Below are 123,927 nucleotides of genomic sequence, written 5' to 3'. Positions count from 1 at the left end.
CTGTACAAAGCTCATCTTCAATACCAGAACAAGTTGCGATTCAAATATCTGTGGCTGCTATTGAAAAGTGCCGTCGATCGCGGAAGAAGTCGTTGAACTGGGTCTCTCAAAATGCAGAAATGATTAAAGATGAAGTTGAGGCCGATGCAATCGCATGCCTCTAGCGTCCCAAATATTGCTGTGCAAGATGGCGTGAGGTTCAGATTTACTCGACCTCTAATTCAGATTAACTCGACCTCGTGTCAAATTAACTCGACCGCCAATTCAGATTAACTCGACCTCGTTTCATATTAACTCGACCAATTCCAAATAAGTCGACCATGAAGTCAAAATAAGTCGACCAGGGAGTCAGAATAAGTCGAATATTCTCAGCCTTCCAGTACAGCTTTTCTTCGGGAACAGGGAGCACGAGAGATGGTTCATTCCTGCGTAAATCTACCGTTGAAGGAGAAGCTTGTGCGACTGAGAAGGTGGAGACAGCACCCCGAATGGAGTACTGAGGTAGCTGGAAAGATGTTAAAAGTATCCAAAGGCACTCTTTCTGGCTGGCGTAAGCGGTACTGGGACGATCTGGACCGAGACTTCGATGCGAAAGTCGGCGATCGAATGTGTGCAAAAGGAGGGGGGCGCGTCCATAAGCTCGCCCCATTTGAATTAAGAGTGTTGGAACATTACGACAAATGCTTATTAGAGGATGGACGCTGCACGCCAAGTGACCTGCTGGCATACTGCAGCAGAATTGAGGTATTTGCTCGTTGGAAGGAAAACACACAGAAGACATGGGTGCGGCGATTCATTGATCGATACCGAGAGCAGAAGCAGAGTAATGGGAGTTCCTCAGCGGAGAGACGTGAAGGCAATACTCATGAAACTGGAAAGGGTATCAGCACTGTTGATCAAGAAGTCGCAGTAAACAACGCGGCAAATGTCAGTGGTGACGTCGATTTATTGGGCACTCGTGTTGCAGATGATGAAAGTGACGAAAGTGATGAATGTGATAGCGATGTGGATATGGTGGCTGTTAGCGAAGACAGTGGTGACTTAGTTACTAATGATGCAGTTGATGATAGCATGGCTCGTGATGCACAGCTCGAAGACGATGCGATCGCAAAAGAAATGTGTGGTGACTGTCGTGAAGGCAAAGAACGTGCTCCCGAGATTGGTGAAGATGCAGGTGCCAGCCACTCTAGACAGGATGCTGCAGAACCTATAGTTCTAGATGGAAGCAAAAATGAAAACGACGCAAATGTGTCTGGTGGTGGAGTTGCTGCAGCTATCTCTGCAAAGGGTACTGGCAGTGCTCATCCTTCAAGTCATTTTTTCAGGAAGCGGTATGCTAAAAGTGTTCCCTTGGTGACGTGGACGGATTCACAGCGTGCGCTTACAATCCATGTTTTCTCCGACGACTTGGACAGCTTATTGCAGGGTGCAACAACAACTGAATCATCGTTAGATTATTTCATCTTTCGATATATGGCACAAAAGAATAACATCGCCCTTGTGGATCTAGCTTGTTTGGTGAGATCGAATTAGCGTACTATATGGGCAACCCCGTCAAGAAACGACGGGGAATTCGTGCCGCTATTAGTGCTTTTGACTGGAAATCGTATCGCTGTGTGCTACTCCCAATATCTGGTGGGAACCACTGGAGTTTTGTGATCATTGAGAATGCTACGCAACAAGGCCAAGCAAAAGCATATCACATCAACTCATTAAAGGGCGCCCACAGTACCGAGTATATATTCGTGATTCTGCAGTGGTTTTTCGCTCACGCTCTCACCATCAATGACACCTCATCTCCAGTGTTCGAATGGAGTACATATGCGTATAAGACGAAGCCTCAGCAGTCGAATTGCTTGGACTGCGGAATATACATGCTTTTCTACATGGATGTGATTGCAAGCATGATTTCGAGGTTTGAGCCAACTTCTATTACTGATGAGATCGAGAAATGGACGCGTGGTGGGTTGAATACAACGAAGGCAGAAAACTTTCGAGCGCTTCTACACAAAAAGATCCTCGACGATATGCATTAGGTCTCTTCTCCTGTGTAGCTTGTTTGCTTTAGTCTTAGTTAATATGAATTTCGTCGAGTTAATGTGAATTTTGTTCGAGTTAATGTGAACCTCGTCCGACTTATAGTGAATCTCGTCCGACTTATAGTGAATCTTGTCCGAGTTAATGTGAATCCAGTTCGGGTTAATGTGAATCTGCTTCGGATTGGGAGATATTCACGTCAGGTCCTCCGCTCCATGGAAATCCTCTTAGGACCGGGACCGAGACCCTGTGGAAGGGACGATAACCCCTCATTAACTGGAGTTAAGTATTGGACTATCCGCCGGTACTTTATCTGTAATTTATTTCCAGATTATTTAAGATTATCTAGATTTTATGCAGCTGGAGCTGCATAAAATCTAGATAATCCAACTCCAGAAACTCTAATCTGAACACACTGGATGGTCAACGTTGTCACCTTCACTAATTTCAACCTAGCTAGTCGGTAGTCAACGAATACGATGAAGCTAGCTATTTATGCGTGTAGCCTAGTACCTCCATCTACATATAAAGAAGTCTTGGTCTCGCCACCTTTAGGGTTGGAAGTAGTTGTAGTGTTCAGGAGAAGTTAGAGATGCTCCTGCAGGATGCTAGACGCCGATATGTTAAAGTAGACCCTATCGATGTGGAGCTGTGGACGAAAGCAGAGCCGCCACGATAATGGCTCCAAGAGCGATGAACTTGATGTAGACACGGGTCTAAGCGCTAAGAGAGTACACCATGGTTGTCGGTGGTCGGAGTCTAGAGGCGAGGTGGTTCCACTGGATGGAGCAGTGGTTTGATGGTATCTCTGCGACCACGATATTTTAATATTTTAAAGAACGAACAAACGGTACCATAGGATCAGCTTTGGCGTGTCCCTCTTGATCGTAAAGTTTTTATAAGCACTTATGCCACGTTACCACAGAGCTCTTCAATTCCATACTAGCTTGTGTACTCCACTGCGTGTGTGCTGTCAAACCCACTATTATAGGACAAGGATTTTCTGCATGTAGTGCTTGTTGCAGCAAGTCACGGTATCTTATCGGTCTTGTACTCGTCGATTCGCGCACATCTCTATATTTTTCGACAAAGAGGGCATGTGGTTTCCTCGGTTCCTTGTTCGTAGAGATAAACCGTCATACAGTTGGTCACGAAATAGGTAGGTAGGAGTAGTTTCAGCCTGAACGTTGGCTCTTAGTTTTTTTCTGGCCCTACAGATGACTGATGCATGAGATCCAAGCTCATAACAGCAGAATTATTATGATAGCATGCTCGCTTCTACCCATACTACAAAGCCGACGACCGTCGAGACCTATGCCAACCGCTTGATAAATCGCAAATCTACTGATAGCTGCGTGACGCAGGATGTTGAAGCTCTCGAGAAGTTTTTTGTCAAAGCAATATCAATGGGGTCATGCGTGTATGCATTACAGACAGAACTCCCAGAAATGATTATCACCGTGGACTGAAAAGGATTTTTAACAGTGCATGTAGTGGCATTGTTGTCGTAGCGAAGTGCCCACAAGCCAAGAACTCTGCGCGAGGGCAACTTGACTGAGAGCGAGAAGTACCAGATAGCGGAGAAACGTAAGCGAGAGCCTAAAATCGCAGGTTGAGCTCGCAAAGTGGGCGAAAACAAAGTTTAACCTAGCCAAGGCGCCAGTACACACGCGCTTACAAGGACAAACCAGCTCCAACTACATCTGCGACCCGCAAAACGAACCGTGCTGTCACTTACCCTGAGCTTGTTTTCGACGCTCTGAAGGAACGTGGGCTAGCTACAAAGGACTTGTCCTTCTCTGCTGGGTGGCTAGGAGCCTTCAAGAAACAACACGACTTCAAGCATATCCGACTACATGGCGAGGCAGCTAGTGCCGCCAGTGAGGTAGCAGGAGCGTTCTTGGCTCGAGTTCAGCCGAAGCTGGGCCAGTACTCACCGGATGATGTGTTTAACTTTGATGAATCTGGCCTTTTTTACAGAAGTGCACCTCGTACAGTTGGAGTGCCAGATCGAGCTGCACGTGGCGTCAAGCAAGACAAAGCACGGATTACGGTGGGTTTGGCGACGAACATGAGAGCAGCTCGAACCGTTATTCATTGGTCATGCATAGAAGCCTCGTGCGTTCAAGAAAAAATCGGCTCAAGAGCTGGGCTTCTTACACTATTATGCCAACAAAAATGCGTGGATGACTACTATTATATTTCGCCACTGGTTTCAGAAACTTTTTAATGGCTCGCCAAGACCGTAAGATTTTGCTACTAATCGACAACGCTCCGTCGCATAACGCGACGGCTGTGTTGCAGCCATTAGATGGGGGAATCATTGCCTGTTTTAAAGCTCACTATCGGCGCTTTCATCTCATGCACGCACTGGAAGTAGCTGACCAGCAACAGAAGAACTGGTTTAGACATTCTGACAGCAATGAAGTGGGTTGCGACGGCGTGGAGCGAGGTTTCTACCGATACTGTGGCAAACTGCTGGCGAAAATGTGGTTTCTCCTGCAACTTTTCTACTAGCTCGAGCGTGTATCCGTTAAGTGTAAAGCGCTCCATGGCTGATTCCGTTGCTGACATCCAGGCTGCTGTCAACGCTCTCAACCTGACCAATGCTGTCTCAATTGATGATATTCTCAACCCAACGGGAGAAAACGAAGTGCATTTTGCCTACTCTGATGATGCAGTGTTAGATTTAGTGATGCCAAGCCCAGAGAATGCTGATGAGGAAGCAGAAGAAGTGACCAACGCACCTGATTCTCTACTGGAAGGCGCTCCAAGCGATGCAGAGTTTGCTGCAGCTGCCAGTGTCGTCATGCGTAGGCTGTCGAGTGAAAACGAGACGACGTGTGCTGTAAGTATGACGAAAAGCTTCTTAAGCAAATGGATCTTCGAGCATAACCTGAAGAAGCTCGCAAACAAGAAGCAAGAGCTGATCACTTCGCACTTCAAACCGGTCTAAGCTCTTAATAATCGTCTGCGGGGATGATCAATTATTAGCTTAAAGAGAGAATATCAACTAGTATACAAATGCACTGTTTGTGAAAACGGTGGATCCCAGATTTGAAGATTATTATCACTTATTGCGCCATATCAAGTGATAGAGAATCATTTCTGGGAGTTCTGTCTGTATAGCGAACCACGGAGAGGCTGGTTCGTTCGATAACTATGGTTTAGTGCGTACTGCAAATGCTACCGTACGTACGTACGAACAATTCCCCGCCGGATATGGCGCCTACGCTGACGGGCAGTCGACGAACGCCGCGGACTGGTCGGTGGTCCTCACCTTGCAGAAGCGGCAGACATTGTCAATGCAGCCAACCCCGCCGTTCGCGCACGACGTGTCCGTGAAGATGTTGATGCCCGCAGCAGCGTCTCCATCCGACACAACCTGAGTGCACACTGCGTCGGAGGTCGGGGCGGCGGTGGTCGTTGCTGGCGTCGCAGTGGGGGCATCCGTTGGCGCGTCCGTGGGGGCATCGGTGGGAGCATCGGTCGGGGAAGCAGTCGGGGCTTCGGTGACAACCACAGCCGCCGTAGTGATAACGTTGGTTGAATATCCGGTGGACGCCGTGCAGTTCACGAACGCCGTCGACTGGATCGTGGTCAACACCTTGCAGAACCGGCACACGTTGTCGATGCAGCCGACACCTCCGTTCACGCACGAGGTGTCCGTGATGATGTTAATGCCGACCGATGCATCACCCGACGAGACAACCTTGGTGCACACGGGCTGATCGGTGGGGGCGTCGGTGGAGGCATCGGTCGGCGCATCGGTCGGCGCATCGGTCAGCGCATCGGTGACGGTGGGGGTATCCGTCGGAGCATCGGTAGGCGCATCCGTTGGGGCGTCGGTGGCAACCGTGCCGAGAATGACGCCGCAGTCCGTGAACGCCGCCGACTGGCTCGTGTACACGAGGCGGCAGTAGCGACACACGTCGCTGATGCAGCCGATGCCGCCAGTGGCGCAGGTCGTATCCGTGACGATGGTGATGCCGGCCAAGATGTCGCCCTCGGCTGCCACTTGCTGGCACGTGCTGCCCGAGGCTGGTGCTGCGGTCGGAGTGTCGGTCGGCGCGTCAGTAGGAGCATCGGTCGGTGCATCGGTAGGAGCATCAGTAGGCGCGTCCGTGGGAGCCTCCGTTACCGTGGCAGTGGCGGCGCCAGGAATGCTGCTACAATCCGTGAATGCTGCCGACTGCACCGTGGCTCGCACTCTGCAGAATCGGCACACGTTGTCGATACAACCGACACCGCCCGCGCTGCACGAGGCATCGCCAACAATGTCAATGCCGACCGCTGCGTCGCCGTCGGAAACCACAAGCGTGCATGCGGCATCGGTAGTCGCGGGTGCATTGGTACTTGACGCTGAGGCATCCGTAACAACCGCGATCGGTGCGGGGGTCGTGACTGTGCCGACCGTGACAAGAGTGGTCGCGTTGAAGTCCGCGCAGCCCAAGAATGCTGTCGACTGCGGCGTCTCCTGCACCTTGCAGAAACGGCAGTGGTCGCTGAAGCAACCGAGACCTCCGTACAAGCAGTCCGTGTCCACCACCGCAGCGATGCCGGCCGCTGCGTCTCCTTCGGAGATCTCGCAGGGCCCGGTGGTGACCACTAACGGTGCCATGGACGGGAAGTTGGCTCCGAACGACGAGCAACTCTCGAATTGCGTCGACTTGGGCGTGTCGATAAGCTTGCAGTAGCGGCAGTGGTCGTTGTAGCAGCCGAGACCGCCGTTGGCGCAACCGGAGTCATCGACGACACGGACACCGAAGCTCTTGTCGCCGTCGGAGACTTCGCACACGGTGGTAGCCGAGCCGTCCTGGGCCGTCGAGAGGGGCAGTGCGGCCAAGCTCAGCGCACAGAGGGCGACCGCCTGGACGTAGGCGCGGGTGGAAGCGCTGCGGGAGTACACCATGGTTGTAAGGGTGGGAGGTTGAGAGTAGCCGAAGCTGGGAGGGTTGGTTGCTGTGTGTCTGGCCGACGAAGCGAGTTGAGAAATGACTGGGATGTTTTCGAAGCAGGATCACGGAACCTTGGTCTGGTTTACATGGCAGCATCATCAACTTCCCATAAGTTTGGCGCATGAAGCGATGGCATCCGTAGTCCTAGGTGGAACATTGGGAGATACCGTTGGTCCAAAAATAGCAGGGAGAGCACGGACAACACACGATCTCATGCGTCTAGCTGCTGGGTATATGCGGTGCCAAGTTTGGCGATACATCTACTGTTGTAATTTCAGTGATGCAGTCGATGCTATTGTTGGTACTGTATCTGGCGAGAACATTCTCAAAGCATCAATGTCCCAACTTTCAATTTCGGTGCAACTGATAGCCAGAGCATACAAAGCAGTAATTTACTCGTGAGCCTCGAGTAAATTACAGCTTTGCGGGACCGCCAATTGTTCAGGAGTCTCTCACTGCTGAAGATGTCTTCAACTTGAGTATGCGACGTCACTTGACTACCCAGTGTTGCAAGCAGGAAGAACCCAATAGTTTCCATGGTGATATTCCTCTGCATTTCAGTGCAGAACATAACTTCCTCTGCGAACGTTAAACGTTCTGCGAGCAATCGTCACCAAGAACTATAACCTCGCGGGTTAAGTGAGTTTTCAAGCGCTACGGGCAAATAGCCTTCGTCTTTCACTCAACTGTGTTCATCGCAACATTGGCGGGCATATACACCGGAATCCAGCAGGTCGCAGATCCCAAGTCACTAACCAAGTACGTGCCCTGTGTGGACGTATCAAAGCTCAACAGCAACGCCGACTTGCGTATGCATCCACCATCGCCGCAGGGCCAGCCAGGCGTGCGCTAACAACCGCAGACCCCCCACCCTTGTACTTGCGCGACTACTTACGCGACGTCATAGCATTCCCAGTAAGGGCAGCATGCAACGCAGACCAAAGCACGAAGGCTAACAGATACACTCTTTCTGAATAACTATTTATACGCATTAGAATAAATGTAGCTCAAGAACTACATGAATTGACATGCAGCGATATTTTGCACACGAATGTACGAGTGTGCAACAGTAAAAAGGTCGGCGCGAAGGAAACTCCACCGAGGAAGTTGGCAACTTCCGAAAACCTGCAACCCGATACATGAAGTTGGAGTAGTCGGCGAAGCTTCTCTGGGATGTTGCTATCAAAAAGGGAATCGGGATAATGGCAAAGATAGCATGCTGCCGCCTACCACAAGCGAAGCACTGTAGTGGCGACTACAAGGTTCGGACCGTGACTCCGCCTCGGACAGAAACATCCCAGTCATTTCTCAACTCGCTTCGTCGGCCAGACACACAGCAACCAACCCTCCCAGCTTCGGCTACTCTCAACCTCCCACCCTTACAACCATGGTGTACTCCCGCAGCGCTTCCACCCGCGCCTACGTCCAGGCGGTCGCCCTCTGTGCGCTGAGCTTGGCCGCACTGCCCCTCTCGACGGCCCAGGACGGCTCGGCTACCACCGTGTGCGAAGTCTCCGACGGCGACAAGAGCTTCGGTGTCCGTGTCGTCGATGACTCCGGTTGCGCCAACGGCGGTCTCGGCTGCTACAACGACCACTGCCGCTACTGCAAGCTTATCGACACGCCCAAGTCGACGCAATTCGAGAGTTGCTCGTCGTTCGGAGCCAACTTCCCGTCCATGGCACCGTTAGTGGTCACCACCGGGCCCTGCGAGATCTCCGAAGGAGACGCAGCGGCCGGCATCGCTGCGGTGGTGGACACGGACTGCTTGTACGGAGGTCTCGGTTGCTTCAGCGACCACTGCCGTTTCTGCAAGGTGCAGGAGACGCCGCAGTCGACAGCATTCTTGGGCTGCGCGGACTTCAACGCGACCACTCTTGTCACGGTCGGCACAGTCGCGACCCCCGCACCGATCGCGGTTGTTACGGATGCCTCAGCGTCAAGTACCAATGCACCCGCGACTACCGATGCCGCATGCACGCTTGTGGTTTCCGACGGCGACGCAGCGGCCGGCATTGACATTGTTGGCGATGCCTCGTGCAGCGCGGGCGGTGTCGGTTGTATCGACAACGTGTGCCGATTCTGCAGAGTGCGAGCCACGGTGCAGTCGGCAGCATTCACGGATTGTAGCAGCATTCCTGGCGCCGCCACTGCCACGGTAACGGAGGCTCCCACGGACGCGCCTACTGATGCTCCTACCGATGCACCGACCGATGCTCCTACTGACGCGCCGACCGACACTCCGACCGCAGCACCAGCCTCGGGCAGCACGTGCCAGCAAGTGGCAGCCGAGGGCGACATCTTGGCCGGCATCACCATCGTCACGGATACGACCTGCGCCACTGGCGGCATCGGCTGCATCAGCGACGTGTGTCGCTACTGCCGCCTCGTGTACACGAGCCAGTCGGCGGCGTTCACGGACTGCGGCGTCATTCTCGGCACGGTTGCCACCGACGCCCCAACGGATGCGCCTACCGATGCTCCGACGGATACCCCCACCGTCACCGATGCGCTGACCGATGCGCCGACCGATGCGCCGACCGATGCCTCCACCGACGCCCCCACCGATCAGCCCGTGTGCACCAAGGTTGTCTCGTCGGGTGATGCATCGGTCGGCATTAACATCATCACGGACACCTCGTGCGTGAACGGAGGTGTCGGCTGCATCGACAACGTGTGCCGGTTCTGCAAGGTGTTGACCACGATCCAGTCGACGGCGTTCGTGAACTGCACGGCGTCCACCGGATATTCAACCAACGTTATCACTACGGCGGCTGTGGTTGTCACCGAAGCCCCGACTGCTTCCCCGACCGATGCTCCCACCGATGCCCCCACGGACGCGCCAACGGATGCCCCCACTGCGACGCCAGCAACGACCACCGCCGCCCCGACCTCCGACGCAGTGTGCACTCAGGTTGTGTCGGATGGAGACGCTGCTGCGGGCATCAACATCTTCACGGACACGTCGTGCGCGAACGGCGGGGTTGGCTGCATTGACAATGTCTGCCGCTTCTGCAAGGTGAGGACCACCGACCAGTCCGCGGCGTTCGTCGACTGCCCGTCAGCGTAGGCGCCATATCCGGCGGGGAATTGTTCGTACGTACGTACGGTAGCATTTGCAGTACGCACTAAACCATAGTTATCGAACGAACCAGCCTCTCCGTGGTTCGCTATAATGCATACACGCATGACCCCATTGATATTGCTTTGACAAAAAACTTCTCGAGAGCTTCAACATCCTGCGTCACGCAGCTATCAGTAGATTTGCGATTTATCAAGCGGTTGGCATAGGTCTCGACGGTCGTCGGCTTTGTAGTATGGGTAGAAGCGAGCATGCTATCATAATAATTCTGCTGTTATGAGCTTGGATCTCATGCATCAGTCATCTGTAGGGCCAGAAAAAAACTAAGAGCCAACGTTCAGGCTGAAACTACTCCTACCTACCTATTTCGTGACCAACTGTATGACGGTTTATCTCTACGAACAAGGAACCGAGGAAACCACATGCCCTCTTTGTCGAAAAATATAGAGATGTGCGCGAATCGACGAGTACAAGACCGATAAGATACCGTGACTTGCTGCAACAAGCACTACATGCAGAAAATCCTTGTCCTATAATAGTGGGTTTGACAGCACACACGCAGTGGAGTACACAAGCTAGTATGGAATTGAAGAGCTCTGTGGTAACGTGGCATAAGTGCTTATAAAAACTTTACGATCAAGAGGGACACGCCAAAGCTGATCCTATGGTACCGTTTGTTCGTTCTTTAAAATATTAAAATATCGTGGTCGCAGAGATACCATCAAACCACTGCTCCATCCAGTGGAACCACCTCGCCTCTAGACTCCGACCACCGACAACCATGGTGTACTCTCTTAGCGCTTAGACCCGTGTCTACATCAAGTTCATCGCTCTTGGAGCCATTATCGTGGCGGCTCTGCTTTCGTCCACAGCTCAGCACGAAACTTCCTCCAGCACTTGTTCAAGAGGCGACCAGAGTTTTGGCATTCGAGCCGCCGACGATTCCAGATGCTCCGAGGGCGGGCTGAGCTGCTACAGTGACCACTGCTGCTACTGCAAGATCCTCGACACACCCAAGTCGACGCAGTTCGAAAACTGTACTGCACTCGGCGCAGACATCCCCACCATGGCGCCGCAGGTGGTCTCCACGGGCCCCTGCGAAGTCTCCGAAGATGACGCAGCAGTTGGTATCGCAGCCGTAGTCGACGCGGACTGCCTATATGGTGGTCTTGGTTGCTTCAGCGATCACTGCAGATTTTGCAAACTGGAGGAGACGGAGAAAGCGGCTGCATTCCTGAACTGCACGTCTGTAGATTCTGTCGAATAAGTGAGCTGCGACGCCGATGTCAGCGGGCGGTGACGACCATCTCATGCGCGAGGGCCTTGGGCTGCCCGGTATAAATCTGAGCTCGATGGCTCTTCGCGACGGCTGCAGCCTCCCGTCGCTTTGGAAATGCTCAGCGCTTTGCGTCTTCGAGCAAGCCTGCTCCTGCCTTGATTGCACTCGCAGGGATTCGAAGGCGGCCACGTCAGCGGTTTTTTCTCAGCCAACCGGGCAGGTCTTTGCGATTAATTGCGGCGCGAGAGAGCTGGGCCCGACTGTCGATTGCCAGGATTGCTCGCGTCCAGCTTGACATGCAACGCGCCAGTTTTCTGCTTGGGTCGCGTACGTGGTTTTTCTGCAGAAAAACGCGCCCATCCACCTACTTATTCCGGACCATACTAAAACCGTCCCAAGCCCCTTCCACGTCCCGTTAAAATATGTGCATGTGACATCAACGCGTCGACGCTGAAAGTGGGTCGGGTCGGGTTCAAGCCCACCAGCCCATTCGAATACAAGCATCCAGTCATCCACGCGGGTTTCCGAGTCACCAACTCGTCGCGACCCGCCACATGGCGCCGCGTATCTTACCCGCGCCGCAAAGCTTCACCTCGTTTGACCTCATTATCCATTTTCCTCGCGTCCTCGCAAGTGGCCCCCTACCTCCCAAACTTTATCTACAATGGCCCGCACGTACCTCATCGGTGGCAACTGGAAGTGCAACGGCACGGTGCAGTCCGTGAAGGACCTGTGCGCGCTGCTGAACAAGGTGGAGATCTCCTCGGACAACGTGGAGGTGGTGGTGGCGCCCCCCGCGCTGCACATCGACCTGGCCAAGTCGCTGCTGCAGAAGAAGATCGCTGTGAGCGCGCAGAACGTGAGCCTCACGGGCCTGGGCGCCTACACGGGCGAGATCGCGGCCGAGCAGCTGCTGGACTTCGGCCTCGAGTGGACCATCACGGGCCACTCGGAGCGCCGCGCCTACTACAGCGAGAGCGACGACGTGGTGGCCCAGAAGACCAAGCGCGCGCTGGACCTGGGGCTCAAGGTCATCTTCTGCATCGGCGAGTCGCTCGAGCAGCGCCAGGCCAACAAGACGCTGGACGTGCTCATCCGCCAGACGCAGGCGCTGGCCAGCATCGTGAGCGAGGCCGACTGGAAGCGCATCGTGATCGCGTACGAGCCCGTGTGGGCCATCGGCACGGGCGTCGTGGCCACGCCCGCGCAGGCGCAGGAGGCCCACAAGGACCTGCGCGCCTGGATCGCCGACAAGGTGTCCCCCGACGTGGCCGAGAGCGTGCGCATCATCTACGGCGGCTCCGTCAAGGGCGACAACTGCGAGGAGCTCATCGCGCTCAACGACGTGGACGGCTTCCTCGTGGGCGGCGCCGCGCTCAAGCCCGAGTTCGAGAAGATCATCAAGAGCGCCTTCTAAGCGGCCGCAGCTCTCTAGGAGCTTGGGCGGACAGCAGCCTGTTGAGTTAATAGCACACAATAAAAAAACTTCAGAAACACAACGGCGCCCTGGTTGCGGGGCACTGGAACCTGAGATTTTGGTGACGCTGTCGAGCATCATGGAGATTTGCACGCCGTGAACGTTTACCCTCGGACCGATTTCCGTCGAGTCATTGCGCCCCATCGTGGTGGCCCCGGAACGCAGCTCATCCTTCATCGCCGCTGTCCTGCACTCTACAGCATCCAAAGACCCTCTTCCAGCAACTTCATCCGTTGCCATTGCACTACTTCGATGAGCCCATGTTCTGAAGCAACCACCGCAGCGCTTCCAAATGGCCACTGCTGGCAGCCGCACTACGTGCAATTGCATCGTGATATTACGCCCAACAAACTTGCTGCCTGGATTGGACTAGGTATCTTATTCCATATCTCTATGCATTCTCTAATGCTGGGGAGTGAAGCAAAGCAACATGCTACAGGAGATCACAATCGCCCTTCGACAACATCGTGCATTTTGTCCGGATACTTGAAGCTGAGTGGGCTATTCAACTTGGATAATCCAAGAATGGGATGCTGCAGGCAGTGCGTGGTGCGGTTTTGGAGAGAAAAACCCCATCGCATTGATGCTGACCGAACGAGAGAGCCCAGTGGGTCGAGGCTTGTCCTTCTTCCGAGAAGAAGGCTCTGACGTGGCACGCCAAATTCCACCCATGCACGCTGATTTATTGGAAATTTTCGACGATATCTGTAATGCCGATGGATCACTGCAGGCCTCGGAAGATACAGATTTTTATTGTAGGGCTCTTGGTAATAACCGTGACAGAAGCAATAATAGTATATTGATCCATATATCTATTATTGTGTAGGCTGGCCCTGTACATTATCCTGTTCGATGATGTCCTTGGCCGATGCAGCTGGAACTTGTCATTCCGTTAGCTGTATCTCCTTGCTCATCGCCGCAGCCACAGTGTGTCGGGTCCATTCGCCTTGAGGAGCATCACCATCTCAAAATTCATCGGCAGCAAGCTACTGCGGTGCGGGATCACTCCAATCTTGGCATGAGAAAAAAGGCGCTCGCACCTGTTCTTGGTGGGCGAAATTTTATATATTTAAGACGTTTCGTGATGTCCTCGTGATTGACCGAAACAGAGTGGGTGCTGCGCTCTGATTGGACTGTGACTCAACTCACTATACTACTGTATTGCATACTAAAGCAAAGACGTTTAGAAAAGTGTGCTGGCATTTTCAAGTATTGTCAAGACTTGCAATAATAGGCGAATGAAGATAACTTCAATAATAAGTAATTGTTGAAGACCCCTACACTATATATGGAATATGGTATTGTATTTTCCGAGGCCTGGACCAAAAACAACGCTACCAAACTGCTAGTGGCCATGGTTAATCGTGAGCGCATTGGCGATTGCGTGGAGATGCTGGAGTACTCCAAGGAGCACAGAATCGCTCCCAGACCGCTCGCTTACACCGCCGTGTTCAGGACGCGGAGGGGGACGGTCTACTGCTGCAATTATGACCTGAATGCTGCATAGCGGCATGTTCTTGAGCGCGCGGCAATGCGCTCTGGCTTTGAATATCGCAATGAAGCTGAAAAACCACGAAATAGTGAGCAGCATCATTGACCACATGCAGAAGAACGCCAGGTACATCAGCACCGAGGACTACGAAAGGATCACGAGCAGCTTTGGACGTGCTGACGAGTGGACGGCGACAATTCAAACGCTATCCAAAGTAGTGAGCGATCGCTGGTGGGAGTTCAACAGCAGATAGTCATAATGCTTGCAGCAAATGAGTTTCCGCAGTAATATGAGCTAGGGTACTTACAGGGAGCGCGGTAAGAGCGCACTGTATCACATCTATTGTTTGGTTTAACGAAAGATTCCACGGAAAGCAGTGTACCACGCACTAGCTACAAGAACTTTGTGTCGACCCACCACTCGGACGCGTAGTTCTCACCGAGAGTCTGCGTGATGGGATAAGGAGCACTAAGTTGTCCGCTGAAAGGCGCTCGCTGAGCCGTAGCTGCACCGGGTCCGCTGTTGTTGAACTCCTTGAAGAAGATGTTGGCCGTGCTGGACGTGCTGTCCCAAGTGGCCCAGCCCTTTGGGTTCACGACGTCGCTGATCTCGCTGTTCTGGAAAACGACGCGGGAGTACGGACGCCACGGGCGACCCAGGTAGGTCGATCCGGTGCCGCTGGAGCCAAACACGCGAGCGCGGTTGAAGATGTACTCGGACAGGTTGGAGCTGTTGCCATTGCCGTTGGCGGTGATGTAGCCCTTTCCAACGCTCTCAAGATCGCAGGACTCGAACCACGCCTTGGCCTCAAGACCGAAGATGAAGTCCACAGCGCCAGCGATGTACGACCGGGCGTAAAGCTCGTGGCCCCTGTGGGCACACAGCGTATCCTGGTAACCTAAAAAAACTCGTTAGCAAGTGACAACAATGACAACCTCAAGTTCAAAACAAAAACAAACAAACAAACCTGTCATGTTGCAGCCATAGAAACCGTAGTTGGTGTCGTTGAGGTATACCGCAACCGCCTGACCGCCTTGCTGGATGTTGCCGGCCGTGTTGGCGATGTTGAAGTTGTATACCTTGATGTTACGGCCGCGGAGACCGAGCGTCGTGGCGAGGTAATTGCGCTCGTCCGTGATCTCGGGAGGGATGTCTTTGTTCGCCTTGGCCTGGGTGATGGTCACCTGGTTGTCAGCGTACGACAGCGTGTTGCACGTGTAGCCCTGCAGCACGAGCGGACCGTTGAGCGGCGGGACGAACACTTGCTCATGGTACACACCCGGGAGCACGAAGATGGTGTGCTCAGCCGTGTCGTTGACCACTTTCGCCACCGCTTGCGACACGGTCGGGAAGCTGCCGCTGTATTTGCCGGTCGTGTCGACCACGAGAGCTCCCGCAGGGGGCACGGTGCGGGCGTTGGGGCCGCTGCATGCAACGTCGGTGGCGCCGAAAGCGCTCGCAGCCAGACCAGCGAGCGCCACAAGAGGCAACGCAAAGGAGCGCATGGTCCGTTGACTTGAGGTGGGTGGGGTGAAGAGCACAACCCAAAGTGTGCTTGTGTAAAGCAAGCAGCTTGCATGCGCAGGACATTGTAAGACGCGCGCGATCATGGTGTTGTGAGAACGACATGTCGTGGTCCAGACAGCTGTGACGATAAGAAGAGATACAGGTGCTGCTGTGTCATCACAGTCTTAAAGCCCAAGTGGTACAGTACATACAACGAAGCAGCGCGCTAGAGCCAGAAACCTTCTGTGAAATCAGAAGGCAATTTGGTGCTTACAGTAACGAGCAGGTGATCCAGTTTGACAAATGTTTTACAGATTACGTGATCAATGTTTGGACGACAAATTCGGTATGGTACATCATGCCAGTAAGCACTGTACATACCGTAAGGAATAGGATAGGTAATATACATGGGCAGGCCTCGCAAAATCAGGTAGTGTGTGAAAAGAAAGTTTAAAATGCCTAATTCTATTTTTTCTAAATACCTAATTCCGGACATGCCTGAAACCACCCCACCTCGCAGTCTATTCGCATCGCTGCCTGTGCATTCCACCTTTCGGCGCTCTCCACCTCTTAGCACGAATGGAGAAGACAATAGGATCAAGGCGAGGGTCTAAGAAGGGTGCTCGTGGAGACCAACAGACCGCACCACAGCCTAAAGTCACTGGTGCAAACCGCTGTGTCAACACTGTCCTTGTGCAAACTAAAGTCACCCCTCTGCAGCATCGACAAAAATGGATCCCCAAATATGAGGCTGAGCTTGGCCTTCAGCCTTTGAGTTCAAGTGTTATTGATGGTGAAATTACTGATGTGGACTGCGAGGGCAATTACAGGTTACTGTTCGCATTCGTCGCTGGAGTGGCGGCGATATCGCCCAGCACTCACTCAGTTGAGAGTGAGTTCAGCGTCATGAAGCAAGTCAAGAACCCGCAGAGAACTACTCTAACCAACTATGCAATGGAAGGCCAACTCCAGTCGCTGCAGTACTTCTTTTTGTTCGATCTAGCTGAACGCGTCGCTAGGAGTGCACGTAGCTAATTCACTTGAATAAAGTATACCACCTGAATGCCTAACTCGGATTGTGAGCCATCTGTTTCGAATTACAATTCACTTGAATAAAGTATATCACCTGGATGGCTAATTTGGATTTTGAGCCATTTGTATTGAACTACCTAATCAGACTTTTCCAAAATGCCTAATCGAGGTCAAATTAGGTGGGTAGGTATTTCTGCCGAATTTTGAGAGGCCTGTACATGGGTCTTCCTCTTATACTAGTACCGACTAACCTTTGTTATCACCTTCCATTTGTTATGGCTTACAGCAGTGATATAGCCAATCAGAGCTTGCGCGGGAAAGACCTCCGTGCACCCTTTGTTATTGCATACTACTCCGGCTCAAAATTGATGTCCCATTGTTGTAGAACACATGCGCGTTTTGTCAATATTTCGTCTTTTGCAGCGCGGTTTGGCAAATACGACGCGCGCGGCGCGTTCTCACGGTTTGAACCGTGTGCTTATTTACTCAGCACGGTTAGTTTTGACAGCAGAGTGACGAAATGAATGGCCACGGAGGTGATTTAAGAGCTGGGACAGGGCGGCAGATCGCAGATGTCGCCCTTCCTCCTCAAACCAAGCGTCCAGCTCCGCCCATTCTCCTACTTTCCCAGTCCAATGGAGGTTTCAAGCACGCCGCGAAAACGGGAGCTCACTTTGATGAGCTCATTGATGCCGTTACAGCAGCGTACTGGGAGCTACCGCCATCGACAATAATGCCGCGTTCTTAAGCCTGCAGGGGTCGATGGACTTGTGCATTCAGGATACAGGAGGCAACACGTTCAAGCCTCCTCACCGAAGCTTCAGCGGGAGGGAAGACTGCCTCTGAGCCTTCAGTGCTCCCCCAAAACAGCCGTAATTATGTCGCAGCATTACAGGGAGCAGACTACTCACCATAGTTAAATCAAATACAGTTTGAGGACATCATTTTCGAGACAAAAAAAAGGTGGGATGGGACATCAATTTTGAGACGGAGCTCGAACTGTATGTTTCGGAGCCCATTTTGCCATCCGATGGCTCGCACGCAGCGCCGACGCCCAAAAGGACGCCGTCGTAAGACGAAGACGCACACTGTTTCATCCTTCCCCGCGTCACAAAGGTCTTCGCCCATTTTGTTGTTTACAATGATATCGAGAAGATTGTCAACCGCTTCAGTCCTGAGCTGCCAGTGGCTAAATTGGACGAAGTGCTCAGTGCAGGATATCTAGATACCGGTAAGGCTGTAGGTGCTTTCAGCCTGGACGATATTTTGACGTAGTGTTCCGGGGTGTACCTGAGCTTAACATTGAATAGACTCTATTTGAATCCTCCATGCATTCAATCGTACGGTTCAGATAGACAGGACATCAAATATCTGGTCTACCTATGTATGTTGGTACACCAAAGTGTACTAGTATGTGATACCACGATATCTACCGACTAACCTTTGTTATCACATACACTTCAGTAAACCGACACGGTCGGGAAGCTGCCGCTGTATTTGCTGGTCGTGTCGACCACGTGTAAGCTGCTTGCTTTACACAAGCACACTTTGGGTTGTGCTCTTCACCCCACCCACCTCAAGTCAACGGACCATGCGCTCCTTTGCGTTGCCTCTTGTGGCGCTCGCTGGTCTGGCTGCGAGCGCTTTCGGCGCCACCGACGTTGCATGCAGCGGCCCCAACGCCCGCACCGTGCCCCCTGCGGGAGCTCTCGTCCAGGACATTGTAAGACGCGCGCGATCATGGTGTTGTGAGAACGACATGTCGTGGTCCAGACAGCTGTGACGATAAGAAGAGATACAGGTGCTGCTGTGTCATCACAGTCTTAAAGCCCAAGTGGTATAGTACATACAACGAAGCAGCGCGCTAGAGCCAGAAACCTTCTGTGAAATCAGAAGGCAATTTGGTGCTTACAGTAACGAGCAAGGTGATCCAGTTTGACAAATGTTTTACAGATTACGTTGATCAATGTTTGGACACATCACGCCAGTAAGCACTGAACATAAGGAATAGGATAGGTAATAGACATGGGTTCCAGTCGACCTTCCTAGTACCATATTAACGGATTTCACCGAATAGTACCCTGGTCATTATTTACTAAACCGTGCTAATGCGCGGAGAAGCTCTGGATTCTATCATGAAGTAAGTTCTGCTTCTTAGCTACACAGCCTCTCTACTTCTCCTAGTGCATCTTGAAGTGTTGTAGGAAATCCAGTTAGTCGTTCTGTTAGATAAGAGTTCTTTCATCGTCTTAACTGGGGTCATCTCGATATAAAATGACGTCTTTTGTGGGTTAGGACACGTTGGGTGGGCAAAGGACCAAGAATCATTCGATCAACCGTGAGTCCTTGACATTTGTCGTTTGTTGGTTGAGTACTTCGACTGCGAGTAGTGCTGTGACAATAGATTATCTATTTGTAGTGCGGCTGCCTGGCAAGTAACTTGAACCCCTCATGAAGTTAACGCTAAATGACTACAAGCAACATCCAGATTGTCTTGTCACGCGAATGTCGCCCCTAAAAGACTCAGGCAACACGCACTGGATAATATACTATCCGCCCATGTATAAAACCTGACAGGCTCGTCTCGATACATTATTCTTTTGTCATCTTATAAGTGATTCAGGGATCTGTGTTCATATAGGGACTAGTACGCGCACTTGTATCGCCCAGACTACTCTGGATAAAATCCAGAGAACTTTTGCCACAATATGCAATCACATTTGGGAGGGGGGCTTCTGAACTGTGTAGGTTTACTAAAAATGCGGTAAGTGTCTTGATGAGAGGTACTCGTAAAGAAATAATTCCAACTCGACAAAGAATACTTGTTCATATTCACTCTATAAGCACTGCAGATAAAATCCCCCGCTACAAATGTATCGGGTTAGAATGTGTTATATCTCAATATTGACTGTGCTACAATACTCCAAATATCGTGTATATTATCTCGTCGAGCGTTTAACGAGCTCCAGACATGATTATCCCATGTCCCGTGACCGGGCATACCGACTCCGTGTCAGGCCGTGTGCCGGACTCGCACGTCGGCCAAGCGATGGCTACATCCTGTGAGGGGTACCGATTGTAGGGTACCCCGACTCACGACCGGACCAAGTGATCGGCGCGTGGCCCCAGTGGGATCCTGGGAGGTCCGTGAACGTCTCCCTCCCGCCAAGGACAGGTGTCGAAGTGCGAAACGATGGAAATGAACGTGTACTCGGAAGGGTTGTCACTCCCGAGGACGGAGGACACTACAGCGGCCTCCGAGGAGCCTTAAGGAGAGGTGTCAACCTTAGGATCGAGGGCGGCCAGGCCGGCCCTCGACTTGTATTGATCAGTCGTGAATCTTCCCTGTCTAACTGACAACTGATAACAAGAAGCTTTTGTATATTTTACTTAAGTTTCTCTGTTGTCTACCTGTCTAGTTCGTCGACACCCTATCGCCCTCGACCCCGTGTGAGCTCCTATCTCATCAACAGTCCCAGCGTACCCGACCCTGACGGTGGAGGTACACGAAACTCACGCTGCCTTCACCATTGTCGAACAGTGCCCAGATCGAGGGACCAGCCCAGATTGCCGAAGTGACGGGCTGCTCTAGTTGGGACGCCCTCGCCTTCGCATTCGAGTCACTTGATAACCTCTTGTTTGTTGGCGAGTGGGATCGCCGACGGCTTGCTTAACATTCTGTAAAAACCATTGTGATAGGAATAGCGGCAGCGACGCGAGTGCCACTGGTCCGGTGCATCGGTGGCTGAAAAAAAAGCTCGCACCTCTGCTATTCGTTCAATACCAACAGTTCCATCGGGTTTATATTTTGTGTAGGGCTTTTATTTTCTGATCCAAATTTTAAAACGTGACCGGGTTTCTATTTTGTGAAGTGTTTGTAATTGTAAAATCCGTTAGTACCTAGGTAGAGCACCAATGCCTTCGTGATGGTGTCATCACGAAGGCATTGGTGGTGGTTGAAGGCGAAAGTGCGAGCTGTGGCGAGCTTTTCGTGCGGTGCAGCTCGAAAGGGAACTGGGCGATATGTAATAGTCAAAGTTATCGTAATACAGCTTCAATCAATAACGGTTTTCTATCCTGATATTATTGAAGTATCCGGATAAAGAGGGTAATGATGGCACGCGAACATGTCGCAGATTTCGCGCGCCAGGATAATATCCTGACGATACTCGCCGCCCAGCTTTGCCGTGCTACGAGTCGAGCGAGGGCCAGGAGTACCAGACAGCGCAAGACACTAGCTGACCGGATTGCAGGCTATTGCCATCGCCATCACGGGCGACAGACCCGTAGGCCGAGGAAGATCGCTGCTGCTTGGTTCGCCTTCAACTTCGTCTTCAACTTGCCCAGCGAATCGGATGCGACTGTAGCCATCTCGCGCACAGAAAAAAAACAAGTTGCTTTTGTCGCAGCGCGCAGGAAGATCCGACATGAGAATCCTGGGATTTCGTCCCAGCCATTAGTAGTCGCATAGACAGCAAGTACTGTGGTATAGCTGGATGATCAGTGCGATCGGCCTATTCTGGGACAGCAACCCAGCTCGATTAACCCGCTCCTTCCCGTTGCGCCCCATTGCAGACCAAGACGATGGACCGACTGGAGCGTCTGCAGCGCATGCTGCTGCCGAGTATCAAGACCGACCAGCCTACTTGCACGTTCGACGTGGAGGAATTGCGTGGCCTCGTGTTCAGGGGGATCTCAGAGACTGACATCTCTCCTCGAGGCCCAGCAAGCAGTAGCGGTAAAGCTGGTACGGACACGGCGTCGGACGTCCTCCGGCCGCTGACGTGGCGCCTGCTGCTTGGTGTGGTCAAGGGAGATCCGCGCGAGTGGCCCGACCAGCTGCGGTGTCGTCGAGATGACTACCACATGTGGAAGCGCGACTTGGTAGGCGGCACCGCCTCTCAGCGCGGGAGTGGGGCCGCTCGAACAGAGGCCGAGCACCACAGCGACATTTCCCTCATGAAAGAGATTGAAAAGGTAGGATAAACCTTGTCGATGTGTCATTTACCTCGTTGATAACCTGGTGCTGACCATATGACGGCAGGACGTGTTTCGGACGCGCAGCGAGCTGCCGCTCTTCTCGGGTGGGGGTATCGTGCAACAGCAGATGCTCTACGTCCTCTTCGTGTTTTCCAGGATACACTCAGACATTGGATACATTCAAGGCATGAACGAGGTCCTTGCGCCGATAATCTACGTATGTAGCTGCAACCCCGTCACGGTTTCGGCGTCCGAAGTGGAAGCCGACGCGTATCTCCTGTTCGCAGCAGTCATGGCGTCGCTGCAGGTGCTCTACACTCGAACCCCGGAAAACCCGCTCAGCGGCGCCGATCTGCAGATGACGCGCCTCGCAAAGCTACTGCGGCAGCACGACGCCGCTCTGTGGCAGCACCTGGTGCGTTCAACAACCAGCTCACTCTTGAACCCGCGATGCTAACTTCCGTAGCTTTCGCCGAACAGAACTCCGTGGGCTCACCTCGGACCTGTACAGCTTCCGGTGGTACATGACGCTGTTGGCGCGCGCGTTCCCCATGCCCGACACGCTCCGCGTCTGGGACGCACTACTCGCCGACCCGAAGCGCTTCAGCTTCCTGCACTACGTCAACTGCGCCCTCGTCCGCTCCCAGCGCAGTTTTCTGCTGCTGCACGGCTTCACCACTGGCCTCAAGCGGCTGCAAAATCTGCAGTCCTCCGACGCCAACCTCGACATCCGCCAACTTCTGCTCTCCGCAGAGGAGATGCGCCAGCTCGATCGAAACCTCGACCAAGCCGCGAAAATCTGCTGAAAAGATATCGGCAACGGATTCCGAAATCAGCGGCTTCGAGACTTGATAGTCGGCGAAACCGCATCGGGCGCCCGAAATTAGGCCATGTAGCAATAATCGATACCTCGTCGAATCGAATCGTCAGAAATTAGAGCCGAAATTATCCTAAGGCGAATGGCTCATCTTTGAAAATTGATAGTTGGCGAAACCGCATCAGGCGCCCGAAATTAGGAATTAGCAAATGGCTCGGTTTCGAAACTCGAAATCTAAATTCCCGAAAATCAGAAATCCGAAAACAACCCATCCTGCAAGAACGCATACCCAGTCTTCCAAACAGGCGGACACAAGATCGCGCGAAAGATCTTTCTGGATCCGGGAGAAACTGTATTGCATACTCCCGCCAATATACAAGTTTGTGAGTAGTGCGGAAAGTTTTCTCTTATGTACCGGTTTGTAAACAAACTGGTACATAAAATCCAGATAATCTGAAATAATCATCTCGAAATAAATTACGGATAAAATACCGGTGGATAGTCCAATACTTAACCTCAGTGGAGCTATCAAGTAAAGTACCTCTCGTAACTCCAAGGAGTTTACTCGGGCAACAACAGTTCTCTATTGTACGATCAGTGCATGTCAAGATGTGCATGGGAAGAAAGTGATCAAACGGAGTGCTTAATGAAATCCACGAAAAATGTTTGTATTTAACTCATCAAGAGCAGCGATCTGCTTAGACGTGGCTCTCCTCCTCCGGCACGTGGAACCACTCCTCGTCCTCGTATTTGAACTTCTGCTGGCGGAAACGCGAGGACTTGAGGAAGTAGCCGACGAAGAGGCCCGAGACGGAGCCAATACCCACGGACGTCGCGATGGCGAGGAGCTGGTAGCCACCCTGCTCGTTAGCTGAACGATAGGCGCGCGCGGAGTAGACACTCGTCAAGCTGTCGCCGTAGTATGAGTCGGACGCGGTGAAAGTGATGATGGCGCCGGCGAGCCCACCGACCACACCGGGCATTCCGTGCAGGTTGAGGATGCCGCAGGTGTCGGACATACGAATGGCGCGCTCCAGACGAGGAGTCACGAAGCTGAAGCCCAGCACAGACGCGATGCCAACAACCAGGCCGACGGTGATCGCCGCAGCTGGACTGATGGCGAGGTTGCAGCTCGTGCCCATGGCAACACCGCCCGCGAGAGTGGCATTCTGGACGTGCACCATGTCGAACTTCTTGGTGTGGCTGAAGACCTTGGTCGCAGCGAAAGCCGACGCGCAAGATGCCGCGATACTCAGCACGGTGGTCATGACGGCGCGCTCCTTCTGGAAGCCGTCGCTGCTCACGAGCGCCGCGTTGAACGACGGCCAGTACATCCACAGGAAGAGCGTGCCGATCATGGCAAACACGTCCGAGTGGTATCGAGACGTATTGTGCACCTGCTGGTCGTTCGTCGGCACTCCCAGCTGAATCGTCACCGCGAGGCCGAAGAAGGCGCCGAACGTGTGAATGACCATCGAGCCACCGGCGTCGGTGACGCTGAACTGCTCGTACACCAGGTACTCGTTGATGGCGTAGAAGATGACTTCGAGGAAGGTCATCCAGACCAGCTGAGTGGGGGTGGTCTTGCCCAGAACAGCGCCAAAGCTGATGAGCACTGCACCGGCGGCAAAGTCGCCGTTGATCATGGTCGGGATGTCGAGGATCTTGGTGTGGTACTCGTCAGCGAAGATCTGGTGGGCCATGGTCACCATGATGACACCCCACTGCAGCGACAGGACGCCGATGAGGAAGTTGAGGGAAACGGCGCTCATGCTGTACTTGCGCAGGAAGGTCATCAAGAAGCCGAAACCGATGTAGATCATGACGTGGACGTCCATGTACATGGGGTAGTAGCTGAGCGAGCTGCTCGTGGACTCGGCGTCGCTGTTGTCGGGGCTGGGCATGTCGAATTTGAGCGCGAAGAAGATGAGGCATACCGCCTCGAAGAGCACGAGCGACAGAGCGAAGCATTTCTCCTGCGTCGGCGGGCTCTGGCCACCGGGCGTAGAGGCCATGTTGTAGTCACCGTCGTCCTGTGTGCTGGCCATCGACGTCCAAACCTTGCTGGCGTAGGCTGAAAGTCGAGAGAACATGACGCGTGACCCTTGTTAAAGCTGGCTGGTGGAGGCTCGACAGCGCAAATTGAAGAATGACACAGGGGCAACGAGGGCTCCACGTACCGTTGAGGGTACGTGGGCCATCCGAAGGGAGGCTTGCAGTAGGGAATCGCCTATTTAACGGAAGGTCAAGTTGAACTTGAGCGATTGATTGGAGGAACGCCAAGCATCTGGATCGGTTTTTGCATGGGATATACACCAGCTGGAACCAACCAACAAGAGCCAAAACGAGACGAGGCAAAAACGTTGCATTGTTTGTCCAGGTGTGGTCCATGAGACATGGCTCAGCACGCGCGTGCACGACGTTTGCCGGACAACGACTCGTTCCCAGCTTCCCACGCTCGGATTTATGATGACTCGTTTCCGGTGCGTTGGCCAGATAAGCACACGTTTAAAATACATTGTAACGTTTGCCGGGCAAGCGACTCCTTTCCCGGCTTCCCACGCTCGGATTTATGATGACTCGTTTCCGGTGCATTGGCCAGATAGGCACACGTTTAACAATACATTGTTTGCCGGGCAGGTACACAATCGTTTCTGGGCTCCCAGGTTTGGCTTACGACGCCTCGTTCTAGTGTTTTATTGGGCGCAGACTCCTGCACAGTTTCCCGCGCATGGGTATATTTTAATAGTGATGGCTTGTTCCGGTGCTTTCACACACGGTTGCAGTCAGAACTGTCCGGTGCGTAGCCACGACGTAATGTTGAATTTCTGAAAGTGTGCTCGAACGCCATCATCGCTGAAACCTCCTCGGGCCGAGCGCCCCGAGTCGAGCCTCGAGATTTACGAACGTATCTTCCGTTTGAAGTTCATGTAGGTTGAAGATTTCGAATGACTGGGGCCTTTACGCCAAGGAACAGCTGCAAAAATGGTGTATGTATGGAGAAACCACCTGCAGACTGTATGGCTACATACCCAGATTTGAAAGCCCTAGCATACCGTATGCTGCATACGTAGATCTATTTAACTTCTCTGTGTACTGTACCGGTACGTGAAAAGCAGTTGACAAATGAACTGAACAGACCGCGCTGTACGAACCATCGAGTGAATTGTCCGATCCTGCGCCACTTGCTCGCGTGCTTGTTCTTTCCGCACTTTTCGAACACCATCCCTCTCTTGATCTGATTATTTCGGTTGTCCGCCGTGCAAGCTGCGGGGCAACATCGATCGCTGAAATCCTTGCCATGGACTTTCACGAGTGGATGAGGATTGCCGAGTTTAGCTTGTCGATTATCAGCATTCATGCAGCGGAATATTTATATTGTGCAATGACCAGGTGACGGCATGAGCAATTCGTCTTGCGCCTCGACACCCCGGATTCATCTCTGACGAAGATGTGGCGCGCATGAAGCGCTGGTGAAAGGCAGCGTTATTGCGTCATACTCATCCAGGAGTGACGCACGCTTGAGCTTGTTTCCCACAACTCTTGTCTCAAACGCAATATTGAACCCATTCAAAATGAATCTTTTCCTGTCCACAAGCACAAAATATCTTGTTCATACAGTACTGATCACCTTGTGAGGCATACACATGCCGACGGTGTATGATGGGCCACCATTTTAGCAATTGAGCCAGGAGGTCCGCTCTAAATTTTAATAATGTGGTTACTGTTAGAGCAAAATGATCATGAACTTCAAGGTAGAACTATTCAAATGGCTCGTTCACAAGGCAAACAATCGTAGTAACAAAAGCGGGAGTTCAAGAGATCATTGCTTAAAAATGTGTGTGGAATTGCAGTGCACGTACGCAAACAAAAAATAAATGCATCGGACGCAAGTATACTCACAAGATGTGGTTTTTGGTGCTTTCCAGCAGTTCCCCTTGAAGCATAGCCAGTCTGTTCATGACCTCGGGTAGTTGTCGTCCAGCCATGCAACGATTTTATGATCCGTACCAAATTGGCGACAACTCGCAATAAAATATGGTGTGATAATTTGTGCGAAGTGCGCGTGCAAAAAGAGTAGCACCTCGAACATGTTTTCAGTGTTTCCTGGAATATTTGTTGTCGAAGGCGTAAAAGCAGGGAAGCGTGCATGCAACCAATCCAAAACGTCAAGATGGCCGTGCTGGAGAGTGCCATAGATTGCCACGGGATTGCAGCCTTCAGATCGGTTTGCATACAGCCATTTTAGTATGTCCAAATGACCTTCACGGCCAGCTCCGTCCATCGCTTTCTTGGTGCACCCTTCATTCCGGTTGGTATGAAGCCATTTCACTATCTTCAAATGGCCATTCCTCGCAGCTCCGTCCATCGCAGCTTGAGTGCATCCTTCTTCTCGGTTAAAGTGGAGCCACTTTACCACCTCAAAGTGGCCCCTGGACGCAGCATCATCCATCGCCTTAGTCGTGCAGCCTTCTGATCGATTTTGATGCAGCCATTGCACCATTTCCAAGTGACCGCAACATGCAGCTCGATCCATTGCATCCTTCGTGACCTTCTGGGGGTGGTTAGCCAATAGCCACTTGAACATATCCACACGCCCAGTTCCACCAGCGAAGTCCATCACATTACGAGAGCGGGACCACCACGCGGCGGCTTGGCTACCTTGGTTGTCTTCGTTTTCGGTGAGATCAATCGTTCCCGATGAGCCAAGCTCGTGGAAAAGTTTCAAAATCTCGAAACGCCTGCACCTCGTGGTAATAATGACGACCATGTCACCCGGCTGGCCAAAATAAGGATACGGAATGTTTTCGACCAGCCACTTTACGGTCTTGTAGCGATCATCTCGAATTGCTATGTTCAACTCTCTGGAATATTCCTCGATAACACGAGGGCCATTGATCTCGTTAGCCCCTCCTTGTTCATAAAGGTATCCCATGATCTCGGGTTGGCCATGTTGACCAGCCAAACGGATAAGGAACGAGTACTTCTGGTGTGGTATCATATTTCTGCGAAGTTCCTGGCCCAGCGGATGATCCATCAGCCACCGCAGCATTTCCAAGTAGCCACTCTCGCACGCGGTTGTAATGGCACTCCACCACGAGTGCAAGCAAAGCGAGTTGTGTTCACACGAGGGTGAGTGCAGCAGCACAATCTGCTGCATGAGATCCAACCTGCCGAGGTGTGCCAAACTCTCGATAGCCTCATTTGCATTCCCGATATCCCGCTGTATGTACCCACAGTCCAGCATCCACTCGATCATCTTCAGCCCCGAGCACGACGCGTAGTCCAGCACACATCTGCCCGGGGGCATCAGGAACTCGGCCAGCTCCACATCTCCATATCTCAGCGCAGACTTAATTTCCTGCTCTCTGTCTCGCTCGTTCTCGTCGTCCGGCATGTTTTCGTGCAGCCAGCGGACGACATCCGTGTGCTTGCTGCTCAAGGCGCAGCTCATCACACGGCTCCCCCAGTGAACAGCATTGCCGTCTCCGCTCTGGCTCTCAGCCTTAACCCCGCCTCCGCTTGGCTCCACTTTTCTCTTCTTTTTAGCGTCACCACTAGCCCCTTCACGACTGGCGTCGTGGGCCAGTAGGAGCTGCAGAATGGGCAGGTTCCCCTTGCTCGCAGCAGTTTCTGCCACGTGACTGGGCACCTCGCAGCCCGAGAAATGGGTACCCAGCCACTGGACCATCGCTAGATCGTCGCGGTGGGCCGCCACTTGCATTGACTTGGCAAATTGGTGGCGGTAGTAGTGCGGATCCGAGCGCAAGAAGCTGTGGAGCGACCATCTCGGCGGCCTGAGACTGGCGGACGTGCAGCTGGCGTCCCAGATCCACTGCAGCAGCGCCAAGGAGCCCAGCGAGCAGGCCTGCGACAGCGACAGGTACGGGGACGGCCCCAGGAAGCTGCAGATGCTGCGTCCGAGCTGCTGCAGCGCGTCTCCGTCGCGCTGGTGCCGCAGCACGAAGTCGACGGTGGTCAACGGGCTCGACATCTTCAACTACGTAGAACTATTTCTTAGTTGTGTAGGACTATATTTTAGTCTGCTGAACTAAAATTGATTCATGGGTACATCGACGTTGAAGTGTGCAAATTTAGCCGTTTCTTACTTATGTGGGACTATAATTTAGTTTCTTGAGCTAAAAATGAATCATGGATACATCGAAGTTGAAGTGGAGTGCCGTTGTATATTTATGGACTGCTTGCATTTAGCTGCTTCACTGCTGTCGACTACTACTGTAGCTGTAGTATAATACCATTGTCAGTACGGTTGAGTAGTGACGTCAGCATGGGAGGCCAAGTCTCGCTGCTGCAGGCTGCGGCGAAGGGGAACGTCGGCAAGGTCAAGGCTGCGCTGGAAAAGGGCCAAGTAGTCGACACGAAAGACGAGAATGGGTGGACGCCGCTGCTGTTTGCTGCACGCGAAGGTCACGAGGGGGTCGTGCGTCTCCTTCTTCACTATGACGCGAACCCGGACTTGGCTGGGAAGACTGGCTGGACGCCGTTGATGTGGGCTGCCGACGCCGGGCACGAGACCGTCTTGCAGATTCTGCTCGACCGCAAAGCCAAGGTCAATCTCCAGAACGCGGCGGGCGCTACTGCTTTGAGCCTCGCAGCCCAAAAAGGTCGCTTGAAATGCGTGCGACTGCTGTTGAACAGAGGCGCACTGGTGGATCAGGCTGATGGGGACGGGTGGACTCCGCTCATGAACGCAGCGCGGATGGGGTATGTCGATGTGGCTCACCTACTGCTCGAGAGCAAGGCAGACGTCGGAGCAATGGGCACACAGGGGAAGACAGCACTGGAAGTGGCCGAGACGGAGGGGAACGACGACATCGTCCAAATGTTGCAGAGGTACATGGTTTCGCACAAGCCTAGCGTTGGCTCGATATCTCTACTCGATGCTGTGCTGCATGGCGATGTTGGCGCAGTGAAAAATGTGTTCGCCAACGGAGAGGCCACGAAGAATCGAGATGGAGACGGCAACACACCGCTTCATCTCGCCGCCAGCGACGGACATCTCGATATCGTACGCCTTTTAATTTCACATGGAGCGGCGGTCGATGTTGTGAACGCACGGAAACAGACACCGTTGTGCATTGCCGCAAAGGACGGTCGTCACGAGATTGTTCGTGCCTTACTTGATGCTGGGGCCCCAGTCGACCTCGCTGATGAAAGTCACCGGACGCCTTTGTATTATGCTGCTACAGGTGGCCACGTGGATATCGTCCGGTTCCTCCTAACTCACGGCTCTGACGTTGATGCCCAAGATGAAACCGGCCGTTCGCCGCTCGGCACTGCTGCAGCTAAAGGTGACCTAGCTGTTGTGCGCATCTTGCTAAATAGTGGAGCTACTGTGGATCTCGCAGACGAAGAGTGCTTAACGCCTTTACGACTAGCAGTTCAGTCAGGACACAGGGATGTCACGCGTCTTTTGATTGAGCGCAAGGCGGATGTTGATAGCCAAGACACCAGTGGAATGACTCCCTTGCATGCTACATCAACGACAGGCGCTGTCGCGTTAGCGCGCGTTCTCCTAGACAACGGCGCTGCCATTGATTTGGCCGATAAACAAGGAATGACGGCGCTTTTTCATGCTGCTGCTGAAGGTCAGGCAGATTTAGTTCGGGTTCTTCTAGAGCGCAGTGCAGACTCCAGCAAAACCGATTCGAAGGGCTTGACAGCTTCGCAACACGCAAAGCAAAATGGGCACACAGCGGTTATTGCGCTTATTCAAAATCATGAATACACTAGTCAAACTGCTTTATTGAGGGCGGCAAAGCTGGGCGATATGGAAGCAGTTCACACTGCACTGGATAAAGATATGGCAATCGATGTTCGAGACGAGATCGGAAACACGCCACTGCTACTGGCAGCCAATGAAGGACATAGTGAGGTCGTTCGACTGCTCCTCGACCACAAAGCGGACGTTAATGCAAGCTCAAACGACGGTAGAACGGCTCTGATCATTGCTGCTCAGCATGGCCGAACTGTGATAGCCCAACAGCTTCTAGATTGTGGCGCTGAAGTGGACGTGTTTGACGCAGTCGGAGTGTCTCCACTGCTACTCGCAGCCGAAGGAGAGAATACCAAGCTGCTGCATATTCTGCTGAAGCGAAAAGCTAGCATTGACGCCTGTAATGCGGGAGGAAAAACAGCATTAATCCAAACCGTGCTGCGACACCAATGCGAAGCCGCCCGAGTACTGCTCGGAAAAGGTGCAGACGTGAACGTTGCCGATGAAAAAGGAAACACCCCACTGTTGCTTGCTTGCTCGCTTGGATTTGACGATATGGTGAAGCTGTTTACCGAACGCGGCGCTAAAGTTGACCAAGCTGATAAGAATGATGTCACCCCGCTAATCGAGGCTGCTTGTCGAGGGAATGATTTAATCGTGCGCATGCTGCTTCACCTCAAGGCAAGCGTCAATGATAAAGACGCCGATGGGCGAACGGCTTTAATTGCTGCTGTCAAGGGCCGAAACGTAGCTGTCGCCGACACTTTGATAAACGCTTCGGCAGCGCTTAATGTGACTGACAAAAGTGGAATGACTGCATTGATGTGGGCATCAACGTTAGGCCAGGTGGCTGTCGCGCGAATTCTTCTTGAACACAATGCGCATAGTGAGGTGAAAAATGCCGAAGGTCGAACTGCACTTGATATCGCGAAAACTCAAGGATGCCACGATATTGTTAAGCTTTTAGAGAAAAGGGGCCCTTCGCTGCTGGAAGTCGCGGCTAAAGGAAGCTTGGAAGATGTAAAAGCAGTTATGTCAACAGTGAAGGACATTAATCTCCGGGACGAAGACGGATGCACTGCCCTAATGTTGGCAGCTAAGTTCAACACCAACGAAGATGTGATTCGGTACCTCCTCGAGCAACACGCCGACGTTGACGCACAAAACACTGGTGGAGAAACAGCCCTTACACACGCGATATCTTTTGATCGTATTGAAGCGGTTTCCTTGTTACTAGACCACGGTGCTTCGATTGAGCTAGCAGACAACAGAAACCGAACCCCGTTGACTTCGGCTGCCACGAGAGGGTGTGAAGAAATTGTACGTCTGCTTCTCGACCGAAATGCTAACGTTGCAGCGGTAGACTCGGGTGGATGGACACCAATTCTGTCGGCCGCATTCTTTGGCTACTGCGAGGCGATCGCGCTTCTTCTTGATCACGACGCCGATATCGAGTATGTAAATCCAATCAATGGAGAGACGCCTTTGCTGTACGCTGCAGGACACGGGAAGGAGCAAGTGGTGGGGCTTCTTCTTGATCGCAAAGCTAGCATAGATGCGCGCAACAAATGGGGTGAGACGCCACTCCGCCTAGCAGTGGATGGAAATCACTCTCAGGTGGTATCGTTACTTCTCGAACGTGGTGCCGCAATTGACCTCGCAGATAGTGATGGATGTACTCCGTTGATGCAGGCTGCGCTCCTTGGACTTGAGAGTATGACCCATCTTCTGCTGGAGTGGAAGGCGGATGTAAATACGAAAGACGATAGCGGGAAAACAGTTTTGATCGCTGCCACGGAAAAAGGATTCTGCGATATCGTGAGGATGCTGGTGCAATACGGCGCGATTGTCGACTTGCGTGCTTCTACTGGGAGGACTGCCCTGATGATTGCGGCTGCTGAAGCTCGGATCGACGCTGCCCGTGTGCTGCTTGATTTGAACGCCAGCATTACCCTCAAGTGCAATGCTGGGTTCACAGCTTTAGAGTACGCCTACCAACATGACAATATGGGCATCATTGAACTGTTTGAGAGTCGATCATCAAAACAATGAACGAAACACGAAGCAAATCGAGCCGAAAGGGGGATCAAGCTGAAGTTCTTCGACAAAACACGCATTAATCCAAGCAGATACACACACTTGTCCACGCACCTCACGCACGATCTTCAGCGACGCCCGATCGTGATGACTATCGAAGGCTTCGTCGTTTGTCCTCCGTGGCGCCGCAGCAATGAGACCACGTGCGAGTGGCCTTTGGTTGCAGCGACCGACATGGGGGTCCCTCCTTCCTCGTTCGTCGCGTTCACGTTCGCTCCATGCCTAATGAGCGTTCGAACCGTTTCGAGTTGTCCATACTCGCACGCGAGATAGAGCGCGGTGGCTCCGTCGGGCAGATGTCTGTCCACGTAGGCTCCTTTTTCCAGCAACATCTCCACCACGGAGGTGTTCCCACGAAACGCGGCACACATGAGCGGCGTCCACTCCTCGTCATCCACAGCCTCAACGTCTGCTCCATGGTCCACCAGGAGCCTCCCCATCTCGACGTTCCCGGCCTCGCACGTGATGTAGAGCACCGTCGCCTTGTTCGGCAGCGTCTTTTCGATGTCCGCTCCTTTCTGCAGCAGCATCCTCATGACGCTAGCTCGTCTGCCCTTCACGGACGCCATGAGCGGCGTCCAGCCGTTGCAGTCGGCGATATCCACTGCTGCTCCGTGCTCCAACAGCACACGAACACAGTCGACGTGTCCGTGCTGAGAGGCGATGAGGAGCGGTGTGGCTCCGTCCGCCTGCTGCTTGTCAATGGCCGCTCCGTGCCTCAGCAGGACCTCGAGCACGTCTGCGTGGTCCTTCCAGGATGCCGCCATGAGGGGCGTCCATCCACGCTCGTCCGGGAGCTCAATGTCCGCTCCATGGGTCACCAGCAGCCTTGCCACCTCGGTGCGCCCGTGCTCACTGGCGATGTAGAGCGCCGTGCACTTGTTCGGGCGCTGCGCGTCGAGCTTGGGCTGCCGGGGCAGCAGCAGCGACACCACGCGGCTGTGGCCGTTCTGTGCCGCCACCATGAGCGCCGTCCAGCCAGCCTTGTTAGTCTGGTTCACATCGGCGCCGTGCTCCAGCAGCAAACGCACGCACTCGACGCGGCCGTCCTCGCTGGCCAGCAGCAGCGCGGAGTAGCCGTCGAACATCTGCTGGTCCACGGGCGCGCCGCGGCTCAGCAGCAGAGCCACGACGGCCGGGTGGTTGTGGTACGCGGCGACCATGAGCGGCGTGCGGCCGTCCGGGCCCGCCGAGTCCGCGCGCAGGCCGCCGTCCAACAGAGACGTGGCCGTGTCAACGCGGCCGCTGGTGCTCGCCTTCATGAGCAGCTCGTGGCCGACGCTCTCCTCGCCCTCGGGTTCGGCTGGAGCGCGCTGGACGCCCGCGTGCTTCTTGGCGGAGCGGCGTCGGTTGCGCGGCTTGAGCATTGCTGGTGCTGGCGCTTGGCGATGGAGGAGTGTGCACTTGATGGCAGATTGAAGAATGAGGAGTGGCGCGCGTCCAGCGATTGGATGGCTACGTTGAAGTGCAAAGAGCCGGCGGCGGTGATGACAAATTACGTGATCAGGATCTAGGAACTGGCTTTGACCTGCTGTAAGCAACGTAAAAAATACGATGAAGGCGAAGTGTGGACTCCGCGGGGGGGGGGGGGTTCATGTTCTTCGCCTCCGCGTCGACCTTCGAGGCACTCTTGAAGGAAGCTATGCAATATGCATCACGAAAAAGTCGTGATGCATGGTAAGGCATTTCTTGCTTTCAACGAACAATTTTGCGATGTTCATGTCGATGAGCTAGCCAATTTCGGGGATTTTTGCATGCTACTTAACTTCGCTCGCAGCTCTCGTCGAGAATGCCATAGCACGACACGGCGGAGATTTTGTTCATACCTTCACTTATTATAGTAGCTCGGAATTCTTTCTACCGTGCCTTCGGCTCCGACACAATTCCAATAACGTTTTGCCTCCCTAGTGAATACATTCTACTACGCTTGAATCACTACACCAAAAACATTAAAAAAAAAAAAATCTTACCGCTAACATGGTTTACCTATTCATGGACCACCTTACTAACACTAAGTCGTACCAAAGCACGGAGAAGCCCTGGATTTTATCATGAAGTAAGTCCTGCTTCTAAGCTACCCATCCTCTGTTTCTGTCGGTGCTTCTTGTGTTGGCGTGAAGTGCTGTAGGAAATCTAGCGTGAGTCGTTCCATTAGATAGAGTTCTTTCGTCGTCTTAACTCGGGTCACCGCGATATAAAATGACGTCTTTTGTGAATTAGGACGCGTTGGATGGCGCAAAGGATCGATAATCATTCGGTCATTCGATCAGCCGTGAGCCCTTGACATTTATCGCTTGCTGGTTGAGGTTAAGTGCTTAGATTGAGAGCAGTGCTGTGGCAATAGAAAATGGGAATAGTGGAAGTCGAAACGACAATTGGCATCGATTGCCGAAAAGTGTAATGTCTGCTCTCAGCCACGCGATTCTGGCGTCGTGGGGACCTGGCAAAAATCACGGATAGCTGAGCCCAGAGACGCCTGTTTGCAGCTACGGGTTTACGGGAGATCAATATTTCGGTATGATCTACCGGGCATATATTATATGACCGAACAACGTAGCCTCACTTAGGGAGCATGAAACCGTAGAATTGTACCAGTTGTACCAGCTGTGAACTATTTGTAGCGCGTCTGTTTTAGGCTGGCGCATGTGTGCTGCCTGGCCTAAATACATGTGACTTAGAGCCCCCGTTATGAGAAAGATGACTACTAGTAACATCCAGGTTGTTCTTATCACGTCTCTAAAAGACTCAAGCAACACGCAACTGGATAATATACTATCCGCACCAGTATAAAACCTAATAACACGTTCGAATCGATGGCAAAAATAATGTGATCACATTATTTTTGCCACCGTATAATTGATTCGTGCAAATGTGTTTATATCGATTTTAGACCAATCGGTTTGATGACCAAAGCGCATTTATTGGTTAAAAAAAGTGCTATTCGTGTGGACGGCGATTATGATGGAGTCTCTCAAGGCGGGGACTGGCGACCGAGACTCGCGGGCACCTCGTGCTGCTGGACACGATGCGCCATCATCTGGAGGAACGACAAAGCGTCAAATTGTCAGCAGCGCACACTACGCGAGGATGTCAGCTTTCACTGCTAGGAGACCAAGCTCAGATCGATGCCGTGTATCAACTTGTTGATATCAGAACTCTAATTCCTCGGCTATGCGAAACGCTTCGTATAGCCGAGGGAAAGGTGAAGGTGCCCGAGCGAGACTTCAACGCTCCGAAAACAAGCTGCAGAAGCGACAGAGCGGTCTCACACGAACGTAAGATCAGAGGTATTCGGGGGTACCCCCGAAACCCAATGTTACCTGCGTACTTTAGCAAATTGGCACTGCTGGGCGCAATTGTCCACACACTCATCCTGCTGCCGCTGAAAGCAGTTCCGGGAGCACTACTGCAGGCAGAGGCAGCAAGCAAGCAAGCCTGGCGTTGTAGAGACAAGAGAAGGCGCGGTTCAGCAACACTTCCGCGAGTTGCCTCCCCCCCCACACACTCACAGCCGGAGGAGAATTAGCTTTGAGCGAAGAATCGCTAGCTCATGCAGTATGCTCAAAGGTACTTGGGGAGGAGGGGGACGTCCACTTTTTATGCGTTCTCAAAATTTGGTTCGTGCAGCTTTCGTGAACATCCAGCATGGGTCAGGGCTTGTTCACTATGTGAGAGTACCTGAGCCCCTCGTCGATGGAACATGAGGAATATTAACCTGGCATTTGAGCCACAGGCGAGTGCCGCAGACAATCCTGGTACAATTGCTATCGCTGGCTGGATCGCGGTCGTCGTCCATGGAGCTTTTGGCTGGCAGGTTTCTCGAATCTGAAGGAGTCCGTCCCAGCGGTGGTGCAAGAGTCTACTCGAGCGCATGCGAGGGAGCTATTACAAACTGTAATTTGGTAAACTACGAACGACTGGCGCAAACCAAGCAGTTGCCACCCGAAGGTGTGCAGGTGCATGGATTGATGCTGGACGGTGGGACCTGGAATCGTCTGGATGGGGCGTTGGTGGCAGAAGCCCAACGGTGGTTCGCCCCACTTTCTGCAAATTTTCATCACAATCGCTACCAAAATGCTCAAGAACGTCCGAGCTGCTCATACTCTGGTCCATACGGAGCCCACGAACCCTCAGTCTATCGTATCGCTTGGACACGCATCGGTGCCACTCGTTCCAGAGACCATCGTCCGTTGCGCAGGGAGTATGCTATCAATAAAGCCTGACTGCAACGGCCTGCATAATGAGATGGAGCAGCGGAATGACCAGTGTTTTTCATGGAAACCGTCACTACTGGATTAGAGGCTCGCTTACGTTTCATGCCCACCAAAATGAGTTAGCTGGATACCATTCACGACCAGGAGACCGACAAGATCTCGTTTTCAACCATGACCGTTTAACCGTTAGATGAGAGAGGCGTGCTGCCCAATTTGGTCGTCAATGCTCAAGCGCATGATGCCACCTCGCATGAGCGGTTCATCGCAGAGAGTTGGCTAGCTGGATTGGACTGAAGTCAGCGACCCATTCTTCTTCCTGCGTTCTTCGACACAGGCGACCAAGCGAAGAGCTTCGGCCGGAAGAATTTGTGAAGAGTTTCGAGCAACATGGTGTACTCTGGTGGAGTGCGTTCCTTCGTTCAAGCTGCGGCGGTGTGTGCGCTCGCCCTGAGCGCCTTGCCTTCGATCCAGGCCAAAGGTGCTACGACGCCGGCTCCGACACAGGCTCAAACGACGTGCGGCATCTCGGACGGCGACAAGCAAGTCGGGATCCAGGTCATCAACGACAACTCGTGTGCGAACGGTGGTCTCGGGTGCTACAACAATCACTGCCGCTACTGCAAGGTGCTGGACACCCCAAAGTCGTCGCACCTCGACACGTGCATCTCCCATGGCGTCGCGTTCACTACGACGTCGACGGTGGCTGTCACTCGCGGTCCCTGTGAGGTGTCGAGTGGTGACGTTGCGGCGGGAATCGCGGCGGTGACGGACTCCGGGTGCTTGTACGGCGGTCTGGGCTGCTTCAATGATCATTGCCGATTCTGTAAGGTTGTGGAGACGCCCCAGTCGGCCGGGTTCATGGCGTGTTCGAGCCTTGACAGTTCTTACAGCCCCGTTGCAACGCTAGCACCGACCGCAGCGCCCACCATTCCACCTACGGCTGTGCCTACTGTTCCGCTCACGGTAGTGCCTACCGTTCCGGCAGCAACGGCGTCGTCGGTTCCGCTGACGACACTACCACCTACGCTATCTCCAGCGGTTCCTCCCAGCGATGCCCCGGCAACTGAGGCTCCAACTCTTCCTCCTACTGATGCCCCGGTCACTGAGGCTCCTACGGTTCCACCCACAGGAGTCCCGGTGACTGAGACTCCAACCGCTCCGCCCACGGATACACCAGATACCGTAGCACCGAGCAGTGGAGTGCTCGGGACTGGCGCTCCAGTTTCCCAGTTGACATGCAGCGTTGTGCCTTCGGCTGGCGATCACGATGCTGGTGTTTCCATCGTCTCAGACCCGTCGTGTGCTTCGGGTGGCCTTGGCTGTTTGAGCGATGTCTGCCGATTCTGCAAGCTGAAGACGACCCCACAGTCCGACCCGTACATGGACTGCGCGTTGGTGAACGGGGCGCCGACTGCGACGGAGGGTCCACCAACGACGGCGATCCCTGGTACTGAAGCTCCGAGCGTGACGTCTGCGACTGCGGATACGGAAGCCCCGGCGGCGACTACAGCGACACCAGGTGAAACGGAGACTCCAGTCTCGACGGATGCCCCCACCGAAGCTCCGACTTCAAGTGATGCTCCCACGAACACCCCAGTCGATACTAATGCGCCTACGCAAGCCCCAGGCGATGCTGAAGTGCCCACGGAGGCTCCAGCCGTGACAGACGCCCCCACTGAAGCTCCGACTTCAAGTGATGCCCCTACGGAAGCCCCAGTTGATACCGAAACGCCCACGGAAACACCAGGCGAGACTGATGCCCCCACTGAAGTGCCAGTCACAGCGGATGCTCCGGCTGTCACAACGGTAGCACCAGCCTCAACAGGAGCCCCAGTTGACACTGGTGCCCCCACGGAAGCTCCAGTCGCGACGGATGCGCCTCCTGCACCCGCAACCACGTGCACCCTCGTGGCATCGGCTGAGGATGCAAGCCAAGGTATCAGCGTCGGCACGGACCCGTCCTGCAGCTCGGGCGGCGTTGGCTGTATCGACGAAATCTGCCGGTTCTGCAAGGTCACGACCTCTCTGCAGTCGGCACCTTACATCGACTGTGCCCAGCTCGAGAATGGATCGTCGAAGTCCGAGGCTCCTGGTGTGAGCGACACCGTTCCGCCATCTGATGCGCCGGCAGTGACACCTAATGCTACAACGGAAACCCCGACCGCTACGACCGAGACACCGGAAGCACCTACCGAGGCACCGTCCACTGTCGCTACTGATGCCCCGGATACTTCTACTGAGACGCCAGCTACTGGTACCGATGGCCCAAATGCAACAACTGAGGCACCGGCCACCGATGCTCCGAACGCGACGACCGAGACTCCTGCCACTGCGACCGACGCCCCTAACGTGGCTACTGAGGCTCCCACTGCCACGGAGACCCCGGTCATTCCGACTGATGCCCCTGTTTCGACTGCGGCAGCGCTACCTGACCAGCAAACGTGCGGTATTGAAGCTGCGGCTGGCGACATCGCGGTTGGTGTTCACATTACGACGGATCTCACGTGCAGCACTGGTGGTGTCGGCTGTATCAACGACTTGTGCCGCTTCTGCAAGGTGAAGACTACGCCTCAGTCCAAAGCCTTCGTCGACTGCAATTCGCTCGGTGGCGCCACGTCTGGATCCGCGGCTCCGGTGGACACTACGACGACTCCTCCTGTCGCGACGACCAATGGGACCTGTGCCTTGGTTGCTTCGAGTGGCGATGCCTCTGTCGGCATCCGTATTGTCACGGACTCGGCATGCAGTGCGGGCGGCGTCGGCTGCATCAACGATGTGTGCCGCTTCTGCAAGGTGATCACCTCGGTTCAATCCGCTGCGTTCATTGATTGCGCCACGGTTGACGGCTACACGCCTGCGACTGAGACTCCGGCAGCTACGACCACCCCCGACGCGACCACAACCTCATCTGCCTCTGCCTCAACCTGCACTCGCGTTGCTTCCGGCGGCGACATTGCAGTCGGTGTCGACATCGCCACGGATACGACCTGCCGCTCCGGCGGTGTCGGCTGCATCGACGATGTCTGCCGCTTTTGCCAGGTCACCGAGACCGCTCAGTCGGCCGCGTTCATCAACTGCACGTTGCTCTCTGGGTACACGCCTCGCGCCGAGACTCCAGCCAGTACTGTGACCACCACAGTAGCCCCAGCTACAGCGGTTAGTACCAATGCACCGGTTTCTCAGCCGGCATGTGGTCTTGTGGTGTCGGCGGGCGATGCGGCTGTCGGCATCAGTATCACCGGCGACGCGACGTGTGCTTCCGGTGGTGTTGGTTGTATCGACAGCGTGTGCCGCTTCTGCAAGGTTACGACCACGGTGCAGTCTGCCGCCTTCGTGGACTGCACCTCAATCGCCGACTTCACGCTCGCTACCAACGCCCCAACTGTAACTTCAACGATGCCTCCGACTGCCTCAACCACCGCTGCACCGGCAGTTTCTACCCCTGGAGGAACCTGCAGCCTCACCGTTTCCGAAGGTGACGCCGCCGTCGGCATCAACATCTTCGCGGATACGTCGTGTCAGTTCGGCGGCGTGGGCTGCATTGACAATGTCTGTCGTTTCTGCAAGACCAGGACGACGGGCCAGTCGGCAGCTTTCGTCGATTGCCCTGTGGCTATTACAACTAATACGCCTGCCGCGACCACGGCGTATTCAAACAGTACTTTGGAGCCTACCACCACGGATGCCGATGCTGCGACTCCGACTGACTCAAGCGTGAGCGTCGATGCTACTGAGACCCCGGTTACCACCGATGTGCCTACGGAGACCCCCGCTGGAAATGCTGTGACGGAGGGCCCTGTTGGTACGGACAGTCCTACGGAACTGCCCAGTGTTGACACTACAATCCCAGCCACAGCAGCTCCTGGCGCAAACTCGGATGCGTCCACGGATGCTCCAGGCGTCACCACGACTGCTACCGACGCGACAAGCGATGCCCCGACCGACGCCCCTGTTGTCGACACCGCCTCGCCGACGCCCATCGATACTTCGGATATGCTGACGGAGGCCCCTACCGTCACCACTGAGCCACCAACGAAGGCCCCGCTGCCTACAGCCGATGGCATCGATGACGATTGGGAGGGCTCCGACTCGAAGTACGCCGACTCGGATTCAACCTATGATGACTCGGAAGAGTCCACAGAGGGAAAGTGAAGCAACCCCGACTTACCAACAAATGCTACGGACACGTAGACGTATCTCCAGCTTGACTCCTCACGCTAGCTCTATCGATGCTGTGAAGCAGTCACCATTCGCCTTCACACTATTGCATTTTTACTCGATACAAAGCTGCATTTATAGTCACCAATCGAAATTATTTTCGCTTTACCAGAACAAATTGATTAAAAAAAATATGCTCCTTGAAACCTGCCCCATTCGCTAAAAAAAACGCTGTACCAAAGCATCAAAGTGAACGATGCATTTCTTTACCGTTTTGCTGGCAACTAACAGTTGGAACTGCTTCGTCGCAAGCGTGCTCTTTGAAGTACTTTACTTTTTAGCTATATTTTATTCATGCAAATAGATATGCATGATCCCGGTACCTCTTGATTTTTTTCAGCACACATCGCACGGCACGTTCGCCTAATTCGAGAAACCAAGTACACATCACCATACTACCAAAAAAGTTCGGCTAAGAATGCAAGTTGTCTCCAACTCCAGTCAATCAACTAGGCTGATCATTCCCCCATTTTCCCTCTCAGGTGCAAGCCACCTCGACCCAACTTCTTCCAGACCCAACCAGTCTCCTCCAACACCATGGTGTACTCCAGCAGCCGTGTCGGAACCAGAACGCTCATCAAGGCGGCGGTGCTCTGTGCCCTCAGCCTGAGCGCCATTCCGTCGGTGCGCGCCGACGGCTCACTGGCTGCTAGCTCGTCCACCGAGGTCGACGTCTGCGGACTTTCCGACGGTGACAAGAACGCCGGCATTCGTGCGATCGATGACAGCTCATGCGCGTCGGGCGGCCTCGGTTGCTTCAACGACCACTGCCGGTTCTGCAAGATCCTCGAGACGCCGCAGTCGTCTGCGTTCGAGAACTGCACGGCGTTCGGCGCCGACTTCCCCACGATGGCTCCGTTGGTAGCGTCCACTGGCGCCTGCGAGGTGTCGAGCGGTGATGCGGCCGTGGGTATCGCTGCTGTGACTGACGATTCGTGCCTGTACGGTGGGCTGGGTTGTTTCAACGACCACTGCCGCTTTTGCAAGCTAACCACTACGGCTCAGTCGACAGCTTACCTGGATTGCACGCAATCGACAAGTGGTAGTTCGACGACGGGAGCGCCGTTCGCGGATAACTCCGACCTCTCGGATGAAAGCGATTTCTCCGGTGATGACTCGGACTCCAAGGATGACTTAGACCATGGGGATGACTCGGCTTCAACGGATGACTCAGATCTCACCGACCGTCTTGTTGAAGATCACAACGGCGGTCTGTAATACGTTTTCAGGACATGATAACGTTGGGTAAGACAAATTGTACTGACACGCTAGAAGAAGATTGATTTTATTCGATTCAAAGAACATTAGCAAATAATTCAATTGAAGCCATACCGCTCGGGAATCACTTCATTACAAAAGTGAGTTTCGTCGCAGTCATTTAGTTCTAATTTACCTAACGACCAGCTAATGTCACCCTGGGTGTAACGAGGTGGGTGGGCCACCCACCTCGTTACAGTACGCTTCGCCTTGTTCTTAGATGATCCGATTCCAAAATCTATACAAGCACAGCTAAATTCACAACCACGCGGTCTCACCTCAATCTGAGAACCAAGCACAAAACTCAAGCTTAAAATTGATGGCGATGGATACTGGTTTTCTAGGATTCAAATCGTCTTAGTTTGTGTACTATTAAGTATACTTTTTAAAATATATAATTCTGTATTTTTACTAAGACAGCCAACAACCGGATTTATCCGCCGATTCAAATTATGTCAATGCCAGAGAAGAAATAAACTGCACCAGTGGTTCAAGGCCGTCTTGAATCACTGCCGCATCGTCGAACAGGTTGGAGAGTGGCCTGGTTCACCATCCTCTAATTGAACAACACGTCCAAACGCCTTTCGTGCACGGTAAGTTGCGCGTGGCAGAGATGCTGTACCGGTAGACACCCTCGGTGAGCATGTCGAATTGTAAGTGATTCTCGTGTATGGAGACAAAAGTGCTCCATGTTTGTTCAACACTTAAACACTTAAAGAGCAATAGACTTCAATTTCCCACCCAAAATGTTGACTGGTTAACAATTTCCCCTAAAAAAAAAGTGAATTCTATGAAGCAATGTCTACGTCAGAGTACGATCCTACGTATCCGGATTACAGCGATCAATGATTGCTTTTAAGCCATGCTTCTCTGGATAATAAGACAAAGCAACTAAAAATTTTGGTCCGTCCAACCTCTTGTTTTTGGAAACCCACTACCGCGGGTTCGTGTCCTTACGACGTGGGCTCCGTAGGCGAGACTGCAGCAGTGCGCAGTATCGGAGTCGTCTAAACCGCAACAAACTCAATTTGGAAGCGCACAAAATCTCAACTTTAAAAGGGGTTAACCCTTTTACCCTCGGCAGAAGAGTGTTCGGGAATCTTGCAGTGAGCGTACCACCGAACGTGACATCTCTATATAGAGGGATATACTAACTAGTTGCCAAGTGTCAGGCCATTCCATCCCGAACACATCTTTTTTTATTATATATCGATAGTTTATTCATTTTCTATCCACACTCAACCATGGCCTACGAATGCAAGTTAACATGCGCGTATAACACACACTTTTCTAATAAACAAATATTTTTTAAAGTTAAATGGGCCAATCATGATATTGGATATCCAAAAAAAAACAAGTTGTCAATGCTAAGAACTGGCAGCAAATCGACTTCGACGCACAGGACAACTTCCATGATCTTCTTACTTCAGTTCCTTCAACTTCAATTGCAGCTTGGTCTTCAGCTTTGCTGTCACCCAAAGAGCCACGATACCACAGTCCAACAAAATGCATTTGAAAAGGAGTGGTCTGAAGTGTAGTCGCACTTTGTCTAGTCGCACCTGAGCGTTCTCGGGGAGTTCTAGCGGGCATACGGTTTGGGGGTTATGCAGTAGTGGCAGGAGCCGATGGCGGTTGGTTTCACCCCGAAACCGGAACACCGCTGATATTCCGTTGACTCTTCAATCGGCAGGCATAGCAAGCGGACTTTTCCACCTAGCATGATCTCATAGCCCTCTCCTTCCCTGCACGTGCAGATAAGCGCACAAGTACGTGTTGGGGTGGTTACGTTTTAAAAATGTGGTTGATGATAAAGAAACCCGAAACGGAAGTTAGATTGCCAGTCTCACCAATGGAGTTATGCAAGTCCATCAAGGCAATCCATTCCTCAACTCACTCCCTCAGGTGCAAGCCACCTCGACCCAACTTCTTCCAGACCCAACCAGTCTCCTCCAACACCATGGTGTACTCCAGCAGCCGTGTCGGAACCAGAACGCTCATCAAGGCGGCGGTGCTCTGTGCCCTCAGCCTGAGCGCCATTCCGTCGGTGCGCGCGGACGGCTCACTGGCTGCTAGCTCGTCCACCGGGGTCGACGTCTGCGGACTTTCCGATGGTGACAAGAACGCCGGCATTCGTGCGATCGATGACAGCTCATGCGCGTCGGGCGGCCTCGGTTGCTTCAACGACCACTGCCGGTTCTGCAAGATCCTCGAGACGCCGCAGTCGTCTGCGTTCGAGAACTGCACGGCGTTCGGCGCCGACTTCCCCACGATGGCTCCGTTGGTGGCGTCCACTGGCGCCTGCGAGGTGTCGAGCGGTGATGCGGCCGTGGGTATCGCTGCTGTGACTGACGATTCGTGCCTGTACGGTGGGCTGGGTTGTTTCAACGACCACTGCCGCTTTTGCAAGCTGACCACTACGGCGCAGTCGGAAGCTTTCATGAATTGTACGGACTTCAACAGCACTGCCGGCTCGGCAACCGATGCACCGGTAGACACTTCGACGGACGCTCCCGTCACGACGGTGGTCGCTGACGGCTGCACTCTCGTGCCTGCGGCTGGCGACGTGGAGGTCGGCATCAGTATCGGAACGGACCCGACGTGCAGTGCTGGCGGCCTCGGCTGCATCAACAATGTTTGCCGCTTTTGCCGTGTGACGACCACTGCCAAGTCGGCCATCTACCTTGACTGCGCATTGCTTGGGACCAGCGCTGCTGGCTCCGGAACTGCTGGCACGACGGATGTCCCGACAGAGACTCCGGCGGCAACGCTGACTGTGGTCGGTGATTCGACTGCTCCAGTTCTGGTCGAAGCCCCCGTAGCAACTACTGCAACCCCGGTTGATACTGTCGAGACTCCTGCTGCGACGACCGCAGCTCCAGCAGGCAGTACCGACGTGCCGGCTGCGACGACTGCAGCCCCGGTCGTCACCGCCGACTCTCCAGCGGCGACTACAGCGGCCCCAGCCACGACGTGCACCATCACGCCTTCGGTGGGCGACGCAGCTGTCGGCATCAGCATTGTCACCGACCCCACGTGCGTCTCTGGTGGTCTTGGCTGCATGACCGATGTCTGCCGTTTTTGCAAGGTCACGACGTCGCTCCAGTCGGCCGCTTTCATGGACTGCGCGCAATTCGCTACGGGCGGTACGACCTCGACCGCCGACAACTCGGATCTCTCCGACGAGGGCGACTCCTCCACTGACGACTCGGACCTCACGGACGATTCTGCTTCCGGCACCGAGTCACCGTCTGTGACCCCTGCTGCGCCGGACGCGACCACCGAAGCCCCGGTCACAACTGAGACTCCTGTTGCTACCGACGCCCCGGCTGCTACGGCGGCCCCGGTTCAGGGAGCCTGCACTCAAACCGTCTCGGACGGCGATGCCGCCGTTGGTGTCCAGATCGTCACGGATGCTTCGTGCAGTGCCGGCGGCGTTGGCTGCATCGACAACGTCTGCCGATTCTGCAAGGTGAGAACCACCGATCAGTCCGCGGCTTTCGTCGACTGCACGTCGATCACTGGAGCCACGGCGACCACGGAAGCTCCTACTGAAGTCCCCACTGAGGCTCCGACCGAGGCCCCCACTGAGGCTCCCACTGAGGCCCCGTCAGAGGCCCCCAGCGGTTCAACCTGCACCCAGACGGTCTCTGAAGGAGACGCCGCCGTCGGTATCAAGATCGTGACGGACACGTCATGCGTGAACGGCGGCGTGGGCTGCATCGACAACGTGTGCCGCTTCTGCAAGCTCACGACCACGGACCAGTCCGCCGCCTTCGTCGACTGCTCGTCGATCGAGGGCGGTGCGAGTGCCGAGGCGCAGGTCGCGAATCCCTCTGATGAAAAGTCGACGCAGCTGGCAACCAGCGAGAACTCCAAATCCGTCGCGATCTTGAGCCGCGCTCAGATTTACGCCGCTCTGGCGGGCTGCGTCGCCGCCGTTGCCGCCGTGGCTGTCGTTGCACGTGCAGCCAAACGCGCATCGACCAACAGCGCCAACCCGAACGAGCCGGCCGACGACAACGAGGCCGATGACGCCGAGAGCGGCCAGCGCGTGTCTCCTGGCCCCGTGCCCACGGAGGAACCCGTCACGGCCGATGCGTAAGCGATGCCCTTTCACCTCTCTCTACACCACACCTTCACTTAGTGACGCACAAGTCCATCTTAGCGTAGCGAATCGAAATCCCCCCACCCCACGATATCCTAACACCAACAATCGCAGCAACAAGTTGCCTTTTTATCACTTCAACTACTTTGGTACACTGTACCACATCTTCCCGAACAGATCCATCCTTCCAGCAACATTACCTCGTCATTTGGAAAATGTATATCTCGAACCCTAACCCAGCACAACATACCCACTCCAAGTCATAACGTAATGTTACTCGAATGTCGCTCCAAGTCGGCGTGCCGCCATATTCGACACATTTTCCTCCGAGTGGTTGGCCGCACCCTGTGCCGCCCGCGCCCGCCGCCCGTCCGAGCCCCCCGAGGCTGCTGGAGGCCCCCGCTCAGGCGCAGCAGCGAGCGACAAGCCGTACGCTCCCGTGCGCTCCACGCCGCCGCGCAGAACGCGTCGCAGGCGTCGGCAGAGAGCTCAGACCGAGAGGATTTCAGCAGTCGAGGATTATTCCAACTGAGAGGGAACCATGATGATGCGAGCCGCGTCGTCGCCCATGGAGCCTCTGAACAAGAATATTTTGCTGGTAAGTTGCGGCAGACGGAGGAAGATACAGTAGGGGGGGTTGGAAAGATATCCGGGGGGAACTCACAGATTTTATTTGTTTTGTTTTTATTTGCTTCGTGGGATTATTACAGGCTGGAGAGGTAATCGCCGAGAAGTGGAAGATCGGAGAGAAAATCGGAGAGGTAAGACGATGAATTTTTTTTCTCTCTCCCTCTTCTTTGTTATAATATTTTTTTACTAATTCTTTATTTTAATTATTATATGTATCTTTTTTTATTCGCTGACGGCAGGGCACGTTCAGCCAGATCTACTCGGCGTACTCGATCGAGAGTCGGGACAAGGTGGCGGTGAAGGTGGAGGCGCCGAGTTCTCTCAAGCCCGTGCTGGAGTGGGAGAGCTTGATCCTCAAGAGCCTGCAGGACTGCCCCTACGTGTGCAGGTACTACTACCACGGCAAGCACGGAGACAGCACGGTGCTGGTGATGGAGCTGCTGGGCGACAGCATGTCCATGCTCCGGATGTCGCCGGACTCGATCCACGGAGTGCCGTTGGCCAAGGCGGTGTCGGTCGGGCTGGAGATGCTGGACTGCATCGAGGCGTTCCACCGACACGGCTACGTGCATCGGGACATCAAGGCGTCCAACTTCGCGCTGAGTGCTATTCCGGAGCGCAACCCGATGAAGCAGGCGCGGTACTACATCATCGACTTCGGGCTGTCGAGGCAGCACATTGACGAGGACCGACAGGTGCTGCCTGCTCGCCAGGTGGCCGAGTTCCGAGGTACGTCCATGTATGCGTCGCTGAGTTCACATCGTCGACAGGAACTGGGCCCCAAGGATGATCTGTGGTCGTGGTTCTACCTCGTCATGGACTTTTTGCGCGGCGAGTTGCCGTGGGCCGCTGATGCGCAGCTCAAGAACCGTCAGACTGTGCTGAGTCTCAAAGAACACTTTACGGAGAAGAACCCGAGCTTGTTGGTGGAGGGCCTCCCGGGTGCCACCCAGTTGATCGAAATGATGGACTACCTCCAGTCGCTGAAGTACGAGGACTTCCCGGACTACGCTAAGATTCGCAAGCAACTTGAAGCTGTTGGGGAGAGCTCCCTAGTATTAGACAATAGCGACAGCGGCGACGAGGAATCAAGCGCTGACAGGAAGGAAGCATTGGCAGTTGCTTCTGTGTCTGCAGTTGATTGGAGTGCTATTAAATCGGAGCGTGAGCGAGCACTCCAATGGGCTGGGAAGGCCGAAGAACAGAAGGACAGCGATGGAGCATCTAACTTACTGATGACGATTGCTAAACGATACAAGACCTTCTTCGACACCGAAGAACTGTCGTTCGAGGAGCGGGTGCGGGTACAGAGTGCCGTGTATCGCATTGAGAAGAAGTCACGCGCGAAGTCAAGTTTTCTCGCTCCTCCACCCATTCAGAGCTTTGTGAAACGCCGTCAGTCCGAGCAAAAGATGCGTTCGGACGCACTACGAAAGCGACGTGAACGTGATTTTCAGGTGCGCCAGTCTTTGGAGCTTCAGAACGAGCAGCGGATGGCAATGGCCGCTTCCACCCACGGGTCAAGCGAGATTGTGCACGGTATAGCGAGCGGGGAGGGAACACCAGAGATGCAGAATGGAGCTAAGCGGCCAGTGAAGTCAGAGAGTTCCATGGAGGTTTCGGATAGTGAGAACCTCGATACAAGACAACGTAGTCACACTGCCGGCGACAAAGGTGCCTCCCAAGCTCAGACAGACGCACGTCCGTCTGTGCCGATAGCTCACCATCAGCCTCCATCCGTGATGCCTCCGGCGCCTCCAGGAAATCGGTGGGATCGCGTTTCAAGTCACGGTGCACCTGTCCCCCCGCCCCCTCCCCCACCCGGTATGCCTCCATCGGCACAGCGTCCTGGACCGTACGGACACCTGCCTCCCCCCCCTCCTCCGCCAGCAGGGCGATTTCCTCCGAATGGTGCCATTCCGCCTCCACCGCCCGGGTTCCCTCCCAACGGAAGCCACAACGCATCTACGCACGCTCCGCCGCCCCCGCCGCAGCGCATCGGAAATTTCGATCCCCGGTACGGTTCGGGACCGAGCCGACAGTACGATGTCCCAGCGGAAACGAGAGAGGAACACGCGTTTGGCTACCAGCGACTCCAGAAATCTCCGCGAGAGAGTCAAGGTCGACACTATCCGCCGGATACGAGAGAGGATCGTGGATATGGCCCTCAACGGCAGCAGAAGTCTCCTCGTGATTCCGTGCCCGAACGACACTTCGATGCGCCCAGGGAGACGAGAGAAGAACGCGGTTACGCTTACCAGCGGCCTCAAAACTCACCACGAGAAAATTCTGCTCGTAATTATGATACCCCACTGGAGGCGAGAGAGGATCGTGGATATGGCAATTATCAGCGCCCCCAAAAATCTCCTCGAGAGCAGTATCTGGTGGAGGGACCGCCAGCCCGTCAAGAAAAAGAACGATATTATGAAGGAAAGCGACCACGCTCACGCTCACGATCGCAGCGGCATGGAGGGCGTCGCTCACGGCACCGATCTTACTCTCGATCGTCGTCGCGTTCTCGATCAAGGTCGTACTCTGTGTCCCCATCGCGCTCGCCCTCTCTGTCTCCATCACCTCCAAGCCACTCACACCGCCGCAGTAGTCGAGATTACACTGAACGCCACCACGGCTATGAAGGCAGAAAGGTGGAAACAAAGAAGGCTTATTCACGCAAGCAGCGCGCACGCTCACGCAGCAGCTCAAGATCGCGATCAAGATCAAGATCACTGTCTGCGTCACCACCGGCCAAGCGCTATCGTCGACGCTCGTCTGATTTAAGTCTCTCCAAGTCTTCGCACCGCCACTCTTCCCACTCTACGTCGCGTCGCCGATCTCACTCAAAGGATTACCCGCAGGAGTACTCAAAGGAGCACTCAAAGGAATACCCGAGGGAATATCTGAAGGAATACTCGAAAGAGTATTCGAAAGGATACCCGAAGGAATACGTGAAGGATTATCCTAAGGAATATGTGAAGGGCTACACGAAGGAATACGCCAAGGACTATCCCAAGGAGTACGTGGAGAACTACCCAAAGAAGTATCCTTCAAAGGACTACCCACCAAAAGATTATCGCCGCCGTTCTCCCTCGCCTGATCGCCGACACTCGCATTCCCGGGAGCCTCAATATCGGCGTTCTCCGTCGCAGGACCGCCACCGGTCGCACTCGCGAGATTACGGCCGAGAGGAGGCGTCTTGGGGGGTGGATATTCGTTACAAACAAGACCCGACCCCCGAAAAGCACCGCCGTTCTTCCCGATGGCAGCCAAGGTCGTAAATGGGATGTGTACATGGAGGTTGGGAGAAACAAAACTGACCGTAGCGAATTGACATCAAAAAGCGAGTCGTGCAGACTAGGGATTCGATTGGAGAATGCACGGTAACAATGTAGTGGATCCATGAACACGCACAAGTGCCGAGAACGAATTCTCTTGAATTTGTTGGCGTCTGACTTCGTTTTTGTATGAAAACTTTTGCGTTTCTTGTGCGTTTGTGCGCACACGAATTCGTTTTACCCCTGGCGACTTTTCGAGCGACAATCCAGATTGCTCGCTTGCTTCTAATTGGGCAAACCCGTCTAAGTGCGGACTCTAGAATGGTGTGGCATACTCCATATCGCATTTAACACAGATCGTGTTGTGTCAAGGGGGGAGTCCTCCTGGGGGACGGAACTGGGAGACACTGGTGATAATATAACCTTCTTTAACCTTCATAAGCTTCAACGCGTAGCAACAGCAAAGCATCAGCTCATAATATGAGCACCTGCTTTGCTGTTGCTACGCGTTGAAGCGCGAACATTCCCGCAGGTTGGCTGTGGCAGGATTGGTTCAGTAGTGTGGATTTCAGTATGGGAACTATGATGACGGCGCCTCGGGAAGAGAGGGTGGGTCGGGATGCACCGAGTAGCTGTTGACGCCGACGTGTTTTGCCCAGCGAGAGCGCTGTTCATTGTTTTCATGGTGTTGGGGGGAGATCCTCTCTTTGGTTCTCAAGTTTCCATTCCCCCCCCCGCTTGACTGAAGTCTTCGCATTTGACTTCGAGGTCATGTTAAAGACACGATCCGCCTCCGCATAGTGGTTTGAGACGAATTTCAGGGTTAAGACACGTTTGTGTTGAAGGCAGCACACTGCAACGTGCAGCGGTCCTGGCGTGACACGAAACTGGAAACTATAGCTCCTCCGCGCTTTGCAGGGCTGTTAAAAGCTCATGACGATCCTCAACTTCAATATGCATGGGTGCCTCCACCGAGGCGATGAACGCTCTCCTGCGACTCTGCAAGATGCATGGTGTTTGCTAGGCCTTGCGTCATGTTGCCGCAGCAAGATCTCACTTTTCAATTCTCCGTCTAGGCGTCGACCTGCCGTATCCACCCCGGTTTCCGCTGGTTCGACCAACACTTTCGCAACGATGGCAAGAAACTCAAGAAGCTCGAGAAATTCTGATCTGGAAAAGAACGACCACACGTACTTCGACGTGGGCACCCCAGAGCCTGTCAACCACCTGCACCACCTGACCCCGGTCGAGACCGTGCCGTACCTGGTCAAGAGCCAATTCGTCAAGGCGATGATGGCCGAGTTTCTCGCCATGTTCGTAACCATGCTTTTTGGGTTCTGCTGCATGCTGCAGACCGTCCTGAGCAGCGGCACGGACGGCAGCTTTGTGACCATCGCGCTGTGTTGGGGACTCGCCTTCTTCTTTGGCATCACCATCGCTGGCGGCGTCTCTGGCTCACACCTGAATCCGGCCATCACCACGACGCTGGCGCTACTGGGGATGTTGCCTTGGAAGCAAGTACCATTCTACATCCTGAGTCAGCTTCTGGGTGCTTACGTCGCCTCGTTCTTCGCTTACATCCTCTATCGCCCGATGCTGAACGAGTTGGACCCGAACCGAATGACAACGCACACCATCTTCGCGACCTACCCACACGAGAATGTGGGTAACTTCACGTGTTTTGCGACCGAGGTCGTAGCGACGGCGCTGTTAGTCATGGGAATCCTGGCGTTGCTGGACCACCACAACCGTCCTATCGGGGAAAAAGCCGCACCGGCTGCCATCGGCGCGTTGGTGAGCACGATCGCCATGGGATTCGCCATGAACTCGGGTCTGGCCATGAACCCTGCTCGGGACTTGGGCCCTCGCCTGTTCATTTGGAGCGCTGGCTGGGGCTCGCGCGTGTTCTCGCTCAACCACTACTACTTTTGGGTGCCCATTGTAGCTCCGATCTTAGGAGGTGCTGTCGGTGCGTTCATATACGAGGGGATGATCGGCTACCATCATGCGGAGAAGAGCCGTGGCCCACCCCCGGAGTACCGATTCTAGGGTTTGCATGCTCAAACACGCGAGACTGTAACTCGTCCGCTACGCCCCGAGAAAGAGCGTTGTGTTGAATATACCTATTCATCGAGTGTTAATCCCCAAATCCTTGTTGACGATTCAAATGTCCTTAGGCGAATGTCTCCCCGCAATGGCGAGTCAAGCTAGATCCGCAACCGTCCCATTGGGAAGGAGGCCGTACACGCCTGTCCTCGGTGTGCTGGGTGAGTACGATTGCTATGGGAATCGCCACGAACACCTTGTTATCAACCCTGTTCGAGATTAGGTCCTGTGCTGGCTGTGGACCACCCGCGCTCTCACTTTACCACTACCACTTCTGGGTTCCCATTGTGGCCCAGATCACGGGTGGCACTGCTGGTGCCTCCGCGTGCAAAGCACTGATCGAGTGCTGATGTTACTGGGCCGATATCGGATCGAGAGGAAGTGTGCCTTCAAATCGGTGTTTGTTCCGTGCCGACCAGGTCACGTGCAGGACAACGCTTCGTGCAATAGTCCAAAGAAAGTGAATAGATTCCGCGTCGTCATTTAATCCTCCCACCCAGACCGAGTCTTGTAAAAGGCAGAGCATTGCCGTCCAGCCCGCAGAGTACACCAATCGGCGGCAATAGCTTGCCTGCTGTGGCTCAGCAGCTGTAGCTCACTCGAAGAAAAGATGACACGCGATCTTACGCACTGGCGGAGGAAGCACCACTCTACAAAGTAAGATGAAAATTCCGGCAGGCAGAAGACGGGTCTACAAGATCCTAGAGCGTAGGCAATCCAAGGGCACTTCCTGCTCTTCGAATCGATACCGAAGGAGTTGTTTGGGCCTGAACGACAGCTAGTAAATCAGTTCACATGCATCTATACGTTATACTAATAGTTTTCCCTTTGCATTTATGCATCTAAGTTGCGCTGCAACACACACAGCGCTTAGTTCCTTACTTAAGTACATCACTCACGTGTAGACAGACGACTATGCTGCGAACGGGTTCAGCGGCGTTGCGAACTCTTCGTCATCGCTGGGGTCGCTACCGAAAGAGAGAACGCCGTTCTTGTCCTTGCTGCCGAGGGCGGCCCCAGTCGTGTTGCCCCTCGCCGTCGTCGGCGAAGGCTTGAAGTTGTGTGGTGCTGCGAGCGGCTTCGGGGGTGGCACGGACGCTGCTCCGCCTCCGAAGAGGGAGAACACGCCGCCAAACAGCCCCGCGCCTTCGTCGTTCGCCTTGCTGTGAGCCGCCATCACCTTCTGGTGCTCCTGTGGACTGAAGTCTAGTAGTGTCGAGATGACAGGCACCAGCTGCTCCTTCTCACTCGGTACTTGGCTCTCGATGTACTTCATAACGACATTCTTCAGGTACTGTAGTAAAAGCGTAACAATTAGTCACCGAGAAATCCAAAACAAAAAACATGGCTGCGTCTGTACCTCAATGTTGATTGCCTGGGTAGAATGCTCGCTCAACTCTTGTAGCCGCTGCTTCTGTCGGTTGGCCTCTTCTAGCAGTGCCGAGGTGTCTTCGTACTGTACGACAAACGAAATAGATGCGTTAGCTTGGGCATCAAGGAGAAGTGGTTCATAATTGCATGGCGCACCTTCTTCTGGAAGAGATGTGACTTCGTCTCCAGCTCATTCAGGTGAAGTTTTAGCCGCACAACTTCGTCATCGCCTGCTGAGGCATGCGCGGTGCCATTGGCACCATTGACTGAAGTCATCTTTGACGGGAGCGGGATCGGGCACGAGTCCGCGACCGCAGCAGCGATGTGTTGGTGCTGTTCCTCAATCGTGGTCTGATGCAGGAAACTGTTGTTTCCTTCCACTTCAAACAACGACCGCGACGAGGAAGCTGTCGAACGCCTTTCCTTCTCGGTCGGCGACGATGCAGGTGAGTATGAACGACGTCCAGCTTCATTCGAGGCAAGGGATGCGGCAGCTGCGAGTGCAGCCTGGAGCTGCTTAGACAGCTCCGTGATCTCGTCCTCCTTCGCCTGAACGGCCTCCTCCATCGATTCATTCTGCGTACGGACGTTCTCTCGGAGAGCAGTGATTTCGACGTTCAGCGCCTCGTTGCGCTCCGTGAGATGTTTCACCTGCGCCTCCAGAGAAGCACGCTCGTTCTCGGATGCCTCCTCCAGCCGTGCTACGTCCGCCTTCAAGGCATCGATTTCAAGACGCAGAGACGCTTCTTCCGCACGCTTTTCCGCCTCCAGCGCGTCGCGGGCGCTCTGCGCAAGCGAATCTGCTGTACTCTCGATGTCCGCCATCCGTTTGCGACTTTCCTCTAACTCCGCTTCGAGAGAGCTAACTCGACCCTTCGCAGACACCACCTCCTGCTCGAGTTTGGTTGTGTTCTGCGCAGCCTTCTTCAAATTTAGCTTGTTCTCGCTCGACGCCTTCTTGAGGGCAGTGTGTGCACGCTTCTTGTACGTTTCGAGTGCAGCGCGTGCAGCGTTGGCGCCCTCCGTTTCGGCCTCTACTTGGAGCTTTAACTTGACAACCTGATTCTCAAGCTGAGAAATGGTTTTCCGCTGCAGACCAGTACTGGCGTCCGTGGCAGAACGAAGTTTTTCGATGGTTTCGTTAGCAGAAGACAACTGGGATTCGAGCTCCATCCGTTCAGCCTCGCGCTTCTGGTCAATCTCCTCCCGAGCGGTTCCCGCTTGGAAATGCTCCTGTTTGAGAACCCGTACGCGTTCCGCTGTGGTCTGCAGTTCCAGCTCCTTCTTCTCCACAACCTGAGCGAGCGCTGACATTGACTTTTCCAACTCGGCGAACTTCACTTGAGCAGCTTCCTCACGCGCGGTAGACTCAACCACCAACGATTTTTTCTGCTCATGCAAGGCGACATCATGTTGTTTTCGCATCTGAGCAAGTTCGTCATCATACGCCAGAACACGCTTCTTGAAGTTCTCCATCTGGCTCTCGCGTTGCGTCTCGGCCTCTGCGAGCTCCTCGCCCGCTTGGCTCAACTGTTCTGCCAATGCATCCCCATGCTCACGAGATGATGCAAGTTCCGCTTTCAATGTTTCAAGCTCCGCAACGTTTGCAGAGCGCTGAGCATTCAGTTCTTCATACGACGTCGTCAAATTGTCGTTGGTGGTGGTTTGCTGTGCCAACCTGTCCTGCAATTCCTGCAGGTGTCCCTTCAACCGTTTATACGCCGCCATCACCTCCTCAAGCTTCGACTTCAGCGTGGAAATGACTTCATCCTTCTGTGCAATGCTAATAGCATAGTTTTCTTCCTCGGCCGTCTTTTGCTCACGAAGGAGGTTTACTTCCGCTGAGGCCGTGCTGGATAACTCGGATAGTGATGCCACTTGTTCCTTCAAGGCTTCGATTTCCTTCGCTGAGGTTGCTTCTATAGCCTCCACTTGCTCGCATAGCTGAGCTTCCCGCTTGCAAACACGACTTTGAAGGGTTTCAATTTCCTTGGCCGCTTCCGCAAGCTCCAACTGATCAGCTTCTGACTTCGACTCCAAATCCCGAATCCTCTCAACGTGCAATGCAATCTTCCCGCCAAGCGCCACCTTCTCCTCGTTCAAATCAACCAACATCAAACCCTTCTCCTCCAAAACAGCATCCAACGATTTACGCTCCTTCTCCAGCGTCTGGATGCGCTCCTGCAGACCTTCCGCCTCGGAGCTCTGCGCCTCACGGTGAGACTCCATCTCGCTCAGGGCCTGACTCACAGTCTCGCGCTCCTCCTCCGCCGACACAACGCGTGCCTCGGTCTCGGACAGCTTCTGTCGGATCGCCTCCAGCGTCTCCACCGTCTGCGCCTCCGATTCCTTCAGGCTGCGGATGGTTTCCTCCGATGACTGCGTCTCGGCCTCACGCTGGCTCTGCAGCTCCTGCAGCTCGTTCTCCAGCGTCTGGATGCGCTCCTGCAGACCTTCCACCTCGGAGCTCTGCGCCTCACGGTGAGACTCCATCTCGCTCAGGGCCTGACTCACAGTCTCGCGCTCCTCCTCCGCCGACACAACGCGTGCCTCGGTCTCGGACAGCTTCTGTCGGATCGCCTCCAGCGTCTCCACCGTCTGCGCCTCCGATTCCTTCAGGCTGCGGATGGTTTCCTCCGATGACTGCGTCTCGGCCTCACGCTGGCTCTGCAGCTCCTGCAGCTCGTTCTCCAGCGTCTGGATGCGCTCCTGCAGACCTTCCACCTCGGAGCTCTGCGCCTCACGGTGAGACTCCATCTCGCTCAGGGCCTGACTCGCAGTCTCGCGCTCCTCCTCCGCCGACACAACGCGTGCCTCGGTCTCGGACAGCTTCTGTCGGATCGCCTCCAGCGTCTCCACCGTCTGCGCCTCCGATTCCTTCAGGCTGCGGATGGTTTCCTCCGATGACTGCGTCTCGGCCTCACGCTGGCTCTGCAGCTCCTGCAGCTCGTTCTCCAGCGTCTGGATGCGCTCCTGCAGACCTTCCACCTCGGAGCTCTGCGCCTCACGGTGAGACTCCATCTCGCTCAGGGCCTGACTCGCAGTCTCGCGCTCCTCCTCCGCCGACACAACGCGTGCCTCGGTCTCGGACAGCTTCTGTCGGATCGCCTCCAGCGTCTCCACCGTCTGCGCCTCCGATTCCTTCAGGCTGCGGATGGTTTCCTCCGATGACTGCGTCTCGGCCTCACGCTGGCTCTGCAGCTCCTGCAGCTCGATTCTCCAGCGTCTGGATGCGCTCCTGCAGACCTTCCACCTCGGAGCTCTGCGCCTCACGGTGAGACTCCATCTCGCTCAGGGCCTGACTCGCAGTCTCGCGCTCCTCCTCCGCCGACACAACGCGTGCCTCGGTCTCGGACAGCTTCTGTCGGATCGCCTCCAGCGTCTCCACCGTCTGCGCCTCCGATTCCTTCAGGCTGCGGATGGTTTCCTCCGATGACTGCGTCTCGGCCTCACGCTGGCTCTGCAGCTCCTGCAGCTCGTTCTCCAGCGTCTGGATGCGCTCCTGCAGACCTTCCACCTCGGAGCTCTGCGCCTCACGGTGAGACTCCATCTCGCTCAGGGCCTGACTCGCAGTCTCGCGCTCCTCCTCCGCCGACACAACGCGTGCCTCGGTCTCGGACAGCTTCTGTCGGATCGCCTCCAGCGTCTCCACCGTCTGCGCCTCCGATTCCTTCAGGCTGCGGATGGTTTCCTCCGATGACTGCGTCTCGGCCTCACGCTGGCTCTGCAGCTCCTGCAGCTCGTTCTCCAGCGTCTGGATGCGCTCCTGCAGACCTTCCACCTCGGAGCTCTGCGCCTCACGGTGAGACTCCATCTCGCTCAGGGCCTGACTCGCAGTCTCGCGCTCCTCCTCCGCCGACACAACGCGTGCCTCGGTCTCGGACAGCTTCTGTCGGATCGCCTCCAGCGTCTCCACCGTCTGCGCCTCCGATTCCTTCAGGCTGCGGATGGTTTCCTCCGATGACTGCGTCTCGGCCTCACGCTGGCTCTGCAGCTCCTGCAGCTCGATCTCCAGCGTCTGGATGCGCTCCTGCAGACCTTCCACCTCGGAGCTCTGCGCCTCACGGTGAGACTCCATCTCGCTCAGGGCCTGACTCGCAGTCTCGCGCTCCTCCTCCGCCGACACAACGCGTGCCTCGGTCTCGGACAGCTTCTGTCGGATCGCCTCCAGCGTCTCCACCGTCTGCGCCTCCGATTCCTTCAGGCTGCGGATGGTTTCCTCCGATGACTGCGTCTCGGCCTCACGCTGGCTCTGCAGCTCCTGCAGCTCGATCTCCAGCGTCTGGATGCGCTCCTGCAGACCTTCCACCTCGGAGCTCTGCGCCTCACGGTGAGACTCCATCTCGCTCAGGGCCTGACTCGCAGTCTCGCGCTCCTCCTCCGCCGACACAACGCGTGCCTCGGTCTCGGACAGCTTCTGTCGGATCGCCTCCAGCGTCTCCACCGTCTGCGCCTCCGATTCCTTCAGGCTGCGGATGGTTTCCTCCGATGACTGCGTCTCGGCCTCACGCTGGCTCTGCAGCTCCTGCAGCTCGTTCTCCAGCGTCTGGATGCGCTCCTGCAGACCTGCAATATCCTTTTGGAAGGTGGTGATCTGCTCGTCCTTGTCACTCATTGCAGTCTTGGTGTCTTCGGACGATTTAGTTAACGCTGTAACTTGTGCCTGGGAGTTCGTTAGTTCCTGGCGAATGTTTTCCAACGATGCTAGAATGTCAGCCTCCGACGTCTTCAACAATAAAATGGTGTTTTCGGCGGTAGACAATTCATCCGAGTGTTGAGTCTGTAGAGCCTCCAGCTGGGTGTCCAAGTTCTCGATACGCTGCAACAGTTCCTCGTTTTGGGCGCTCAAAGATTTGTGTTCAGCGTCGAGATCACTGAGTGTTTTGCTGAGAGCATCACGCTCCTCAGTTAGTGAAGCTAGGCGGTATTCAGCGTTTGATAGCCCCGCTTGAGCCGTCTCTAATGACTCCGCCATACGTTTCACATCCTCCTTCAATGCTTGCTCCCTTTCATCTGCAGCCTGAGTGTCTGCTGAACTTTTGTTTCGTAGAGCTTCCAATTCAGTGGTCACGGATTGGTTCTTGAGCTGCAGCTCGCCATGCTCAGAACTGAGCACCTCGAGAGTCAGATCTCTCTTGCTGAGTGTTTTCTTCGCTGCATCACGCTCTTCGACAAGAACCATGACACATCCTTCAGCCTCCGCCAGTTCCTGGCGAAGAGACGCTAACGTTTCAGCCTCCTCGGCTTCTGCTTCTTTCAGGCTCGCGATAGTCTCATTTGCAGCTGTCAATTCTGCCGAGCTTGTTTCACGGAGCTCCTTCAACTCGGTCTCCAATGCCTCAACTTTCTTCTGCAAATCTTCCTGAAGGGCGCTCAAAGTTTCGTGTGTCGATACCTTTTCATTCAAAGAGTTCCGGGTGGCATCGCGTTCCTTCTTAAGTGCTGCAACGCGCTGCTCAGATTCCGTTAGCCGCTCTCGGATTGCCTGTAGTTCCTCTTCCGCTTGAGCCGACATGTCGTTGAGATTGCGAGCTGTTTCCTCTGCTTGGATCTTTGACTCCTCGAGGTTACGGATGGTTTCCTCAGTCGCTTCCGCCTCGGCTGAGCTTTTACTTCGCAGAGCGTTTAACTCAGTCTCAAACTTTTGAGCCGCGAGGTCGAGCTCTCCTTGCTGGGCTGTCAGCATCTCAATCCTCAGGTCTTTTGCAGTAAGATCCTTTCTAGCTGCATCTCGCTCCTCCACAAGCACCATCACGCATGACTCAGCTTCTGCCAGATCTCGCTTGACAGACTCCAAAGATTCCGCCAGCTTCGTCTCGGCATCCTTCAGCCCACTAATAACTTCCTCAGCTGCATTAACTTCTTCGGCATGTGTGTGCTGCAAGCTTTTAAGTTCAGTGTTGAGTTTGTCGACCTGCTGTTGCAAATTTTCACGTTGAGCAGCCAAGACTTCGTTTGAAGACTCTTTCTCTTGAAGTAGTGTCTTCACTGTATCACGCTCCTCAACCAAAAGTGCTGCACGCGATTCAGCTTCCGATAACTCGTCGCGGGATGTCTGCAGTGACTGCAACGCCTTCTCCGCCATCTGTTTTAAAACGGCAATCTTGTTCTCAAGAATTCCATTCTGGGCAACATGTGATTCAAGCTTTGCAGCGACTTCTTCGCGAGCCAACTTGTCAGCCTGAGCACGTTCCTGAAGTTCTGACAGCGCTGTAGAAACCTCGTTTTTCTCGGCAGCACTCTGAGAAAGCTGAACCTGTAATGCCTCAACTTGTGCCGTCACTTGTTCAACTTCGTCACGTAACTTAGCTGTAGTCTCCTCTAAGGTCTGCTCAAGCTTGTTTTTTTCTTCCTGGAGTGAAGAAACATTATCCTCTAAAGCTTGTTGCAAGTCAGCCAGATTCTCCTTCTCGGCTGATAGTGTAGCGATATCGCTCGTTGATTTCTCCATTCGGGCCTCCAAAAGCGTCAGTTGCTCCGAGGTTGAGGCGTTCGCTTCTTTGAGGTTCGTCTTCTGATCTTCAAGGGAGTCCAGTTTCGCCTCCAAGCTTTCGATCGTTCTTTCAAGCTTGAAGTTTTCATCGTCAAGTCCCGATTTCTCCTCCTCGAGCATGTAGAGCCGCTCCCTCAATTGATGGATATCCTCTTCAGAGCGGTAAATAGTATCTTCAAGTCTTGCTCGGAGATCTTGCTTTTCCGCTTCAATTTCGGCAATCTTATCAGCTAACTCATTGAGCTGCTCCTCTAGCTCTTCATTGGCAAGTTCCTGCGAATCAGCCATTGCAGCCTTTTGAACTTCTGACTTGGCGATTTTGTCCTTGAGTAAAGAGATCTCGTTGAACAAACGACTGCGTTCGTCCTTGAGCATATTAGTCGTCGTTTTGAATGCCTCAAACTCGATCGCTTTCTCTTCCAACTTTCCTCGGCTGCGCTCCAACTTCGACTTGGTCTTTGCAAACTCATCCGCCAGCTTTTCTCGCTCTTCTTCCACAGATCGCAACTGCTCTTCAATTGTGGCAATGAGGGCAACCTTCTGCTCTAATTGTTGCTCAAGCTCTGCAATCTTGTCTTCTGCAATAGACAAACGATTTTCAAGTTCGGTCTTTGCCTCCATACGCTCTTGCAGCGTCGATTCGAGACTTTGTTTTGCCTCGTAAGCCACTTGAAGTTTTTTCTCCATCTCGATCATCTCAATCAGAGCCGCCTCAAATTCCCGCCGTTCAGCTTCTAAAGAGGCATTGTTGATCGTGCAGGTAGGACCACTCGACTTTGACACCGCGACCAATTTCTTCTCTAGGGCTGTTAGCTGATGTTTCTGCTCCAAAAAGTCCACCTTGGCTTGGACGAGTGAAGACCGCAGCTCCTCAACCTCGCGGTCTTTTTCTTGCCACTCATCTGGTTCAGTCTTGCTATCAGCAACGGCGTGCAACTCACTAATCCGCTCCTCAAGGACATCGTTTTCGTTCTTGATATCCTCTAGATCGCGTTTGATCTTGCTATTCTCCTTTTCTGCTGTATCCACAGCGTTGTTCAGATTGGTAATAACGGACTGAAAGTCCTCCTTCTGCATGGCGTTTGCCTCAAGATGGCAGTGCAGATCATCAGTTTTCATCTTGAGATCTAACTCAAGCGTTCGGTTCGCAGATTGCAGTGATTCAAGTTGTTCAATCGCCGCGTTCAACTCCGATGACTTCTTTTGGTGTGTCTCCAGCAATGTTTCGTGATCCTGCTTGAGCTTCGAAACACCATCCGCTGTTTTCGCGACCTCAAAAATCATTCGCAAATTCTCAGCTTTGCAGGCTGCCATTTCTGTCTCGACGGCGTGCAAATGAGCTTTTGTTGCTTCCAACTCGCGTTCAAGGTCAGAGGGTTCACCATTGCAGCTCTCTGCACTTTCACCGTTGAATGTAACCGAGGCTACATCTTCGCCCGAAGATGCACACTTATCAGTGTCAGACATTCTCCTAGCAGCAAGCTTCTCGATCTCGCTAGCGCGCGTCTTAAGTTCAGTCTCACACTCCGCAAGCTTGGCTGTCAGTTGCACATTTTCAGTCTCGTACGCGCGTATTCTCACCTGTAGATCGTCTACATCGCTTTGAAGATGCTTCAGGTCGGGTTTGGCAACCCCGACAAGTTGCTCCTGAATGTACTCCAGATACGACTCTAGCTCCAGCATTCGGGAGTTATGGGTGTCCTCTGCATCACCCGATACAGACTCTGGCGTTCCTATCTGTAATGAATCCACCAGCGCTTCGATTTTGGTCTTGATCGTAGAGAAATGCTCGCTTAGTTGCTGGTTCTGCGTCTGAGTATGCTCGAGTTGCGCAAGGTATCCAGTTTGCTTTTCTTCGAGTGAACTGTAAGCCTGTCGGTGTTCATCTTCCTTAGCGGACAGCAAAGTCGAGTGCTCTTCGGCTACGCGTTCCAGCTCCGCACGGAGCTCGTCCACAGTCTTATCAACTGCAATCTTTTCAGTAGTCAAGGATTCGTACTGGGCTCGGAGCGCATCCAACTGCTTGCGAAGACCTTCTGCTTCAGCAACCGCAGCACTGACGGCCTCGCGAATAGCCTGCTCCTGCGGTGCTTCCGCGGCCGCGAGCTGTTCCGTCAGCATCTCGATTTCATTGTTCTTGGTATCCAGAAGCGACTCGATACTCTCGTAGGACAAATCAATGCCAACGTGAACCAGCAGCTTTTCCCGGATTTCAGCCGCGTCAGCAAGCTCCGCATTTGCCTTTTCGTTCGACGCCGCAAGCGCCTCGATCTGTTGAGCGAGCTGCTGCTTCTCCGCCTCGAATTTCTCCGCGCTGGCTGCCAGCTCGGCCTTCCACTCGTCCGCCTTGGCCTCCAAGGCGGCAATCTGTGTCTCCATCTCCTTCGCTGTGTCCCCACCAGCATCAGCAGCAGCATCCCCGTCCGCCTGCCGCACCTTCTTGAGCTCGTCGTTGTCCCTGAGCGCCTGGTTGAGCCTGGAGGCCACCTCGAGGTACATCTGCTCCGTGTCCTCCTGCTGCTGCCTGGCGCCGGCGAGCTGCTGCGTGAGGTCGTCCACTTTGGTCTGCCAGCCGCGGTTCTCCGCCAGCAGCTGCTGCGTCTCGCGCTCCTGCTGCTGCTTGTGCTCGAGCATGGCGGCCACCTGGCCCGTGAGGCGGCTGTTCTCCTCCTGGAACACGAGCACGCGCGCCTCCTCCTGCGCCAGGCGGACGCCGAGCTGCTGCTGCTGCGCCTGCAGCTCCAGCTGGAAGGCCTCGACCTTGGAGCCGGCGAGCTGCAGCGCCTCGTCCTTGGCCTCGAGCTGCCGCTGCAGCGCCTGGTGGCGCGCCAGCACGTCCTGCAGCTTGGCCACGACGTGCTGGCGGTCCTCGTCCTTGTGCGCGCAGTCCGCGCGCGCGTCGTCCAGCTGCTTCTTCAGGGCCTTGCCGGCGCCCACGGCCTTCTTGAGCTTCTCGATGAGCTCGCGCTTCTCCGCGGCGGCTGCTACACAACGGAACGACAAGGCAGGCAGGGGCAGAGGCGGTGAGAGGACGTCAAAGGGCAGGGGAAGCGCGCGCGGCTGCCGCATCAGACGCCACAGGAAGGAGCGCCGGGGGACGCTGCACGCACCCGACTGCGAAGCCGCGGGGCCGCCGGCCTCGAGCGCCGCGGCCGACGCCTCGCTCTCCTCCGCCATCATCTCCAAGAGTGACGGTCGTGCCGTGCCGCGTGGAGCAGAGCGGGATGGGAGCTGCGGCCTGCTATTGGCCGGCGGAATCGCCTTCGCGGATTGGTGGAAATTGGGGAAGGCGCAAAGAAACGCCATTTGGGCTGCTGGCGACAGACGCATCGACGGGCCGGATGGGCACGAACGAGGGGACTCATTTTGGTGGCCCTTGTGTATTGTGCTGCTGTAGCAACGCCAACTTGTCGGTTTCGAGCTGTGTGTTGCAGAGGTTTTGGTGGCAGTACATGTAGATTGAACACGAGAATGCGTCGCAGTGGCTCGTGGGATGGTACCTATGTCGGGCGCGAAACAGTGCGCACAAACCATATCATGGATTTCTTTGACACAGAATCGTCATCCGTTTCGTAATTAACAATCGCTTAATTAAGGAAGACGTCCTTTGAGAATGTGGTCTGGTCTAACTAACTACAGGCAGCACAGTGTTGTCGGGGTTACTGCGAGACCGGATGCAAATGGTAGCGGCTTTTTGCTTCCTGCTGTATTATCCGGAAAGGATTGGCGCTGAAGCAGTTTCGGGGTAGGTGCGACGCTATCGCCCCACCGCCGCGCAAATACAAACCGATATCTCGTTCGTCCATGAACCTCAGCAGCAGACATGCCTTGTTCCGACAGTGTCGGCAGTGTCGGCGTCGGTCCGACAGACCCATTTGCCGAAAAAGAACCCCCGGCGACCCCACGACATTATACTTGAACAAAGTATTGCGCGATCTTCCACGTCGTTTCGGCAGTGTAGCCATCTCATCAAAACGCCAGACCGGATACCGGCGCTGAACTCTTGAAGTTTGGCACATCTCGAGGCGAATTCGGGCGAGCTGAAGCTGCTTGCTGCAGGACTCATGTGAGCAAGGCGTCGGCCTGCAAGCAGTTTTCTCATTGCAATAGAAATCTTATTCAATTTAGGTAGATGGGTTCCTTTTAACGTTAATCTAGAAGCGCGACTCTGCGTAAGGCCCGGTGTTCGTTCAAAGCTCAGCATGTGTTGCTGCAAACACTGCAAGTATTTCGGAATGAAGCATATACGCAACGCTCACTTGTGGGGTTCTTACTGACTGCTGGACGTCTCTGCGTTTCTAACAGGCAAAATTTCGGCACAACCTTGGCAGCCAGTTTAATAGAGCGTTAGAGGTTGTTCGGGTCCTAACTCATGGACCCCCCCCCCCCCCCCTTGATCTCAGATATTTGCTAGGTTATCGTAGGTGAGTCTTCGAGCGTTTAGAATTGGCAACTGGCGTTTATGGAGATTTCTCCAGGAAGGGAACTGCTGTATAGGTCTGGGGCACAGCAACCTCTATATCGCCAGGAGTGAGGGCATCAATAGGTGCGGGTGCAGGCAGTTTGGCGTCGACTGCCGACACCTGAACAGCCAACAAAACAGCGTCTTCTTTGAACAAGTTCAAGGGTCTTCTGCAGATTCTGCTGTAGCATTCCTTCAGGAAACTCAGGGAGCTCGAAAATTAATCCCAAGTTGGGAATCCTAACTACCGTACTAAGTAGGGTCCTCCTTCGGAAACTTTTTCACGCCTCCTCTTCGGACTCCTCTTGGGTTACCAATCTTGTGAGCCCCAAGCCGGATCTACCTACGGCTTTAACTTACCTACCGATACGTACTTTGGAAGCCTAGCTGATGGTACACAATTTAAAAACAAGGTGGTCGTTCATCATTCACAAGCCCCACGAATGGCAAAACGCTATCGGCTAAAATTTAGTGCGAAATCGCGTAGATGAGCACAGCAAGCAGAACCGGGAGCAGCACCATGATCGTCATGCGGTATGACTGCACCTGGCTGTTGAGCTGCGTGACCGCCTGCTCCGAGATCTCGCGGACCTTCGCCAACTGTGCGGCATGAGCCTGTTTCGACTGCGTGCGCTCAGCAATGATCGTCTCATGAGCCTCAGCCAGCTCCGCACGAACCGTGGCGAGCTCCTGCTTGGTCTTGGCTACCTTCTTTTCCTTGGCCTCAAGGCTGGCTGAGAGCTGGGAGCGAGCCGAGCTGGCAGCAGACGCGTCGGCACGGGCCTTCTTGAGCTGTTTGGCAGCGCTCTCGGCGTCGGCAATCTTGGCGTTCATCAACGTCTTCGCCGCCTGCGCCGAGTTCTTCCATTTCAACGTGTGAGCACGAGCTTCTTTCAGCTCCTCGTTCGCCTCCAGTAGCGACGTGCGTGCCTTCTTCAGCAGCTCCTCGTTCGTTGCAGCCACACCACGCAGATCCTGAAGCTGGTCCTCGGCGTTCGTGCGCTGCGAAAGCAGGTCTTCGTACTGTGCCTTGAGCTTCTTAGCTTCCGCCGTGCGTGCCTCCAAATCCGCCGTCAGCTTCTTCACCTGCGAGTCGTGTCCTGAAGCCTGGCTCAGAGCCCTGTCGCTTTCCAGCTTCAGTCGGATCACTTCGTCCTTCATGTCGAGCAGCTGGCGAGCAATTTCCTCCTTGTCCGCAAGGACAGCCTTAGCTGCATCCTTGGCCTTCTCTAGCTCAGCTGCGAGTTCGCCACTTTTGCCCTCCTTGGCAGACTGGAGCTCTGAGATCTGCGCTGTCAGCTTCTCAATCTCTGTTTCGTGAGAACGCGTGGTTTCTTCCGACGATGCACGAAGAGCGTCACGTTCAGCCAACACATCCTGGACGTTCTGCTTTACCGATTCCAACTCCTCTAGAGTCTTGATGTACTCGTCCGAGGTTGTAACCTTAGACTCCGTATCCTTCGTCGACGTACGCAAAGCGTCAAGCTCGGCCGACACGTGTTCAGTGTTCTTCCTCGCAGCCGCTAAATCCTTCTCCAGGGTCTGAACACGCTCCTCGGAGCTTGAGACTTTCAACTCCGCGTCCTTCGACGAGTTACGCAGCAACTCCAATTCAGAGGTTACTTCTTGAGCGCCCTTCTGGGCAGTCTCCAACTCTTGCTCAAGTGCCTTAATGCGTTCCTCGGAGCTCGACACCTTCGCTTCAGATGCAGTGGCGGAAGTCGCCAGCTTCTCGACTTCGGCTTGCAGTTTCTCCACATCACTTTTAGAGGCTTCAAGCTCGGCCTTGGTAGCATCAATTTCAGCGGTGAAAGTTTCGGTCTTGTCCTCATACGAAGAATGTTCCGCGATGGCTTTCTCAGCCTCGGCACGCATCGACTTGGCATCTGCCTCGACCGTCATGTTCTTCTCCGTGAGCTCCTTGTTAGCGAGCTGCAGGTCTTCAATAGACTTCCACAGCTTGCCAAGGTGGGTTTCCCGTGTCTCCTTTTCGTCCTTAATGTCCGCCAGCTGAGCCTGGACCTTTTCCAGTTCCTCACGGGTGGAGTTCGCAGCATCCTCCGAGTTTTTCAACTTGGCCTCCAACTCGTCACGGGTAGCGATGGCGTCATCCTCAGCGGCCTTCAGCTTCGCCTCCAGCTTGGTCTTCTCCTCAGTAAGCGTAGAAACAGACTTCTCCAATTTGGTCTCGGCCTCTTGGCTCGACTGGCTGGCCTGCTCAATCTTCGAGCGCTCTTCCTCAAGCTCCGCGGTCAGCTTGGCAACCTCCTCCTCCTTCTCTTTCGTGAGCGCAGCAACGGCCTGCTTCAGCTTGTCCTGCGCGTCCCGAAGTCCCTGCTCGGCCTTCTGCATCTCCTGGCTCTTCTTGCTCGCCTGCTCCGCCTTGACGCGCACCGCTTCCAGCTCCTCCGTCAGCTTGGCGACGGTCTCGCTCTTCTCCAGAGCCAGCGTCTCCACCGACTTCTGCAGCTCCTCTGCCGCCTTCTCCGCCTGCTGCACCTTGGCACGCTCGGCCTCCAGCTGCGTTGCGAGCTTCTCAACCTCCTCAGAGGAAGCAGCCACCTCTTTCACCTTTTGTTTCTCCTCCGTCTTGCTCTCCGTCTTGGCACTCTTCTTTTTCTTCTTGTTCTTGGACTTGTTCTCCTCCACGACGACAGTCTCCGTCTTCTCCTCCACCGTCTCCACCGTCGTCTGCTTGGTCTCCTGGTGCTGCACCAGGTACTGCATGGCCTTCTTGGTGCGCTGGATGTGCGTCACCTCCGTCTCCAGCGTCGAGATCTTGTCGTCCGCCTGGGCCGCCAGCCCCTCCAGCCGCGAGGCGCGCTGCAGCAGCTCGTGCTCCGGGTCCTGCTGCTGCTTGGGCTGCTCCTCCGCCTCATCGGCCTCGTCCTGCTCGGGCGTCTCCTCCTGCTTGTCCTTGGTCTGCTCCTGCTGCTGGTCCTGCTGCTGGTTGTCGCCCTGCTGCTGCTCCTGCTCGAGGCGCTCGGCCTCCTCCTCCTCGTCCTTCTGCTTCCAGACCTGCAGCTCCTTGCGCAGACCCACGAGCCTCTTGACCTCCTTGGCCACGTCCTCCATCTTGACGGCGCCGCTCTTGTCGCTGCGCATCTGGTCCTGCAGCAGGCGCACGGAGGCCGAGCACGCCTCGATGGCCTCCTCCAGCGCCGCGCGGTCGTCGAACGTGGTCGTCATGCTGCGAAAACGCGAGGTTGTGCGTACGGCTGCGCCTGACAGGATAGGGGGAGAGCCCTAGTGACTCGAGGACGAAAGATATCCGACTGAGTGTCGTTTGATTGGCACCAGCGAGTTTCGACCGATGGGATAGGCGCGGGCCCTTCTTTTCCACCGATTTTGTGGTGTGGTCGACACAATTGTACCAAGAGACTGGTACAGGTAGTCAGATCAGAGAGCCAGCAGCATGTACGGACACCAAAGGAGCTGGTCGCGGCTGCAGCGGACACTGGGACAATGGTGGCTGTGCGCGTGCTGCTGCTGGCGGCGACACTGGTGCTGCTTGCGCTTGCCGGCGCCGCAGTACAGGCGAAATCTACGCGAGTGAGGAAGAGCTGGGGGGCCTACACCAGCAATGAGAAGAGTGAGTCTGGTTGTCAATAGAGTTTTGGTCCGACGCATTTTGATGGTCTGACGCTTTTGGGATCATTTCCTGCAGAGCTGTATCTGAGCGCGCTGGAAAAGGCGATGGCGTCGGGCAACCACATGCTGTTCACGCAGACGTATATGGACTCGGGCAGTCTGGAGCAGGTCGTGGGCACCTGCGGCGCGCCGGCGTGGTACCGCAAGTATCTGCTCGGCTACGAGAACATGCTGCGCTCGCTGGACCCGACGTTCAGCGACCTGACGCTGCCGTACTGGGATATGTTTGAGGACGCAGCCAAGCGCATCTCGACGAGCACCTCGTGCAACGGTATCGAAGGGTGCTCGCCGATCCTGGAGGACCTTGGAGGCTGTGAAGGCCCCGAGCTCATTCCTGGCGCGTATGTCGTGAATGGCGAGGCCATCCCAAGTGGCAACTGCGCGAACAGCAGTGTGGCCGCCCATGCCTGCACGAATGGTAAGAAATGCGAAAAGTGCATTCCGCGAGGAGACTGGGGCATTGGTGATTCTTCCTTGGAGTTCGGCCCGACAGCATTTGCGGACTTGATTGGGCATGCCAAAAGCGCCAAGGGCACTAGCAGTAGCGGCGCCTCGGCCATGGATACGCTACGCAAGGAGGTTCAAAACTCGGTTCAGCTCACGATACACAGTCTGCTCGGAGGGGCGTACGAAACCCGTGCGGCTGCGTTTGATCCCATCTTTCTCAGCCACTAGTACGTCCTTATCTTACTGTGTTTGTTGTGGATACTGTACCACTAACGTAGTCCATTACTTTGCTGTTTCGGTTGTGCAGCGCGACGTTAGACATGGTGTATCAGTTTTTCCAGAGCTGTAACCACAGCATTGCGTTGACAGGCTCCTGCAAAGGTAAAGGAGGGCTGAAGGTCTCCCCGAGCGCCACGATCCCCATGAAGATCAAGGACACGTCTGTGGAGAAGCATGCCGACCTGAGCGCATTCTTCAAGAGTGTGGGCACAACCTTCAAGAGCCAGGATACGTTCGCCATCAAGTACGAGATCGGTCCATTCCTCCAGAACATGTTGAAGAAGTTCTCCCTGCAGTGTAACGCCGAGAAAAGCGCAGTCGGTGCAATCTCGTACGCCACCGCGAAGAGCACGACCGAGGAAGCGGCTGCGATCACGTTGGTCAACGACCTCGCGGCGTGTGATGATACTTCAAAGTTGAACGGCACGGCAACGGAGGTACCGTCGGCGTTCATTTCGTGCGAGCTACTGTCGTCTCTGCAGAATGGTGTGTTCACGAATTTCAGTACTCCCGTGCGCGAGTTTTTCGGTGCTACGCAGGACGACCTGCCTAAGTGTGTCGGAGCGCTGGCAGCCATCACAACGGTTGAAGTCACTGTCACGCCGTCTGCGAGTTGCCAAAAAGCGATCCTCAAGGATACCAGTATCAACAGCAAGACAGACTTCAGATCGGTTTCTGACGGCTTTGCTATCGTTACTAGAGGAGCAAAGGACGGGAATGTCCGATACATGAATCCAGCTGATTAGATCTGTTAGGGGGTGCATTTTTAAATCGTATGAGTGCGAAGACAAAATGTATGTGGATGTTGTGGTTGAGAAAAGGTGTATCGTTTTCTTTGGCAAATGGCGATGGTGAAGAAACTACTGACTCAAAAAACTGCCCGATTGTCCAATGCTTACAGGCTATTAGAGAGGTTGATATCTACTAAGTGCTTTGCTAGAGTGGCCGCAGATGCTACATGCTACAGTGTGCAAGTGGAGGCGGAGACCCGTCGATCGTCCTCCCTATCCGGAATATTGCCCTTCGAGGATCGCGATATTTGTCCATCGTGGCGGTAAGCGGGGTATATTTTCCGCCGTCGCCTCAAGCCAAGATAGAACGACGAATCTACGAGGGACTACGTCGTTCTTGAACCTTAAGCATCAGTTCCATACATCTGGTGGAAAGCAACACTTTTAATGAAGAACTTTTGTAGTATCTGAGTCAAGGTTTTAAGGAGCGATTGCCATCGCCGACTGGAATCCCTGGTCTGATTAATCGATTAGGTCATGCCTGGCCAGACTGTTTCACCGACTTCTAAAACTAAACGAAGGGTTTCTTACAAATAGCAAATCAAACTACAGTACATTGGAGTGAGGTAAGACGCATACCCGAAGTTGACACTTTAGGCCTGTGGTGGTAGGTACCCCAGATAGCTACATTCGAGCGACCTGAGTCGAACATTTGTGTTTATCGATCAGAATTTAACGAAAAATGCATTACTGGGGTGGCTCAGCTTAGCTTCAATCGTGGTTAGAGCATTTGATGGACCTAGTATGACTGCTATTCTGCACTCATTGTTTTCTCATCGCATAAGCTAAGCTACCGACTTGCCCACTCACCCAAGCCCAGCCCAGCCTGCCTCCATCTTGTGACGCTAAAGGCAATGCAGTTGCCGCGGTAGCAGCAACACCATGCCTTCTTCGGCCTAAATTGTCACTACCCGCGCCTTAGTAGCAAACCGCGACGCTGAATAGGGAAGCCCTAACCGAGCTTATATCCAGTTGAAAGAGAACAAGGAGAGCAAAACGCAATCGAAATACAAGTGCACAGTGAGGACATATTCAAGTATAAATTCAGCGGCTACGAGGTTGAAAGTGTGACCGCTTGAGTGGATCACCATAGCGTACACACTGCATACGCTGTGGTTGATCCACAGGCAGTACTACATGTATAGTATACGTGTAATTCTGCCTTCGCTATTCTATATGTACCACTGTGTATGTGTAAATCGAAGGGGGTTAAATATTTAGAACACCCAAACTTCAGAGCTACTTCGGGCCAGAAGCACGATTTTGTTTTCCATGAGACAGGTTACGATTGACGATTAATGCCTCCGGGCAACACATTCGTAGCTGACTTGGAATGACTTGGTGTAAACGGACAAACACGTGTGCAAACACCATTACAGCTAGTTAGTGTGTGGTAAAAATTACGAACATGTCGATCGAGTCCACTACCACAGGCCGAAAGTTGCTACGTAAGCAATCCGGCAGCATTCAGCCTTCTCAGTAACTGAAAATCTTGATATGTCTACACCTTTTCAACTTCAAAGTGGCAAATTAAAAGTTCAATACGTCAAAATGTAAGTTCAAAACGACACACACAGATAAAACGGATAATATTGTGTGAGTAATTATGAAGGGGTATAATTTAGTAAGGTTTTTCTTAGTGGCAAGAACTCGCGCCAAAACTACTGGACAGCAGCAACACCAACGCTTTCTTCGCGTCCCTCCAGCTCATTTCCCATTTTTCAGCGCGATACCCTCACCACTTCAAGCCTCTTCATCACCAAGCTCAATGCTGTACGACGACGCCACCATCAAGCGCGTGCTGCGTGCCGCCAGAGCCGGACAAGACTGGCTCGGCGTTGCTGCCAACAACGACGTGAACCGACGCTCTGCGTATCGCTGGATCGCTGCTGCGCAGGAGAGCGATGAGTGGGCCGCGTCGCCAAGAAAGCCACGCGGTGGCAGGCGCAACGCCAAGATCGACGACGCGCACGTCGACTATTTGATCTCTCTCCTAGATGAGAACTGCTACCTGACGCTCGACGAGATGGTAGACGCGCTTGAAGCGCGGTTTTCGTTGAAGGTGTCGCGCCAGACGGTCAAGCATCACATCGACGGCAGAACGTACACCGTGAAGCAGACCCACCGCGACAATAATTACCGGAACCTCGACCACAACAAGCTCCTTCGGCGCGACTACGTCGTCAACCTCTTGGCCTACAAGGCTGCAGGTAAGACTATTTTCTATGTTGATGAGACTAACTTCAACCTGTGGTGTTCTCGTCGCCGCGGCCGGAGCCTAAAAGGCAAGCGCGCGGTCGACAGGAACACGGCAAGTAAGGGCTCCAACATTCATGTGATTGCGTGCATCTCTGAGAACGGCCTCGCATACTCAGAGAGGCGCTTTAGCTCGTTCACCTCCGATAAATGCAATGAGTTCATGCGGCGCCTTCTTCGTCACATCTCCCTCACGACCCCGCTTAACGACGTCGTTATTGTTGCGGATAACGCCCCCTGCCATGCCAACGTCGAAGACGTCTTCAAGGAGGAGGCGTTCTCGGAGGCCAAGCTGCTGCGCCTAGGGCCATACTCGCCCATGTTAAACCCGATCGAGAATTGCTTCTCGACCTTCAAGGCGATGGTCAAGCGATTTTTGGCCCGCCACCGCCAAGCTATCCTCGAAGTCCCTCCGCATCGCACCATCAAGGAGCACCGGGAGCACTACTTGCTGCTGGCGGCGGACCTGTTATTGGAAGAAGCTATTACCCCGGGTCTTTGCCACAGGTGCGCGCTGCATACCATCAAGTTCCATGCAGATGCTATACAGCTGAAGGACATGCCTGTAGGCCAATAGGTTACGCAATATAAAGTGTGGCGTCGGCTCTTTTTTATTTTGTGTCGTTTTGAACTTACATTTTGACGTTTTGAACTTGGAGTTTGCCACTTTGAAGTTGAAAAGGTGTATTTTTTTGGCTGCGTTCATGTCATTCCCCAAAGGGAAACGGATAAATCCAAGAGCTTGAAGATCGAGTTGCATGGTCATTGATGGGTTTCAATTCTAAAACTACACGCACTCGAAGGAGTCACCCGTCAGCACTGTCCCCGGTTTGCCCTGCCTTGAGCGAATCAACGAAGTTCGGCAATCCCAATGCTCTGGTCAGCGTCCGCAGTCGCCCAACAGGCGACGAGGTAGCTGATGGCCATTGTAGAGCACTAAAGCCAAGCATCCCACGAGCTGAACGGGAGTTCTGCCCGCGGGAACGAGCCCGAGCAGCTAAAATATCAAGAGCACGCTCGTGGAGCTGCTCGTTTCAAATCGATCTAGGGAGGGGAGCGCGAAAACGGAGCTCGTAGCTCGAGTCGATGATTGGATAAAGAAAATATTACGTCGAGACTGATGTAAGCTGCAGACCGTCAACAATATGAATGCGCAGTGCAGTACAGTATCCAGAGCGAATGCGAGCATCTCAGCATCTGTAGTGATTTCACTGGTATCAAATCACGGAGGTACCACATGGTTCAAACACTGGATAAATTTGGTGCAGCCACTATCTAAAATAACAGGGTAATCAAACATAGCGGTGGTTATAACGAGGGGGACACTGTACATGTCGACAACGACATACAGGCAGACAATGCAGTGGACATCAAGGACTCACCAGCCAACCATATTCATCATCTTTGTATTTCATATGCTTTGAGTACTTTATATGAATTTACGTGTGTTTTGTGAAATCCTTGTCGATTATTGCGTCATTGTTACATTTCTGCAGATCTTTTTGCTCTTTTTTTATTAACGTTATTTCACGATGCCGTCGTTGTCTGTAGTTGTAGTAGAAGAGATTTGATTTGGCTTTAACCATTAAAATCCGGATGGTCGATGGTGCCTCGTTCTGCTGGTGATCGATCTCTGGCCTTTACGCAGGACACTTCCCGATACTTTGCAGACGGCCGGAGTGTAAGCTAAAGTAGTGAGTCAAGTTTGACCCACTACACCTGGTAGCACCTTGTAGTCCGTCTAACGACCGACTGCTTGACGTTCGTACGAGGTGTACGAGCGCGGAGCCGAGAACCACATGAGCACGGAGGTGCCCATGGAGAGCTCCAACACGCCTGCAACGCATGTTGCACGCGCTGACCGCCCCAACCTGTCTGACCCAGAGTGGGAGGCCCTCCAACGACTGTCAACAGTCATTGGGGAGGCGGCAATAGCTACGATGCTGCGTACGCTATCGCCGACAGAGCAACATGGTATTGCTCTAGGATTCATCATGAAGGAGCAGTGTGATGCTGCTTCCTCAGTGACGGCGTCGTCAGGGACGACACCGCGTGCTCAATCATTGAAATTCAGCGTAAGCAATACGTACGTGGGAAGAGAGGGCGAACCTCTCCTCCGGTGGCTTGTCGAGCTTGACACAGCCATAGCGGCTCGACGCATCGTCGACCCGCTGTCGAAGGTCGCGTTCGCCATGTCCTGCCTTGGCGGACGCGCAAAGCGTTGGGCGTATGGGCGCCGACTCTCCGATCCTACGTGCTTCAGCACGTACGAAGTATTCAAAGAGGAGCTCAGACAAGCATTTGAGCCCCCGCAAAACGAGTTCCGGTCGAGGGCGGAGTTCCTCGACCTTCAGCAGGGTAAGCATGACGTCCATGCTTACGTGCAGCGCACACGATACTTGGTCTCAAATATCGTGACTAACCCGATTGACGAGGCGACCAAGGTCGTCACGTTCATGAAAGGACTTAGAGATGGGCCCGTGAAGACCTATCTCTTCTGAGAGTACCCGAGTACTCTCGAAGCTGCGATTACTCTCGCAATGCAAGAAGAGTTTAGCCTGCGGCAGGCTAAACTCCATGTAAACGCACCGAGGCCGCAACCGCGCCCGGTAGCGAGAAGGGGAGGTCCGGAGCCAATGGACCTCTCGAATGCAACAACTGCTGGTTACCAGCAGCAGGGAGGTAACGTGCGATGCTTCCGTTGCGGAAGGATCGGTCACTTTGCACGGGAGTGCACAGCTCCCATGCCCCCTGGAGGTGGCCGTCGTGGCGATGCTAGGCATCGCCGCGGACCAACAAAAAACGCGAACATCCAGTAGGCGCGGGGCGCCCTACTGGTAATGCAGTCGCGCGTGTCGACATCGGGCACGCGACACTGAGGACTGCAGCCCCCAGTGAGACCAGCTCCCACTGCAAGAAACAAGATGACAGGCCGAACCTAGTCATCTTGAAGGTTTACTCGAAGAGAGCGAGCGACTCTCTTCGCGCTCTGGTAGATTCGGGCGCGTCGAACAACTTTGTTCGACTGCGGAGCTTACCAAGTCTTGATTTCGAGGAGGTAAAGGTACCTCGAAGTCTTCTGGAAGTACGACTGGCAACAGGTGCCATCGTGAAGACCGAGAAGCGCGTCGTGAACTTGCGCTTCTCGTACAAACAACGTGTGTTTGTCGAACACTTTATCGTCCTGGACTTGGACGATAAGTTCGACGTGGTAATGGGCATGCCGTGCAAGCCACGGCATGATCCGGTGATAGACTGGAAGAAGCGCACGCTCGTGCGCTTCAGTCGCAACTGCGGAACAGAGAGCGATGACCCTGTTGCCACAGCGCACGCACCAGCAGGTGCGAGCGGCTCACCAGTCGAGACAGCGCTTAACGCTGCTGTCCCGGAGTGCCCAAGGAGTGCGCGAGGTCGCGCACAAGTGAAACCCACGTCGGCAATGCTGCCGACATCAGAAGAAAAAGATGTGTTGGTTCCGGGAACCAACACCCACGTTCAAGCGTGTAAGGGACAATCCCTGATCCGAGGTCAGGTCGACAACGACGCGTCGGCTCCGGGAGCCGACGCACCCTCGGTCATGAGGGGCTCCGCCAATGAATGGCGTCGAGGTGACGAAGGCGTGTCAACTCCGGGAGTTGACGCTGCAAACAGTGCGGACGATTTCAAACGTACCGCACTGGCGCAATTTGCATGCTGTCGTGCAGCCGGGCTGCACGGCGAAGCGCCATGCGATCAAGCCGGGCTTGATATCGCGCGCCCGCAGACTGGGTCTGCCGGCGAAGGAACACATTACCGTGCAGCCGGGCTACACGAAGGAAAATGCGGTCAAGCCGGGCTTGATACCGCGCGCCCACGGACAGGGTCCGCCGGCGAACAACTGTCCACGGCCGGGCCTGGACCAGAAGAACAACTGTGCGGAGCCCGGCTCCGCACAACAAGAAGACGGCGCAAGCGGAGAACGCTGCGCAAGTCTCGGTCCGGGACCGAGACGCATCAAGAGCAGTCTGCTGGGCAGACTGAGGCGGTGACGCCGAATGTCGAGACGCTAAGCGTCATGACGCGCACCGATACTGGATTCCAGTATCGAGAGATGGAACTCGCTAATCCTCCGACGTCGGCGTCAGGGTTGATTTCGCTTCCAGCCATGAGCTGGAAGCGCTTCACGCGCGACTTGCACGATGGACGCATCGAGCAGGTCTGCGTTCTTTCGAACAGCGAAAGAACGGAGAGCGAGAGCGAAGAGCTGAGACAGCTCTTCATGGGAAGTGCCACTGAGAATGAAGGCACTCTCAGTGCGAAGACGAAGCGAGAGCGCTTCGAGGAACAAGGTTGGGACTCGCTGAAGTCGAGTCCCTAATACGAATTATTGAGGGAGTACAAAGACGTACTCCCGGAGGAGATTCCTGCGGAGCATCCGCAGGATAAGGGCATTCAGCACGAGATTGATCTCGTGCCGGGCACGAAGTACTGTGTCACGCAGCAGTGGCCACTGCCGCGAGAGCAAGTAAAAGCAATCGACGACTTCTTTGAAAGTCGTCGTAAAGCAGGACAAGTGCGGGAATCAAAGTCCCCGCACAGTGCCCCGACGTTCTGTGTCAAGAAGCCACAGGGCGGATGGCGCATCGTTCATGCCTACAACAAGCTGAACGATGCGACGGTACCGGCGCAGACGCCGATACCACGAAAAGATGTTATCATCGAATCGATGGCCGGAAGCACCGTTTACAGTGCTCTCGACTTGCGAGATGGAGTTTATTAAATCCTAATGCGTGAGAGCGATATCCCTCTCACGGCAGTGAGCACGCCAAGCGGCATGCTCTGGGAATGGCTAGTAATGCCACAGGGGCTTAAGAATGCCCCTGCGACTTTCAACAGGTGCGTGACGCACTTGTTGCGCTCGGTGCGCGACTTCGCACCGAGCTACTTCGATGATGTGTTCATCCACAGCCAAGCTGTGGACGGGAAGACCGACGTAGAGATGCACAGGGTGCATCTCCGGAAGCTACTTGAGCTTATGCGAAAGCATAAGCTCTACGCGAACCTGAAGAAATGTATCTTCGGGGCGAGCGAGATACCCGTCCTCGGGTGTCTCGTAGGAAAGAATGGCGTTCGCCCTGACCCAGAAAAGGTCAGAGTGATCAATGAATGGCCAACGCCTTCAAGTGTCAAGGAACTGAGGCAATTCCTTGGCTTGGCCACGTACTTGTGCAAGTACGTGGAGGATTACGCGGGCAAGATCCGCCCACTGTCACAGCTTCTTAAGAAAGAAGCTGTGTGGAAGTGGACAACCGATTGCCAAAAGGCATTCGATGCAGTCAAGCAGGGCTTGACTGAGGCGCCGATCTTGGCAGTGGCTGACCAAGATCGTCCATTCCACGTCGTATGTGACGCATCCGACTTCGCGATCGGATGCGCGTTGATGCAGCACGATCACGAGGGCCGTAAGTCCGTGTCTTTGGACTTCATCTTTGGTCTTCCCCCGGACAGCGGAGGGAATACCGGTGTTGTGGTCTTCGTCGACCGCTCCAGCAAGATGGTACATCTTGCTGCGGTGCCGGCAGAGGTGACCGCGAAGCAGACGGCCCGTCTGCTCGTCGACATGGTGTTCAAACACCATGGCATGCCGACCGACATCGTGTCGGACAGAGACCCGCGCTTCACAGCGCACCTGTGGCAAGAAGTGGTTACACTTCTTGGGAGCCAGCTTTCAATGTCGACTGCGGATTATCCAGAGACGGACAGCCAAACTGAGCGCGTGAATCGCGTGCTCGTCAATATTTTGAAGAGCTACGCTCACTTGTTCCAATACTGGAGCGAGTGCTTATCGATGGCAGAGTTTGCCATCAATAACTCAGTGCATGCCTCGACAGGGCATACACCGTTCTACGTGAATGCCATGCAACATCCACGTCTACCGAGTTTACTCGGAGTGATGGCTCCCACTTTAAGTGGGGGAGGATCTACGACTGCAATTCAGCAGCCGCAGAAAACCGCAGACACTTGCACAGTGTCAGCTGCAACAGCGAACAAACCACATGAGTCTGCGCAGGCCGCAGACTCCTCCAACAACAAGGACAAAGACCACGGGTCTGCGCAGGGCGCAGACATCGCGAAGAACCACGCAGAGGCCGGGCCTCTAGCGGAGAGCGAGCTGAATGACTTCAGCTCGGATGCAATCAGCTTCATCACCAAAAGACAAGCCGTGATTCGGTTTGTCCAAGATGCAATAGCAGCTTCTGTTGACCAATAGAAGCTGAACGCAGACAATGTAGGCTGGGGCAATACAAATGAATTCAAAGTTAGTTCATTGGTTTTGTTAGCCACTCAAAACCTGCCTAAACATGCAGTTTCGGATTTCAGAGCAAGCAAGCTTGCTCCGCGCTTCATCGAGCCGTTCATTGTGTTGGCACGGCACGGCAACGCTTACACGCTAGACATACCGTCTAGCATGCGCCTCCATCCGACCTATTACGTCGGACGGCTGAAGCCATACCTGCATCATGAGCCATCTAGCTCGGCTGACCCGAAGCCTCGGCAGGAGCCGAGGCAGAAGCGGAAGCCTTGGCCTCGGCGACGAGCAGCCTCTCCTCCAGCGCGCGGACGCGCTGGAGCAACCCCTTCATCTGGGTCCCCAGCTCGACCTGGATATTCGAGGCGGTCTGCGAGACCGCCGCGACTTGGGCCTTCTGGTTCGCCAGCTCCTGCTTCAGGGCGGCGAACTCAGCGCCCTGCAAACGCTCCATGGCGGACACCCGGTCGTGGAGAGGCGCGAACTGATCAGCCCGGGGCTGATCATACCCGGGGCGTGTTCCCACCCCTGCAACCGCCGATCCGTGACGCCCGCGGCTCAATCCGCTGGATTGTTGAGCGGATTGTTGACCATAGTATCCCGAAAACGAACCCTCAAGGGGCTCGTTTTCGTATTCGTTGGAGAGGATTTCCTCCCCATCAAGATACATGGGAGCCGCGGAACGTCTTGCTGGAGGACGTTCCGGAAATGGTGAGGGCGTACGAGGAGCAGTACGCGCTGGTGCAGCGGAAGTAGTACGAGCGCTGTGATCATCGCTAGCGCCCGAACCCTCACGTGCTAAGAACTTAGCACGGAGCTCTTTGAGACTCTCGGGAACACGGAACGACGTGTACCCGTTCAGGTCGCGGTCACTCAAGCGGACCGCGCCTGGGAAGCACTTCGTGCACTGAAAGCCCTCGGGCACAGCGCACGGCACATTAGCCTCCTCCGCAGCAACGTGGAGTTGCTCCAACTTTCCACGCTTCGAGTACGTCTCGAAGCGATCACGCGCTTGCTTCATCCGATCACGGTAAGCACTCGGTTTCTTGTTGAATTTATCAACAAAGGCGTTCCAGCTTTGACAAAGTGCCTGCCATTCGGGCACTTTGCTGCGAGAAGATGTCTTCTTGCTTTGAAACCATCGGAGCTCATGGAAGAGTCCGATGTAATAATCGCGCCTTTGATGCGTCTCCGCATCAAAGTGCAGCTCGGCAGCCACGGCGTCATCTTTGATGGCGCTGCATACGTATAGCGGCACCTCATTCGGAGGTACCGAGTTCCCATACCGGTCCGTGATCTCGGACGCGGACGGCATCCACGGATCGCGCGCTGCAGGCGCAGCGCACGGAGAGCCTTGAGCTTTGAAATCACGCGCTGCAGCCTCAGCGCGCGGAGAACTGAGAGCTCCAGCGGAAGCCAGTGGGGTATCACTCTCAGTTCGCGAACGCTTCGAGCTCGAAGCGTCCGATTCGTCCCCTTCACGCGGACGAATGTTCTTGGCATGAGGGTCGAGCGATTCGCTCGACACTGAGTCTTTGCGCTTTGAGGGCGAGTCCTCCTTGCCCTCCATATCTTCATCGTCGTCGTCGAAGTCGACGACGTCGCCATACTTCGCCTTCTGAGGTTCGAAGTAGTCGTCGATGGAGAGATGACTCCCCACCGACTTCGAAGTCTTCTTCTCTTGAGGCGCGCTCATCGTTGAATGAGCGCGGATTTCGTCTCCAAACGCGGAGAATTGACGAATGGTCAATTCCGAAGATTGACGTGCGGAGACCCCGCGCGTCTAACCTTAAGGAGGGGGGGGGGGGGAACGGGGTTACACGTACAAGTGGCTACAAGCCACTTGTGAATTTAACAGATAGGATATCTGTTAAAAGTTTTAGATACTTCCACACCTTGGTGTAAGCCACACCAATGGATACATTGAAGTGGGCCACCACAATGAGTGGTCCACACCTACCCAAAGGACCTATTGGTAGAAAACAGCATCTTTCTACCAATTAGAGACGTGCATATTAGCGGGGCTCTGACAGCCAGCCGCTGCCAACCCCTTTCGTAGATGATAAACAGTTTTAGCAGATTGAGGAGGAAGATCAATTTACAAACAGTACAGTTCTCATTTTACCTATTCTAAGTCACTTGGAGTCTTTTCTGATTTAAATTATATTTGTGTATTCAAGTATAATTAACCTAAGTAATTACTAAGTACTTACGCTTCCTCATACACGTTGCGCAACGTGTAAGCAAAAGTAGTGAGTCAAGTTACATCCACAACAAAAAGCGTAGTGACCGGAACTTGTCCTTCTGCACTTCGCACTCTGCCAAATACTTCTGGAGATTGGGCTGGTGACAGTTGATGAGTCCTTGGACTTGTTGAATGACGATCCGAGAATCTCCCACAACGACTAAGTCTTCCACCTGACGACCGAGTGTCATCTGGATCCCTTTCAGGAACCCGTGGTATTCCGAGACGTTGACAGTCACATCTTCCAGAGCAAAGCCTCGGGCTTCTAGGACCTTCCATCCCGGGAGTTGCCAGAGAATGCACCCGCAACTTCCTCGCCGGGCCGATGTCTTGGCCGCTCCGTCGAAACTCAGGACGATGCCTTGATAAGTGTCGTCAAGCATTTCCATGCTGAGCACTGGCGGCTTTCGAACGCGTCCCTTGGCCGGTATTAGCGATTCCGCTACCTCATCGAGATCACGGGGAGTGATTCCTGTCCCCAAGATGGCAGCCAAACCGTCTTCACCTTTCTGGATCTTCCGGGCGGTGATGGCCCAATGTGAGAGCATGACGCCCCACGGCACACAGCGTCCATCTGCAGTCTTTGACTGGAGTATCCACTTGAAAACGGAGTGCCGAGTGTAGACTTCCAGGCGACAGCCTTCGACGAGTGTCCGGAACAGCTGAAGAACTCTGAGAACCGCGATCACTTCCTTCTCCGCAATATGATACCGGAGCTCAGCATCATTCAGAACGCATCCGGTAAACCGCACCGGCTGGATCTCCCCATCATACTCCTGGCCCCGGACCGCGCAATCAGCCCAGCGATTTGCGTGATGAATGATAACAAACGGCTTCGAGCGATCCGGATGACGCAACAGCGGGGTCGACACAATCTTCTTCTTGAGGATCGCAAACGCGGCCTTGGTCCGGGCGAGGTCTCGTCCAGAGTGCACTTGATCATCCGAAAGCTCATACAGGACTGCAGCCACTACCGGGAAGTCTTCAATGAATTTGTGATAGTAGTTCAGACTTCCAAGGAAAGACTGTACCCCTTTCAGAGTCTTCGGGAACGGCAAATCCTTGACTCCGTTAGAAATCTTCGGAACAGCCCGAATCCCTTCCGCACTGATTTCATGCGACAGGTACGGGATCGACAGTTTCCCGAACTCACTCTTCGGAAGACTGATCGAGATGTTCCAGTAGCGTAGACAGAATAATAGAGCATTCTGATCCTCAAAAAGCTGATCCCAAGTGGCTGCTCCATGTGCGATGTCGTCAATATACGAACTTCGTCCTAAGTGTGGACCGATGCTGGCCGGGGCCGGGATGTTCCTCTGGAATACCGTCACAGTGTCAGTCAACGCCGACACTTGGTTCTCGGACTCACTCCGCTTCGACGGATCCGAACCAAGGAAGTCCAGAACGTCTTGGTCCACTTCAGCTTCCTCTTCAGGAGACAGTCTCACGAAACCCCACAGGCAGTTCTTAATTACGGCCTGATACACCAAAGGTGCATTATTGAGCCCGAACGGCATGCGAACCCACTGAAAGTGTTCAAATGGGCAGACGAAAGCCGAGATCAGCTTTGCACGCTCGGTCATTCGGATGGCCCAGAATCCACTCGCCATATCCAGACTCATGAACCACATCGCACTCTCAAAGCTGATCAGTAAGTCATCGATTAGAGGCAAGGGGTAGTTAGACAGTCGAATGAACCCATTTATCACATGATAGTCGATACATATGCGGATATCCACGCCGTTCTTCTTCAGAACGATGACAATTGGGGAAGCCCACGGGGATTCGGAGTGTTCTATCACACCCGTCTCCAAACGTTACTTCAGCAAGTCATAGACCTTGATCGCCAAATGCGCGGCAATCGAGCGCGGACGCTGGGCAACAGGCTTCGCTTCGCCGACGTCCAGTTCGCACCACACCCCGCGAGCGGGCGCGGGTGCAGCATTCCCGTCTCCCAAGAAGATCTTATGATGATATCTCAGACACATCCGAAGCTTCTCGTCTTCAACCGGAGTAGTCCGTCCAGGTTCGCCAACGTCGGCCTTCTCGATGTCGCATTTCGGACTCAGCTCTTGGAGTTCTGGGAGCATGGCTAGTTCATCTCACAATTGAGCCAGTAACTCGCTTCCTTCGTGAATATACACGGCTGGTTCCAAGTTTAACTCTTCTGCGTTCATCTGCATGCAACGCTCGTACCCCGTCTCGAGCCTCCTGACCGATACACGCGACAAATCCGATCTTGCTCCAACCTGCGGCTCCGTTTCTTTGGGAGATTCGGGAAGACCCTCCGTCAAGTATTCGTCGTCAAAGCTTATCGCATCGTAGAACTCGTCAGAGTCTGAACTGGAGTCTTCATCTGGGTTTTCTTCAGAATCCTTGATCGGTTCCAGTTGCATTTCCGGATCTTCCGAATCAGGGCGTCCATCCTCGACAACTTCGCCTGACTCGACAGTGCTGTCCTTGCCGACACCTACCGCATCATGTTCTTTGTCCGACGATCCCGAACTCTCGGTCTCCGAGAGTCGGTCAGTCTGCGCTGGACGCGGCTTCTCCAACTTCGCACCAGGTACAGGCTGAAGACGTACCATATGGACCTGCTCCGAGCCAACTGGCGGTCTGGTGAGTAGTCTCTTGGGCCATGGATTATCGGGAGTCTGAACACACGGTGGCTCAGAACGCTGCTGGATCCGAGCAAGTTGTTCTTCCCGCTTCCTCAGCTCTCTCGAGGTTGTACTCTCGTAACTCATCGCCTGCCGTTCTTTGTATCGGCGCAACCCCGGACGAACGAATCTTCCAGCCATCAGGAAACTTCCAAACTCCACAACCCGAACCACCGACGTTCGGGTGTCGATCCAGACGGTCTTGTCGGAAATATTCACCACCTTCACTGCGACCGACTAGGATCTTGCGGCGTAGATAATCTGTGTCACCCAGCGATCAGCTCGGCCCGCCCAAACGACGTCACGTTGTAGGTTGCTCTGACTGTAGTCAATCCTCACAACCGCTGATTCACCCGGACGCAGGTACAGGCTCTCTTTTGGGGTAACTGCCTAATCCAGACCACGAAGCATGTGATCCGCAGTCCTTCCTGCTAACAGCACAGTCTCTTCATTCGGAAGCTTGACCAATCCTTCTTGAGCACACAATCTCACTCCAGCCGAATACATGAAGTTCATTCCCAATAGCACATCCACGCCTTCGCCAAGGTTTGCAACCCATAGTTCCATGATATAGACCACTCGTGGTCCTAGAGTAATCTTCACCTCAGCCGTTGCCGTGATAGTCGTCGTGACTCCGCCAAGTCCGGACACCCGAAGCTGTTTGCAAAACTTCAGTCGGAGTTTGAGCCTATGCGCAAGTCCAAACTCATCATGCTAACAGACGCTCCGGAGTCCAGGAGCATGTCTGTTCGATGATTGTTCACAGCACCATGAATCATCGCCGCTTTCTTGATGTCCTCAGGGTTGTGCTCTTTCCACCATCCGTACCTTTGGCCGGGCCCCAGTCGGAATTCGGGAGGGTCGTCCAGATCGTTATCTTCTGGGCGGTCCTCTTCCAAACGAGATTATTCCAAGCGCTGTTGATCGGATAGGTACTTGTCATTTTCCTCTGAAATCACAGCCAAGCATTGCTGGTTATCTTGGTTCTTGCTCCTCAACTCTGGTCCAACATACACTAAGACACACAATTCCGGGGTAGTCTTGAGCCCGGTGCGTTCTGGATCCCCATCCAGCGAGCTTGCTAGTTTAACGGTTGTTCCCCCAGAATCAGCGTCCCCGGCCAGAAGCTCGTTCTGGATAGCGGACGGCAGGTCCAGTGTACCTTGGCGAGCAAATGTTTTCGCTGCTTGGAATTTCTTCCATTCTTCACATTTATCTTCCTGAAACTTCTTGCAGAACAGGCAGGGTCGAACTCTGCACAGGCGGGCGAGGTGTCCTTTTCGGCCGTAGTGGTCACACTTGAGGTCAGTCCAGCAGTTCTCCATAGGATGTCCAAACTCATTACAGCGCTCGCAAAACTTGGTGCGATTCGGATTCTCGAAACGAGGTCACCGGGGCGCTGCCCTGAAGCCTCCGCCTGGAGGTCTCCAACCGGAACTCTCCATGATTCGAAAAATGGCGCTCGAGATATCCTGTGCACAGTGATCGTCCCTCTGGGGTCACCTCCAGTCAGCGCACTTCCGACAGCCGAACTCGCCGTCGACGGGGTGGTGGGAGCTTCCTCCGCTATGTCCTGGAAACGCACTTCGCGATCGTCTTCATCATCGTCCGAAACATCTTCATCTTGAACCACATAAACACGTCCAGAGCACTTCGGGTGAAACCGTCCTTGCGGAAAGTTGTCTGCCCGGAAGTCTCGCTTGGGCGGCGGAGCATCATAGTCGTCTCCTTGTGTCATTTCTTCGTGCTGCTTCAGGACTTACTCCAGATCACCGGATCCGCTGGCCTTGCAAAGTCGTCCGAAGACGGGAGTCCGATAGCTTCTTCGTGAACACCTTCAGATGCCGTTCCCGCTGTTTAGACGAAGAGTCGAAGTCGATACCCGCCTTGTCCGCCACCTTGTTCAGGCGGTAATAGAACTCCAACGGGGTTTCAGACTTCATCTGGACCATCGTGTAATAGCGCTCGGAGTCTGAGGTCTTTGCTTTGCAATAATCTCACGGAACGCCTACAGGAACTTCTTCCAGTCTCGCCTCACCTTCGGACGGAGATTTGCTCGCCAGTTCCGGACCGCAGCCGACAACTTCAGCTTCATCTCGTAGATCTTGACCTTGTCCGTCCAGCCTCCATGGACCGCGATGCTCTAGAACCTCTCCAACCACCGAATACGGATAGCCAACGTAGCCTTCTCGTCGAAGTCTTCAAGAACATTCGCATTCACATACGGCCTGAACGTGAACAGCGTTCCTCCAGGTCCTGCAACAGTCGAGGCGTTCGGGACGACATCCTCAAGGAGGTGCTGTCGGAGCTGTTTGAGTCCGAGCCACTTCGACTGGAGCTTGACTCCGAATCGGAACTATCCAGATCACCACGGTGCTTGGGGTCTCTTGGATTTCCCCTTACGGGATGAGGCGTCCCTCCCTTTTCGCTTAGTCGACTTGGCGTTCGCAGACTTCGCCCGCTTCGCAGTGTCTGTCTGCGACGTGCGCTGCGGCGCACCATCCGTCGCCGCCTTCCGGGCGGAGCGCACTTCGGCGTGCTCACGTGCGGGGCGTTCGGAGGCGCTCTCAGGCTTCACGCGCGCCGGCGCGGCGTCGGCCTTGTTGACGGCGCTGAGGGTCGCCCGAAGCTGGGCCGCCAGGAATTCGTCGAGGTCAGTGTGACATCTCCCCTAATTAAGTCATCATTGATTACGCCACTGGATCCTCGACGCCTGACCGGACGCCTGGTCGCCACTGAATTTTCTGTTGTCAGATGAGGGTCCCGAGTTGCCGAATCAGGTCTGAGTGCGAATGGTTGCGGGGGCGTCTGGGCGGATGTTGCACGAAGGTCTCGCAACTGTCCGGTCAGAAACTTTTGGACATTCTTGGCCGTCTCGCGCTCCTGGGCGCGTCCCGCGCGCACGTCTTCCAGCCCACACTGCAAGACCTCCAGCATGTCGGTCGCGCGCCAGCCTTCATCAGCCTGATGCGCCTCCGTCTGAGCACGGTACTGCGCCAGGAGTGCGTCTGCACGCTCGCGATCCAAGCGCGTGGCTTCCAGTCGAGCAGCTTCCCGGGTCTCTGCTTCGCGGCGTGTCCAAACGTCTTCCGCCGGACTCCGGGTGGACTCTGCCTTCACAGGAGCGTCTCGAGCCTGCACCCCGAACCTCCGAGCGACTTCTTCGTCCAGCTTGGCGTTCAGCTTCTCCAGCGCGGAGTCCTGGTGCTTCTCCACCAGGGCGACCGCCTCCTGCACCTGACACATGGTGTTCAAGTCGTCTGGCGTGCTCCCTGAACTGACAGAGGCCACATAAAACCATTCGCGCAGACTCCTCTGTAATCACTACCGACCGTCGGAGTGTTGGGAGTCCATGTCTTTGGACTTCATCTTTGGTCTTCCCCCGGGCAGCGGAGGGAATACCGGTGTTGTGGTCTTCGTCGACCGCTTTAGCAAGATGGTGCATCTGGTTGCGGTGCCGGCAGAGCCCGGGGATGATCATACCCGGGGCGTGTCCCCACCCCCGCCACCGCCGATCCGTGACGCCTGCGGCCAACCCGATGGATCGTTGAGCGGATTGTTGTCCATAGTACCTCCAGAACAAACACTCAATGATTCGTATTCGTTTGAGAGAATTAACTCCCCACCGAGATACATGGTGCCGCGGAACATCTTGCTTGAGGACGTTCCGGAAATGGTGAGGGCGTATGAAGACCAATACGCGCTGTCATTGCAGACATAGTACGAGCGCTGCGATCATCGCCGGCTCCCGGAACCTCGCGTGCTAGGAACTTAGCATGGCGCTATTTGAGACTTTCGGACACACGGATCACCCGTTCAGTTCGTTTGGGAAGATCGGTGCCCTGCGGAGACCTGTGCGTCGTGTTGTTTGTGGTACCTGCGCCCTGGGCTGGCCCAGTGCCTTCAGTCTCGCCCGTGTGCTTCTAGCGAGACGCTGTTTGTCCTCTTCTTGTTCCAGCCGCACTGCACATGTGTCAGCGGCTTTCTGTGGCTGCTGCGCTGCAGTCGTAGATCCTCCCCCACTTAAACTGGGAGCCACCACTCTGAGTAAACTCGGCAGGCGTGGATGCCGCATGGCATTCACGTAGAACGGTGTATGCCCGGTCGAGGCATGCACTGAGTTGTTGATGGTGAATTCCGCCATCGACAAACACTCTCTCCAGTATTGGAACGAATGAGCGTAACTCTTCAAAATGTCGACGAGCACGCGATTCACGCGTTCGGTTTGGCCGTCCGTCTGCGGATGGTCCGCAGTCGACATGGAAAGTTTGCTCCCAAGAAGTGTAAACACTACTTGCCACAGGTGCGCTGTGAAGCGCGGGTCTCTGTCCGACACGATGTCGGACAGCATGCCATGGTGATTGAACACCATGTCAACGAACAGACAACCGTCTGTTTCGCGGTCACTTCTGCCGGCACCGCAGCCAGATACACCATCTTGCTAAAGCGGTCGATGAAGACCACAACATCGAATTTGCTTTGGACATCACAAGACCACCCTCCCTCGCCTGGATCCAGGAACTACATTGGCCCTACACGGCGTAGAGGGGTTAACGGTAGGCGATCTAGTGTTCGTTATTAATTCTGGATAATACATTGGCCAGATCCAACCTCCTAGTGATCCATCCTAAGCCTAGATTCAAGATCCACCGGATATAACTACTTGGCCGGTGGATTCCTTCGGCTCTCACAAGCCAAGATCCTGTCATAGGCGACGGCAAGTACGACAAAGGAAGACCTGTAACGACACGGACACAATACACCCAAGACAACCCTTCGGCCGGATCCAGATCCATGTCGCCAGATCCAAGTACACGGGTATCGAATATGGAAAATTGCCGCGAGCAGAGTGAGGATTTCTACACTGCTCCACCCGGATCCCCGCGTCTCGCCAAGACATTCCTTCTCCACCGCTTGGACTCTTCGGAAGACACCAGAGGAGCTCAGATCCAGCACTACCGACGAGTACACAATGTGAGAATCTCAGCACAGATCACGGATCATCGGGGGATCCCCCTCCGTTAGTCGGTGTCCGGGCGCTGTTGAGAAGTTGGATCTAACGATTTCCCAGATTTCGCGGATCCCGCTACACCACAGTTACTCGTTGACATACCTCGCAAACACGGATGTACTTGCGCACCCATTTGTACTGGTGATGCCAGTAGAAGTCGCGCGTTAGAAGGACGTATGTCTTCTCACGTCCGAGATGTCCCGCAGTCGGGGCATCTTGATACTCGCACACGATCCTGAGTCGCAGATCATGGTCGGTCGGCACGGCAACGCGGTCCGCGTTGGCGTCGATTCCATTGTAGAGGAGCAATCCTCCGTGCACCCGATAACGGTGTGCACCCGCGCGAAGATGCTTGGACAGCTTCTGACGATCCTTGTCAGAAAGTGCTCTGCCATAGGCCAGCAAGACCTTCCTGTCCACGTCGAGCGTGTTCGTGGCGTTCACGTCTTCCAACAGAGACGGCGTAAGCTTGCTCGATCGCATGGCGTCAATGGCATTGACGTCAGCGGCTTCTGCGTAGTCCTGCCGATGTGATAACGCGTCCGTCACCACATTCAATCTTCCGGGTTTGTATGCGACCCGGAAGTTATATTCCGCAAAGAATGAGTGCCATCTCGCCATTTTTTGTGATATATGGGGCGACTTCACTGCGATGCGCAGTGATGGATGGTCGGTGTAGACCACGAGCGGTCTACTTCCAAGTAAATACACTCGGAGTTTCGCGAGTGCGTACTTCATGGCAAGGGGTTCCTTGTCATGCACCGGATAGTTTCGCTCAGCTGGCTTCAGCTGACGCGATTGGTAGTAGACGACACGGTCACGGCCCCACGGTCGTGCTGTATCAATCCACATCCGATCGCGAAGTTGGATGCGTCACACTCTACGTGGAATGAGCGATCTTGGTTAGCCACTGCCAAGATCGGTGCCTCAGTCAAGCCCCGCTTGACTGCATCGAATGATTTTTGGCAATCCACTGTCAAATTCTACACAGCACCCTTGGGTCTTGGCGTAACTTGGTGAATCTTGGATGTCGGCTTGGGAGATACTTGTTTTTAGTATAGGGCGTCTGGATTCACGGTCTAATCCCAGGATTCCATCTTGAAATCCTGGGGCACTTGTCTTCACACAAGTGAATCTTGGGTTTCCGTGGTGCACTCTGGGTGCATGCAAACTCTTCTTCATCACAGACTAGCGTATATCTCCACAAGCATCAACTTGTACGGCTTCCAGCGCGTGACCATGGTGGTGGTAGTGGGTGTTTCTAGGTACTTGATCCATCTTGTCGCTCTGGACGACAGCAAGACGAGGTGTACTCTGGGATAGGTTCTCCAGAGACACTTTCCGCCAGCCTTTAGGAACTCGTCGTAAGGGAAAGTGCGGTGGCTGGATTGAATGCACTGTTGAATCCTGGTGTGCACACCCAGGATTTCACACTTCCAGCCGGTTAGGCCCATCTGCGGTCAGGCGCAGAATTCCTTCCACAAGAACACGCCCCATCCCTGTCGTCACTCATGTCACACGGGTACGGCCGCGCCGCATCTTCTCTCTCCACCAATCACAACTCAATATAGTCAAACCAGTGACGATTCGTCGTCAGCGAAATCTGGGGTCGCTATGTGTCACACACCCTCCGTAATGAAGAGCCCCGCCAATGAATGGCGTCTAGGTGATAATGGTGTGTCAACTCCGGGGGTTGACGCTGCAAACAGTACATATTATTGCAAATGTCCCATACTGACGCCATTTGTATGCTGTCATGTAGACGGGCCGCACGACAAAGCGCCATACGATCAAGCCGGGCTTGCTGTCCACGGTCTGACCTGGACCAGAAGAGCAACATGAAGATGGCACAAATGTGCACTCAATCCAACCCCCGGACTTTCCCTTACGACGAGTTCCTAAAGGCTGGCGGAAAGTGTCTCTGGAGAACCTATCCCAGAGTACACCTCGTCTTGCTGTCGTCCAGAGCGACAAGATGGATCAAGTACCTAGAAACACCCACTACCACCACCATGGTCACGCGCTGGAAGCCGTACAAGTTGATGCTTGTGGAGATATACGCTAGTCTGTGATGAAGAAGAGTTTGCATGCACCCAGAGTGCACCACGGAAACCCAAGATTCACTTGTGTGAAGACAAGTGCCCCAGGATTTCAAGATGGAATCCTGGGATTAGACCGTGAATCCAGACGCCCTATACTAAAAACAAGTATCTCCCAAGCCGACATCCAAGATTCACCAAGTTACGCCAAGATTACAAGAATCACCCAAGATACCAAGTGGAATCCTGAGTGTGAATGCAAAGCAAGTTTGGAGCCAGTTTGAGGCCAGTTTGCAATCAAGTGATGTGTGGCTTGAAGAACAGTCGAGAATCCACTAAGACCTGTCGACTCGACTTTTTCGAAGAGAAGAAGGAGAGTGCTCACACTATACTGTAACCAAGACAACGGACTCGCTGCATGGTGAAACCAAGTAATTTGTTAACCCACGACGAAGGTGCGACGACCAAGTCGTCACTAGTCAGGACCTCTGAACGCAAGGTATACTGAAACCAAGATATTCGACCCGAAGCATAATCAACCGAAGACATTTGCCCGAAGAAGAGTGCAGAAGAGAGAAGTGATAGTGTAGTCGATAACCAAAAACAGAGTTCAATTTTCCCTGTAACGCGCAAGTGACTTCGGCTAAACCGGCCGACGGAAATCCGGAGGACCCGAGACTACTACCGCGGGACATTAAGGGCACATCGACTGCAAGGACGAGTCGTCTGTGTGAGCTCCACCTACTCTAAGTCCGGTTAGGTGGTGACCAGAGACGCCTTGTGCTTCCTGGGGTGATCCATCTATTTCATATCCTAGTTGGGTCACTTGCTGTGCTCGTGGTAGCCCATTTCATGTTCCCGATTGTGTTATGGAGTGCTAAGTAGTCGCCTCCAGGATATTGTATTGACTGCTGTGTGACGGGAAGGTTAACTGATAGTGATTGTATTTTCCCTCTTAATTGAGGGTGGTGGGCGTATTGGCGAGTATTCAGGCGAGCTAGGCGCCTGGATTTCAGACTCGAGTGAGCCTAGTGTGTGAGTGACCCACCGTCCCAGGGTCCAAAAGAATAAGTGACGGCTAGTTGTGGTGTTGTATACTCTGTATTTGTTGGTTATCGGACTAAGAGAGCACTTGGGTAAGGTGCCTTCTGAGTTCCAAGCTTCACCCAGAGTGGAAGTGAAACCCTGGATCCTGAATTCGTGATATTCTGGGTTCGGGTGATCTGAAATTCTGGGTTGCCTTCAGCATCGAGGACGCCTTCTGGATTAGACGTGCACCTCAGCGCTTCTTCAAAGGCTACATTTACAACTCCGGTGAAGTGCCGTTCCGTCGAAGATAAAAAGAGCCGACAAGGATTACGCAAAGTACTCACGCCAAACAAGGGAGGTTGAAATTCAGGAGTTGCTTTGCGGCACTCTGGGTTTTATTCTTCTTCTGTTGACTCCCAGTATTTTCCTGGGCTACGCTATACACAACCCCCTGGGCGATCAAGGTTTCATCGGCCTCGCCTCAGCTGGTGCGCGTGCCCGGATTCGATTGTCGAGGATTTCACCGAGTTCAAGTGTTGAAGATCTGCTGAGTGCCCGTCAACTTAAAGTGTCGAAGATGCCTGGAGGACGAGGGGCGAAGAAGGCTGGACGTGATGACGAGGGACGCGGTAGTGCGGCGCGTCAGTCACGTCGTGTTCACGGTTTGGAGCCTGAGGAGCACAATGACCTGGAAACAGTCGTCCGCGATGCTCGGAAGGCGAGGAAGGCTGCTAGTGAGAGCGACGCAGCGCAAGGTGGGGACGTCGAGGCGTCTTCGATTCAAGATCAGCGGGCTAACGAGCCGCGGACCCAGGATGACCAAGCTTCGTCCAAGGTTCAAGACTCGTCGGAGGCGAATCCAAGGTCGCGGAATCGTTACGTTACGGAGGAGCACGCCCGCGAGGGTGGTGCTCAGACGTCTGAGGGAGGCGCTAATGCGGTTGAACCCCCGGAGGTGACGGACTGGGTTTCTGAGTCTTCATCTTCGGACGAGTCTGTGGTGGAAGTGAAGTCGGAGCCCGTGCGTGTGAAGGAGGAGGCGAAAACCCAGGATTCACTTGTGAAGTCAGGGTCCGCACCACCTGAACCCAGGATTCTAACCCCAAGTTCGCGAGCTGCGCCAAGGACGACACTGGAAGGCAACGTCCAGGATGCTGCTGAGGCTGCTCCAGAATAGGGAGCATTGGTGCTAGATGGAGAGCGTACGGTAATGTACGCGCGACGCGAGGTCCGACGCTGGGAAGACGCAAAAACTGGAAAGGTGACGCCCCCAAGTGTCGACTATGAGTGGCCGACTCCAAAACCGGACGCTAATGCGTATTTCGTTGCGGCCTACGCGACCGGCGACTACCTCAAGTGGCGATCGGCTCTGGCGAGTCAGGATGATGCCTGGATCACTAAATTTCACCTCGCCCGGTGGGGCGTTGGTGAGGTCCAGGATGTCACGGCTACTCAGATTCCTCTGAACGTCATGACGCCACGCGAGTGTGTCGCCATCCTCCAGACTCTGTTCTTTGAGGCAGGATTCGAGTTCGTCAACGTGATTCCGGAATGGCCCACGACACGTGCATCCAGGATTCCAGACGGCATGGCGCGCTCTGTCATGGAGGAGATCCAGAATTTCCTCACGGCGGAGCTTGTCGAATGGAGACTTGTGGTGGCCGGAGTGCCTTTCAAGGTGAACGCTGCGCCTGAGGATCAACCTGGGCAAGAAGGATCGCCAAGACTGGATTACTACACGGAAGATGGAGACGGTAATTTATTGATGACGGATTACGGCGCGGACCTACTCGGGCGACAGTTTGTCCTGAAGTACAGGGTGACCGGACTCAGGATTTCACGGAGCCCGCGAGGGTCGAGTGACAGCGAGCCGCAGTCCAAGCGCACTCAGCTTGGACCACCTCGGCCGCAAGCCCCGTCGACCCGTCCGCGTTGTCCACGCCATCGCTGTCTTCACTGCCGGCGTACAAGTCTTCGGCTGGTACCTCGCGTCAAGATTCCAACTTCGGCACTTCGCGAGCTTCAGACGAGAGCACCGCCTCAGACGCGCAAGCGTCTCGCGGCAGCTCTTCATCCTCGTCGATGACGTCGCTTGGTCAAAGGGTCGGAGCCTTGGTGCTGTTTGCCCAGAATTCTGGTGGTGTCGCCGTTGGCGGTGATTTTGGGTTCCAAGTCACCTGGACATTCGTCCCTCCGCGTCTTATACCGGTCGACCAGGATGACGTCGAGATGGCGCTGTCCGTGCACTCTGACGCCGACGTCAGGATTCCGAAGCACGGTGAATCCAGGATTCCAGCTTCCGCCGAGCCCGTCGGCACTGGCGCCATCAGCGGCGATGAGCGGAGTCAACACCGAAGCTCTAAGAGCGAGGTGCGCTCTCGGCGCTCGGCGAAATCCAGGATGTCGACCGCCTCCAGTCGCTCGGGTGAATCCAGGCGTCTTGGGCCAGCTTCTTCCGTGTCCGCGAGGTCTGGGTCTGCCCAAATCGAGCTGAATGTCTTGCGACAACAGCAAGAGTGGCAGGCCCGCATGGAGCAGGAGCAGCGCGAGTTTCTTGCCCGGGAGCGTCTGGACGCCTTGGCGCGTAAACGCCTGAGGGAACAGCGCGACTTGGAAGCGCGGCACCAGATCCAGGCGCTCACTGACCGACTGGCCCAAGCGGAGATCGCCCGAGGTGAAGCCGAACGGCGCGCGCAGAGCTTAGAGGTCCGTCAAGCCCATGATGCAACGCGCACCCAGGGTTCGCCTGGAATTCAGCCGAAGCTGCGCGCCTGGACGCCGCCTACGCGGAGTGCTGGCAGAAGCGCGAGGCCGAAGCCGACGCAGAGCGCGCACGCTGGGCTTAGGAGATTCACGCGACCTGGAAGGAACAAGTGTCTGCCCTGGAGAAGAAAGTCCAGGATGTCGAGGTTGAACGAGACCGTGAGCGGGAAACTTCTCAGAATGTGCAACGGTTCCACGCCGGACAGTTGCGCGACCTTCGTCCAACATTGTCCCAAGTTCGTGCGTGTCGTGCAACGGCCGCCCCTGATTTGACAACTCGAGTCAGTATTGGTGGAATTCAGGACCCTGAATTCGCAACTGTGAGTCCAGTATCCAGTGGTGTAATCAGTGATGACGCAAGTGTCGCACGTAAGAGACATGCGACAACTGGCTTGAAGAACACCTCCAAATTCGCCGCCGCTCAACTGCGAGCGACCGTCGTGCAGTCCACCGACACTTCGCGCCGCGCGAAGCACGTGAAGCAGGAACATGGCGCGACGGAGGCCAAGGTGACGACGGAGGTTAAGCCAGCGTATGTGACTGTGGCGAAGACATCTGCATCCGGGAAGACAACGGACTTCGGTGTTCCGCAGGGCCGAGGCGAGGACTAAACGCTCGCCGGCCAGGAGGCAGACGTCCAAGAAGAAGAACTGCCACGATTCCGACCCGCCTTCAGACTCGGGCCCAAGCTCCGAATCCAGCGACGATGACTCGTCTTCTGACAGTTCCGATGACAGCTCGAATGAGGCCCCTGGTGTGAACTTGACGACAGCAGCTACGACCAAGGGGGGACTACGCTCTTGACGTTCCGATCGTACATCAACTCGAACACTCTGAGTGAGTTCGATACCAAGGCCTCACTCAGGGAACGCGTACACTGGTTGGAGCGCATCTCGAATATGGCTGCGCAAGGAGGATGGTCCACCAAGACGCGGATTCAGGAACTCAAGTTGAAACTCTCGGGAGCTGCGCGCGACTGGTTCAATCAGTTGCCGAAACACACTCGGCGTGACTGGAAGGAATTGTCGGCAGCATTCAGGAAGAAGGTCTGCAAGGTGTGCTCATCATATTCTAAATGTTATTTCACGATGGAGATGAAGAACTCTGAGAGCGCCTTGGATTTCTTTTACCGATTGAATTCTGCGGCTGGCAAGGCTGAAATCGATTTCCTTAAGTCATCGAAGCGCCTGGAGAAACATATCCGGATGTTCATCACGAAACTCAGGGACACGCGACTCAAGACGTCGTTGCAAGGCCAGAGATTCAGGACTATCGCCGACTTGGAGTACGCCTTGGAGCAGGACGAAGATGTTTGGAGTCGGAGTGACCAGGATGCACTTACATCCAGGCCACGAGACTTCAGACAACATGCCACAAGGACGCTTCAGGTCAAAGCGCCCAGGACGTGCCTTTGTGACTAGGGGCGATGACTCTGACGTGAGCGAGGACTTGGAGGAACGTGGTCACTTCCAAGATAACAACGCCGATCTAAGGATTTCGACCCGGGATGCCAACGTGAATCCAGAATCGACCCGCGAAACTCGTGGAGATGACGTTGTCTCCTCTGGGAATGGAAACACTCCAGGTGTGAGCGGTGCTGAATGGACGCAGTCTGTGGCGAATGAAGTCTATCGTGTGATGGATAACATGGGTTGACGTCCACCTGCCCAGGTATCTGGAGCGAATTCTGGTTACCGCTCGCCGCGCCGCGACAACCCGAATTGGGACAAGTACTGCGAGAAATGTGGGAAGTGGGGGCATCCAGAAGACAGCTGCTGGAAGGACATGAAGTGTGACCGATGCCTGGCCGTGGGCCATCCGACACACATGTGTCGTGCCCAACCGTGTGGGAACAGTGGCAAATTACATCTTGGAAAAACGTGTGAAGACTGGAAGACGCTAGAAGCTGCGAAGAAACTCGCCCGCCAAGGTGCACTGAAGGACATGCCGAGCCAAATCCTGGATAAACCCCTCGATGGCGAAGCCAATTCTGGGAGGCAGTTAAACCAATAAGCCCGCTGGGTGGGGACCCAGTACGCGCCGGGCAGAAGAAGGCCCCAGAGTTATGTGTTCAAGTGTACGTAGGCCCGGAGCTGAGAGCAAGGACCCAATATAACCAACAATGCATGGCCACTTTGATTCAGGATTCAACTACGTGTTCAGAATTCCCGCTACCGGATGGACCGCACCCTGATGCAGCTAACTCTGATGAAATTGTGGAGTACAAGCTGAATCTTGGAGAGCGCTACGGGTGGTGGGAAGACCATAATCCTGACCCAAAGAAACGTGATGTTGCGATGGTGCACGGTGCAGTAAATGACTGTCGGACGAAAGTCCTCCTGGATACCGGCGCGACTGTGAATATTGTGAGTTTCGACTTAGCGCGTAAGTTGGGACTCAAACTCAAGTCGCACATACGAACCAAGGTTTCCGGAATGGGAGGCGTCCTGACATACATTGGTGCATGTGTTGAGGTGAAGATCACCCTCGGTCCGAGGATGGTGTATATCCTGAATGTCTGGGTTGCAAATATCGGCAAAGGGATCGATGTACTTCTGGGTATGAGTTTCGTGTTCGCCGCTGGTTTGAGGATTAGCGTTCGCGAAGGTCTTGTGACGCTGCCAGATGAAGAGACGATTGCCAGGTGTGGATGTTCGCCTGGGGATCGCACAGGCGTTGACTTGCCAGTGAACCCCCAGTGCAGTCTGTATCAGCGACCAGGAGAAGATGCGGTGGTTCGAATTCAGTATGGCCAGACGAATCTCCAGCGCGAGTTGGTGTGGGCTGGACGAGGAGAAAGCTGGGTTACACAAATCATCTATGCAGTGAAATCCTGGCCAGTGGCTGTACGAGTGGTGAACATTTCGGATAAGAACGTCTGGATTGACACGCGGACCCCTGTCGCTAGAATTGTGGAGTACGGGTTCTTCCCAAGAGCAGGTCGATTTGTGCGTCCAGGATCTTCAATCTATCTTAGAGGATGTGCCGTCCCCCTGAAGCCAATATGCGTATGCGACGACTCGCTGATCTCCAGGATTCCACGCCAGAACCGCGGTGCACTCAGACGCCAGCGTATCAGCGGCCACTCAGAATCCTACCTCGACTTGAAGGCGGGCCTGACAGGGCCATGCTAGCTGCAGTGCTTCCAAGGCCAATTCTTCGGCGCGTGCGCTTTGCTCAAGATGCTGCGACTCAGACGGATGAAGATGCCCGTGAAACTGTTGTCACTCCACAAGAAGCCGAAGCAAGGACAAGTGAGGCGGAGGCCGCTGGAGAGGGCATTGTGGTGACAACTGGTACTGAAGACGCCCTGAATTCACCGGCCCGGATCTCGGTGTGTCTAGTGAAATCCTGGATGTACCCGACGATGAGATACGTAGAGTGCAACGTGACGAGGATGGGTTGGCTGCAATCCTGGGTGCAGGCATCACACCCCGGGCTCATCTGGATGAAGTCGCTGAAAACTGATCCCGGTGTCAAACCACCAGTACCCATCAGTTTGGAGATGCTGTAAGCTGACTACGAAGGTCATATCCTGAGTTTCGATGGGGCCGCGAAGACGTCTACACGTCAGGGAAGTTGCGGATGTATCCTGTGGCAAGTTACTGGATGGGAAATACTGGATGCGCGAGGATTCACTCTGGAAGATGTGACCGTGAATGATGCAGAATACCACGGACTTCTGAAGGGACTCACTCTGGCGCTCGAGCACGGCATCCTGGATATTGTGGTTGTTGGTGATTTCAGGATTGCGATTCAGCAAGCGCAAGGTCTAATCAACTGTAACCAGCCTAACCTGCAGAGGAAGCTAGCTGAGTACGAGATGTTAAAGACAAGGTTCAAGTCAGTAAGGCTGGTTCATGTGAAACGTGAATTCAACCAGGCTGCCGACTATCTTACGTCGAAGACTCTCGCGCTTGGTGAATCCTGGAAGGTCGAGGACGCTGATGAACGAGTGCACTTGCAGCTGGTGGCTAAGATCCACGAGAAGCTGGAGAAACCGAAGGAAATCGTGTGTGCTGCGACCCAGGGTGGCAACGCCCAGAGAGCTGAAATCCAGAGTCGGCTCCGCTGTCGACGGCGGTCAAGGTGTTCGCAGTAATAACCCGGGCACAAACCCAGGAAGCGGGCGATTCGGGTGAGGAATGGGGCCCCTATAATTTCAAGCGGAACGTTGGCAACGAATCAAGGTGCATCAGGACAAGGACGCTTACCTGATGCAGCTCAAGCAATTCCTGAAGAGCGACGTGAGAGAGCTGTCACACGCCCAATCCCGGAAGCTTGCAAAAGTTGCTGATGATTTCATTCTGGATTCTCGAGAGATCCTGTATCATTTGAGTCGCTCTACCAGGGATCCTCCCAGGGACATGATCGACGAACTCAGGCTCGTTGTGCCAAGGGCGTTACGGCCTGACATCCTGCACTACGCGCACGAGGACTTCCAAGGTGGCCACCAGGGTATTACAAGGACGTATGAGAAACTGCGTTCTGAGTTCTACTGGTCCGGCATGTACGCTGATGTGGATTTCTTCGTCAAGGAGTGTGTGGATTGTGCCAGCGGCAAGGGGCGTCCACCAAATCACGGACCATCTCCAGGAAATATCGAGCCTAGGCGCCCCCTGGAAGTCGTGTCCATGGATTTTTTTACGCATCTACCGAAGTCGGACCGCGGAAATACGTTCTTGCTCTTGTTCCAGGATGCTTTCTCAGGATTCGTCATGTGTAAGCCAATGAGTTCTACGATGGCGCGAGACGTGGCGGAAGCGTATGAAGAGCAGAAATTCTGGAGGTTTGGAGCTAGTTCAATGCTGCGACACGACCAAGATCTAAGATTCATGAGCGAGATGTTCACACGCTTCCGTGAACTTCTGGGCAGCAAGCAGCGGGCGACTTTGGCGTACCGTCCCCAGGCGAATGGGCAACAAGAACGGTCTATGCAGACTGTGGTGCGCGGCATCCGAGCGTACATCGCCGAAGCGGACCAGAGTGACTGGGACGACCACGCAGAACGCCTGATGCCTTGAACACGTCCTTCGACGCCACGCGTCTGAATACTCCTTTCTTCTTAGTGCGTGGTTGGGACGCACACGACACTGTGTCGACCCAAGCCATCCAGCATCCAAGAGCGCACAGCGTATGAGTGGCGCAGGAAATTGCAGCGTGACTACAGTTATGCGCAAGCCTGTGCGGAGGACCTCCAGAAGAAGGCCACACGTGCACGTTCTGCTGAGCAGACCAGGAAGTGGCGAGAATTGCCAGACCGTCTGAAGTCAGGATTCGAGGCCGGGGATGCAGTCTGGTTATACATACCCAAAGTGCAACCGGGCCTCAGTCGCAAGCTGGCCCATATGTGGCATGGCCCTTTTCGAATCCTGGAGATCCATGACCATTTCCGTGTGAAGCTCAAGGTGGAGGATACAGGATATCGTGTGAACCCATGGGTCCACGTGAGTCGGCTGAAGCCGAGGGCTCTGTCCCCAAAACGACCGACCATGGAGATTGATGTGGACGCGGACGACGATTTCGACGCTGCGTTATTGCCCGAGGACAGCTGGGAACCTGATGTCCACAATGACGAATATGAAGTCGAAGATATTCTGGATTTGCGCTGGACCAAAAGGATAGGACGTCAAGGCGTACCCGCGAATACCTTGTCAAGTGGAAAGGCTATGACGAGACGGAGTGGCTGTCTGTGTCTAGGCTGAATTGTGGCGCTCTGCTCTGCAAGTTCAATTAAAGTGGGAGAGCGCGAGCCCGTTTCCAAGCAATGCAAGCCTGAGATGATCACCCAGGGGTTTGATACCCATGGCATATGAAGAACCCAGGATTCAAGGTGAAATTCAGGATGTGAAAAGTTCTGATGGCCTGAAATACTGGATGAAGATCGATGGACTGTGTGAATATTGGAAACAGGAATGTGATTTTGATTTGATAACGAGAAGGAAGGTCTACGACTGATGACACTGATGCATCGGCAGAATGGACGAAGCGATATCGCTCAGGGCAAGTGCCCGTGCAAAGACATAAGGAAGGAGTGATCAGGGGAGCATAAAGTCCGGGACGTGCTGTGGATAGTCACAAATGGACAAGTGCGCAACGAGGGAAAACGAAGGCCATGATGACATGCAAATGAAAATCCTTGATTTTGTGGGAAGTCAACCTATGAAAATGGGAACGCCACGCGTTACGCCCAGGATTTCAGCAGCAGTGCCCGTCATGGATACTTCGGAGATACTAGGTTGCGCTTGCGAACGTCAAGGGGGCGAATGCGGCCTCGGATGTCCGACGGCACGTTCTGGAGCCACTCATCATCATTGGCCGTGTACCATTGCACGCGGGACGGCTCGTGGGAATCAACCTCCGCAAGCTGGATATCCAAGTCAGTGCATCGGGGACCGCCCAGGTCTTCGACATGAGGGTCCTCCCAGATCCAGTGGCAACACTTGTCCGGAATTTTCCACAAGCCAGGTACAAGAGAGAATACGGGAAACCTGGAGCTTTGGACGCGCGATCGACAAGTGCCTTGTGCTGGCGCCGAAGCGAGTTGGGCGAGTACAGCGCTCAGAGTGGAATCGGATATCCTTTCAGTTCTCCTGAGGAATTGGCACCCAGTGCCCTCGCTCCCAAAAGGCTTGGGCATGCTTGCGCATGTGTCCCACGAACTCGTTCAGCAACTTGTGAGCTCCAGCGTCAAGGTCATTCCACTCGTGAAAATAGAGGACGTGGATGCGGCCGTCGAACATAGTCTCCCAGGGCTTGGAATCCAGGATTTTGTGATACGCGTCTCGATCCCAACGCGCGTGGACAAGGTCGTAAGCTCTCTGCCCATGGTCCGGCTGAAGGTCTGGAACCCCAGATCTGTGGCCTCCAGTGCGAATCTCAGACCTCAGTCCCCCAGACCGAATTCAAATCTCAGACCTGAGGGTCCGGGGTCGCTGCATCTTGACGACCACAGAGCCCAGTTTCCAGGTGTAGCCAATACAACTTGAAGTGGGTCCTGGCCTAGAATTGGCTCGGACCTCATCACAAATGAAGTCGCCGATGTCGCACATGGTTATGGTTGGTTGGATCGTTGGATCGAATGTACGGATTATTTATACTTACAATATTTATATATCAGGGTTAATCGAATTTCTATATCTCATAAAATTTACATGAACTGCCTTTGAATGAAATGATGTAGAGCGGTTTGATGGTGCTTTGAGGTGTGGAGGGTACCTCCTTCGCACCAGAAGGTATCAAGAGGTGTTTTCCTCGAATTTCGATTTATTTTCTACTTTTGAAATATACGCCTTAGGGTTAGTGTCGGTGGTTAAATAACGCTTTGAAAAAATACATGAACTGTACCTAGATATTACTACTATCTCGTTCTCCGTCTTAACGACCTCCACATGCGCGAGCAGCCCCTAGCGGGCGAGCGTCATGCGCACGTTATACTCCCAGTGGAAGTAGTTCCCACTGCCCAGGAAGACCTCGGCGCGCTTGGTCGTCATCTCTTGAGCGGAGCGTTCTTGCAGCGAGTGTTCTTGTGGTAAGCGTCCTTGCGGCTGGTAACCTATTGATGAGCGCTTGTGATGTTGGTGACAAATGCCGAAGTGAGTTGATTAAAGTTACCAAAGCTGTCCTGCATCTCCTTCTCAACTCTACCCCCTCATGTCCTTCTTGTTGTCCTATTGCGTGGGCTTGTGCAAATATCGCCTATTGCTCCCTCGAACTAACCAAACCGACCATCCCATGATCAGCCAATAGGAAGCGTTCTAGGACGGCTTTTCGCTGTCCGAACCGTGCTAGCGGTGTACTTCAACAGAGCCCTCTCCACACACGTCCGAGCAATGAGCGCGCCCAGCACCAGCTAGTTCATCACCACAACGATGAAGAGGTTAAGCAGAAAATGCGAGCGGAATCTGTAGTAAGGCCGTTTTAGTAGTTTGATTTTACTATTAGTAACTATTGTTAGTAACATTAGATTTCCACGCACTCAATTATTAATATTAATATACTTAGTAAATCAAAATCGTCTCCCGAATTATTAATATTACTTAAGGGTTAAAATCGATATTACTACCAATCCCTGATCATAATTCAGAGGAAGGTTACAGCAAGCAGCTTGAATCATCATGGACAGCGACTACAAAGTATCGAACCCATGGCATACGACTGGGCAAGTATTCGATGCGAACAAGATAAGGAGTTTAGCTGAGGTATAGCGAGCATACTAGTTTGATGAGGTTTTAGTACATGTATGAGGAAAGCAAGGGTGAGAGAGATGGGGTTGAAATGCTGGCGAAACACGACGGCTTCGCTTCTCTCATTCCGGAATCAACCACAAAGAACTCAACTCGAGTTTCCACTAGCCGCTCTGACCAAGCAGCTTCGTGTGGCTCTCCACGATGACCTCGCCAAACTGAGCGAGAGGCTCCACTACTAAATAACTACAATCAACGACCTGACTTAGGGCCGTTCTAAAGTTCCGTCCCAGAGTCCCAAAATAATAATGTCAAGTGGGAATTTCGTGTTTTGAACGAACGTCGTAACCCCACATTTCGTGTTTTGAACGAACGTCGTAACCCTACAACTTGGATGCTTGGGGGAAGTAAACGTTGTCTCCCACCACTTGCCCCGCTCCCAACGACGCGAAATAAACTCGGGATCTGTTGGGACTTGGGTGATTCCTCCCCCGCTATGGTAGTACTGCATAAACTATCCAACAAATTATAACAGTTTTCTTACTTGAATGCATTCAAACGTATCTGCCTTCAATAACCTGGTCACCATTGGATTCGCTGTCTCTTCAGGTTGTCCACAATATCGAAACCATTCCACAGCCCCCCCTCATATCCCGCCTAAGGCTGACACAACATCGCGCTGCAGCGTCCTCTCGGTACTCGTGGAGATGACACAAAAGCGAGCAGGAACGTTGGCACTGCGGTAAAGCGTTGGCGTCAGACGTCTCTAGATGGTCATTTGGTGCCAAGAGAATATAATGTAGCCGCCTGAAAGATGTAGCCATTTCTTGTCTAACATGTTCTCTAACGGAAAAAGCGACTCGGCTCGAATCAATTGGGTGCCACTTATGGAGGTGTGACTGCAGCTTACAATATCTCAGTTCACTTAGGCTACGGCACCCATTTCACAGACTGCCGTCAAATTTTGAGGAAGAGGCGAACAACGTCCGATAGAACTGGGGGCTTCATGTAAGTTTTTTTTTTCATGCATGGAGTGTGACGTGAAAGGCTATACCCATGTTATCTCGATGTTTAAGAACGAAAAGTTATGGCGCAGACAACTCAAAGGGTAGGGTCTATCGATAGATATCGTCTTGACGAATGATCTCTTGAGATCCCTAAATCTGGTACCTTCTTGATACCGAGTATCCTTACGTTACGGTAGTCTCCCTGAGCTGAGTACTAGTAATACCCAGGCCACGTTCCACCTTACTCAAAGTAGGCTCTGTAACGGTTGACAATGGCACTGAGCTGACCAACAGTCAGACCATGCTTGTACCTGTCCAACTTCCCTTGGATTGTTCCCGAAGTGTATCCCTTCTTCTTCCACTTCGAGAAAATTTCATTGTCGTCGTAACCCACCAGTTTGAGGATTTTCGCGTTAGAAATTCTTTCTTCGTCGTCGGCGGTAGTTTCATGGCTACGCAAGAGGCGTCTATCGTTGCCCTCATCGTGAGCAACGGCGACCTGTTCTTGAGCTGCCACCGAGGAGACGAATACTTTCTCGGCGGCCACGTTGCTGGGTGCGAGGAGGGCGGTCGCAGCAGTCGCCAGAAGGACGTAGGATAGGCGCATAGTCGGCTGGTCGGTAGACGCTTGAGAACTGGAGAACAAATTGGAAAATGAGAACCGTGTCAAAGAGTGTTCTTGTGTGCGGCCCGTACAGTAACTGCTACAGTTGCGCAACTCGTTTTCGACACCGCAGTAAAGCGGGACAATCTATTCGGATGTGAAGAAAGTGTCAGTCTCTCACTCCTGAGTTAAGTTTGCCAATTTTACTTTGTAATAGGGCATCCCCTCACGTCTTAAGATAAATAGATTGGCCAATAGCAATGGGAGCTCGTACCACTGGGATAATCCTTTGTCAAAGGGTACTTTGCACATGTGTAAAAACAGCGACATCCTGCTTTATAGCTACCATATCTCATAATTGTTTTATAAATCTTGTTGCTTGATGAAATCTCAGCATAAAAACGACCAAATTCCATAAAAGCTTCGACGGGTTGATGTAAGGTATTACATGGACCTGGCTAACGAACTTAGGTCGTATTTAACCAAGTTCGAAGAAAAGCAGTGCTAGACGCAGCACAAGCAATCCAATCAAAGACCAAGAGCAGCACTATAGCAGGGCACCAAGCCGAACTGGACACTAAAACATTATTTGATGTTTTAATCATTTCAACCCAATTTTCAAAACTGATATCACATTGAACAGGATGATACATTTGAGGGCTCTCCGCAAGGATTTAAAATCCTTGCTTTATTTTGCGGCATGTTGTAACGGGGGTACCCTAGTACAAAGGAAATTTGGTATGGTTCGCTCTGCTGAAAACAAGGTGCACGAATATTTAACTCTTGTGTGAGTCTCCTTGATAAAGTATACTATATACTATATAATATAAATATATGATATTCCCTTTTAAAAGGGTGCTCTACCGGTACGTGTAGGTGTCCTTTTACAAAGTTACGGAACCTTGTTGGCGTGTCTCATGGAACATGGCGTCTACGGTGATTTGTAGATGGATGCAAATTACTTAATATTTGCATACGAAATGATTACATGATGATTATTCTACGTACCATTTTATTTGTTATAACGACGGTACATTCCTGGCGCTAACAAGACACAGAGGGGCCGTGTTTTGGAAAATTTCCTAATAAAGGGCGCTTTCGGTAGCCTTTTACAGTACATGTACCGCGAAAGTATCAAAAGCACCGGTGCACAAAGCTGACTGCTGTACAACTTCCGACCTAGTTGCCATCAGCATCCACGTGATTGCATGTATGCTTGTCGTTCCATCTCCTCATGCTCAGACGTGTAGGATCGGCTACTGTAAGTGCTGTATCTTACAGTAGCATCCGCTACGGTGTCGTAGGGTTTTTTCCTCGAGTGTAATGTTGACACGAACGCTGATCTTTTTGGCCTATTAGTATCCTCTTCTACGATCTGCTAGTTCAGAACGAAACGAAAATCTGATGATTTTTCGTCCCGCTGTTTTCATTTCGTTCTCTCGTACTTGCGAATTGCTTTCTCTATCCCGGTCCGGGATTCCCGGATCCACCTAGGCAAAGCCGAAAATCGGCTGTCGCAACGCAATGGAGGAGTGCTGAATCATAATAACACTGCTGCTGTAGCATCGTAATTACGCTATAGCAGCTGCACCCCCGCGCTCAGTACAACTCCCGAGATTTGGGGCGCGAGCTCACAGCCACCACAATTCCAGAGCACGATACGACGGAGCGACGCCAAGCAGTATTACCTGAAGTCTACAAAGCTGCTAAGAGCCGTCGAAAAAAGCGCTGTTGCCATTCTTTGCACATCGACAAGTTTCCGTTGTAAGCTTAATGTGGATGCTGCAGCAGCAGAAGGGGTGATGGCGACGAAATGCCCCTGTCTCCGTGCGGAGCAACAATCAAGGTAAAAAGCCCCTGACCACCCGGCGATGCTTGTCCAAAACTAACCCCGGATTGGTTAAACGAAATGATCCGGCCGTCTGCACGTACCCAGCGTATCGGGAAGTGCCCTGCGTAAAGACCAGATATCGATCGCCAGCAGAAAGAGACACCATCGGCCACCCAGATTTTAATGGCCAAAGCCTAATACAATTTCTTCTACTGCAACTACTAGATTTTACATGCAAGCTTCAATTAAGGGCGCTCTGGACACTGTACTGTTCATTCATATCGTTGACGGCCTGCGCCTTAGTTAGATGTCAGTCTCGAAGAATCAAGATTGCTACGCTTTGGCTTGGAGACCGATTTTTTCTGATCGATTTTTTTTCCTTGGCGCGTAAGCCTTCTCTGTATTTAATACAAGGATAGGATCTCAGTGACTAGCCCCACACACAATACAATACCTGACGTATCCGCAAAAAAAAGTGTTCAGAGCCGTTATTAACAGAGATAGATCGGTATCACTGTGATACCGAGGTCCAATTGTGCAAAAAACTGGCGAGTATCACGGGTGCAACACTCTCCACCGTAATTCAACCAAATTTCCCACCATGTTTTCACGGTATCGCGGAGGCAACGTCTGGTCGCTTGAACATCGCAAGGTTCATATAATATGCACCTTGCGGTGTTATTATGCTGCCTTTCGTGCTATTAATACAAACATACATGTACCCTCGTGATACCTCAAGCCTGGCTATGCTACTTAGGGCCGTTCTTAACAGAGGTACTAGTAGTTTGGTAGATTTTGGCGCATAATCGTCTGATAGAACCAGGCGCAAGCATAGCCAGGCATGAGGTATCACGATATATGGTTCACGGTATCACAAAGTATCATGGAGGCAAAGCCTGAATGTTGGCGTTGAATTTCCTCGACGCAGATCCCAGTACCACCATCACTTCACGCGCGCTATCAAACGAACTCTTCTTCCGAAGCGTGTCACTCCAGGCAGAGAGCTCGCCTTCCGAAGCACTGTCGCCAAAGCGGTCGTCGATGAGGTCACTATCACCACCATAAAGCGTCTGCTCATCTAACTCAGCACCACTATCCAGGCCCATGCTTGAGCCAGCGCGAGACCGAAGCCTGGCTATGCTACTTAGGGCCGTTCTTAACAGAGGTACTAGTAGTTTGGTAGATTTTGGCGCATAATCGTCTGATAGAACCAGGCGCAAGCATAGCCAGGCATGAGGTATCACGATATATGGTTCACGGTATCACAAAGTATCATGGAGGCAAAGCCTGAATGTTGGCGTTGAATTTCCTCGACGCAGATCCCAGTACCACCATCACTTCACGCGCGCTATCAAACGAACTCTTCTTCCGAAGCGTGTCACTCCAGGCAGAGAGCTCGCCTTCCGAAGCACTGTCGCCAAAGCGGTCGTCGATGAGGTCACTATCACCACCATAAAGCGTCTGCTCATCTAACTCAGCACCACTATCCAGGCCCATGCTTGAGCCAGCGCGAGACCGAAGCCTGGCTATGCTACTTAGGGCCGTTCTTAACAGAGGTACTAGTAGTTTGGTAGATTTTGGCGCATAATCGTCTGATAGAACCAGGCGCAAGCATAGCCAGGCATGAGGTATCACGATATATGGTTCACGGTATCACAAAGTATCATGGAGGCAAAGCCTGAATGTTGGCGTTGAATTTCCTCGACGCAGATCCCAGTACCACCATCACTTCACGCGCGCTATCAAACGAACTCTTCTTCCGAAGCGTGTCACTCCAGGCAGAGAGCTCGCCTTCCGAAGCACTGTCGCCAAAGCGGTCGTCGATGAGGTCACTATCACCACCATAAAGCGTCTGCTCATCTAACTCAGCACCACTATCCAGGCCCATGCTTGAGCTAGCGCGAGACCAAAGGGGGGGGGGCCTCACATGAGAGGCGGGAAGTAGCCGGAAAATGACAATTGAAAAATCACGTGAACCGTTGAATTTCATACTCATCAGAACTGTAGATCGGTTACACCGTGATACTCGCCTGTTTCGTGCACAATTGGACATTGGAAACACGGTGACATCGATCTACCTCTACGGGGACGACGTCCGGAGGGCCGCGCTCGGCGGGCAGCAGCCACGACCGCGATGGGCGCGCCGCCGCGCGGCAGCCCCGCCCGTCACGCTCGCATCACGGACTGGATGACCACCACCGGAAGGAGACACGACTGCTTGGTGTTAAATCCACCTCAATTGTTGTATGAGAGTCGGTAAAGGCGTCGGCGCTGAGGTTGCGGTGATGGCCGTCATCTGGGTCTTGTGAGGACTAGCGTGCCTTTCATGGTGCAGTTGAGAGGGTAGAGGCCTGTAGTGAACTACATAGTTCCACCAGCAGATGCGTAGCGTCAGTGGTAACGGAATCATGTAGAGCGCACTTTTAGCGTTCGACGTGCAGGTTTGCCTCTTGAATAATGCGCACTAAAACCTAGCACTAAAACGTAGCATGTTGTAGCAAACACTACTCACCAAGCTCTTGCGTAGGGGTCTATATCAACCTCTTAGACGGTCAGTTCAAAAGGCCTAACCCAGAGAGCGGAATTTGGTCCAATCATATTGCTCAAAAGATGCGCTAAGAGGTCCTAATGGACCTGTAATAGATAAATTTTCTAGCAGTACTGAAAGAGTTAATATCGGCCCTTAGTGCCAGGCTCTGTCAGCGACGATTTTGCTCGCAGGTAGCATGGTGATACAAAAATCTACCAAATTATAAAACCTCTGTTAAGAACGGCACATAAAATCGCATGGTCGTGGCAGAAGTCAACACAGCGTGTACGGCATTCCCTATGCCATCGCATACATGCCCCCCTCGTTATGACCGCTGCTATGTTTGAATACCCTGTTGTTTTCGATAGCGACTGCCCCAGATTTATATAGTGTTTGAACCAGGTAGTTCCTCCGTGATTTGATACCTGTGAAGTCACTAATAGCTCAAACGAACCCTACACGACGCGGTCATAGTGAGGGTAAGCACTGTATAGCTACGCAGGAAAGAGAGACAGACACTGAGACGCTCGTACTCGCTCTGGATACTATACTGGACTCACCGGCAAAACCAGCCCACTATTTAGAACGTTCCAAAATTTAGAAAAACAATCTGTATGATGACACCCACAGCTGTGTACATGTCATGGCAACCTCAAATTATTCATTTTTAACAAAGCCGTGCTTCGCCTGGAACAGCTCTGGATTTTGCGGCGAGCGTGCGAAAAGAAGTATATGATAATACAGCCAAGCGCTGAAACTAGATCGTTATCACTTAAAACCGGGAGGGCTGCTCGATTGAGCTATGAATCCGACGGTTCCTAATAGAACTGGGTGAGATATATAATACGCAAAAACGCTATAGTGCGTGACCCCCAGTGATTGCCTAGTTTGGCAATATGAAACTTGTACGTGACCGCCATGATGAGTTGCGGCAGACGTGGACGAGAATTTCTCAATATCCCTATTTTGAAGTTTTTGTGTGCTACAGTGTGTATTCCAGCCGAATTGATCGTATTTTCCGGCGTCAAGTGGAATCCAAGAGTTATGGCGGCACTGCACCAGGATAATGAATCGCATGCTGAAGCGAATGCTGATATCGGCGAGGTGGAGGACGATAAATGCAGCAAGATGGCCTCAACGACAAGAAATGTTGTTCTTCTTGATCGACATATTATCTCGATCTCGAGGCCGACCATGTCACGGCAATCTGTATCAATGTTTTCAGCTGCACTTCACAATACAGGTGTTCCTAGCCAAGTCGCAGACGACCTAGTTCAGGCGTGCCGCCATAAGTAACTACCTTCCATGTCCATGGCATTGATCCACTATTTTTTCGTCTCTTAATATTTTATTTACTTAACATCATTAGTTTGCTAACAACAACAAAAAGCTAGGAAAATCACAGCATATTCGGGTTGAGCAGGATTGTTTTCCCTGCTGCAGGAATGCCGCAGTATGATAGTACCTGTTGATCTTCTTCTCGGCGTCATTGCCGTTCTGCAGCGGTGGTTGTTGTTGACCACGGCCAGGAGTGGGCACGAAGAGCTGGATGCTTGCCGCCTTGGACGCGGGCAGTACCTGGAGTCGAACAAGGGTTTGTTCGTCAAATGGTGGGTGATGCTGTCGTGGCCGCGGGTGCTACAGCGTCCAGTGACAGGTGACCAACCCTCTCAGTAAAACAAAATAATTATTTTTCCGAGCTCTGGTCTTGTTCCCCCAGACGCTGTCCCGCTCAGCGCGGTCTTCATTAAATGAAAGTGACGCACAATATATATTTGTCTGACACGTTCATTTGATGATTCACTGAGTAGTCGAGTGCATGGTTTGTATTGTTTGTGTTGACAAAAATCTCAAATTGGTTGCTTCAACGAAGTGTATGCCTTGATTTGCTTTGCTCGTTCAGCCGCCCACTTGATATCTACTTCACCATGCACGGGGAGTGGAGCAGCTTTGAACACAGCACAGCTTAAAGGTTTTGTACAGAGGATGATCGCTGAGAGAGTTGCAGCATTTGCTGGTTTCAATATTTTGTCGGAGTTGGCAGGGCCACAGGCATCCACGTCGCATGGTCTTACAATTTGGAACGTGGAGCAGCTTGTTCTCCCGGGTCCCGCGTGGCAGAGCTGCGCACGGCAGCAGCGACAGCAAGGATAACGACGATGTAGGGCAGGAACGTCATGGATTGGCACTTCGGATCTGACTTGGAAATTTGAGAACTACATTCCCATGACATAGTGTCCTCCTCTGTCCTAATTTCTATGCGAGGCCCATTACTCCAATAGAAAATATGTGATACGAAGCTTACATCCGGCGGCCACGTGAAGCAACATTTTTATCGTTGAGGTTGTGGATGTTTTATTTGGTGAACTTGGGAGTAACGATGTCCAACGTAGGTAAACTAAGGTGCGCAACATGAGTTTCAATCTGGGAGTGTCAGGTAAAATATAGCTGTAGCTCTGTAAACAGATACCATATCATAATCCACTAAAAGAGAAAAAAATATAATACGGCCGTAACTGCAGGTACGGAGGAGAACTAGAGTGCACCCTGGGCGCAAACCGCATTATCCGCGGAAAATAAAATGAAAAATAAGAGAATGCATGTCACGGTCCACGAGTGAATTGAACTAGACCTTGACTGCTTCTTGGTAGCACGAAACTTCACAACATAGGTGACTTGAGGGCAATTTCTCAAGAAACATGGAATGCCAATATTTCTTAATCAAAATATGCGACTTAGGTCTCGAAAGTGCAACGATTTGGGTGTAGAATAAAATTATCTGACCAATAACCCGAACAATTTTGGTTCATCGTACGGTCCGCGCAAGCTAACACGTCCGTATTATCGACATAGTTCCTTGTGCAGACCATACGCATGTCCAGTCTTATCTGCTAATAGAGTATCAGTTTCCAGCAGTGCTCTCGGAGTGTGACTGGTTAAAGGTGAATGCGAATTTCCCACCCAGTATTGAAATGCAGTTCTGTTTTAGCTCCGATAACTGTACTATATCCGTTTTGGGCTGCTAAACTACCTATTTCCAGAAAAGATGAGCGCAGTACTATACTACAGCAAGAATATATCTATTGTTATGCTTTGCGGTCCGCAAATGAAAATCCAGAGGCGAAGCACGGCTTTGTTAGAGTTTGCCTGTGACGACCACGCCGCGTAGGCAACGAGAAATAAACAAATCGAGGCAGGGCGTAGCTTTGCTTCATCTGCTTCAGATTTAGGCCACGAAATTCAGAGCTTCTCTTCGTGCGGTGCACGACTTTGTCTTAATGAACTGAGGCGACCACCCCTCACCTCCATGTTGCCTGAACGCGGAAAAAATCCGCGGATGTCGCTCGAGTGATCAGATAAATTACCTGTCACAGGTATTATACTGGAGTACAAGTTATTTGAAATAATAGGCTTTTTAACTCAATAAAAACTGGATGGGTCAACACACCAGCATAATTTGATTTGAGTTCAGGTAATTCAACATCACAGTCCCCTCAAGCGCCTGTTGAACCGAATCAATTGAATCATATTCAGCAGGTATGTTAACAGGAAGGAAGATCGTCTTGGGGGAGGGCGTGCGAAACGAAGAGTGAGTTCAGACGGATGGAAGCTTCTAGAAGCTTCCACAGCCGCCCTACATCTGCCGTATGTATTTTAACTTGGTTTCACTATACCTATCGTAAAGGTGAGTCATTCCTATATCTGTCTCCTATTGGATACTATTTCTACCAATCCGATACAGGTATTTTGATTGGCGAATAATGGTACCTGGGTGGCATCCGCCTAAGGACTCTGGATAAAACCCAGAGAAGTATAATTGCATCGAGTCCACCTAGGTAGTGGTGGCCTTAGGAGGTACTGTGCGAGACTGGTGCTCGTCCATGTCGGACGCGTTTTAGTCTCGCACAGTACGCTCGCATACGTCCGCTAGATTGGATGCCTGTACTTGAGACAGCTGTATGCACCAAGCTAGTAGAAGCCGCACCGGATGGTGTACTTTCAATTTCTATAGTTTAAAAACGAGCTAGTAAGTATTTCACGAGACACCTCTCAACCCTCGGGGCGCTCTGCGCACCGAGAGCACCGAGAGCACCGCCAGCGCTCGCTCGTCGGCGCAGACGACGGCTTCATGTCAGCCCCGCCAAGCGAGCAGAGTTTCGACCTGTCGACGAGCCTCATCTCCATGCACCAGAGGGCGCAGGTCTCATTGTCCCATGTCACTTCCATGACGTGGGAAAGGACGAAGAGACCTTCGTCCTCGGTATGGTATTGGAACGGGGTATTCATCTTGTAGGGGCTACGGGGCGGCGGGAGGTGTGCCAATGAGTAAAGCCTGCGCCATTCGCGCAGGCTCCTTTGCAATCACTACCGACTCCGCCAGAGTGCTGGAAGTCCATGTCTTTGGACTTCATCTTTGGTCTTCCCCTGGACAGTGGAGGAAATACCCGTGTGGTGGTCTTCGTCGACCGCTTCAGCAAGAAGACGGCCCGTCTGTTCGTTGATATGGGGTTCAAACACATATGGCATGCCGACCGACATCGTGTTGGACAAAGACCCGCGCTTCATAGCGCACCTGTGGCAAAAGTGTTTACACTTCTTGGGAGCCAACTTTCCAAGTCGACTGCAGATGTGATGAAGTTGGTCCAAATTTTTGGTCTCAACCCATCAACGAATGTCAGTGACCCCCCTCGGTCCCAGAATCGAGTAATGTGAGACATTACAAGTACATTTGGAAACTGGCTCGATAGTGTGCGACAAAGTGCGCACCGACAGGGCGACCTCCGAGTTAGGTCTCCGGATCCCAGAACTGAGCAGCGAGGTGCTGAGCGTGCGCGTGACCGCTACGCATGCTATTGTGATGCGGTGACGTTCTGAAAGCCGACATGGTGTGTGGAGTCTGGTCTCACGACCTTGGATCCCGGCGTTTGATGGCGATCCCAGAGTACGTTAGTGTGGTGAACGCCTTGTGCCCTGGGAAAACCAGCGAGGTTGCGGTGGAGCCACGGCATCCTGGGAATATATTTGGTTTGCTGAAGTGCCTGCAAGTACCTTCGGATCCCAGGGTTGCATGACGATCCCAGGGTTGGCTTAGCTCGGTCGCCCGGATCTCGGATTCCAGTATAGGCATGAACATACTTCGACGGATTCCAGATCAGCTTGGTCGATCCCAGAGTTACGTGGTAATCCCAGTATTGTCGCACGCATCCCAGTGTGGACCCTCGGATCCCGGAGCGTGGTTCTGAACATGGCTTGACGGATCCCAGATCAGCGTGGTTGATCTCAGTACCGGATGGTTGATCCCATCTGTGAGTGCCCGATCCCAGATCGTCATGCACCTATGCGACATGAATTGGGTCGGCGTCGCGGGTCCGAGTGTCGAAGGTCGATCTCAGGGAGATTTCCGAGTTCTAGGTCTCGTGGTGTGGGCCACTCCAACTTGATGGAGATTTCGTGTGAATGATATCTTTGCCGAAGGAACAGTCGGCGCCATCACTCCCAGTCGAAGGGTCAATGTGGGTACAAGTCAGGTGAGGCGCATCCGGCAAGACTCAATGACTTCACTACGGCCAGCCTATCACGTCGCTGGATCTGGGTGACAGCGCTTAGCGCCTAACTCAGGTCCTGGCTTTTGACCAATACTGGGATGATGAGACGCTCGTCAGGATGAGACGCCTAGGTTGCCCCGGCTTTCGGCCAATCCCGGGATGGATTGAGATTACTTTTGACCAATCCCGGTGTTGATGGGAAGAGCTGGGATAGGATGCGCAATCAGTCACTTCATTTTGTAGCTGTTTGATGCGGAGCGGCGCCCTGGCGCCGGTAGGTCTCCGTTTGCATTTGTTAATTATAATCAGAGTTCGATTTGCCCCAAGGACGTACGAGTGTCCTGCGGATTCGCAAAGGGCTCAAGCTGCACAAGGACCAAGCGCGCGCCGGTGTGAATACCCACTCCGAATAATTTCAAGTTCGTCAATTAAATTATTTTCAAGTTTATTTCGTTATTGGCTTGCTTGACGTGCGCCCCCCACTCATCGGTTGACTGGCTTCGGTTGGATTGCTGGTGGTGCTTCATATTTCGGGTCGGAGGTGACCGGCTCTGAGGTTTCGGCAGAATAGCGTCTCGTGATAGTGGTTCGCGAGCGTTGTTGGGAAATCCGTGTGGCTCGGATGGTTCCTGGGTCCCCTTTTGTTTCGCTCAAGTCGGCGTGGTGCGCGGTTGCCCCCAGAGTGCAGATGCAGAGCTCTGGGACTGGCAGACCCATCCCGGGTCAACTTTCTCTTGCTCCTTCGGACCAAGGAACGAGTGCAGATCCCGTCCGCGGTTCCCAGTCTGAACCGCCCGGAGGAAGTGGAGTGACTGAATCGACTCGAAGTCGGAGTCGCGGGGAAAGTGGAGGCTGTTAAGACCCGAGTCCAGGGTCTGAGAAGAAGTGGACAAGTGTTTGTGTGGAGAGTGAAGTTTGTGTATATTAAAGGGGAAAACCCGGGGGTATTTCGGGTTCGAGTGGACACGTGCAAACTGGGATCTACTGGACCAAGGCCAAGCTTCGATCAAATGGATTTGGAGACTTCTGGGATCAGGCAGCAGCTGGTGCGGCCGACCCACGCCTCCCGACGCAGTCCGAGCGTCGAGTGATTCTGGGATCGCGCACTCAGGTTCTGGAATTCCTGGGTTTTAACCTGGGATTCTGGGATCAGAGTTTGCGATTTCTGGAAGGCGCGTCACCACAATTAACTATGGTATTGTGGATAAAGAAGTGTTGGCATTACTCAGAGTGTAGAATACGCAACTCGTGACAAGATCGATTAAGGTTTTGACATGTCACTCGACGTTGGCATGGCTGGTGAATTCTGCAGCGTTGCAAGGCTGGCTAGCTAGATGGGCGGCATTCACTTCTAGCTGGACGTTGGAGCTTGTGAAGTGTACAAGAGGCGAGGATGAGATTTTGGGTGTGGTGGCAGCAAGTATCACGCCCCGTGAGGAAGTCGATTCGATCCTGACCTCGATCGCACCCAGGAAGCAGCCTCGCCAAATTATTTCAATGCCCCCACCTGCGTGGAACCGGATGAGAAACTGTTAGTGGTAAGTTTCGGTGGATCTGCCCGGTGAAACGTAATGGCGGAGCTTTCAGCGCGATTTTGTGGGGTGTGTCCGAATGACAAGTGATCTCGGCCTCCTCGAAGTACGAGACTGATCTCACGGTGAATGAGGCAGAATATCACGGCCTGCTCCCCTGTTTCGGTCTGTTGGCCGATCTACATGTTCACCAGGCACGACTGATAATTTGTGGCGATTCAAATCTGGTTATCCGATGGATACGAGGGGAGATTGAAAGCAAAGCCCGGCTCTGAAAATACAACTCCAAAAGGCCATGGAACGGCTACGATCTTAGCCTAATCGCGAGGTCTCGCATATGAAGCCAGATTGGAATCAGAGCACAGATCAACTGGCAAACGCAGCCTTACAACGAGAAGCCAGTGTGAATGCTACTTCAAAATCGGAATGCAGCGATTTGGTAACACTCAATCGGCTCAACGTACTGTTAGTTCCGCGATCTCAGGCATCGGTAGTCGGTTGCCTCGGCTTCCGGAGCCGACGCGTCGTCGTCGACCTGACCTCTTCGGGTCAGGGACTCTCCCTTACTCCCTTGAACGCGGGTGTTGGTTCCCAGAACCAGCACATCTTTTTCTTCTGACGTCGGCAGCAATACCGGCGCTGGTCTCACTTGTACGCGCCCTCGCGCACTTCCTGGGCACTCCGGGACAGCAGCATTAAGCGCTGTCTCGACTAGTAAGCCGCTCGCACCTGCTGGTGCGTGCACTGCGGTAACAGGGCCATCGGTCTCTGTTCCGTTGTCGCGGCCGAAGCGCACGAGCGTGCTCTTCTTCCAGTCTATTACCGGATCATGCCGTGCAAGCCCCGGCATGACCATTACCACGTCGAACTTATCGTCCAGGACGATAAAGTGTTCGACAAACACACGTTGCTTGTACGAGAAATGCAAGTTCACGACGCGCTTCTCGGTCTTCACGATGGCACCTGTTGCCAATCGAACCTCTAGAAGACTTCGAGGTACCTTTACCTCCTCGAAGTCAAATCTCGGTAAACTCCGCAGTCGGACAAAGTTGTTCGACGCGCCTGAATCTACCAATGCTCGAAGAGAGTCACTCGCTCTCTTCGAGTAAACCTTCAGGGTGACTAGGTTCGGCCTGTCATCTTGTTTCTTGCAGCGAGAGCTAGTCTCACTGGGGGCTGGAGTCCTCAGTGTCGCGTGCCCGATGTCGGCACGCGTGACTGCATTACCAGTAGGGCGCCCCGCGCCTATTGGATGTTCGCGTTTTTTGTTGGTCCGCGGCGATGCCTAGCATCGCCACGACGGCCACCTCCAGGGGGCATGGGAGCTGTGCACTCCCGTGCAAAGTGACCGATCCTTCCGCAACGGAAGCATCGCACGTTACCTCCCTTCTGCTGGTAACCAGCTGTTGTTGCGTTCGAGAGGTCCATTGGTTCTGGACCTCCCGTCCTCACTACCGGGCGCGGTTGCGGCCTCGGCACGTTAGTATGGAGTTTAGCCTGCCGCAGGCTAAACTCTTCTTGCATGGCAAGGGTGATTGCAGCTTCGAGAGTACTCGGGTACTCTCGGAAGAGATAGGTCTTCACGGGCCCATCTCTAAGTTCCTTCATCAACGTGACGACCTTGGTCGCCTCGTCAATTGGATTAGTCACGATATTTGAGACCAAGTATCGTGTGCGCTGCGCGTAAGCATGAACGTCATGCTTACCCTGCTGAAGGTCGAGGAACTCCGCCCTCGACCGGAACTCGTTTTGCGGGGGCTCAAATGCTTGTCTGAGCTCCTCTTTGAATACTTCGTACGTGCTGAAGCACATAGGATCAAAGAGTCGGCGCCCATACGCCCAACGCTTTGCGCGTCCGCCAAGGCAGGACATGACGAACGCGACCTTCGACAGCGGGTCGACGATGCGTCGAGCCGCTATGGCTGTGTCAAGCTCGACAAGCCACCGGAGGAGAGGTTCGCCCTCTCTTCCCACGTACGTATTGCTTACACTGAATTTCAATGATTGAGCACGCGGTGTCGTCCCTGACGACGCCGTCACTGAGGAAGCAGCATCACGCTGCTCCTTCATGATGAACCCCAGAGCAACACCATGTTGCTCCGTCGGCGATAGCGTGCGCAGCATCGTAGCTATCGCCGCTTCTCTAATGACTGTTGACAGTCGTTGGAGGGCTTCCCACTCTGGGTCGGACAGGTGGGGGCAGTCGGCGGGTGCAACATGCGTTGCAGGCGTATTGGAGCTCTCCATGGGCACCTCCGTGCTCATGTGGTTCTCGGCTCCGCGTTCGTACACCTCGTACGAACGTCAAGCAGTCGGTCGTTACACGGACTACAAGGTGCTACCAGGTGTAGTGGGTCTAACTTGACTCACTACTTTAGCTTACACGTTGCACTACGTGTATGAGGAAGCGTAAGTACTTAGTAATGACTTGAGTTAATTATACTTGAGTACACAAGTATAATATAAATCAAATAAAGACTCCAAGTGACTTAGTTTAGGTAAAATGAGAACTATATTGTTTGTAAATTGATCTTCCTCCTAAATCCGCTAAAATGTTTATCATCTATGAAAGGGGTTGACAGCGGCTGGCTGTCAGAGCCCCGCCAATATGCACATCTCTAATTGGTAGAAAGATGCCGCTTTCTACCAATAGGATCTTTTGGTAGGTGTGGACCACTCATTGTGGTGGCCCACTTCAATGTATCCATTGGTGTGACTTACACCAAGGTGAGGAAGTATCTAAAACTATTAACAGATATTGTATCTGTTTGAATCACAAGTGGCTTGTAGCCACTTGTGCGTGTAACCTCGTTACACCATCTCCCCTTAAGGTTAGACGCACGTAAAATCTCTGAATTGACAAGTGGTTACATCCACACACACTCAAGTCCAATTATGTGGGATCAGGTGCTCCGGCGCTGAAGTGATCCGCGTATTCCATATCCCAGTGGGGCCCACTTCGTGTAGGTAAGAGTGGTTACCCATTTCATGTCCACAAGGTTATCTCGGGTGGTGAGTTAGCAGTCACCCCCGGGAATAAGTTGGTCGACTGCGTACAAAGAGCGACTGTATTTGGTTTGTATATATATATATATATATATTCCAAACCATCAAACAACTCACCCGGTGACCTATCCAGGCTCCCTGAAGCTAAAGGACACCCACAGGGAACTCACAAGGTGACACGCCACCCTCGTCCCCCCCCCCTAACCTGCGTTTAAGGCTTAAGGGGCTGCGTCGAAGGATATACCGTCCCGAGAAGTGCCTACAACCGCTTCTCCGAGCTGGCCACCGTACACCTGGGCGCATCAGGTTTCACCGGCCTCGCCACAGCTGGTACGCGTGCCCGGATTTGAGGTCCTCGGATTTCACCGAGTTGTTTTATATTTGTAGGATTTGATTAGTTGGGCTTCGTTAACTACTTACCGATTTCTATGGCGGATGGACGAAGCAAGAAGGAAGGAGGGCGCGGTGACGGAGGTCGTGGTGAGGGGACGAGTCAGTCGCGTCGCGCACAAGGATTGCCGGCCGTGGAGCACAAGGACCTGGATGTTATCAACCGGGAAGCGCGTACAAGGCGGAAGGCGGAGCGGGATGCGAAGGCCAAGTCGACTGAACCTGCTGCTCAAGACGACTAAGCGTCGACGGGAGTGGCCGGTGAAGAAAACTTGCGTTCGGAGTTCAAGGCTGAACGCGTCCCGGAGCAGGCTCAGGCGACTGAGTCTGCGCAGGCGTCTGAGGGAGGCGCCGATGTGGGTGAGCCCCCGGCTGCGGATCGAGTATTGGACTCTCCGCAGCCGGAACAAGAAGAGGAGCCGGCTGAAGACACGCCGATCAAGATCGAAGTCATTGAGGTTGAAGACTCGGATGCTGAAGTGCGTTCATCGCGTGGAGGGGCGGATGCGCCTTCACGCCCGCCTCAGGGTTCGACTACTCCAGATCCGTCTTCACCACAGAGTCAAGTCCCCGGACCCGAAGTATCACCGCGAGGTGACACCTCAGTTCCGGCACCTCGAAGCTTGGACACGGTTCCAAGCTCGAGCGCAAGGTACACTGTTGCCACTTAGAACCTGCCTAACGATTACCTATGTCCTTTACTATTGTAGACGTCTCTTGCCCATCGTGCCTATCTCTAGTTGTACCCCTAGTTGCATCCGCCTAGAGCCCTCCGATGCCTTACACAGTACTATCCGCGGACCCCGAAGAGATCTCATCCAAATTTCTTGCTAGTCAGTGTAGCTGCGTGTGAGATCGCGATGAACAAACGATGATCACTTGTTCCGATGTCAACTGATGACTCCTTGTGGAGTCCATCGCCATTTGTGCTAAAGTGTCTATAGTTCTGGCGTCCTCCTTCAAATGGCGAGTCCAGTGGAGAACTCGAAATTTGTCTGCAAGTCGCCGACTTTGCCAGTATATTGGGGGCAGGTGCTTAGCCAGTAGAGCATTTCGAGTGTTGTGCTGCCGAATGATCATGGCACTGTCGCCGATCACGTGAAGAGGTTCCCACCGGTGCCGTGCACAGGCTTTGAGTTTTGTAAGTAGGCCCATATTTTCCGCAATGTTATTTGTATTGGATAGTGCAGCATAGGACATACTGGCTAGCCAACAAACATGAAGCTTCGCCAGTGAGGCGCCAATTTTCACGACAACCGCACCACTGCGTCCTGGCCCCGCGGTTCCCCTAGATCCACCGCCAAAGAACAGTATATACCTTTGCCTGCCGGAGATTTCGGGTACGTGCACCAATGCGTTTGGCGTCATCAGCACTTGTCGTTCTACCTTGGACGCTCTGGTAATTGCAACTGCATTTGGACTGGCAAATAGATGCAACGAGACTGTATCATATCTGGTCCATATCCTGGCGGCAAGGTTTGCTGTAAGGTGAGACTCCGTCACATAGTTAAGATCATCAAAATGAGCCATACGCCTTGAAAATAAAAGACAGCTCCAATCCGCCAGAAGCTATCCGCCATTAGTGCGATGGCTTCGGCGAGCCGATCTTTGTCCTCCAAGGGCAAGAAAGGGAAGATCTGTTCCGCCGAGCTCCAAATCCCTGGTTGGATGACCCGTAACCGTGACGAAAAAATACGTTCGTCTACTGTCATACTAGGCAACCCCAATTTACTCCAGCACTGGACAAATGTCCTCCAAAGGATTACAGAGGCGGGGCACGTTCCGAATACGTGGTACAATGTAATATTGCCCTCCCTGATACACGATGCATGCAGCCACATCTCGCGGATCTTTGTCATATCATACAGAGAAATTGCGTGAATTTTAAGACGCAGAAGAAGTTGCTCGCCCCATGGACCAAGGCCTACCATCCGTCTGATCCTCTTCCACTCTAGTTTCTCGATTCCACGTTCAGCTCTTCCGCTGAGTGTGCTCCATTGTAAACTCCGCTGTTAGACCTTGTCGGTTCCTCGTCGCCGTGAGGTGGAGGAGATATATGCCACGAGAATATCGAAGCTGCGACGAGTCAAATCGAGACAGCTATGAGAACGAGAACTTCATGTTGAACACAACCCTTTCTAAAGGATGAACATGGCAGCTGTGATCCGCGCTTGGCTGGGCGCCGCTCAAGATCAAATTGCAGTTCAAGTCACATGTTAGATGATAAGGAAGAGAGTAATGTAGTACAGTAGTGAGAGGTAGAACGTGAGGCACGACTAAAACTCAATCAGATCTCAATTTACCGGTTCAAGAACATCCAAGTACTGATTGCTGCGGCGACGGTTTCTTGTCTGAGTGCTTCAGCTGCTACTTCCTTTGCTCAAGTGCTACCATATACTAAGGCGTGACGATTCTTTTGCGACACAGTAGAATTTGCGGAAACAACGACCATGGAGACGCTGCTTAACGTCAATAAGCACTGGTTAATGAGCCAGTAGACCCAACCGACGAATGCTTCAACAACGTTGAGGCCACTATGACCGAGATGGATGAGTGTATCGGCCAGGGAACCACCGCTTGGACCCGATTCTAGAAGGCATTGACGCCCTGGTACAAACTGTTGCAACGACGCAAGAATCGACCCAGCGGAATACTGCTGCGATGGGGCAATTTCAAGCAGAGGTGATCAGCAGTCCCGATTCCTGGTTGGCACTTGCTTCCACTTGCGCAGTAGGGGGTAAAACGAACTCTCTGTTTGTTATTTGTTAGACTATCGCTAGGGATATGTCAAGGTATCCTTCTTTGGTATTCTTCTGTGTTCCTCGTCGTGCGTCCGGCGAAAAGCTTGCTTTGCTTTTACCTGGGTAGTTGTCTTGACTTGGATATACCAGCTGTTTTTGCCTTGACTTGATTATATGCATCTTGGCTTGATTGTACTGGCCAGCTGTTGACGTCGACACTTCCGGGCTTCCTCCTGCACAGCTTTAAGGTGCGTATCTTTGTGCGTGACTGGCTTCTCGGGGGGGGGTCACCAAACCAACCCGTTTGGCCCTGGGAATGCGACCCCGATGACCTCGATGTCGGCCGACCAGTCCGAGCGGCAGTCGCTGCTGTGACGACCACTACCAGCGGGCAGACACTGTCTACACCACGTATTCGAGTGTCAGCAAAGTCCGAACTGAAGCAGCTTTCTGGGAAGAGCGGCGATGAAGCGAGCCCGATCTTGGATAAGCAAGGTAAAATCGGCGTTCGTCAGCGACCAAGCGCCGGATGAGGAAAAGTGCCTGGTGATAGGAGATCTTCTCACGGGGCTAGCAGGAAACTGGTACCACCAGCTGAGCCGCACTACCCGCATCTCGGGGAAAGATCTACACCAAAGCTTTCAGATCCAATATTGTGGTCGAGGAGTCTTGGTGGCACGGCAGTACTATCATGCCCGAAAGCGATCTGATGAGTCGCCCCTGGAGTACCTGCGTCGCCTTAATGTCGCTGGCCTTCGTGCTCGTCTACAAGCCAAGGACGGCTCGCCTGATATCAGGCGCAAGCACGTCGACCATTTTATCGAAACGCTTGACGACCGTGATCTAGCCGACCGGTTGTGTAATGGTCCCCAGTTACATAAGTAGGTAGGTTGAATTTACATAAGTAGGTGAGTCAGCACACGGCTAGCGCGTGCTGATACGGCATCGCTTGATTGGTTGAAATAGGGGAAGCCAGACCCCATTTCACCTAATTAGGTGCTGACCTGTATTTGAGTGGTTCACAAGATACCAGCCTGGCTCTAAAGTAAAACTGAGTTGATTTTTCACCAAGGCTGACTTCTTGGTCTCCATAATTCCTAGTCTGAACCTAAGTTTCCTCACGCTACGTGTAAGCTAGTGACGGGCACACACCTGGCCCGTTACACCCGGTATCACTTCGTAGTCCTTCCAACGACCAAGACACGATGAGTCAAGTGCTGACGTATGGACCTTCAGGGGTGACCCTGGAACATGGTGCCTTCCCTCACCTCACGCACATTGAGTGGGAAGCTCTCCACCGCCTCGCAGCGGTGCCAGGAGAGGCTGTCGTCACGTCGCTGCTGAGGTCGGCGATGCCTGAACAAGAGCGCCACACCACGCAAGCGTTCATGGAACGCGAGCTCGCCGACGCGAATCGGCGGGTGTCAACTCCCTCGCGTCCATCCAAGAACGATATCGTGAAACTGGCAACGTCCACATATTCTGGCGTGGGCGATGACCGACTACCACGAGATATTGACATCGCTATCGCCTCGCGGAATATCGAGGCGCCGAAGGCGAAGGTCAACTTTCGCCTCTTCCGATTGTCCGGGAAAGCAAAGGCGTGGGCCCTCAGCAAACTCGACGTGGATCCTCTCGCGTTCCCCACTCTGGAGGCCCTCCAGAGTGACCTGCGGGTCGTTTTCGAGCCGCCACAAGATGAGTCGCGTATTCGGGCGGAATTCTTCGCCCTCAATCAAGGCAAGATGTCCATGCGCGACTACGTCGAGAAGACACGCCGCCTCGCGTCGTGCATCATCACCCATCCTATCGACACGGTGTCGCAGGTGCACGCATTCGTGTTCGGGATGCGTGACGACACGACGCGGTACTGTCTAACCCGCGCTGAACCCTTCTCCATGGAGGAGGCATGCGCTCTCGCGCTCCGCGAGGACTACGTGGTGGCGGCATCATACGCCCCAGCCATGACGGACGCCTCTCGGGTTTCAGCGCCCGAGTCAATGGAGATCGACGCCATTCAAGCGTCGGTTGATCGACGGTGCTCGTCTCAGTGGACGGAACTCTCGTCCTCTGACTTGCTTCCGCTGCCGGAAGATTGGCCACCACGCGGCGGAATGCCGCGCGCCAGCTCCTGTTCTCGCGCACGTCGATGCCGTTGCTACTCCGGTCGCTCAATAAAAAACCGGTCGGGACCAGTAGGTGCGGGGCGTCCTACTGGCTGGAATGAAGGCCCGGGTCCTCCGGTGGCAACCGGATCTTCTAGTTGTACGCACGTTTCAATGCCTCCGCTACAAGTGGCGACTTGACACTGATCATTGTCAATCTTCATGTCGCCGGTGGCCGGCGTTCATTGCGCGCGCTCCTGGACTCAGGAGCGACCAATAACCTCTTTCGTGCATCGTGTCTGTCGGTGCTCCCTGATGTGAAGTGCAATGGCAGAGCCAGGGCAGCGCCCCAGCTCCGCACCTGCA

General features: G+C 53.6%; 18 protein-coding genes across 20 annotated transcripts; 11 read left to right on the top strand and 7 right to left on the bottom strand.

Moving 5' to 3' along the window:
- Nucleotides 1–5,266: 5,266 nt before the first annotated feature.
- On the bottom strand, nt 5,267–6,949 carry IUM83_16554 (uncharacterized protein; the record flags this gene model as incomplete). The annotated part of the gene is made up of 1 exon (XM_067941443.1): nt 5,267–6,949. The coding sequence occupies one exon, from the start codon at nt 6,947–6,949 to the stop codon at nt 5,267–5,269; it is 1,683 nt and encodes a 560-aa protein (XP_067783240.1).
- A 1,892-nt stretch (nt 6,950–8,841) lies between these two features.
- Nucleotides 8,842–10,065, top strand: IUM83_16553 (uncharacterized protein; the record flags this gene model as incomplete). Its single annotated transcript, XM_067941442.1, has 1 exon — nt 8,842–10,065. The coding sequence occupies one exon, from the start codon at nt 8,842–8,844 to the stop codon at nt 10,063–10,065; it is 1,224 nt and encodes a 407-aa protein (XP_067783220.1).
- Nucleotides 10,066–12,020: 1,955 nt separating this feature from the next.
- On the top strand, nt 12,021–12,773 carry IUM83_16552 (triose-phosphate isomerase; the record flags this gene model as incomplete). The annotated part of the gene is made up of 1 exon (XM_067941441.1): nt 12,021–12,773. One exon carries the CDS (start codon nt 12,021–12,023, stop codon nt 12,771–12,773), a length of 753 nt encoding a protein of 250 aa, XP_067783221.1.
- Nucleotides 12,774–14,717: 1,944 nt separating this feature from the next.
- On the bottom strand, nt 14,718–15,830 carry IUM83_16551 (Pectin methylesterase; the record flags this gene model as incomplete). The annotated part of the gene is made up of 2 exons (XM_067941440.1): nt 14,718–15,223; nt 15,293–15,830. The coding sequence occupies 2 exons, from the start codon at nt 15,828–15,830 to the stop codon at nt 14,718–14,720; spliced, it is 1,044 nt and encodes a 347-aa protein (XP_067783278.1).
- Nucleotides 15,831–21,447: 5,617 nt separating this feature from the next.
- IUM83_16550 (TBC1 domain family member 13 protein) lies at nt 21,448–22,649 on the top strand (the record flags this gene model as incomplete). The annotated part of the gene is made up of 3 exons (XM_067941439.1): nt 21,448–21,840; nt 21,908–22,262; nt 22,324–22,649. The coding sequence occupies 3 exons, from the start codon at nt 21,448–21,450 to the stop codon at nt 22,647–22,649; spliced, it is 1,074 nt and encodes a 357-aa protein (XP_067783222.1).
- A 709-nt stretch (nt 22,650–23,358) lies between these two features.
- Nucleotides 23,359–28,655, bottom strand: IUM83_16549 (the record flags this gene model as incomplete). Of its 2 annotated transcripts, XM_067941437.1 has the most annotated exons (3): nt 24,216–24,228; nt 24,338–24,734; nt 27,899–28,655. In XM_067941437.1, the coding sequence occupies 3 exons, from the start codon at nt 28,653–28,655 to the stop codon at nt 24,216–24,218; spliced, it is 1,167 nt and encodes a 388-aa protein (XP_067783292.1). The 2 variants fall into 2 exon arrangements, with proteins under 2 accessions (XP_067783291.1, XP_067783292.1); XM_067941438.1 differs by having other exon boundaries at nt 23,359–24,734.
- A 294-nt stretch (nt 28,656–28,949) lies between these two features.
- Nucleotides 28,950–29,904, top strand: IUM83_16548 (kinase D-interacting substrate of 220 kDa-like; the record flags this gene model as incomplete). Its single annotated transcript, XM_067941436.1, has 2 exons — nt 28,950–29,690; nt 29,872–29,904. 2 exons carry the CDS (start codon nt 28,950–28,952, stop codon nt 29,902–29,904), a joined length of 774 nt encoding a protein of 257 aa, XP_067783290.1.
- A 2,659-nt stretch (nt 29,905–32,563) lies between these two features.
- On the bottom strand, nt 32,564–33,862 carry IUM83_16547 (ankyrin repeat, PH and SEC7 domain containing protein secG-like; the record flags this gene model as incomplete). Its single annotated transcript, XM_067941435.1, has 1 exon — nt 32,564–33,862. One exon carries the CDS (start codon nt 33,860–33,862, stop codon nt 32,564–32,566), a length of 1,299 nt encoding a protein of 432 aa, XP_067783289.1.
- Nucleotides 33,863–37,096: 3,234 nt separating this feature from the next.
- Nucleotides 37,097–40,861, top strand: IUM83_16546 (mucin-like protein; the record flags this gene model as incomplete). Its single annotated transcript, XM_067941434.1, has 2 exons — nt 37,097–37,430; nt 38,001–40,861. The coding sequence occupies 2 exons, from the start codon at nt 37,097–37,099 to the stop codon at nt 40,859–40,861; spliced, it is 3,195 nt and encodes a 1,064-aa protein (XP_067783196.1).
- Nucleotides 40,862–41,464: 603 nt separating this feature from the next.
- Nucleotides 41,465–42,145, top strand: IUM83_16545 (ck1 ttbk protein kinase; the record flags this gene model as incomplete). The annotated part of the gene is made up of 1 exon (XM_067941433.1): nt 41,465–42,145. One exon carries the CDS (start codon nt 41,465–41,467, stop codon nt 42,143–42,145), a length of 681 nt encoding a protein of 226 aa, XP_067783288.1.
- Nucleotides 42,146–44,141: 1,996 nt separating this feature from the next.
- On the top strand, nt 44,142–46,286 carry IUM83_16544 (WRKY transcription factor 19; the record flags this gene model as incomplete). Its single annotated transcript, XM_067941432.1, has 1 exon — nt 44,142–46,286. The coding sequence occupies one exon, from the start codon at nt 44,142–44,144 to the stop codon at nt 46,284–46,286; it is 2,145 nt and encodes a 714-aa protein (XP_067783287.1).
- Nucleotides 46,287–46,830: 544 nt separating this feature from the next.
- Nucleotides 46,831–50,194, top strand: IUM83_16543 (CK1/TTBK protein kinase; the record flags this gene model as incomplete). Its single annotated transcript, XM_067941431.1, has 4 exons — nt 46,831–46,887; nt 47,000–47,050; nt 47,159–48,217; nt 49,775–50,194. 4 exons carry the CDS (start codon nt 46,831–46,833, stop codon nt 50,192–50,194), a joined length of 1,587 nt encoding a protein of 528 aa, XP_067783286.1.
- Nucleotides 50,195–51,325: 1,131 nt separating this feature from the next.
- On the top strand, nt 51,326–52,240 carry IUM83_16542 (putative aquaporin; the record flags this gene model as incomplete). The annotated part of the gene is made up of 1 exon (XM_067941430.1): nt 51,326–52,240. The coding sequence occupies one exon, from the start codon at nt 51,326–51,328 to the stop codon at nt 52,238–52,240; it is 915 nt and encodes a 304-aa protein (XP_067783305.1).
- A 970-nt stretch (nt 52,241–53,210) lies between these two features.
- Nucleotides 53,211–56,815, bottom strand: IUM83_16541 (Ran-binding protein RANBP1; the record flags this gene model as incomplete). Its single annotated transcript, XM_067941429.1, has 3 exons — nt 53,211–53,591; nt 53,658–53,753; nt 53,825–56,815. The coding sequence occupies 3 exons, from the start codon at nt 56,813–56,815 to the stop codon at nt 53,211–53,213; spliced, it is 3,468 nt and encodes a 1,155-aa protein (XP_067783285.1).
- A 37-nt stretch (nt 56,816–56,852) lies between these two features.
- On the bottom strand, nt 56,853–63,341 carry IUM83_16540 (Myosin-like protein; the record flags this gene model as incomplete). 2 transcript variants are annotated; one of them, XM_067941427.1, is made up of 2 exons in its annotated part: nt 56,853–63,145; nt 63,272–63,341. In XM_067941427.1, the coding sequence occupies 2 exons, from the start codon at nt 63,339–63,341 to the stop codon at nt 56,853–56,855; spliced, it is 6,363 nt and encodes a 2,120-aa protein (XP_067783284.1). The 2 variants fall into 2 exon arrangements, with proteins under 2 accessions (XP_067783284.1, XP_067783283.1); XM_067941428.1 differs by having other exon boundaries at nt 56,853–63,142.
- Nucleotides 63,342–65,091: 1,750 nt separating this feature from the next.
- Nucleotides 65,092–67,812, bottom strand: IUM83_16539 (Myosin-like protein; the record flags this gene model as incomplete). Its single annotated transcript, XM_067941426.1, has 1 exon — nt 65,092–67,812. The coding sequence occupies one exon, from the start codon at nt 67,810–67,812 to the stop codon at nt 65,092–65,094; it is 2,721 nt and encodes a 906-aa protein (XP_067783249.1).
- Nucleotides 67,813–68,088: 276 nt separating this feature from the next.
- IUM83_16538 (RxLR-like protein) lies at nt 68,089–69,746 on the top strand (the record flags this gene model as incomplete). Its single annotated transcript, XM_067941425.1, has 3 exons — nt 68,089–68,215; nt 68,291–68,948; nt 69,029–69,746. 3 exons carry the CDS (start codon nt 68,089–68,091, stop codon nt 69,744–69,746), a joined length of 1,503 nt encoding a protein of 500 aa, XP_067783250.1.
- A 1,813-nt stretch (nt 69,747–71,559) lies between these two features.
- Nucleotides 71,560–72,624, top strand: IUM83_16537 (Replication protein A 70 kDa DNA-binding subunit; the record flags this gene model as incomplete). Its single annotated transcript, XM_067941424.1, has 1 exon — nt 71,560–72,624. One exon carries the CDS (start codon nt 71,560–71,562, stop codon nt 72,622–72,624), a length of 1,065 nt encoding a protein of 354 aa, XP_067783241.1.
- Nucleotides 72,625–123,927: the final 51,303 nt, after the last annotated feature.

The sequence above is a fragment of the Phytophthora cinnamomi genome (assembly GCF_018691715.1).
Source record: "Phytophthora cinnamomi strain GKB4 chromosome Unknown Contig100, whole genome shotgun sequence".
Classification (NCBI taxonomy): Eukaryota; Oomycota; class Peronosporomycetes; order Peronosporales; family Peronosporaceae; genus Phytophthora; species Phytophthora cinnamomi.
Note: the sequence above shows the minus strand (reverse complement) of the source record. Positions and strands in the feature narration are given on the sequence as shown.